Source organism: Phyllobates terribilis, unplaced genomic scaffold, assembly GCF_046119375.1.
Source record: "Phyllobates terribilis strain yellow unplaced genomic scaffold, ASM4611937v1 Scaffold_33__1_contigs__length_13283291, whole genome shotgun sequence".
Lineage (NCBI taxonomy): Eukaryota > Metazoa > Chordata > Amphibia > Anura > Dendrobatidae > Phyllobates > Phyllobates terribilis.
This window is the reverse complement of record NW_027362793.1, coordinates 6,739,567-6,883,354: the sequence shown is the minus strand read 5'-3', so window position 1 is coordinate 6,883,354 and position 143,788 is coordinate 6,739,567.

Genomic DNA, 143,788 nt, shown 5'->3' with positions numbered 1-143,788 from the left:
TGTTGAAAATAGTCTTGTGTAGGCCCGACATCCCAGTGTGGTTTCGCAGTTCCACGAGTCAAATCGCTGTACTATCCAGTTTTGGGCCTTTGGTATCTAAAAAAAAAGCAGTTGGAGTGTGTCGCTCACTGTTCAGCCACAAATATCTCTATTTAAAAAAGTGTGGTATACCCCAGTAAACAATAACTGTGCTTTTGCCATCCCACGGTAAAAATCTCTATTATTCAGCTTTTGGTAGTTTTTTCCGTAAAGAAAAACAGTAGTGTCTCCTTACTGTTGTGACACAAAAATATATCTCTTGAAAATAGTCTTGTCTAGGCCCGACATCCCAGTGTGGTTTCGCAGTTCCACGAGTCAAATCGCTGTACTATCCAGTTTTGGGCCTTTGGTATCTAAAAAAAAAGCAGTTGGAGTGTGTTGCTCACTGTTCAGCTGCAAATATCTCTATTTAAAAAAGTGTGGTATACCCCAGTAAACAATTACTGTGGTTTTGCCATCCCACGGTAAAAAATCTCTATTATTCAGCTTTTGGTAGTTTTTTCCATAAAGAAAAACAGTAGTTTCTCCTGACTGTTGTGACACAAAAATATATCTGTTGAAAATAGTCTTGTGTAGGCCCGACATCCCAGTGTGGTTTCGCAGCTCCACAGGTCAAATCGCTGTAGTATCCAGTTTTGGGCCTTTGGTATCTAAAAAAAAAGCAGTTTGAGTGTGTCGCTCACTGTTCAGCCGCAAATATCTCTATTTAAAAAAGTGTGGTATACCCCAGTAAACAATAACTGTGGTTTTGCCATCCCACGGTAAAAAATCTCTATTATTCAGCTTTTGTTAGTTTTTTCCATAAAGAAAAACAGTAGTGTCTCCTGACTGTTGTGACACAAAAATATATCTGTGGAAAATAGTCTTGTGTAGGCCCGACATCCCAGTGTGGTTTCGCAGTTCCACGAGTCAAATCACTGTACTATCCAGTTTTGGGCCTTTGGTATCTAAAAAAAAGCAGTTTGAGTGTGTCGCTCACTGTTCAGCCGAAAATATCTCTATTTAAGAAAGTGTGGTATACCCCAGTAAACAATAACTGTGGTTTTGCCATCCCACGGTAAAAAATATTATTCAGCTTTTGGTAGTTTTATTCCGTAAAGAAAAACAGTAGTGTCTCCTGACTGTTGTGACACAAAAAATATATCTGTTGAAAGTAGTCTTGTGTAGGCCCGACATCCCAGTGTGGTTTCGCAGTTCCACGAGTCAAGTCGCTGTAGTATCCAGTTTTGGGCCTTTGGTATCTAAAAAAAAAGCAGTTGGAGTGTGTCGCTCACTGTTCAGCCACAAATATCTCTATTTAAAAAAGTGTCGTATACCCCAGTAAACAATAACTGTGGTTTTGCCATCCCACGGTAAAAATCTCTATTATTCAGCTTTTGGTAGTTTTTTCCGTAAAGAAAAACAATAGTGTCTCCTGACTGTTGTGACACAAAAATATATCTGTTGAAAATAGTCTTGTGTAGGCCCGATATCCCAGCGTGGTTTCGCAGTTCCACGAGTCAAATTGCTGTACTATCCAGTTTTGGGCATTTGGTATCTAAAAAAAAAGCAGTTTGAGTGTGTCGCTCACTGTTCAGCCGCAAATATCTCTATTTAAAAAAGTGTGGTATACCCCAGTAAACAATAACTGTGGTTTTGCCATCCCACGGTAAAAAATCTCTATTATTCAGCGCTTGTTAATTTTTTCCGTAAAGAAAAACAGTAGTGTCTCCTGACTGTTGTGACACAAAAATATATCTGTTGAAAATAGTCTTGTGTAGGCCCGACATCCCAGTGTGGTTTCGCAGTTCCACGAGTCAAATCGCTGTATTATCCAGTTTTGGGCCTTTGGTATCTAAAAAAAAAGCAGTGGGAGTGTGTCGCTCACTGTTCAGCTGCAAATATCTCTATTTAAAAAAGTGTGGTATACCCCAGTAAACAATTACTGTGGTTTTGCCATCCCACGGTAAAAAATCTCTATTATTCAGCTTTTGGTAGATTTTTCCATAAAGAAAAACAGTAGTTTCTCCTGATTGTTGTGACACAAAAATATATCTGTTGAAAATAGTCTTGTGTAGGCCCGACATCCCAGTGTGGTTTCGCAGTTCCACAGGTCAAATCGCTGTAGTATCCAGTTTTGGGCCTTTGGTATCTAAAAAAAAAGCAGTTTGAGTGTGTCGCTCACTGTTCAGCCGCAAATATCTCTATTTAAAAAAGTGTGGTATACCCCAGTAAATAATAACTGTGGTTTTGCCATCCCACGGTAAAAAATCTCTATTATTCAGCTTTTGGTAGTTTTTTCCATAAAGAAAAACAGTAGTGTCTCCTGACTGTTGTGACACAAAAATATATCTGTGGAAAATAGTCTTGTGTAGGCCCGACATCCCAGTGTGGTTTCGCAGATCCACGAGTCAAATCACTGTACTATCCAGTTTTGGGCCTTTGGTATCTAAAAAAAAGCAGTTTGAGTGTGTCGCTCACTGTTCAGCTGAAAATATCTCTATTTAAGAAAGTGTGGTATACCCCAGTAAACAATAACTGTGGTTTTGCCATCCCACGGTAAAAAATATTATTCAGCTTTTGGTAGTTTTATTCCGTAAAGAAAAACAGTAGTGTCTCCTGACTGTTGTGACACAAAAAATATATCTGTTGAAAGTAGTCTTGTGTAGGCCCGACATCCCAGTGTGGTTTCGCAGTTCCACGAGTCAAGTCGCTGTAGTATCCAGTTTTGGGCCTTTGGTATCTAAAAAAAAAAGCAGTTGGAGTGTGTCGCTCACTGTTCAGCCACAAATATCTCTATTTAAAAAAGTGTCGTATACCCCAGTAAACAATAACTGTGGTTTTGCCATCCCACGGTAAAAAATCTCTATTATTCAGCGTTTGTTAATTTTTTCCGTAAAGAAAAACAGTAGTGTCTCCTGACTGTTGTGACACAAAAATATATCTGTTGAAAATAGTCTTGTGTAGGCCCGACATCCCAGTGTGGTTTCGCAGTTCCACGAGTCAAATCGCTGTACTATCCAGTTTTGGGACTTTGGTATCTAAAAAAAAAGCAGTTGGAGTGTGTCGCTCACTGTTCAGCTGCAAATATCTCTATTTAAAAAAGTGTGGTATACCCCAGTAAACAATTACTGTGGTTTTGCCATCCCACGGTAAAAAATCTCTATTATTCAGCTTTTGGTAGTTTTTTCCATAAAGAAAAACAGTAGTGTCTCCTGACTGTTGTGACACAAAAATATATCTGTTGAAAATAGTTTTGTGTAGGCCCGACATCCCAGTGTGGTTTCGCAGTTCCACGGGTCAAATCGCTGTAGTATCCAGTTTTGGGCCATTGGTATCTAAAAAAAAAGCAGTTTGAGTGTGTCGCTCACTGTTCAGCCGCAAATATCTCTATTTAAAAAAGTGTGGTATACCCCAGTAAACAATAACTGTGGTTTTGCCATCCCATGTTAAAAAATCTCTATTATTTAGCTTTTGGTAGTTTTTTCCATAAAGAAAAACAGTAGTGTCTCCTGACTGTTGTGACACAAAAATATATCTGTTGAAAATAGTCTTGTGTAGGCCCAACATCCCAGTGTGGTTTCGCAGTTCCACGGGTCAAATTGCTGTACTATCCTGTTTTGGGCCTTTGTTATCTAAAAAAAAAGCAGTTGGAGTGTGTCGCTCACTCTTCAGCCGAAAATATCTCTATTTAAAAAAGTGTGGTATACCCCAGTAAACAATAACTGTGGTTTTGCCATCCCACGGTAAAAATCTCTATTATTAAGCTTTTGGTAGTTTTTTCCGTAATGAAAAACAATAGTGTCTCCTGACTGTTGTGACACAAAAATATATCTGTGGAAAATAGTCTTGTGTAGGCCCGACATCCCAGTGTGGTTTCGCAGTTCCACGAGTCAAATCGCTGTACTATCCAGTTTTGGGCCTTTGGTATCTAAAAAAAAGCAGTTTGAGTGTGTCGCTCACTGTTCAGCCGAAAATATCTCTATTTAAGAAAGTGTGGTATACCACAGTAAACAATAACTGTGGTTTTGCCATCCCACGGTAAAAAATATTATTCAGCTTTTGGTAGTTTTTTTCCGTAAAGAAAAACAGTAGTATCTCCTGACTGTTGTGACACATAAATATATCTGTTGAAAATAGTCTTGTGTAGGCCCGACATCCCAGTGTGGTTTCGCAGTTCCACGAGTCAAATCGCTGTACTATCCAGTTTTGGGCCTTTGGTATCTAAAAAAAAAGCAGTTGGAGTGTGTCGCTCACTGTTCAGCCGCAAATATCTCTATTTAAAAAAGTGTGGTATACCCTAGTAAACAATAACTGTGGTTTTGCCATCCCACAGTAAAAAATCTCTATTATTCAGCTTTTGGTAGTTTTTTCCGTAAAGAAAAACAGTAGTGTCTCCTGACTGTTGTGACACAAAAATATATCTGTTGAAAATAGTCTTGTGTAGGCCGACATCCCAGTGTTGTTTCGCAGTTCCACGAGTCAAATCGCTGTACTATCCAGTTTTGGGCCTTTGGTATCTAAAAAAAAAGCAGTTGGAGTGTGTCGCTCACTGTTCAGCCGCAAATATCACTATTTAAAAAGTGTGGTATACCCCAGTAAACAATAACTGTGGTTTTGCCATCCCACGGTAAAAAATCTCTATTATTCAGCTTTTGGTAGTTTTTTCCATAAAGAAAAACAGTAGTGTCTCCTGACTGTTGTGACACAAAAATATATCTGTTGAAAATAGTCTTGTGTAGGCCCGACATCCCAGTGTGGTTTCGCAGTTCCACTGGTCAAATTGCTGTACTATCCTGTTATGGGCCTTTGTTATCTAAAAAAAAAGCAGTTGGAGTGTGTCGCTCACTGTTCAGCCGCAAATATCTCTATTTAAAAAAGTGTGGTATACCCCAGTAAACAATAACTGTGGTTTTGCCATCCCACGGTAAAAATCTCTATTATTAAGCTTTTGGTAGTTTTTTCCGTAATGAAAAACAATAGTGTCTCCTGACTGTTGTGACACAAAAATATATCTGTGGAAAATAGTCTTGTGTAGGCCCGACATCCCAGTGTGGTTTCGCAGTTCCACGAGTCAAATCGCTGTACTATCCAGTTTTGGGCCTTTCGTATCTAAAAAAAATGCAGTTGGAGTGTGTCGCTCACTGTTCAGCTGCAAATATCTCTATTTAAAAAAGTGTGGTATACCCCAGTAAACAATTACTGTGGTTTTGCCATCCCACGGTAAAAAATCTCAATTATTCAGCTTTTGGTAGTTTTTTCCATAAAGAAAAACAGTAGTGTCTCCTGACTGTTGTGACACAAAAATATATCTGTTGAAAATAGTTTTGTGTAGGCCCGACATCCCAGTGTGGTTTCGCAGTTCCACGGGTCAAATCGCTGTAGTATCCAGTTTTGGGCCTTTGGTATCTAAAAAAAAAGCAGTTTGAGTGTGTCGCTCACTGTTCAGCCGCAAATATCTCTATTTAAAAAAGTGTGGTATACCCCAGTAAACAATAACTGTGGTTTTGCCATCCCATGGTAAAAAATCTCTATTATTCAGCTTTTGGTAGTTTTTTCCATAAAGAAAAACAGTAGTGTCTCCTGACTGTTGTGACACAAAAACATATCTGTTGAAAATAGTCTTGTGTAGGCCCAACATCCCAGTGTGGTTTCGCAGTTCCACGGGTCAAATTGCTGTACTATCCTGTTTTGGGCCTTTGTTATCTAAAAAAAAAGCAGTTGGAGTGTGTCGCTCACTCTTCAGCCGCAAATATCTCTATTTAAAAAAGTGTGGTATACCCCAGTAAACAATAACTGTGGTTTTGCCATCCCACGGTAAAAATCTCTATTATTAAGCTTTTGGTAGTTTTTTCCGAAATGAAAAACAATAGTGTCTCCTGACTGTTGTGACACAAAAATATATCTGTGGAAAATAGTCTTGTGTAGGCCCGACATCCCAGTGTGGTTTCGCAGTTCCACGAGTCAAATCGCTGTACTATCCAGTTTTGGGCCTTTGGTATCTAAAAAAAAGCAGTTTGAGTGTGTCGCTCACTGTTCAGCCGAAAATATCTCTATTTAAGAAAGTGTGGTATACCCCAGTAAACAATAACTGTGGTTTTGCCATCCCACGGTAAAAAATATTATTCAGCTTTTGGTAGTTTTTTTCCGTAAAGAAAAACAGTAGTATCTCCTGACTGTTGTGGCACATAAATATATCTGTTGAAAATTGTCTTGTGTAGGCCCGACATCCCAGTGTGGTTTCGCAGTTCCACGAGTCAAATCGCTGTACTATCCAGTTTTGGGCCTTTGGTATCTAAAAAAAAAGCAGTTGGAGTGTGTCGCTCACTGTTCAGCCGCAAATATCTCTATTTAAAAAAGTGTGGTATACCCTAGTAAACAATAACTGTGGTTTTGCCATCCCACAGTAAAAAATCTCTATTATTCAGCTTTTGGTAGTTTTTTCCGTAAAGAAAAACAGTAGTGTCTCCTGACTGTTGTGACACAAAAATATATCTGTTGAAAATAGTCTTGTGTAGGCCCGACATCCCAGTGTGGTTTCGCAGTTCCACGAGTCAAATCGCTGTACTATCCAGTTTTGGGCCTTTGGTATCTAAAAAAAAAGCAGTTGGAGTGTGTCGCTCACTGTTCAGCCGCAAATATCACTATTTAAAAAGTGTGGTATACCCCAGTAAACAATAACTGTGGTTTTGCCATCCCATGGTAAAAAATCTCTATTATTCAGCTTTTGGTAGTTTTTTCCATAAAGAAAAACAGTAGTGTCTCCTGACTGTTGTGACACAAAAATATATCTGTTGAAGTCTTGTGTAGGCCCGACATCCCAGTGTGGTTTCGCAGTTCCACTGGTCAAATTGCTGTACTATCCTGTTTTGGGCCTTTGTTATCTAAAAAAAAAGCAGTTGGAGTGTGTCGCTCACTGTTCAGCCGCAAATATCTCTATTTAAAAAAGTGTGGTATACCCCAGTAAACAATAACTGTGGTTTTGCCATCCCACGGTAAAAATCTCTATTATTCAGCTTTTGGTAGTTTTTTCCATAAAGAAAAACAGTAGTGTCTCCTGACTGTTGTGACACAAAAATATATCTGTGGAAAATAGTCTTGTGTAGGCCCGACATCCCAGTGTGGTTTCGCAGATCCACGAGTCAAATCACTGTACTATCCAGTTTTGGGCCTTTGGTATCTAAAAAAAAGCAGTTTGAGTGTGTCGCTCACTGTTCAGCCGAAAATATCTCTTTTTAAGAAAGTGTGGTATACCCCAGTAAACAATAACTGTGGTTTTGCCATCCCATGGTAAAAAATCTCTATTATTCAGCTTTTGGTAGTTTTTTCCATAAAGAAAAACAGTAGTGTCTCCTGACTGTTGTGACACAAAAATATATCTGTTGAAAATAGTTTTGTGTAGGCCCGACATCCCAGTGTGGTTTCGCAGTTCCACGGGTCAAATCGCTGTAGTATCCAGTTTTGGGCCTTTGGTATCTAAAAAAAAAGCAGTTTGAGTGTGTCGCTCACTGTTCAGCCGCAAATATCTCTATTTAAAAAAGTGTGGTATACCCCAGTAAACAATAACTGTGGTTTTGCCATCCCATGGTAAAAAATCTCTATTATTCAGCTTTTGGTAGTTTTTTCCATAAAGAAAAACAGTAGTGTCTCCTGACTGTTGTGACACAAAAATATATCTGTTGAAAATAGTCTTGTGTAGGCCCGACATCCCAGTGTGGTTTCGCAGTTCCACTGGTCAAATTGCTGTACTATCCTGTTTTGGGCCTTTGTTATCTAAAAAAAAAGCAGTTGGAGTGTGTCGCTCACTGTTCAGCCGCAAATATCTCTATTTAAAAAAGTGTGGTATTCCCCAGTAAACAATAACTGTGGTTTTGCCATCCCACGGTAAAAATCTCTATTATTAAGCTTTTGGTAGTTTTTTCCGTAATGAAAAACAATAGTGTCTCCTGACTGTTGTGACACAAAAATATATCTGTGGAAAATAGTCTTGTGTAGGCCCGACATCCCAGTGTGGTTTCGCAGTTCCACGAGTCAAATCGCTGTACTATCCAGTTTTGGGCCTTTGGTATCTAAAAAAAATGCAGTTGGAGTGTGTCGCTCACTGTTCAGCTGCAAATATCTCTATTTAAAAAAGTGTGGTATACCCCAGTAAACAATTACTGTGGTTTTGCCATCCCACGGTAAAAAATCTCTATTATTCAGCTTTTGGTAGTTTTTTCCATAAAGAAAAACAGTAGTGTCTCCTGACTGTTGTGACACAAAAATATATCTGTTGAAAATAGTTTGGTGTAGGCCCGACATCCCAGTGTGGTTTCGCAGTTCCACGGGTCAAATCGCTGTAGTATCCAGTTTTGGGCCTTTGGTATCTAAAAAAAAAGCAGTTTGAGTGTGTCGCTCACTGTTCAGCCGCAAATATCTCTATTTAAAAAAGTGTGGTATACCCCAGTAAACAATAACTGTGGTTTTGCCATCCCATGGTAAAAAATCTCTATTATTCAGCTTTTGGTAGTTTTTTCCATAAAGAAAAACAGTAGTGTCTCCTGACTGTTGTGACACAAAAATATATCTGTTGAAAATAGTCTTGTGTAGGCCCAACATCCCAGTGTGGTTTCGCAGTTCCACTGGTCAAATTGCTGTACTATCCTGTTTTGGGCCTTTGTTATCTAAAAAAAAAGCAGTTGGAGTGTGTCGCTCACTCTTCAGCCGCAAATATCTCTATTTAAAAAAGTGTGGTATACCCCAGTAAACAATAACTGTGGTTTTGCCATCCCACGGTAAAAATCTCTATTATTAAGCTTTTGGTAGTTTTTTCCGTAATGAAAAACAATAGTGTCTCCTGACTGTTGTGACACAAAAATATATCTGTGGAAAATAGTCTTGTGTAGGCCCGACATCCCAGTGTGGTTTCGCAGTTCCACGAGTCAAATCGCTGTACTATCCAGTTTTGGGCCTTTGGTATCTAAAAAAAAGCAGTTTGAGTGTGTCGCTCACTGTTCAGCCGAAAATATCTCTATTTAAGAAAGTGTGGTATACCCCAGTAAACAATATCTGTGGTTTTGCCATCCCACGGTAAAAAATATTATTCAGCTTTTGGTAGTTTTTTTCCGTAAAGAAAAACAGTAGTATCTCCTGACTGTTGTGACACATAAATATATCTGTTGAAAATAGTCTTGTGTAGGCCCGACATCCCAGTGTGGTTTCGCAGTTCCACGAGTCAAATCGCTGTACTATCCAGTTTTGGGCCTTTGGTATCTAAAAAAAAAGCAGTTGGAGTGTGTCGCTCACTGTTCAGCCGCAAATATCTCTATTTAAAAAAGTGTGGTATACCCTAGTAAACAATAACTGTGGTTTTGCCATCCCACAGTAAAAAATCTCTATTATTCAGCTTTTGGTAGTTTTTTCCGCAAAGAAAAACAGTAGTGTCTCCTGACTGTTGTGACACAAAAATATATCTGTTGAAAATAGTCTTGTGTAGGCCCGACATCCCAGTGTGGTTTCGCAGTTCCACGAGTCAAATCGCTGTACTATCCAGTTTTGGGCCTTTGGTATCTAAAAAAAAAGCAGTTGGAGTGTGTCGCTCACTGTTCAGCCGCAAATATCACTATTTAAAAAGTGTGGTATACCCCAGTAAACAATAACTGTGGTTTTGCCATCCCATGGTAAAAAATCTCTATTATTCAGCTTTTGGTAGTTTTTTCCATAAAGAAAAACAGCAGTTTCTCCTGACTGTTGTGACACAAAAATATATCTGTTGAAAATAGTCTTGTGTAGGCCCGACATCCCAGTGTGGTTTCGCAGTTCCACGGGTCAAATCGCTGTAGTATCCAGTTTTGGGCCTTTGGTATCTAAAAAAAAAGCAGTTTGAGTGTGTCGCTCACTGTTCAGCCGCAAATATCTCTATTTAAAAAAGTGTGGTATACCCCAGTAATCAATAACTTTGGTTTTGCCATCCCATGGTAAAAAATCTCTATTATTCAGCTTTTGGTAGTTTTTTCCATAAAGAAAAACAGTAGTGTCTCCTGACTGTTGTGACACAAAAATATATCTGTTGAAAATAGTCTTGTGTAGGCCCAACATCCCAGTGTGGTTTCGCAGTTCCACGGGTCAAATTGCTGTACTATCCTGTTTTGGGCCTTTGTTATCTAAAAAAAAAGCAGTTGGAGTGTGTCTCTCACTGTTCAGCCGCAAATATCTCTATTTAAAAAAGAGTGGTATACCCCAGTAAACAATAACTGTGGTTTTGCCATCCCACGGTAAAAATCTCTATTATTAAGCTTTTGTTAGTTTTTTCCGTAATGAAAAACAATAGTGTCTCCTGACTGTTGTGACACAAAAATATATCTGTGGAAAATAGTCTTGTGTAGGCCCGACATCCCAGTGTGGTTTCGCAGTTCCACGAGTCAAATCGCTGTACTATCCAGTTTTGGGCCTTTGGTATCTAAAAAAAAGCAGTTTGAGTGTGTCGCTCACTGTTCAGCCGAAAATATCTCTATTTAAGAAAGTGTGGTATACCCCAGTAAACAATTACTGTGGTTTTGCCATCCCACGGTAAAAAATCTCTATTATTCAGCTTTTGGTAGTTTTTTCCATAAAGAAAAACAGTAGTGTCTCCTGACTGTTGTGACACAAAAATATATCTGTTGAAAATAGTTTGGTGTAGGCCCGACATCCCAGTGTGGTTTCGCAGTTCCACGGGTCAAATCGCTGTAGTATCCAGTTTTGGGCCTTTGGTATCTAAAAAAAAAGCAGTTTGAGTGTGTCGCTCACTGTTCAGCCGCAAATATCTCTATTTAAAAAAGTGTGGTATACCCCAGTAAACAATAACTGTGGTTTTGCCATCCCATGGTAAAAAATCTCTATTATTCAGCTTTTGGTAGTTTTTTCCATAAAGAAAAACAGTAGTGTCTCCTGACTGTTGTGACACAAAAATATATCTGTTGAAAATAGTCTTGTGTAGGCCCAACATCCCAGTGTGGTTTCGCAGTTCCACTGGTCAAATTGCTGTACTATCCTGTTTTGGGCCTTTGTTATCTAAAAAAAAAGCAGTTTGAGTGTGTCGCTCACTGTTCAGCCGAAAATATCTCTATTTAAGAAAGTGTGGTATACCCCAGTAAACAATAACTGTGGTTTTGCCATCCCACGGTAAAAAATATTATTCAGCTTTTGGTAGTTTTTTTCCGTAAAGAAAAACAGTAGTATCTCCTGACTGTTGTGACACATAAATATATCTGTTGAAAATAGTCTTGTGTAGGCCCGACATCCCAGTGTGGTTTCGCAGTTCCACGAGTCAAATCGCTGTACTATCCAGTTTTGGGCCTTTGGTATCTAAAAAAAAAGCAGTTGGAGTGTGTCGCTCACTGTTCAGCCGCAAATATCTCTATTTAAAAAAGTGTGGTATACCCTAGTAAACAATAACTGTGGTTTTGCCATCCCACAGTAAAAAATCTCTATTATTCAGCTTTTGGTAGTTTTTTCCGTAAAGAAAAACAGTAGTGTCTCCTGACTGTTGTGACACAAAAATATATCTGTTGAAAATAGTCTTGTGTAGGCCCGACATCCCAGTGTGGTTTCGCAGTTCCACGAGTCAAATCGCTGTACTATCCAGTTTTGGGCCTTTGGTATCTAAAAAAAAAGCAGTTGGAGTGTGTCGCTCACTGTTCAGCCGCAAATATCACTATTTAAAAAGTGTGGTATACCCCAGTAAACAATAACTGTGGTTTTGCCATCCCATGGTAAAAAATCTCTATTATTCAGCTTTTGGTAGTTTTTTCCATAAAGAAAAACAGTAGTTTCTCCTGACTGTTGTGACACAAAAATATATCTGTTGAAAATAGTCTTGTGTAGGCCCGACATCCCAGTGTGGTTTCGCAGTTCCACGGGTCAAATCGCTGTAGTATCCAGTTTTGGGCCTTTGGTATCTAAAAAAAAAGCAGTTTGAGTGTGTCGCTCACTGTTCAGCCGCAAATATCTCTATTTAAAAAAGTGTGGTATACCCCAGTAATCAATAACTTTGGTTTTGCCATCCCATGGCAAAAAAATCTCTATTATTCAGCTTTTGGTAGTTTTTTCCATAAAGAAAAACAGTAGTGTCTCCTGACTGTTGTGACACAAAAATATATCTGTTGAAAATAGTCTTGTGTAGGCCCAACATCCCAGTGTGGTTTCGCAGTTCCACGGGTCAAATTGCTGTACTATCCTGTTTTGGGCCTTTGTTATCTAAAAAAAAAGCAGTTGGAGTGTGTCTCTCACTCTTCAGCCGCAAATATCTCTATTTAAAAAAGTGTGGTATACCCCAGTAAACAATAACTGTGGTTTTGCCATCCCACGGTAAAAATCTCTATTATTAAGCTTTTGTTAGTTTTTTCCGTAATGAAAAACAATAGTGTCTCCTGACTGTTGTGACACAAAAATATATCTGTGGAAAATAGTCTTGTGTAGGCCCGACATCCCAGTGTGGTTTCGCAGTTCCACGAGTCAAATCGCTGTACTATCCAGTTTTGGGCCTTTGGTATCTAAAAAAAAGCAGTTTGAGTGTGTCGCTCACTGTTCAGCCGAAAATATCTCTATTTAAGAAAGTGTGGTATACCCCAGTAAACAATAACTGTGGTTTTGCCATCCCACGGTAAGAAATATTATTCAGCTTTTGGTAGTTTTTTTCCGTAAAGAAAAACAGTAGTGTCTCCTGACTGTTGTGACACAAAAATATATCTGTTGAAAGTAGTCTTGAGTAGGCCCGACATCCCAGTGTGGTTTCGCAGTTCCACGAGTCAAGTCGCTGTAGTATCCAGTTTTGGACCTTTGGTATCTAAAAAAAAAGCAGTTGGAGTTTGTCGCTCACTGTTCAGCCACAAATATCTCTATTTAAAAAAGTGTGGTATACCCCAGTAAACAATAACTGTGGTTTTGCCATCCCACGGTAAAAAATCTCTATTATTCAGCTTTTGGTAGTTTTTTCCGTAAAGAAAAACAGTAGTGTCTCCTGACTGTTGTGACACAAAAATATATCTGTGGAAAATAGTCTTGTGTAGGCCCGACATCCCAGTGTGGTTTCGCAGTTCCACGAGTCAAATCGCTGTACTATCCAGTTTTGGGCCTTTGGTATCTAAAAAAAAGCAGTTTGAGTGTGTCGCTCACTGTTCAGCCGAAAATATCTCTATTTAAGAAAGTGTGGTATACCCCAGTAAACAATAACTGTGGTTTTGCCATCCCACGGTAAGAAATATTATTCAGCTTTTGGTAGTTTTTTTCCGTAAAGAAAAACAGTAGTGTCTCCTGACTGTTGTGACACAAAAATATATCTGTTGAAAGTAGTCTTGAGTAGGCCCGACATCCCAGTGTGGTTTCGCAGTTCCACGAGTCAAGTCGCTGTAGTATCCAGTTTTGGACCTTTGGTATCTAAAAAAAAAGCAGTTGGAGTGTGTCGCTCACTGTTCAGCCACAAATATCTCTATTTAAAAAAGTGTGGTATACCCCATTAAACAATAACTGTGGTTTTGCCATCCCACGGTAAAAATCTCTATTATTCAGCTTTTGGTAGTTTTTTCCGTAAAGAAAAACAATAGTGTCTCCTGACTGTTGTGACACAAAAATATATCTGTTGAAAATAGTCTTGTGTAGGCCCGACATCCCAGTGTGGTTTCGCAGTTCCACGAGTCAAATCGCTGTACTATCCAGTTTTGGGCATTTGGTATCTAAAAAAAACGCAGTTTGAGTGTGTCGCTCACTGTTCAGCCGCAAATATCTCTATTTAAAAAAGTGTGGTATACCCCAGTAAACAATAACTGTGGTTTTGCCATCCCACGGTAAAAAATCTCTATTATTCAGCTTTTGGTAGTTTTTTCCGTAAAGAAAAACAGTAGTGTCTCCTGACTGTTGTGACACAAAAATATATTTGTTGAAAATAGTCTTGTGTAGGCCCGACTTCCCAGTGTGGTTTGGCAGTTCCACGGGTCAAATCGCTGTAGTATCCAGTTTTGGGCCTTTTTTATCTGAAAAAAAAGCAGTTTGAGTGTGTCGCTCACTGTTCAGCCGAAAATATCTCTATTTAAGAAAGTGTGGTATACCCCAGTAAACAATAACTGTGGTTTTGCCATCCCACAGTAAAAAATATCATACAGCTTTTGGTAGTTTTTTTCCGTAAAGAAAAACAGTAGTGTCTCCTGACTGTTGTGACACAAAAATATATCTGTTGAAAGTAGTCTTGAGTAGGCCCGACATCCCAGTGTGGTTTCGCAGTTCCACGAGTCAAGTCGCTGTAGTATCCAGTTTTGGACCTTTGGTATCTAAAAAAAAAGCAGTTGGAGTGTGTCGCTCACTGTTCAGCCACAAATATCTCTATTTAAAAAAGTGTCGTATACACCAGTAAACAATAACTGTGGTTTTGCCATCCCACGGTAAAACTCTCTATTATTCAGCTTTTGGTAGTTTTTTCCGTAAAGAAAAACAATAGTGTCTCCTGACTGTTGTGACACAAAAATATATCTGTTGAAAATAGTCTTGTGTAGGCCCGACATCCCAGTGTGGTTACGCAGTTCCACGAGTCAAATCGCTGTACTATCCAGTTTTGGGCCTTTGGTATCTAAAAAAAAAGCAGTTGGAGTGTGTCGCTCACTGTTCAGCCGCAAATATCTCTATTTAAAAAAGTGTGGTATACCCCAGTAAACAATAACTGTGGTTTTGCCATCCCACGATAAAAAATCTCTATTATTCAGCCTTTGGTAGTTTTTTCCGTAAAGAAAAACAGTAGTGTTTCCTGACTGTTGTGACACAAAAATATATTTGTTGAAAATAGTCTTGTGTAGGCGCGACATCCCAGTGTGGTTTCACAGTTCCACGGGTCAAATCGCTGTACTATCCAGTTTTGGGCCTTTGGTATCTAAAAAAAAAGTAGTTGGAGTGTGTCGCTCACTGTTCAGCCGCAAATATCTCTATTTAAAAAAGTGTGGTATACCCCAGTAAACAATAACTGTGGTTTTGCCATCCCAGGGTAAAAAAATCTCTATTATTCAGCTTTTGGTCGTTTTTTTCATAAAGAAAAACAGTAGTTTCTCCTGACTGTTGTGACACAAAAATATATCTGTTGAAAATAGTCTTGTGTAGGCCCGACATCCCAGTGTGGTTTCGCAGTTCCACGGGTCAAATTGCTGTACTATCCTGTTTTGGGCCTTTGTTATCTAAAAAAAAAGCAGTTTGAGTGTGTCGCTCACTCTTCAGCCGCAAATATCTCTATTTAAAAAAGTGTGGTATACCCCAGTAAACAATAACTGTGGTTTTGCCATCCCACGGTAAAAATCTCTATTATTAAGCTTTTGGTAGTTTTTTCCGTAATGAAAAACAATAGTGTCTCCTGACTGTTGTGACACAAAAATATATCTGTGGAAAATAGTCTTGTGTAGGCCCGACATCCCAGTGTGGTTTCGCAGTTCCACGAGTCAAATCGCTGTACTATCCAGTTTTGGGCCTTTGGTATCTAAAAAAAAGCAGTTTGAGTGTGTCGCTCACTGTTCAGCCGAAAATATCTCTATTTAAGAAAGTGTGGTATACCCCAGAAAACAATAACTGTGGTTTTGCCATCCCACGGTAAAAAATATTATACAGCTTTTGGTAGTTTTTTTCCGTAAAGAAAAACAATAGTGTCTCCTGACTGTTGTGACACAAAAATATATCTGTTGAAAATAGTCTTGTGTAGGCCCGACATCCCAGTGTGGTTTCGCAGTTCCACGAGTCAAATCGCTGTACTATCCAGTTTTGGGCATTTGGTATCTAAAAAAAAAGCAGTTTGAGTGTGTCGCTCACTGTTCAGCCGCAAATATCTCTATTTAAAAAAGTGTGGTATACCCCAGTAAACAATAACTGTGGTTTTGCCATCCCACGGTAAAAAATCTCTATTATTCAGCTTTTGGTAGTTTTTTCCGTAAAGAAAAACAGTAGTGTCTCCTGACTGTTGTGACACAAAAATATATTTGTTGAAAATAGTCTTGTGTAGGCCCGACTTCCCAGTGTGGTTTGGCAGTTCCAAGGGGTCAAATCGCTGTAGTATCCAGTTTTGGGCCTTTTTTATCTGAAAAAAAAGCAGTTTGAGTGTGTCGCTCACTGTTCAGCCGAAAATATCTCTATTTAAGAAAGTGTGGTATACCCCAGTAAACAATAACTGTGGTTTTGCCATCCCACGGTAAAAAATATCATACAGCTTTTGGTAGTTTTTTTCCGTAAAGAAAAACAGTAGTGTCTCCTGACTGTTGTGACACAAAAATATATCTGTTGAAAGTAGTCTTGTGTAGGCCCGACATCCCAGTGTGGTTTCGCACTTCCACAAGTCAAGTCGCTGTAGTATCCAGTTTTGGGCCTTTGGTATCTAAAAAAAAAGCAGTTGGAGTGTGTCGCTCACTGTTCAGCCACAAATATCTCTATTTAAAAAAGTGTCGTATACCCCAGTAAACAATAACTGTGGTTTTGCCATCCCACGGTAAAACTCTCTATTATTCAGCTTTTGGTAGTTTTTTCCGTAAAGAAAAACAATAGTGCCTCCTGACTGTTGTGACACAAAAATATATCTGTTGAAAATAGTCTTGTGTAGGCCCGACACCCCAGTGTGGTTTCGCAGTTCCACGAGTCAAATCGCTGTACTATCCAGTTTTGGGCCTTTGGTATCTAAAAAAAAAGTAGTTGGAGTGTGTCGCTCACTGTTCAGCCGCAAATATCTCTATTTAAAAAAGTGTGGTATACCCCAGTAAACAATAACTGTGGTTTTGCCATCCCAGGGTAAAAAAATCTCTATTATTCAGCTTTTGGTCGTTTTTTTCATAAAGAAAAACAGTAGTTTCTCCTGACTGTTGTGACACAAAAATATATCTGTTGAAAATAGTCTTGTGTAGGCCCGACATCCCAGTGTGGTTTCGCAGTTCCACGGGTCAAATTGCTGTACTATCCTGTTTTGGGCCTTTGTTATCTAAAAAAAAAGCAGTTTGAGTGTGTCTTTCACTCTTCAGCCGCAAATATCTCTATTTAAAAAAGTGTGGTATACCCCAGTAAACAATAACTGTGGTTTTGCCATCCCACGGTAAAAATCTCTATTATTAAGCTTTTGGTAGTTTTTTCCGTAATGAAAAACAATAGTGTCTCCTGACTGTTGTGACACAAAAATATATCTGTGGAAAATAGTCTTGTGTAGGCCCGACATCCCAGTGTGGTTTCGCAGTTCCACGAGTCAAATCGCTGTACTATCCAGTTTTGGGCCTTTGGTATCTAAAAAAAAGCAGTTTGAGTGTGTCGCTCACTGTTCAGCCGAAAATATCTCTATTTAAGAAAGTGTGGTATACCCCAGAAAACAATAACTGTGGTTTTGCCATCCCACGGTAAAAAATATTATACAGCTTTTGGTAGTTTTTTTCCGTAAAGAAAAATAATAGTGTCTCCTGACTGTTGTGACACAAAAATATATCTGTTGAAAATAGTCTTGTGTAGGCCCGACATCCCAGTGTGGTTTCGCAGTTCCACGAGTCAAATCGCTGTACTATCCAGTTTTGGGCATTTGGTATCTAAAAAAAAAGCAGTTTGAGTGTGTCGCTCACTGTTCAGCCGCAAATATCTCTATTTAAAAAAGTGTGGTATACCCCAGTAAACAATAACTGTGGTTTTGCCATCCCACGGTAAAAAATCTCTATTATTCAGCTTTTGGTAGTTTTTTCCGTAAAGAAAAACAGTAGTGTCTCCTGACTGTTGTGACACAAAAATATATTTGTTGAAAATAGTCTTGTGTAGGCCCGACTTCCCAGTGTGGTTTGGCAGTTCCAAGGGGTCAAATCGCTGTAGTATCCAGTTTTGGGCCTTTTTTATCTGAAAAAAAAGCAGTTTGAGTGTGTCGCTCACTGTTCAGCCGAAAATATCTCTATTTAAGAAAGTGTGGTATACCCCAGTAAACAATAACTGTGGTTTTGCCATCCCACGGTAAAAAATATCATACAGCTTTTGGTAGTTTTTTTCCGTAAAGAAAAACAGTAGTGTCTCCTGACTGTTGTGACACAAAAATATATCTGTTGAAAGTAGTCTTGTGTAGGCCCGACATCCCAGTGTGGTTTCGCAGTTCCACAAGTCAAGTCGCTGTAGTATCCAGTTTTGGGCCTTTGGTATCTAAAAAAAAAGCAGTTGGAGTGTGTCGCTCACTGTTCAGCCACAAATATCTCTATTTAAAAAAGTGTCGTATACCCCAGTAAACAATAACTGTGGTTTTGCCATCCCACGGTAAAACTCTCTATTATTCAGCTTTTGGTAGTTTTTTCCGTAAAGAAAAACAATAGTGTCTCCTGACTGTTGTGACACAAAAATATATCTGTTGAAAATAGTCTTGTGTAGGCCCGACATCCCAGTGTGTTTTCGCAGTTCCACGAGTCAAATCGCTGTACTATCCAGTTTTGGGCCTTTGGTATCTAAAAAAAAAGCAGTTGGAGTGTGTCACTCACTGTTCAGCCGCAAATATCTCTATTTAAAAAAGTGTGGTATACCCCAGTAAACAATAACTGTGGTTTTGCCATCCCAGGGTAAAAAAATCTCTATTATTCAGCTTTTGGTCGTTTTTTTCATAAAGAAAAACAGTAGTTTCTCCTGACTGTTGTGACACAAAAATATATCTGTTGAAAATAGTCTTGTGTAGGCCCGACATCCCAGTGTGGTTTCGCAGTTCCACGGGTCAAATTGCTGTACTATCCTGTTTTGGGCCTTTGTTATCTAAAAAAAAAGCAGTTTGAGTGTGTCGCTCACTCTTCAGCCGCAAATATCTCTAATTAAAAAAGTGTGGTATACCCCAGTAAAAAATAACTGTGGTTTTGCCATCCCGCGGTAAAAATCTCTATTATTAAGCTTTTGGTAGTTTTTTCCGTAATGAAAAACAATAGTGTCTCCTGACTGTTGTGACACAAAAATATATCTGTGGAAAATAGTCTTGTGTAGGCCCGACATCCCAGTGTGGTTTCGCAGTTCCACGAGTCAAATCGCTGTACTATCCAGTTTTGGGCCTTTGGTATCTAAAAAAAAGCAGTTTGAGTGTGTCGCTCACTGTTCAGCCGAAAATATCTCTATTTAAGAAAGTGTGGTATACCCCAGTAAACAATAACTGTGGTTTTGCCATCCCACGGTAAAAAATATTATACAGCTTTTGGTAGTTTTTTTCCGTAAAGAAAAACAGTAGTGTCTCCTGACTGTTGTGACACAAAAATATATCTGTTGAAAGTAGTCTTGTGTAGGCCCGACATCCCAGTGTGGTTTCACAGTTCCACATGTCAAGTCGCTGTTGTATCCAGTTTTGGGCCTTTGGTATCTAAAAAAAAAGCAGTTGGAGTGTGTCGCTCACTGTTCAGCCACAAATATCTCTATTTAAAAAAGTGTCGTATACCCCAGTAAACAATAACTGTGGTTTTGCCATCCCACGGTAAAAATCTCTATTATTCAGCTTTTGGTAGTTTTTTCCGTTAAGAAAAACAATAGTGTCTCCTGACTGTTGTGACACAAAAATATATCTGTTGAAAATAGTCTTGTGTAGGCCCGACATCCCAGTGTGGTTTCGCAGTTCCACGAGTCAAATCGCTGTACTATCCAGTTTTGGGCATTTGGTATCTAAAAAAAAAGCAGTTTGAGTGCGTCGCTCACTGTTCAACCGCAAATATCTCTATTTAAAAAAGTGTGGTATACCCCAGTAAACAATAACTGTGGTTTTGCCATCCCAGGGTAAAAATCTCTATTATTCAGCTTTTGGTAGTTTTTTCCGTAAAGAAAAACAATAGTGTCTCCTGACTGTTGTGACACAAAAATATATCTGTTGAAAATAGTCTTGTGTAGGCCCGACATCCCAGTGTGGTTTCGCAGTTCCACGAGTCAAATCGCTGTACTATCCAGTTTTGGGCATTTGGTATCTAAAAAAAAAGCAGTTTGAGTGTGTCGCTCACTGTTCAGCCGCAAATATCTCTATTTAAAAAAGGTGGTATACCCCAGTAAACAATAACTGTGGTTTTGCCATCCCACGGTAAAAAATCTCTATTATTCAGCTTTTGGTAATTTTTTCCGTAAAGAAAAACAGTAGTGTCTCCTGACTGTTGTGACACAAAAATATATCTGTTGAAAATAGTCTTGTGTAGGCCAGACATCCCAGTGTGGTTTCGCAGTTCCACGAGTCAAATCGCTGTACTATCTAGTTTTGGGCCTTTGGTATCTAAAAAAAAAGCAGTTTGAGTGTGTCGCTCACTGTTCAGCCGCAAATATCTCTATTTACAAAAGTGTGGTATACCCCAGTAAACAATAACTGTGGTTTTGCCATCCCACAGTGAAAAATCTCTATTATTCAGCTTTTGGTAGTTTTTTCCGTAAAGAAAAACAGTAGTGTCTCCTGACTGTTGTGACACAAAAATATATTTGTTGAAAATAGTCTTGTGTAGGCCCGACATCCCAGTGTGGTTTGGCAGTTCCACGGGTCAAATCGCTGTAGTATCCAGTTTTGGGCCTTTTTTATCTGAAAAAAAAGCAGTTTGAGTGTGTCGCTCACTGTTCAGCCGAAAATATATCTATTTAAGAAAGTGTGGTATACCCCAGTAAACAATAACTGTGGTTTTGCCATCCCACGGTAAAAAATATCATACAGCTTTTGGTAGTTTTTTTCCGTAAAGAAAAACAGTAGTGTCTCCTGACTGTTGTGACACAAAAATATATCTGTTGAAAGTAGTCTTGTGTAGGCCCGACATCTCAGTGTGGTTTCACAGTTCCACAAGTCAAGTCGCTGTAGTATCCAGTTTTGGGCCTTTGGTATCTAAAAAAAAAGCAGTTGGAGTGTGTCGCTCACTGTTCAGCCACAAATATATCTATTTAAAAAAGTGTTGTATACCCCAGTAAACAATAACTGTGGTTTTGCCATCCCACGGTAAAAATCTCTATTATTCAGCTTTTGGTAGTCTTTTCCGTAAAGAAAAACAATAGTGTCTCCTGACTGTTGTGACACAAAAATATATCTGTTGAAAATAGTCTTGTGTAGGCCCAACATCCCAGTGTGGTTTCGCAGTTCCACGAGTCAAATCGCTGTACTATCCAGTTTTGGGCATTTGGTATCTAAAAAAAAAGCAATTTGAGTGTGTCGCTCACTGTTCAACCGCAAATATCTCTATTTAAAAAAGTGTGGTATACCCCAGTAAACAATAACTGTGGTTTTGCCATCCCACGGTAAAAAATCTCTATTGTTCAGCTTTTGGAAATTTTTTCCGTAAAGAAAAACAGTAGTGTCTCCTGACTGTTGTGACACAAAAATATATCTGTTGAAAATAGTCTTGTCTAGGCCCGACATCCCAGTGTGGTTTCGCAGTTCCACGAGTCAAATCGATGTACTATCCAGTTTTCGGCCTTTGGTATCTAAAAAAAAAGCAGTTGGAGTGTGTCGCTCACTGTTCAGCCGCAAATATCTCTATTTAAGAAAGTGTGGTATACCCCAGTAAACAATAACTGTGGTTTTGCCATCCCACGGTAAAAAATCTCTATTATTCAGCTTTTGGTAATTTTTTCCGTAAAGAAAAACAGTAGTGTCTCCTGACTGTTGTGACACAAAAATATATTTGTTGAAAATAGTCTTGTGTAGGCCCGACATCCCAGTGTGGTTTGGCAGTTCCACGGGTCAAATCGCTGTAGTATCCAGTTTTGGGCCTTTTTTATCTGAAAAAAAAGCAGTTTGAGTGTGTCGCTCACTGTTCAGCCGAAAATATCTCTATTTAAGAAAGTGTGGTATACCCCAGTAAACAATAACTGTGGTTTTGCCATCCCACGGTAAAAAATATCATACAGCTTTTGGTAGTTTTTTTCCGTAAAGAAAAACAGTAGTGTCTCCTGACTGTTGTGACACAAAAATATATCTGTTGAAAGTAGTCTTGTGTAGGCCCGACATCCCAGTGTGGTTTCGCAGTTCCACAAGTCAAGTCGCTGTAGTATCCAGTTTTGGGCCTTTGGTATCTAAAAAAAAAGCAGTTGGAGTGTGTCGCTCACTGTTCAGCCACAAATATCTCTATTTAAAAAAGTGTCGTATACCCCAGTAAACAATAACTGTGGTTTTGCCATCCCACGGAAAAAATCTCTATTATTCAGCTTTTGGTAGCTTTTTCCGTAAAGAAAAACAATAGTGTCTCCTGACTGTTGTGACACAAAAATATATCTGTTGAAAATAGTCTTGTGTAGGCCCGACATCCCAGTGTGGTTTCGCAGTTCCACGAGTCAAATCGCTGTACTATCCAGTTTTGGGCATTTGGTATCTAAAAAAAAAGCAGTTTGAGTGTGTCGCTCACTGTTCAACCGCAAATATCTCTATTTAAAAAAGTGTGGTATACCCCAGTAAACAATAACTGTGGTTTTGCCATCCCACGGTAAAAAATCTCTATTATTCAGCTTTTGGTAATTTTTTCCGTAAAGAAAAACAGTAGTGTCTCCTGACTGTTGTGACACAAAAATATATCTGTTGAAAATAGTCTTGTCTAGGCCCGACATCCCAGTGTGGTTTCGCAGTTCCACGAGTCAAATCGCTGTACTATCCAGTTTCCGGCCTTTGGTATCTAAAAAAAAAGCAGTTGGAGTGTGTCGCTCACTGTTCAGCCGCAAATATCTCTATTTAAAAAAGTGTGGTATACCCCAGTAAACAATAACTGTGGTTTTGCCATCCCACGGTAAAAAATCTCTATTATTCAGCTCTTGGTAGTGTAGCACCCTGAGGATTCGGCTGCTACAGGAGTATTGCACCTCAACCCAGAGGTGTGATATTCCACTCCCGGGTAAGGATGGAGTGTGGAACTGAGCTCAGATAGACTGCATGCACTACATACATCCCATTCCAGAGGAGCAGGCCGACGGCACTCCCACTTAGAAATGTGCAGGTGCGACCGAGCCTGTTCCTGGCTGGAGTGGGAGGGGGGAGGAACATCCCATGTAGTGTAGGGGCAGATAGGGGGAGCAGTCTGGGTAGTGGTAGGAGCTCATTGGGTGCTGGTCACCTGAGCTCACACATAGAGGGATATATAAGGAGGGCACCAACTTAGAATCAGGGTCAGTCAGTCAGTGCAGAGGACAAGTCAGCAGGAGAGGAGGAGCGGAAGCTGGTAGAGGAGCAGCTGAAAGAAAGAGAGGCCCTGAAGAGAGAGAGTGGAGTGAAGAAAGACCCAGAGGGGGACAAAGAAGGGACCCAAGAACCCAAATAAGAACACCGGGTGAGGAGTCAGCAAGAGGGTACCGGAACCCAAGCTGGTGGGGGCAAAGACATTCCCCAGCCAGAGACCGGAGACCGTGGGCAGTGTCTGTCACGGTCACCCACTACATTCACCCGGAAGGCACACCACAGGAAGGGTCAGGGAACCTAAGGCCAAAGGTTGCCCAACAGAAGGCCCGAGGGAGCTGGACTTAGGTGAATCACTGGTGGGGACGGCTGAAGTAAGGACAGAGGGAGAGCTCAGGGCCACGCTCCGGACTTGTTTGGGGGTTGGCCGGATCCAGGACCTGGTGGACGCAGCACGGCTCGGGAGGTCACTTGGAGCTAGAGTGACCAGGAACATCTGCAGTAAGTAAAGACCCTTAACTGCACTACCCGAGTCTGTCATCATTACCGGCTGCACCGCACCACCACAACCCCCATCCTCTGCGCCTGTCCCCTCTGAGGCTATACCCCTCCCGTTGGGGGTTATCCCACCAAGCTGCGCATCCACCATCAGCCTCAGCGGACCCTGCTGCAGCGGCGGCCACAGTGACCGCATCACAACGGGTGGCGTAGTCGACACAACGAACTTTAATAACATCAGTAAAGACTGCCACATAACCCTGAGCTTGACGCCCTGGGCACGGGACCGGGTCACAGCCGCTCGGAGACTACAACCCCCCATCTGATCCGGTGCCGGGTATTCCCCTCAAAAAGGAATATGTCCCAGGGGGCGCGTCAACTTTGGCGTAGTCGGCAGGATTACGTGCCCGCAACACCCGGGTACTGCGTGCCTGAAGAAAAGTGCAAGTTTACCTCAGAAAGAAGACTCCTGCCGGTTCCGGAGGGTCCACGCCATCGGACTCCATCACCAGTCGTTTCCCGCCGATTGTCCGCCATTTCCAGCTTGTTCCCGCCATCTGCAGAGTTTCCCGCCACTGGGCGACGCTTCCCGCCAAAACCGCAGATTTCCCGCCTTGGAAGAGCAGCGGACGCCATTATGGGCGTGCCAAAGGAGGGCAAGAGGCCACCTCCCATCGTGGGCCAGGACAGACAATGGCGCCAAAAGTGGAAACCGCCCCCACCAACAGAGACTGTGATGCTGGAGGTGTCTGTCAGCGTGAAAGAACTACCCCTGGAGCTGACAGTCACCGAGTTGCCCCGGGACCGCCCTCGGAGGGGGAGGAGACGAAAGAAAAGAGCAAAGATGGGTGTCGCTTGGAGCAGTCTAGAACGAGCGCACCCGGAGGCAAGGTGTCCAGAGCGAGAGCACCCGGAGTCGAGAAGAGGAAGAGTAGACCCGGGAATGGAGCGGCAGCAGAGCAGCACCGGCCCGCTGGCCAGGAGCCTGCAGAAGGAAGAAGGAGGAGAGCAGAGCAGCACCGGCCCGCTGGCCAGGAGCCTGCCAGAAGCAGAGCAGAGCAGCACCGACCCGATGGTCAGGAGCCTGCTGGAGTCAACAACCCCGCTAGGCTTAGCGGAGATCCTGGCGCAGCTTCCCCGAGATCGGGAGTGCGCGCGGAGTGCCCTGGAGGGCCTCGCGGGAAGGATGGCCCGAGTGCAGAGGGAGATCCTGGCGGAGTGGGGCCGGGAGATGGCCCAGCAAGCTGGAATCCGTCCACGGAACCCGCTCCCTTGGAAGAAGACACCGACTACCTCTGCGGATGACGCGGGAGGACCCAAGGCCGGAGACGGCGCAGAAGAGGGAGCGAGACGTATGGCAGCAGGTAAGGGGGACGCCTATACCCCATACCGGAAGACCACCCACCTGCCCCAGCTCCCCGTCGCAGAGCCCGAAAGTCCCCCTGCCGTACCCGAGACCGCCATGACACCGCCACCGACTAGGCCCCGACCGGAAGCCGCCGTCGCGACCCCAGTGACGTCACGCGTCGTGACCCGGAGCGTGGCGAAGGAAGGGAAGCCTCCGGCCTGGTCGCAAGGCCTAGCGTTTCCGGGCGCCGCATCCCCAGCAGAGCCATCTACCTCCGCGGAGCCTCCGGCCTGGTCGCAAGGCCAGGTGGCCCAGGGTGCCGCCGTGTTAACAGTTCCATTTACCTTCCAGATGCCCCAGGCCTGGCCGCAAGGCCTGGGCAACCTGGGCGCCCCCACCATCGCGCCCGCACCCGTAACATCAAGGGTGCCAAGTCTGGGAGAGGACCCCTTCAGCCAGCTAGCGTGGCCGGACGGGCGGCCTTTCATCTGGCCCAAAGAATTCTTGGAACTGGAGCGACAAAAGAAGTTAGGTCCCCTGTGTGAGCCCCTGATCCCGGCTCCAAAGCCCGTGACTCGGGTCTCGCCTCCACTCGAGGAAGCCCAGTTCGTGTGGGACCCCACGGGAGAAGATTTGATGGGGTTCACCGGAGAGACTCGGGCAGCTGCAGCAGAGCGTACCGAGTGTTGCCGTCAACAGCTGGCAGAGTTCAAGAGAGAGCGGGAGGAGAGGCGGGCCAGAGAGCAATGGGCCCGGACCCGCAGCGCGGAGCAAAAGAGTCGGACCAGAAGGGACCCCTATGCAGCAGATCGTCCCCGTACCATCGGGACGGTAATAAAGTTTAATGCGCAGCATGGGTGGGGCTTCATAAAGGACCGGAACACCATGGGTGACGTCTTCGTTACCCGACGGGATGTCGAGTCTCACCTGCCAGAGGGTCACAAAGGCCGTGACCTCTACGTCGGTGACGAGGTAACGTTCACCCGGCACAAGTGTGCCAAGGGACCTTACGCCCTCCACGTGCATCGCCTGACAGAGGAGGAGTTGCGGTGTAGGGAGGAGGAGCCAGAAGACCCGGACGGGTTCAAGGCTAGAAGGTACTATGACTGAAATAGTACAAAGGAGATGTAAATAGTTACCCGTCGGGGTACACAAGTAACCGTGGCTGCTTTAAAGTTTAGTCCCCGTTGGGACCAGTGAACAGTTTAACCCGTGTGTCCCCTACCCAAACCAGGCTGAGGACTGTGAGCAGCCATCCCATTCCCTTTACTTGGCCGGGGACTGAGAACGGCCAAAACTTCCCTGTACATAGTTGCGCTTCCTAAGGCGCCCCCTACTGGTTTTATGAAAAACTGCTTATCAAAAGACTGTCGCACTTTACCTGGTCACGAGTTGCACGGTGACCAGAGGAGGAAGAAAGAAAGAGACGACGAGAATGTTATAATGATGTCTATATGAAAAAGTTATATATATATAATATTTTATATGTTTTATATGTTTATAAAAATTTGTATGTTTTGGTGTTTTTGTCTTTGCAGCCCGAGGACGTGCTGTGGTTTACCAGGGGGGAATGTAGCACCCTGAGGATTCGGCTGCTACAGGAGTATTGCACCTCAACCCAGAGGTGTGATATTCCACTCCCGGGTAAGGATGGAGTGTGGAACTGAGCTCAGATAGACTGCATGCACTACATACATCCCATTCCAGAGGAGCAGGCCGACGGCACTCCCACTTAGAAATGTGCAGGTGCGACCGAGCCTGTTCCTGGCTGGAGTGGGAGGGGGGAGGAACATCCCATGTAGTGTAGGGGCAGATAGGGGGAGCAGTCTGGGTAGTGGTAGGAGCTCATTGGGTGCTGGTCACCTGAGCTCACACATAGAGGGATATATAAGGAGGGCACCAACTTAGAATCAGGGTCAGTCAGTCAGTGCAGAGGACAAGTCAGCAGGAGAGGAGGAGCGGAAGCTGGTAGAGGAGCAGCTGAAAGAAAGAGAGGCCCTGAAGAGAGAGAGTGGAGTGAAGAAAGACCCAGAGGGGGACAAAGAAGGGACCCAAGAACCCAAATAAGAACACCGGGTGAGGAGTCAGCAAGAGGGTACCGGAACCCAAGCTGGTGGGGGCAAAGACATTCCCCAGCCAGAGACCGGAGACCGTGGGCAGTGTCTGTCACGGTCACCCACTACATTCACCCGGAAGGCACACCACAGGAAGGGTCAGGGAACCTAAGGCCAAAGGTTGCCCAACAGAAGGCCCGAGGGAGCTGGACTTAGGTGAATCACTGGTGGGGACGGCTGAAGTAAGGACAGAGGGAGAGCTCAGGGCCACGCTCCGGACTTGTTTGGGGGTTGGCCGGATCCAGGACCTGGTGGACGCAGCACGGCTCGGGAGGTCACTTGGAGCTAGAGTGACCAGGAACATCTGCAGTAAGTAAAGACCCTTAACTGCACTACCCGAGTCTGTCATCATTACCGGCTGCACCGCACCACCACAACCCCCATCCTCTGCGCCTGTCCCCTCTGAGGCTATACCCCTCCCGTTGGGGGTTATCCCACCAAGCTGCGCATCCACCATCAGCCTCAGCGGACCCTGCTGCAGCGGCGGCCACAGTGACCGCATCACAACGGGTGGCGTAGTCGACACAACGAACTTTAATAACATCAGTAAAGACTGCCACATAACCCTGAGCTTGACGCCCTGGGCACGGGACCGGGTCACAGCCGCTCGGAGACTACAACCCCCCATCTGATCCGGTGCCGGGTATTCCCCTCAAAAAGGAATATGTCCCAGGGGGCGCGTCAGTAGTTTTTTCCGTAAAGAAAAACAGTAGTGCCTCCTGACTGTTGTGACACAAAAATATATCTGTTGAAAATAGTCTTGTGTAGGCCCGACATCCCAGTGTGGTTTGGAAGTTCCACGAGTCAAATCGCTGTACTATCCAGTTTTGGGACTTTGGTATCTAAAAAAAAAGCAGTTGGAATGTGTCGCTCACTGTTCAGCCTCCAATATCTCTATTTAAAAAAGTGTGGTATACCCCAGTAAAAAATAACTGTGGTTTTGCCATCCCACGGTAAAAAATCTCTATTATTCAGCTTTTGGTAGTTTTTTCCGTAAAGAAAAACAGTAGTGTCTCCTGACTGTTGTGACACAAAAATATATTTGTTGAAAATAGTCTTGTGTAGGCCCGACATCCCAGTGTGGTTTCGCAGTTCCACGGGTCAAATAGCTGTACTATCCAGTTTTGGGCCTTTGGTATCTAAAAAAAAAGCAGTTGGAGTGTGTCGCTCACTCTTCAGCCGCAAATATCTCTATTTAAAAAAGTGTGGTATACCCCAGTAAACAATAACTGTGGTTTTGCCATCCCACGGTAAAAATCTCTATTAGTAAGCTTTTGGTAGTTTTTTCCGTAATGAAAAACAATAGTGTCTCCTGACTGTTGTGACACAAAAATATATCTGTGGAAAATAGTCTTGTGTAGGCCCGACATCCCAGTGTGGTTTCGCAGTTCCACGAGTCAAATCGCTGTGCTATCCAGTTTTGGGCCCTTGGTATCTAAAAAAAAGCAGTTTGAGTGTGTCGCTCACTGTTCAGCCGAAAATATCTCTATTTAAGAAAGTGTGGTATACCCCAGTAAACAATATCTGTGGTTTTGCCATCCCACGGTAAAAAATATTATTCAGCTTTTGGTAGTTTTTTTCCGTAAAGAAAAACAGTAGTGTCTCCTGACTGTTGTGACACAAAAATATATCTGTTGAAAGTAATCTTGTGTAGGCCCGACATCCCAGTGTGGTTTCGCAGTTCCACGAGTCAAGTCGCTGTAGTATCCAGTTTTGGGCCTTTGGTATCTAAAAAAAAAGCAGTTGGAGTGTGTCGCTCACTGTTCAGCCACAAATATCTCTATTTAAAAAAGTGTCGTATACCCCAGTAAACAATAACTGTGGTTTTGCCATCCCACGGTAAAAATCTCTATTATTCAGCTTTTGGTAGTTTTTTCCGTAAAGAAAAACAATAGTATCTCCTGACTGTTGTGACACAAAAATATATCTGTTGAAAATAGTCTTGTGTAGGCCCGACATCCCAGTGTGGTTTCGCAGTTCCACGAGTCAAATCGCTGTACTATCCAGTTTTGGGCATTTGGTATCTAAAAAAAAAGCAGTTGGAGTGTGTCGCTCACTGTTCATCCGCAAATATCTCTATTTAAAAAAGTGTGGTATACCCCAGTAAACAATAACTGTGGTTTTGTCATCCCACGGTAAAAAATCTCTATTATTCAGCTTTTGGTAGTTTTTTCCGTAAAGAAAAACAGTAGTGTCTCCTTACTGTTGTGACACAAAAATATATCTGTTGAAAATAGTCTTGTGTAGGCCCGACATCCCAGTGTGGTTTCGCAGTTCCACGATTCAAATCGCTGTACTATCCAGTTTTGGGCCTTTGGTATCTAAAAAAAAAGCAGTTGGAGTGTGTCGCTCACTGTTCAGCCGCAAATATCTCTATTTAAAAATGTGTGGTATACCCCAGTAAACAATAACTGTGGTTTTGCCATCCCACGGTAAAAAATCTCTATTATTCAGCTTTTGGTAGTTTTTTCCGTAAAGAAAAACAGTAGCATCTCCTGACTGTTGTGACACAAAAATATATCTGTTGAAAATAGTCTTGTGTTGGCCCGACATCCCAGAGTGGTGTCGCAGTTCCACGAGTCAAATCGCTGTGCTATTCAGTTTTGGGCCTTTGGTATCTAAAAAAAAAGCAGTTTGAGTGTGTCGCTCACTGTTCAGCCGCAAATATCTCTATTTAAAAAAGGTGGTATACCCCAGTAAACAATAACTGTGGTTTTGCCATCCCACGGTAAAAAATCTCTATTATTCAGCTTTTGGTAATTTTTTCCGTAAAGAAAAACAGTAGTGTCTCCTGACTGTTGTGACACAAAAATATATCTGTTGAAAATAGTCTTGTGTAGGCCAGACATCCCAGTGTGGTTTCGCAGTTCCACAAGTCAAATCGCTGTACTATCTAGTTTTGGGCCTTTGGTATCTAAAAAAAAAGCAGTTTGAGTGTGTCGCTCACTGTTCAGCCGCAAATATCTCTATTTAAAAAAGTGTGGTATACCCCAGTAAACAATAACTGTGGTTTTGCCATCCCACAGTGAAAAATCTCTATTATTCAGCTTTTGGTAGTTTTTTCCGTAAAGAAAAACAGTAGTGTCTCCTGACTGTTGTGACACAAAAATATATTTGTTGAAAATAGTCTTGTGTAGGCCCGACATCCCAGTGTGGTTTGGCAGTTCCACGGGTCAAATCGCTGTAGTATCCAGTTTTGGGCCTTTTTTATCTGAAAAAAAAGCAGTTTGAGTGTGTCGCTCACTGTTCAGCCGAAAATATATCTATTTAAGAAAGTGTGGTATACCCCAGTAAACAATAACTGTGGTTTTGCCATCCCACGGTAAAAAATATCATACAGCTTTTGGTAGTTTTTTTCCGTAAAGAAAAACAGTAGTGTCTCCTGACTGTTGTGACACAAAAATATATCTGTTGAAAGTAGTCTTGTGTAGGCCCGACATCTCAGTGTGGTTTCACAGTTCCACAAGTCAAGTCGCTGTAGTATCCAGTTTTGGGCCTTTGGTATCTAAAAAAAAAGCAGTTGGAGTGTGTCGCTCACTGTTCAGCCACAAATATCTCTATTTAAAAAAGTGTTGTATACCCCAGTAAACAATAACTGTGGTTTTGCCATCCCACGGTAAAAATCTCTATTATTCAGCTTTTGGTAGTTTTTTCCGTAAAGAAAAACAATAGTGTCTCCTGACTGTTGTGACACAAAAATATATCTGTTGAAAATAGTCTTGTGTAGGCCCAACATCCCAGTGTGGTTTCGCAGTTCCACGAGTCAAATCGCTGTACTATCCAGTTTTGGGCCTTTGGTATCTAAAAAAAAGCAATTTGAGTGTGTCGCTCACTGTTCAACCGCAAATATCTCTATTTAAAAAAGTGTGGTATACCCCAGTAAACAATAACTGTGGTTTTGCCATCCCACGGTAAAAAATCTCTATTATTCAGCTTTTGGAAATTTTTTCCGTAAAGAAAAACAGTAGTGTCTCCTGACTGTTGTGACACAAAAATATATCTGTTGAAAATAGTCTTGTCTAGGCCCGACATCCCAGTGTGGTTTCGCAGTTCCACGAGTCAAATCGATGTACTATCCAGTTTTCGGCCTTTGGTATCTAAAAAATAAGCAGTTTGAGTGTGTCGCTCACTGTTCAGCCGCAAATATCTCTATTTAAAAAAGTGTGGTATACCCCAGTAAACAATAACTGTGGTTTTGCCATCCCACAGTAAAAAATCTCTATTATTCAGCTTTTGGTAGTTTTTTCCGTAAAGAAAAACAGTAGTGTCTCCTGACTGTTGTGACACAAAAATATATTTGTTGAAAATAGTCTTGTGTAGGCCCGACATCCCAGTGTGGTTTGGCAGTTCCACGGGTCAAATCGCTGTAGTATCCAGTTTTGGGCCTTTTTTATCTGAAAAAAAAGCAGTTTGAGTGTGTCGCTCACTGTTCAGCCGAAAATATCTCTATTTAAGAAAGTGTGGTATACCCCAGTAAACAATGACTGTGGTTTTGCCATCCCACGGTAAAAAATATCATACAGCTTTTGGTAGTTTTTTTCCGTAAAGAAAAACAGTAGTGTCTCCTGACTGTTGTGACACAAAAATATATCTGTTGAAAGTAGTCTTGTGTAGGCCCGACATCCCAGTGTGGTTTCGCAGTTCCACAAGTCAAGTCGCTGTAGTATCCAGTTTTGGGCCTTTGGTATCTAAAAAAAAAGCAGTTGGAGTGTGTCGCTCACTGTTCAGCCACAAATATCTCTATTTAAAAAAGTGTCGTATACCCCAGTAAACAATAACTGTGGTTTTGCCATCCCACGGTAAAAAATCTCTATTATTCAGCTTTTGGTAATTTTTTCCGTAAAGAAAAACAGTAGTGTCTCCTGACTGTTGTGACACAAAAATATATCTGTTGAAAATAGTCTTGTCTAGGCCCGACATCCCAGTGTGGTTTCGCAGTTCCACGAGTCAAATCGCTGTACTATCCAGTTTCCGGCCTTTGGTATCTAAAAAAAAAGCAGTTGGAGTGTGTCGCTCACTGTTCAGCCGCAAATATCTCTATTTAAAAAAGTGTGGTATACCCCAGTAAACAATAACTGTGGTTTTGCCATCCCACGGTAAAAAATCTCTATTATTCAGCTCTTGGTAGTTTTTTCCGTAAAGAAAAACAGTAGTGCCTCCTGACTGTTGTGACACAAAAATATATCTGTTGAAAATAGTCTTGTGTAGGCCCGACATCCCAGTGTGGTTTGGAAGTTCCACGAGTCAAATCGCTGTACTATCCAGTTTTGGGCCTTTGGTATCTAAAAAAAAAGCAGTTGGAATGTGTCGCTCACTGTTCAGCCTCCAATATCTCTATTTAAAAAAGTGTGGTATACCCCAGTAAAAAATAACTGTGGTTTTGCCATCCCACGGTAAAAAATCTCTATTATTCAGCTTTTGGTAGTTTTTTCCGTAAAGAAAAACAGTAGTGTCTCCTGACTGTTGTGACACAAAAATATATTTGTTGAAAATAGTCTTGTGTAGGCCCGACATCCCAGTGTGGTTTCGCAGTTCCACGGGTCAAATAGCTGTACTATCCAGTTTTGGGCCTTTGGTATCTAAAAAAAAAGCAGTTGGAGTGTGTCGCTCACTCTTCAGCCGCAAATATCTCTATTTAAAAAAGTGTGGTATACCCCAGTAAACAATAACTGTGGTTTTGCCATCCCACGGTAAAAATCTCTATTAGTAAGCTTTTGGTAGTTTTTTCCGTAATGAAAAACAATAGTGTCTCCTGACTGTTGTGACACAAAAATATATCTGTGGAAAATAGTCTTGTGTAGGCCCGACATCCCAGTGTGGTTTCGCAGTTCCACGAGTCAAATCGCTGTGCTATCCAGTTTTGGGCCTTTGGTATCTAAAAAAAAGCAGTTTGAGTGTGTCGCTCACTGTTCAGCCGAAAATATCTCTATTTAAGAAAGTGTGGTATACCCCAGTAAACAATATCTGTGGTTTTGCCATCCCACGGTAAAAAATATTATTCAGCTTTTGGTAGTTTTTTTCCGTAAAGAAAAACAGTAGTGTCTCCTGACTGTTGTGACACAAAAATATATCTGTTGAAAGTAATCTTGTGTAGGCCCGACATCCCAGTGTGGTTTCGCAGTTCCACGAGTCAAGTCGCTGTAGTATCCAGTTTTGGGCCTTTGGTATCTAAAAAAAAAGCAGTTGGAGTGTGTCGCTCACTGTTCAGCCACAAATATCTCTATTTAAAAAAGTGTCGTATACCCCAGTAAACAATAACTGTGGTTTTGCCATCCCACGGTAAAAATCTCTATTATTCAGCTTTTGGTAGTTTTTTCCGTAAAGAAAAACAATAGTATCTCCTGACTGTTGTGACACAAAAATATATCTGTTGAAAATAGTCTTGTGTAGGCCCGACATCCCAGTGTGGTTTCGCAGTTCCACGAGTCAAATCGCTGTACTATCCAGTTTTGGGCATTTGGTATCTAAAAAAAAAGCAGTTGGAGTGTGTCGCTCACTGTTCATCCGCAAATATCTCTATTTAAAAAAGTGTGGTATACCCCAGTAAACAATAACTGTGGTTTTGTCATCCCACGGTAAAAAATCTCTATTATTCAGCTTTTGGTAGTTTTTTCCGTAAAGAAAAACAGTAGTGTCTCCTTACTGTTGTGACACAAAAATATATCTGTTGAAAATAGTCTTGTGTAGGCCCGACATCCCAGTGTGGTTTCGCAGTTCCACGATTCAAATCGCTGTACTATCCAGTTTTGGGCCTTTGGTATCTAAAAAAAAAGCAGTTGGAGTGTGTCGCTCACTGTTCAGCCGCAAATATCTCTATTTAAAAATGTGTGGTATACCCCAGTAAACAATAACTGTGGTTTTGCCATCCCACGGTAAAAAATCTCTATTATTCAGCTTTTGGTAGTTTTTTCCGTAAAGAAAAACAGTAGCATCTCCTGACTGTTGTGACACAAAAATATATCTGTTGAAAATAGTCTTGTGTTGGCCCGACATCCCAGAGTGGTGTCGCAGTTCCACGAGTCAAATCGCTGTGCTATTCAGTTTTGGGCCTTTGGTATCTAAAAAAAAAGCAGTTTGAGTGTGTCGCTCACTGTTCAGCCGCAAATATCTCTATTTAAAAAAGGTGGTATACCCCAGTAAACAATAACTGTGGTTTTGCCATCCCACGGTAAAAAATCTCTATTATTCAGCTTTTGGTAATTTTTTCCGTAAAGAAAAACAGTAGTGTCTCCTGACTGTTGTGACACAAAAATATATCTGTTGAAAATAGTCTTGTGTAGGCCAGACATCCCAGTGTGGTTTCGCAGTTCCACAAGTCAAATCGCTGTACTATCTAGTTTTGGGCCTTTGGTATCTAAAAAAAAAGCAGTTTGAGTGTGTCGCTCACTGTTCAGCCGCAAATATCTCTATTTAAAAAAGTGTGGTATACCCCAGTAAACAATAACTGTGGTTTTGCCATCCCACAGTGAAAAATCTCTATTATTCAGCTTTTGGTAGTTTTTTCCGTAAAGAAAAACAGTAGTGTCTCCTGACTGTTGTGACACAAAAATATATTTGTTGAAAATAGTCTTGTGTAGGCCCGACATCCCAGTGTGGTTTGGCAGTTCCACGGGTCAAATCGCTGTAGTATCCAGTTTTGGGCCTTTTTTATCTGAAAAAAAAGCAGTTTGAGTGTGTCGCTCACTGTTCAGCCGAAAATATATCTATTTAAGAAAGTGTGGTATACCCCAGTAAACAATAACTGTGGTTTTGCCATCCCACGGTAAAAAATATCATACAGCTTTTGGTAGTTTTTTTCCGTAAAGAAAAACAGTAGTGTCTCCTGACTGTTGTGACACAAAAATATATCTGTTGAAAGTAGTCTTGTGTAGGCCCGACATCTCAGTGTGGTTTCACAGTTCCACAAGTCAAGTCGCTGTAGTATCCAGTTTTGGGCCTTTGGTATCTAAAAAAAAAGCAGTTGGAGTGTGTCGCTCACTGTTCAGCCACAAATATCTCTATTTAAAAAAGTGTTGTATACCCCAGTAAACAATAACTGTGGTTTTGCCATCCCACGGTAAAAATCTCTATTATTCAGCTTTTGGTAGTTTTTTCCGTAAAGAAAAACAATAGTGTCTCCTGACTGTTGTGACACAAAAATATATCTGTTGAAAATAGTCTTGTGTAGGCCCAACATCCCAGTGTGGTTTCGCAGTTCCACGAGTCAAATCGCTGTACTATCCAGTTTTGGGCCTTTGGTATCTAAAAAAAAGCAATTTGAGTGTGTCGCTCACTGTTCAACCGCAAATATCTCTATTTAAAAAAGTGTGGTATACCCCAGTAAACAATAACTGTGGTTTTGCCATCCCACGGTAAAAAATCTCTATTATTCAGCTTTTGGAAATTTTTTCCGTAAAGAAAAACAGTAGTGTCTCCTGACTGTTGTGACACAAAAATATATCTGTTGAAAATAGTCTTGTCTAGGCCCGACATCCCAGTGTGGTTTCGCAGTTCCACGAGTCAAATCGATGTACTATCCAGTTTTCGGCCTTTGGTATCTAAAAAATAAGCAGTTTGAGTGTGTCGCTCACTGTTCAGCCGCAAATATCTCTATTTAAAAAAGTGTGGTATACCCCAGTAAACAATAACTGTGGTTTTGCCATCCCACAGTAAAAAATCTCTATTATTCAGCTTTTGGTAGTTTTTTCCGTAAAGAAAAACAGTAGTGTCTCCTGACTGTTGTGACACAAAAATATATTTGTTGAAAATAGTCTTGTGTAGGCCCGACATCCCAGTGTGGTTTGGCAGTTCCACGGGTCAAATCGCTGTAGTATCCAGTTTTGGGCCTTTTTTATCTGAAAAAAAAGCAGTTTGAGTGTGTCGCTCACTGTTCAGCCGAAAATATCTCTATTTAAGAAAGTGTGGTATACCCCAGTAAACAATGACTGTGGTTTTGCCATCCCACGGTAAAAAATATCATACAGCTTTTGGTAGTTTTTTTCCGTAAAGAAAAACAGTAGTGTCTCCTGACTGTTGTGACACAAAAATATATCTGTTGAAAGTAGTCTTGTGTAGGCCCGACATCCCAGTGTGGTTTCGCAGTTCCACAAGTCAAGTCGCTGTAGTATCCAGTTTTGGGCCTTTGGTATCTAAAAAAAAAGCAGTTGGAGTGTGTCGCTCACTGTTCAGCCACAAATATCTCTATTTAAAAAAGTGTCGTATACCCCAGTAAACAATAACTGTGGTTTTGCCATCCCACGGTAAAAAATCTCTATTATTCAGCTTTTGGTAATTTTTTCCGTAAAGAAAAACAGTAGTGTCTCCTGACTGTTGTGACACAAAAATATATCTGTTGAAAATAGTCTTGTCTAGGCCCGACATCCCAGTGTGGTTTCGCAGTTCCACGAGTCAAATCGCTGTACTATCCAGTTTCCGGCCTTTGGTATCTAAAAAAAAAGCAGTTGGAGTGTGTCGCTCACTGTTCAGCCGCAAATATCTCTATTTAAAAAAGTGTGGTATACCCCAGTAAACAATAACTGTGGTTTTGCCATCCCACGGTAAAAAATCTCTATTATTCAGCTCTTGGTAGTTTTTTCCGTAAAGAAAAACAGTAGTGCCTCCTGACTGTTGTGACACAAAAATATATCTGTTGAAAATAGTCTTGTGTAGGCCCGACATCCCAGTGTGGTTTGGAAGTTCCACGAGTCAAATCGCTGTACTATCCAGTTTTGGGCCTTTGGTATCTAAAAAAAAAGCAGTTGGAATGTGTCGCTCACTGTTCAGCCTCCAATATCTCTATTTAAAAAAGTGTGGTATACCCCAGTAAAAAATAACTGTGGTTTTGCCATCCCACGGTAAAAAATCTCTATTATTCAGCTTTTGGTAGTTTTTTCCGTAAAGAAAAACAGTAGTGTCTCCTGACTGTTGTGACACAAAAATATATTTGTTGAAAATAGTCTTGTGTAGGCCCGACATCCCAGTGTGGTTTCGCAGTTCCACGGGTCAAATAGCTGTACTATCCAGTTTTGGGCCTTTGGTATCTAAAAAAAAAGCAGTTGGAGTGTGTCGCTCACTCTTCAGCCGCAAATATCTCTATTTAAAAAAGTGTGGTATACCCCAGTAAACAATAACTGTGGTTTTGCCATCCCACGGTAAAAATCTCTATTAGTAAGCTTTTGGTAGTTTTTTCCGTAATGAAAAACAATAGTGTCTCCTGACTGTTGTGACACAAAAATATATCTGTGGAAAATAGTCTTGTGTAGGCCCGACATCCCAGTGTGGTTTCGCAGTTCCACGAGTCAAATCGCTGTGCTATCCAGTTTTGGGCCTTTGGTATCTAAAAAAAAGCAGTTTGAGTGTGTCGCTCACTGTTCAGCCGAAAATATCTCTATTTAAGAAAGTGTGGTATACCCCAGTAAACAATATCTGTGGTTTTGCCATCCCACGGTAAAAAATATTATTCAGCTTTTGGTAGTTTTTTTCCGTAAAGAAAAACAGTAGTGTCTCCTGACTGTTGTGACACAAAAATATATCTGTTGAAAGTAATCTTGTGTAGGCCCGACATCCCAGTGTGGTTTCGCAGTTCCACGAGTCAAGTCGCTGTAGTATCCAGTTTTGGGCCTTTGGTATCTAAAAAAAAAGCAGTTGGAGTGTGTCGCTCACTGTTCAGCCACAAATATCTCTATTTAAAAAAGTGTCGTATACCCCAGTAAACAATAACTGTGGTTTTGCCATCCCACGGTAAAAATCTCTATTATTCAGCTTTTGGTAGTTTTTTCCGTAAAGAAAAACAATAGTATCTCCTGACTGTTGTGACACAAAAATATATCTGTTGAAAATAGTCTTGTGTAGGCCCGACATCCCAGTGTGGTTTCGCAGTTCCACGAGTCAAATCGCTGTACTATCCAGTTTTGGGCCTTTGGTATCTAAAAAAAAAGCAGTTGGAGTGTGTCGCTCACTGTTCAGCCGCAAATATCTCTATTTAAAAAAGTGTGGTATACCCCAGTAAACAATAACTGTGGTTTTGCCATCCCACGGTAAAAAATCTCTATTATTCAGCTTTTGGTAGTTTTTTCCGTAAAGAAAAACAGTAGTGTCTCCTTACTGTTGTGACACAAAAATATATCTGTTGAAAATAGTCTTGTGTAGGCCCGACATCCCAGTGTGGTTTCGCAGTTCCACGATTCAAATCGCTGTACTATCCAGTTTTGGGCCTTTGGTATCTAAAAAAAAAGCAGTTGGAGTGTGTCGCTCACTGTTCAGCCGCAAATATCTCTATTTAAAAATGTGTGGTATACCCCAGTAAACAATAACTGTGGTTTTGCCATCCCACGGTAAAAAATCTCTATTATTCAGCTTTTGGTAGTTTTTTCCGTAAAGAAAAACAGTAGCATCTCCTGACTGTTGTGACACAAAAATATATCTGTTGAAAATAGTCTTGTGTTGGCCCGACATCCCAGAGTGGTGTCGCAGTTCCACGAGTCAAATCGCTGTACTATTCAGTTTTGGGCCTTTGGTATCTAAAAAAAAAAGCAGTTGGAGTGTGTCGCTCACTGTTCAGCCGCAAATATCTCTATATAAAAAAGTGTGGTATACCCCAGTAAACAATAACTGTGGTTTTGCCATCCCATGGTAAAAAATCTCTATTATTCAGCTTTTGGTAGTTTTTTCCGTAAAGAAAAACAGTAGTGTCTCCTGACTGTTGTGACAAAAAATATATTTGTTGAAAATAGTCTTGTGTAGGCCCGACATCCCAGTGTGGTTTCGCAGTTCCATGAGTCAAATCGCTGTACTATCCAGTTTTGGGCCTTTGGTATCTAAAAAAAAAGCAGTTTGAGTGTGTCGCTCACTGTTCAGCCGCAAATATCTCTATTTAAAAAAGTGTGGTATACCCCAGTAAACAATAACTGTGGTTTTGCATCCCATGGTAAAAAATCTCTATTATTCAGCTTTTGGTAGTTTTTTCCATAAAGAAAAACAGTAGTGTCTCCTGACTGTTGTGACACAAAAATATATCTGTTGAAAATAGTCTTGTGTAGGCCCGACATCCCAGTGTGGTTTCGCAGTTCCACGAGTCAAATCGCTGTACTATCCAGTTTTGGGCCTTTGGTATCTAAAAAAAAAGCAGTTGGAGTGTGTCGCTCACTGTTCAGCCGCAAATATCTCTATTTAAAAAAGTGTGGTATACCCCAGTAAACAATAACTGTGGTTTTGCCATCCCATGATAAAAAATCTCTATTATTCAGCTTTTGGTAGTTTTTTCCATAAAGAAAAACAGTAGTGTCTCCTGACTGTTGTGACACAAAAATATATATTTGTTGAAAATAGTCTTGTGTAGGCCAGACATCCCAGTGTGGTTTCGCAGTTCCAAGGGTCAAATAGCTGTACTATCCAGTTTTGGGCCTTTGGTATCTAAAAAAAAAGTAGTTGGAGTGTGTCGCTCACTGTTCAGCCGCAAATATCTCTATTTAAAAAAGTGTGGTATACCCCAGTAAACAATAACTGGTTTTGCCATCCCACAGTAAAAAATCTCGATTTTTCAGCTTTTCGTAGTTTTTTCCGTAAAGAAAAACAGTAGTGACTCCTGACTGTTATGACACAAAAACATATCTGATGAAAATAGTCTTGTGTAGGCCCGACATCCCAGTGTGGTTACGCAGTTCCACGGGTCAAATCACTGTACTATCCAGTAATGGGCCTTTGGTATCTAAAAAAAAAGCAGTTTGAGTGTGTCGCTCACTGTTCAGCCGCAAATATCTCTATTTAAAAAAGAGTGATATACCCCAGTAAACAATAACTGTGGTTTTGCCATCCCACGGTAAAAAATATTATTCAGCTTTTGGTAGTTTTTTTCCGTAAAGAAAAACAGTAGTATCTCCTGACTGTTGTGACACAAAAATATATCTGTTGAAAGTAGTCATGTGTAGGCCCGACATACCAGTGTGGTTTCGCAGTTCCACGAGTCAAGTCGCTGTAGCATCCAGTTTGGGGCCTTTGGTATCTAAAAAAAAAGCTGTTGGAGTGTGTCGCTCACTGTTCAGCCACAAATATCTCTATTTAAAAAATTGTCGTATACCCCAGTAAACAATGACTGTGGTTTTGCCATCCCACACTAAAAATCTCTATTATTCAGCTTTTGGTAGTTTTTTCCGTAAAGAAAAACAATAGTGTCTCCTGACTGTTGTGACACAAAAATATATCTGTTGAAAATAGTCTTGTGTAGGCCCGACATCCCAGTGTGGTTTCGCAGTTCCACGAGTCAAATCGCTGTACTATCCAGTTTTGGGCATTTGGTATCTAAAAAAAAAGCAGTTTGAGTGTGTCGCTCACTGTTCAGCTGAAAATATCTCTATTTAAAAAAGTGTGGTATACCCCAGTAAACAATAACTGTGGTTTTGCCATGCCACGGTAAAAAATATTATTCAGCTTTTGGTAGTTTTTTTCCGTAAAGAAAAACAGTAGTGTCTCCTGACTGTTGTGACAAAAAAATATATTTGTTGAAAATAGTCTTGTGTAGGCCCGACATCCCAGTGTGGTTTCACAGTTCCACGAGTCAAATCGCTGTACTATCCAGTTTTGGGCCTTTGGTATCTAAAAAAAAAGCAGTTTGAGTGTGTCGCTCACTGTTCAGCCGCAAATATCTCTATTTAAAAAAGTGTGGTATACCCCAGTAAACAATAACTGTGGTTTTGCCATCCCACGGTAAAAAATCTCTATTATTCAGCTTTTGGTAGTTTTTTCCGTAAAGAAAAACAGTAGTGTCTCCTTACTGTTGTGACACAAAAATATATCTGTTGAAAATAGTCTTGTGTAGGCCCGACATCCCAGTGTGGTTTCGCAGTTCCACGATTCAAATCGATGTACTATCCAGTTTTGGGCCTTTGGTATCTAAAAAAAAAGCAGTTGGAGTGTGTCGCTCACTGTTCAGCCGCAAATATCTCTATTTAAAAAAGTGTGGTATACCCCAGTAAACAATAACTGTGGTTTTGCCATCCCACGGTAAAAAATCTCTATTATTCAGCTTTTGGTAGTTTTTTCCGTAAAGAAAAACAGTAGCATCTCCTGACTGTTGTGACACAAAAATATATCTGTTGAAATTAGTCTTGTGTAGGCCCGACATCCCAGAGTGGTGTCGAAGTTCCACGAGTCAAATCGCTGTACTATTCAGTTTTGGGCCTTTGGTATCTAAAAAAAAAGCAGTTGGAGTGTGTCGCTCACTGTTCAGCCGCAAATATCTCTATATAAAAAAGTGTGGTATACTCCAGTAAATAATAACTGTGGTTTTGCCATCCCACGGTAAAAAATCTCTATTATTCAGCTTTTGGTAGTTTTTTCCGTAAAGAAAAACAGTAGTGTCTCCTGACTGTTGTGACAAAAAATATATTTGTTGAAAACAGTCTTGTGTAGGCTCGACATCCCAGTGTGGTTTCACAGTTCCATGAGTCAAATCGCTGTACTATCCAGTTTTGGACCTTTGGTATCTAAAAAAAAAGCAGTTTGAGTGTGTCGCTCACTGTTCAGCCTCAAATATCTCTATTTAAAAAAGTGTGGTATACCCCAGTAAACAATAACTGTGGTTTTGCCATCCCACAGTAAAAAATCTCTATTATTCAGCTTTTGGTAGTTTTTTCCGTAAAGAAAAACAGTAGTGTCTCCTGACTGTTGTGACAAAAAAATATATTTGTTGAAAATAGTCTTGTGTAGGCCCGACATCCCAGTGTGGTTTCGCAGTTCCACGAGTCAAATCGCTGTACTATCCAGTTTTGGGCCTTTGGTATCTAAAAAAAAAGCAGTTTGAGTGTGTCGCTCACTGTTCAGCCGCAAATATCTCTATTTAAAAAAGTGTGGTATACCCCAGTAAACAATAACTGTGGTTTTGCCATCCCACGGTTAAAAATCTCTATTATTCAGCTTTTGGTAGTTTTTTCCGTAAAGAAAAACAGTAGTGTCTCTTGACTGTTGTGACACAAAAATATATTTGTTGAAAATAGTCTTGTGTAGGCCCGACATCCCAGTGTGGTTTCGCAGTTCCACGGGTCAAATCGCTGTACTATCCAGTTTTGGGCCTTTGGTATCTAAAAATAAAGCAGTTGGAGTGTGTCGCTCACTGTTCAGCCGCAAATATCTCTATTTAAAAAAGTGTGGTATGCCCCAGTAAACAATAACTGTGGTTTTGCCATCCCAGGGTAAAAAATCTCTATTATTCAGCTTTTGGTAGTTTTTTCCATAAAGAAAAACAGTAGTTTCTCCTGACTGTTGTGACACAAAAATATATCTGCTGAAAATAGTCTTGTGTAGGCCCGACATCCCAGTGTGGTTACGCAGTTCCACGGGTCAAATTACTGAACTATCCAGTTTTGGGCCTTTGGTATCTAAAAAAAAAGCAGTTTGAGTGTGTCGCTCACTGTTCAGCCGCAAATATCTCTATTTAAAAAAGAGTGATATACCCCAGTAAACAATAACTGTGGTTTTGCCATCCCACGGTAAAAAATCTCTATTTTTCAGCTTTTCGTAGTTTTTTCCGTAAAGAAAAACAGTAGTGTCTCCTGACTGTTGTGACACAAAAATATATCTGTTGAAAATAGTCTTGTGTAGGCCCGACATCCCAGTGTGGTTTCGCAGTTCCACGGGTCAAATTCCTGTACTATCCAGTTTTGGGCCTTTGTTATCTAAAAAAAAGCAGTTTGAGTGTGTCGGTCACTGTTCAGCCGAAAATATCTCTATTTAAGAAAGTGTGGTATACCCCAGTAAACAATAACTGTGGTTTTGCCATCCCACGGTAAAAAATATTATTCAGCTTTTGGTAGTTTTTTTCCGTAAAGAAAAACAGTAGTATCTCCTGACTGTTGTGACACAAAAATATATCTGTTGAAAGTAGTCTTGTGTAGGCCCGACATACCAGTGTGGTTTCGCAGTTCCACGAGTCAAGTCGCTGTAGCATCCAGTTTGGGGCCTTTGGTATCTAAAAAAAAAGCTGTTGGAGTGTGTCGCTCACTGTTCAGCCACAAATATCTCTATTTAAAAAATAGTCGTATACCCCAGTAAACAATGACTGTGGTTTTGCCATCCCACACTAAAAATCTCTATTATTCAGCTTTTGGTAGTTTTTTCCGTAAAGAAAAACAATAGTGTCTCCTGACTGTTGTGACACAAAAATATATCTGTTGAAAATAGTCTTGTGTAGGCCCGACATCCCAGTGTGGTTTCGCAGTTCCACGAGTCAAATCGCTGTACTATCCAGTTTTGGGCATTTGGTATCTAAAAAAAAAGCAGTTTGAGTGTGTCGCTCACTGTTCAGCTGAAAATATCTCTATTTAAAAAAGTGTGGTATACCCCAGTAAACAATAACTGTGGTTTTGCCATGCCACGGTAAAAAATATTATTCAGCTTTTGGTAGTTTTTTTCCGTAAAGAAAAACAGTAGTGTCTCCTGACTGTTGTGACAAAAAAATATATTTGTTGAAAATAGTCTTGTGTAGGCCCGACATCCCAGTGTGGTTTCGCAGTTCCACGAGTCAAATCGCTGTACTATCCAGTTTTGGGCCTTTGGTATCTAAAAAAAATGCAGTTTGAGTGTGTCGCTCACTGTTCAGCCGCAAATATCTCTATTTAAAAAAGTGTGGTATACCCCAGTAAACAATAACTGTGGTTTTGCCATCCCACGGTAAAAAATCTCTATTATTCAGCTTTTGGTAGTTTTTTCCGTAAAGAAAAACAGTAGCATCTCCTGACTGTTGTGACACAAAAATATATCTGTTGAAAATAGTCTTGTGTAGGCCCGACATCCCAGAGTGGTGTCGAAGTTCCACGAGTCAAATCGCTGTACTATTCAGTTTTGGGCCTTTGGTATCTAAAAAAAAAGCAGTTGGAGTGTGTCGCTCACTGTTCAGCCGCAAATATCTCTATATAAAAAAGTGTGGTATACTCCAGTAAATAATAACTGTGGTTTTGCCATCCCACGGTAAAAAATCTCTATTATTCAGCTTTTGGTAGTTTTTTCCGTAAAGAAAAACAGTAGTGTCTCCTGACTGTTGTGACAAAAAATATATTTGTTGAAAATAGTCTTGTGTAGGCCCGACATCCCAGTGTGGTTTCGCAGTTCCATGAGTCAAATCGCTGTACTATCCAGTTTTGGACCTTTGGTATCTAAAAAAAAAGCAGTTTGAGTGTGTCGCTCACTGTTCAGCTGCAAATATCTCTATTTAAAAAAGTGTGGTATACCCCAGTAAACAATAACTGTGGTTTTGCCATCCCACAGTAAAAAATCTCTATTATTCAGCTTTTGGTAGTTTTTTCCGTAAAGAAAAACAGTAGTGTCTCCTGACTGTTGTGACAAAAAAATATATTTGTTGAAAATAGTCTTGTGTAGGCCCGACATCCCAGTGTGGTTTCGCAGTTCCACGAGTCAAATCGCTGTACTATCCAGTTTTGGGCCTTTGGTATCTAAAAAAAAAGCAGTTTGAGTGTGTCGCTCACTGTTCAGCCGCAAATATCTCTATTTAAAAAAGTGTGGTATACCCCAGTAAACAATAACTGTGGTTTTGCCATCCCACGGTTAAAAATCTCTATTATTCAGCTTTTGGTAGTTTTTTCCGTAAAGAAAAACAGTAGTGTCTCCTGACTGTTGTGACACAAAAATATATTTGTTGAAAATAGTCTTGTGTAGGCCCGACATCCCAGTGTGGTTTCGCAGTTCCACGGGTCAAATCGCTGTACTATCCAGTTTTGGGCCTTTGGTATCTAAAAATAAAGCAGTTGGAGTGTGTCGCTCACTGTTCAGCCGCAAATATCTCTATTTAAAAAAGTGTGGTATGCCCCAGTAAACAATAACTGTGGTTTTGCCATCCCAGGGTAAAAAATCTCTATTATTCAGCTTTTGGTAGTTTTTTCCATAAAGAAAAACAGTAGTTTCTCCTGACTGTTGTGACACAAAAATATATCTGCTGAAAATAGTCTTGTGTAGGCCCGACATCCCAGTTTGGTTTCTCAGTTCCAAGGGTCAAATCGCTGTACTATCCAGTTTTGGGCCTTTGGAATCTAAAAAAAAAGCAGTTGGAGTGTGTCGCTCACTGTTCAGCCGCAAATATCTCTATTTAAAAAAGAGTGATATACCCCAGTAAACAATAACTGTGGTTTTGCCATCCCACGGTAAAAAATCTCTATTATTTAGCATTTGGTAGTTTTTTCCGTAAATAAAAACAGTAGTGTCTCCTGACTGTTGTGACACAAAAATATATCTGTTGAAAATAGTCTTGTGTAGGCCCGACATCCCAGTGTGGTTTCGCACTTCCACGGGTCAAATTCCTGTACTATCCAGTTTTGGGCCTTTGTTACCAAAAAAAAAGCAGTTGGAGTGTGTCGCTCACTGTTCAGCCGAAAATATCTCTATTTAAGAAAGTGTGGTATACCCCAGTAAACAATAACTGTGGTTTTGCCATCCCACGGTAAAAAATATTATTCAGCTTTTGGTAGTTTTTTTCCGTAAAGAAAAACAGTAGTGTCTCCTGACTGTTGTGACACAAAAATATATCTGTTGAAAGTAGTCTTGTGTAGGCCCGACATACCAGTGTGGTTTCGCAGTTCCACGAGTCAAGTCGCTGTAGCATCCAGTTTGGGGCCTTTGGTATCTAAAAAAAAAAGCAGTTGGAGTGTGTCGCTCACTGTTCAGCCACAAATATCTCTATTTAAAAAATTGTCGTATACCCCAGTAAACAATGACTGTGGTTTTGCCATCCCACACTAAAAATCTCTATTATTCAGCTTTTGGTAGTTTTTTCCGTAAAGAAAAACAATAGTGTCTCCTGACTGTTGTGACACAAAAATATATCTGTTGAAAATAGTCTTGTGTAGGCCCGACATCCCAGTGTGGTTTCGCAGTTCCACGAGTCAAATCGCTGTACTATCCAGTTTTGGGCATTTGGTATCTAAAAAAAAAGCAGTTTGAGTGTGTCGCTCACTGTTCAGCCGCAAATATCTCTATTTAAAAAAGTGTGGTATACCCCAGTAAACAATAACTGTGGTTTTGCCATCCCACGGTAAAAAATCTCTATTATTCAGCTTTTGGTAGTTTTTTCCGTAAAGAAAAACAGTAGTGTCTCCTGACTGTTGTGACACAAAAATATATCTGTTGAAAATAGTCTTGTGTAGGCCCGACATCCCAGTGTGGTTTCGCAGTTCCACGAGTCAAATTGCTGTACTATCCAGTTTTGGGCCTTTGGTATCTAAAAAAAAAAGCAGTTGGAGTGTGTCGCTCACTGTTCAGCCTCAAATATCTCTATTTAAAAAAGTGTGGTATACCCCAGTAAACAATAACTGTGGTTTTGCCATCCCACGGTAAAAAATCTCTATTATTCAGCTTTTGGTAGTTTTTTCCGTAAAGAAAAACAGTAGTGTCTCCTGACTGTTGTGACACAAAAATATATTTGTTGAAAATAGTCTTGTGTAGGCCCGACATCCCAGTGTGGTTTCGCAGATCCACGAGTCAAATCGCTGTACTATCCAGTTCTGGGCCTTTGGTATCTAAAAAAAAAGCAGTTGGAGTGTGTCGCTCACTGTTCAGCTGCAAATATCTCTGTTTAAAAACGTGTGGTATACCCCAGTAAACAATAACTGTGGTTTTGCCATCCCAGAATAAAAAATCTATTATTCAGCTTTTGGAAGTTTTTTCCGTAAAGAAAAACAGTAGTGTCTCCTTACTGTTGTGACACAAAAATATATCTGTTGAAAATAGTCTTGTGTAGGCCCGAAATCCCAGTGTGGTTTCGCAGTTCTACGAGTCAAATCGCTGTACTATCCAGTTTTGGGCCTTTGGTATCTAAAAAAAAAGCAGTTGGAGTGTGTCGCTCACTGTTCAGCCGCAAATATCTCTATTTAAAAAAGTGTGGTATACGCCAGTAAACAATAACTGTGGTTTTGCCATCCCACGGTAAAAAATCTCTATTATTCAGCTTTTGGTAGTTTTTTCCGTAAAGAAAAACAGTAGTGTCTCCTGACTGTTGTGACAAAAAAATATATTTGTTGAAAATAGTCTTGTGTAGGCCCGACATCCCAGTGTGGTTTCGCAGTTTCACGAGTCAAATCGCTGTACTATCCAGTTCTGGGCCTTTGGTATCTAAAAAAAAAGCAGTTTGAGTGTGTCGCTCACTGTTCAGCCGCAAATATCTCTATTTAAAAAAGTGTTGTATACCCCAGTAAACAATAACTGTGGTTTTGTCATCCCACGGTAAAAAATCTCTATTATTCAGCTTTTGGTAGTTTTTTCCGTAAAGAAAACAGTAGTGTCTCCTGACTGTTGTGACACAAAAATAGATTTGTTGAAAATAGTCTTGTGTAGGCCCGACATCCCAGTGTGGTTTCGCAGTTCCACGGGTCAAATCGCTGTACTATCCAGTTTTGGGCCTTTGGTATCTAAAAAAAAAGCAGTTGGAGTGTGTCGCTCACTGTTCAGCCGCAAATATCTCTATTTAAAAAAGTGTGGTATACCCCAGTAAACAATAACTGTGGTTTTGCCATCCCAGGGTAAAAAATCTCTATTATTCAGCTTTTGGTAGTTTTTTCCATAAAGAAAAACAGTAGTTTCTCCTGACTGTTGTGACACAAAAATATATCTGTTGAAAATAGTCTTGTGTAGGCCCGACATCCCAGTGTGGTTTCTCAGTTCCACGGGTCAAATCGCTGTAGTATCCAGTTTTGGGCCTTTGGTATCTAAAAAAAAAGCAGTTTGAGTGTGTCGCTCACTGTTCATCCGAAAATATCTCTATTTAAAAAAGTGTGGTATACCCCAGTAAACAATAACTGTGGTTTTGCCATCCCATGGTAAAAAATCTCTATTATTCAGCTTTTGGTATTTTTTTCCGTAAAGAAAAACAGTAGTGTCTCCTGACTGTTGTGACACAAAAATATATTTGTTGAAAATAGTCTTGTGTAGGCCCGACATCCCAGTGTGGTTTTGCAGTTCCACGGGTCAAATAGCTGTACTATCCAGTTTTGGGCCTTTGGTATCTAAAAAAAAAGCAGTTGGAGTGTGTCGCTCACTGTTCAGCCGCAAATATCTCTATTTAAAAAAGTGTGGTATACCCCAGTAAACAATAACTGTGGTTTTGCCATCCCATGGTAAAAAATCTCTATTATTCAGCTTTTGGTAGTTTTTTCCATAAAGAAAAACAGTAGAGTCTCCTGACTGTTGTGACACAAAAATATATATTTGTTGAAAATAGTCTTGTGTAGGCCCGACATCCCAGTGTGGTTTCGCAGTTCCACGAGTCAAATCGCTGTACTATCCAGTTTTGGGCCTTTGGTATCTAAAAAAAAAGCAGTTGGAGTGTGTCGCTCACTGTTCAGCCGCAAATATCTCTATTTAAAAAAGTGTGGTATACCCCAGTAAACAATAACTGTGGTTTTGCCATCCCACGGTGAAAAATCTCTATTATTCAGCTTTTGGTAGTTTTTTCCGTAAAGAAAAACAGTAGTGTCTCCTGACTGTTGTGACACAAAAATATATTTGTTGAAAACAGTCTTGTGTAGGCCCGACATCCCAGTGTGGTTTCGCAGTTCCACGGGTCAAATCGCTGTACTATCCAGTTTTGGGCCTTTGGTATCTAAAAATAAAGCAGTTGGAGTGTGTCGCTCACTGTTCAGCCGCAAATATCTCTATTTAAAAAAGTGTGGTATGCCCCAGTAAACAATAACTGTGGTTTTGCCATCCCAGGGTAAAAAACCTCTATTATTCAGCTTTTGGTAGTTTTTTTCCATAAAGAAAAACAGTAGTTTCTCCTGACTGTTGTGACACAAAAATATATCTGTTGAAAATAGTCTTGTGTAGGCCCGACATCCCAGTGTGGTTTCGCAGTTCCACGGGTGAAATAGCTGTACTATCCAGTTTTAGGCCTTTGGTATCTAAAAAAAAAGCAGTTGGAGTGTGTCGCTCACTGTTCAGCCTCAAATATCTCTATTTAAAAAAGTGTGGTATACCCCAGTAATCAATAACTGTGGTTTTGCCATCCCACGGTAAAAAATCTCTATTATTCAGCTTTTGGTAGTTTTTTCCGTAAAGAAAAACAGTAGTGTCTCCTGACTGTTGTGACACAAAAATATATTTGTTGAAAATAGTCTTGTGTAGGCCCGACATCCCAGTGTGGTTTCGCAGTTCCACGAGTCAAATCGCTGTACTATCCAGTTCTGGGCCTTTGGTATCTAAAAAAAAAGCAGTTGGAGTGTGTCGCTCACTGTTCAGCTGCAAATATCTCTGTTTAAAAACGTGTGGTATACCCCAGTAAACAATAACTGTGGTTTTGCCATCCCAGAATAAAAAATCTATTATTCAGCTTTTGGAAGTTTTTTCCGTAAAGAAAAACAGTAGTGTCTCCTTACTGTTGTGACACAAAAATATATCTGTTGAAAATAGTCTTGTGTAGGCCCGAAATCCCAGTGTGGTTTCGCAGTTCCACGAGTCAAATCGCTGTACTATCCAGTTTTGGGCCTTTGGTATCTAAAAAAAAAGCAGTTGGAGTGTGTCGCTCACTGTTCAGCCGCAAATATCTCTATTTAAAAAAGTGTGGTATACGCCAGTAAACAATAACTGTGGTTTTGCCATCCCACGGTAAAAAATCTCTATTATTCAGCTTTTGGTAGTTTTTTCCGTAAAGAAAAACAGTAGTGTCTCCTGACTGTTGTGACAAAAAAATATATTTGTTGAAAATAGTCTTGTGTAGGCCCGACATCCCAGTGTGGTTTCGCAGTTTCACGAGTCAAATCGCTGTACTATCCAGTTCTGGGCCTTTGGTATCTAAAAAAAAAGCAGTTTGAGTGTGTCGCTCACTGTTCAGCCGCAAATATCTCTATTTAAAAAAGTGTTGTATACCCCAGTAAACAATAACTGTGGTTTTGTCATCCCACGGTAAAAAATCTCTATTATTCAGCTTTTGGTAGTTTTTTCCGTAAAGAAAACAGTAGTGTCTCCTGACTGTTGTGACACAAAAATAGATTTGTTGAAAATAGTCTTGTGTAGGCCCGACATCCCAGTGTGGTTTCGCAGTTCCACGGGTCAAATCGCTGTACTATCCAGTTTTGGGCCTTTGGTATCTAAAAAAAAAGCAGTTGGAGTGTGTCGCTCACTGTTCAGCCGCAAATATCTCTATTTAAAAAAGTGTGGTATACCCCAGTAAACAATAACTGTGGTTTTGCCATCCCAGGGTAAAAAATCTCTATTATTCAGCTTTTGGTAGTTTTTTCCATAAAGAAAAACAGTAGTTTCTCCTGACTGTTGTGACACAAAAATATATCTGTTGAAAATAGTCTTGTGTAGGCCCGACATCCCAGTGTGGTTTCTCAGTTCGACGGGTCAAATCGCTGTAGTATCCAGTTTTGGGCCTTTGGTATCTAAAAAAAAAGCAGTTTGAGTGTGTCGCTCACTGTTCATCCGAAAATATCTCTATTTAAAAAAGTGTGGTATACCCCAGTAAACAATAACTGTGGTTTTGCCATCCCATGGTAAAAAATCTCTATTATTCAGCTTTTGGTATTTTTTTCCGTAAAGAAAAACAGTAGTGTCTCCTGACTGTTGTGACACAAAAATATATTTGTTGAAAATAGTCTTGTGTAGGCCCGACATCCCAGTGTGGTTTTGCAGTTCCACGGGTCAAATAGCTGTACTATCCAGTTTTGGGCCTTTGGTATCTAAAAAAAAAGCAGTTGGAGTGTGTCGCTCACTGTTCAGCCGCAAATATCTCTATTTAAAAAAGTGTGGTATACCCCAGTAAACAATAACTGTGGTTTTGCCATCCCACGGTGAAAAATCTCTATTATTCAGCTTTTGGTAGTTTTTTCCGTAAAGAAAAACAGTAGTGTCTCCTGACTGTTGTGACACAAAAATATATTTGTTGAAAACAGTCTTGTGTAGGCCCGACATCCCAGTGTGGTTTCGCAGTTCCACGGGTCAAATCGCTGTACTATCCAGTTTTGGGCCTTTGGTATCTAAAAATAAAGCAGTTGGAGTGTGTCGCTCACTGTTCAGCCGCAAATATCTCTATTTAAAAAAGTGTGGTATGCCCCAGTAAACAATAACTGTGGTTTTGCCATCCCAGGGTAAAAAACCTCTATTATTCAGCTTTTGGTAGTTTTTTTCCATAAAGAAAAACAGTAGTTTCTCCTGACTGTTGTGACACAAAAATATATCTGTTGAAAATAGTCTTGTGTAGGCCCGACATCCCAGTGTGGTTTCGCAGTTCCACGGGTGAAATAGCTGTACTATCCAGTTTTAGGCCTTTGGTATCTAAAAAAAAAGCAGTTGGAGTGTGTCGCTCACTGTTCAGCCTCAAATATCTCTATTTAAAAAAGTGTGGTATACCCCAGTAAACAATAACTGTGGTTTTGCCATCCCACGGTAAAAAATCTCTATTATTCAGCTTTTGGTAGTTTTTTCCGTAAAGAAAAACAGTAGTGTCTCCTGACTGTTGTGACACAAAAATATATTTGTTGAAAATAGTCTTGTGTAGGCATGACATCCCAGTGTGGTTTCGCAGTTCCACGAGTCAAATCGCTGTACTATCCAGTTCTGGGCCTTTGGTATCTAAAAAAAAAGCAGTTGGAGTGTGTCGCTCACTGTTCAGCTGCAAATATCTCTGTTTAAAAACGTGTGGTATACCCCAGTAAACAATAACTGTGGTTTTGCCATCCCAGAATAAAAAATCTATTATTCAGCTTTTGGAAGTTTTTTCCGTAAAGAAAAACAGTAGTGTCTCCTTACTGTTGTGACACAAAAATATATCTGTTGAAAATAGTCTTGTGTAGGCCCGAAATCCCAGTGTGGTTTCGCAGTTCCACGAGTCAAATCGCTGTACTATCCAGTTTTGGGCCTTTGGTATCTAAAAAAAAAGCAGTTGGAGTGTGTCGCTCACTGTTCAGCCGCAAATATCTCTATTTAAAAAAGTGTGGTATACGCCAGTAAACAATAACTGTGGTTTTGCCATCCCACGGTAAAAAATCTCTATTATTCAGCTTTTGGTAGTTTTTTCCGTAAAGAAAAACAGTAGTGTCTCCTGACTGTTGTGACAAAAAAATATATTTGTTGAAAATAGTCTTGTGTAGGCCCGACATCCCAGTGTGGTTTCGCAGTTTCACGAGTCAAATCGCTGTACTATCCAGTTCTGGGCCTTTGGTATCTAAAAAAAAAGCAGTTTGAGTGTGTCGCTCACTGTTCAGCCGCAAATATCTCTATTTAAAAAAGTGTTGTATACCCCAGTAAACAATAACTGTGGTTTTGCCATCCCACGGTAAAAAATCTCTATTATTCAGCTTTTGGTAGTTTTTTCCGTAAAGAAAACAGTAGTGTCTCCTGACTGTTGTGACACAAAAATAGATTTGTTGAAAATAGTCTTGTGTAGGCCCGACATCCCAGTGTGGTTTCGCAGTTCCACGGGTCAAATCGCTGTACTATCCAGTTTTGGGCCTTTGGTATCTAAAAAAAAAGCAGTTGGAGTGTGTCGCTCACTGTTCAGCCGCAAATATCTCTATTTAAAAAAGTGTGGTATACCCCAGTAAACAATAACTGTGGTTTTGCCATCCCAGGGTAAAAAATCTCTATTATTCAGCTTTTGGTAGTTTTTTCCATAAAGAAAAACAGTAGTTTCTCCTGACTGTTGTGACACAAAAATATATCTGTTGAAAATAGTCTTGTGTAGGCCCGACATCCCAGTGTGGTTTCTCAGTTCCACGGGTCAAATCGCTGTAGTATCCAGTTTTGGGCCTTTGGTATCTAAAAAAAAAGCAGTTTGAGTGTGTCGCTCACTGTTCATCCGAAAATATCTCTATTTAAAAAAGTGTGGTATACCCCAGTAAACAATAACTGTGGTTTTGCCATCCCATGGTAAAAAATCTCTATTATTCAGCTTTTGGTATTTTTTTCCGTAAAGAAAAACAGTAGTGTCTCCTGACTGTTGTGACACAAAAATATATTTGTTGAAAATAGTCTTGTGTAGGCCCGACATCCCAGTGTGGTTTCGCAGTTCCACGGGTCAAATAGCTGTACTATCCAGTTTTGGGCCTTTGGTATCTAAAAAAAAAGCAGTTGGAGTGTGTCGCTCACTGTTCAGCCGCAAATATCTCTATTTAAAAAAGTGTGGTATACCCCAGTAAACAATAACTGTGGTTTTGCCATCCCATGGTAAAAAATCTCTATTATTCAGCTTTTGGTAGTTTTTTCCATAAAGAAAAACAGTAGAGTCTCCTGACTGTTGTGACACAAAAATATATATTTGTTGAAAATAGTCTTGTGTAGGCCCGACATCCCAGTGTTGTTTCGCAGTTCCACGGGTCAAATAGCTGTACTATCCAGTTTTGGGCCTTTGGTATCTAAAAAAAAAGCAGTTTGAGTGTGTCGCTCACTGTTCAGCCGCAAATATCTCTATTTAAAAAAGTGTGGTATACCCCAGTAAACAATAACTGTGGTTTTGCCATCCCACGGTTAAAAATCTCTATTATTCAGCTTTTGGTAGTTTTTTCCATAAAGAAAAACAGTAGTGTCTCCTGACTGTTGTGACACAAAAATATATCTGTTGAAAATAGTCTTGTGTAGCCCCGACATCCCAGTGTGGTTTCGCAGTTCCACGAGTCAAATCGCTGTACTATCCAGTTTTGGGCCTTTGGTATCTAAAAAAAAAGCAGTTGGAGTGTGTCGCTCACTGTTCAGCCGCAAATATCTCTATTTAAAAAAGTGTGGTATACCCCAGTAAACAATAACTGTGGTTTTGCCATCCCACGGTGAAAAATCTCTATTATTCAGCTTTTGGTAGTTTTTTCCGTAAAGAAAAACAGTAGTGTCTCCTGACTGTTGTGACACAAAAATATATTTGTTGAAAACAGTCTTGTGTAGGCCCAACATCCCAGTGTGGTTTCGCAGTTCCACGGGTCAAATCGCTGTACTATCCAGTTTTGGGCCTTTGGTATCTAAAAATAAAGCAGTTGGAGTGTGTCGCTCACTGTTCAGCCGCAAATATCTCTATTTAAAAAAGTGTGGTATGCCCCAGTAAACAATAACTGTGGTTTTGCCATCCCAGGGTAAAAAACCTCTATTATTCAGCTTTTGGTAGTTTTTTTCCATAAAGAAAAACAGTAGTTTCTCCTGACTGTTGTGACACAAAAATATATCTGTTGAAAATAGTCTTGTGTAGGCCCGACATCCCAGTGTGGTTTCGCAGTTCCACGGGTCAAATAGCTGTACTATCCAGTTTTGGGCCTTTGGTATCTGAAAAAAAAGCAGTTTGAGTGTGTCGCTCACTGTTCAGCCGCAAATATCTCTATTTAAAAAAGTGTGGTATACCCCAGTAAACAATAACTGTGGTTTTGCATCCCATGGTAAAAAATCTCTATTATTCAGCTTTTGGTAGTTTTTTCCATAAAGTAAAACAGTAGTGTCTCCTGACTGTTGTGACACAAAAATATATCTGTTGAAAATAGTCTTGTGTAGGCCCGACATCCCAGTGTGGTTTCGCAGTTCCACGAGTCAAATCGCTGTACTATCCAGTTTTGGGCCTTTGGTATCTAAAAAAAAAGCAGTTGGAGTGTGTCGCTCACTGTTCAGCCTCAAATATCTCTATTTAAAAAAGTGTGGTATACCACAGTAAACAATAACTGTGGTTTTGCCATCCCACGGTAAAAAATCTCTATTATTCAGCTTTTGGTAGTTTTTTCCGTAAAGAAAAACAGTAGTGTCTCCTGACTGTTGTGACACAAAAATATATCTGTTGAAAATAGTCTTGTGTAGGCCCGACATCCCAGTGTGGTTTCGCAGTTCCACGAGTCAAATCGCTGTACTATCCAGTTTTGGGCCTTTGGTATCTAAAAAAAAAGCAGTTGGAGTGTGTCGCTCACTGTTCAGCCTCAAATATCTCTATTTAAAAAAGTGTGGTATACCCCAGTAAACAATAACTGTGGTTTTGCCATCCCACGGTAAAAAATCTCTATTATTCAGCTTTTGGTATTTTTTTCCGTAAAGAAAAACAGTAGTGTCTCCTGACTGTTGTGACACAAAAATATATCTGTTGAAAATAGTCTTGTGTAGGCCCGACATCCCAGTGTGGTTTCGCAGTTCCACGGGTCAAATAGCTGTACTATCCAGTTTTGGGCCTTTGGTATCTAAAAAAAAAGCAGTTGGAGTGTGTCGCTCACTGTTCAGCCGCAAATATCTCTATTTAATAAAGTATGGTATACCCCAGTAAACAATAACTGTGGTTTTGCCATCCCATGGTAAAAAATCTCTATTATTCAGCTTTTGGTAGTTTTTTCCATAAAGAAAAACAGTAGAGTCTCCTGACTGTTGTGACACAAAAATATATATTTGTTGAAAATAGTCTTGTGTAGGCCCGACATCCCAGTGTTGTTTCGCAGTTCCACGGGTCAAATAGCTGTACTATCCAGTTTTGGGCCTTTGGTATCTAAAAAAAAAGCAGTTTGAGTGTGTCGCTCACTGTTCAGCCGCAAATATCTCTATTTAAAAAAGTGTGGTATACCCCAGTAAACAATAACTGTGGTTTTGCCATCCCACGGTTAAAAATCTCTATTATTCAGCTTTTGGTAGTTTTTTCCATAAAGAAAAACAGTAGTGTCTCCTGACTGTTGTGACACAAAAATATATCTGTTGAAAATAGTCTTGTGTAGCCCCGACATCCCAGTGTGGTTTCGCAGTTCCACGAGTCAAATCGCTGTACTATCCAGTTTTGGGCCTTTGGTATCTAAAAAAAAAGCAGTTGGAGTGTGTCGCTCACTGTTCAGCCGCAAATATCTCTATTTAAAAAAGTGTGGTATACCCCAGTAAACAATAACTGTGGTTTTGCCATCCCACGGTGAAAAATCTCTATTATTCAGCTTTTGGTAGTTTTTTCCGTAAAGAAAAACAGTAGTGTCTCCTGACTGTTGTGACACAAAAATATATTTGTTGAAAATAGTCTTGTGTAGGCCCGACATCCCAGTGTGGTTTCGCAGTCCCACGGGTCAAATCGCTGTACTATCCAGTTTTGGGCCTTTGGTATCTAAAAATAAAGCAGTTGGAGTGTGTCGCTCACTGTTCAGCCGCAAATATCTCTATTTAAAAAAGTGTGGTATGCCCCAGTAAACAATAACTGTGGTTTTGCCATCCCAGGGTAAAAAATCTCTATTATTCAGCTTTTGTTAGTTTTTTTCCATAAAGAAAAACAGTAGTTTCTCCTGACTGTTGTGACACAAAAATATATTTTGAAAATAGTCTTGTGTAGGCCCGACATCCCAGTGTGGTTTCTCAGTTCCACGGGTCAAATCGCTGTAGTATCCAGTTTTGGGCCTTTGGTATCTAAAAAAAAGCAATTTGAGTGTGTCGCTCACTGTTCATCCGAAAATATCTCTATTTAAAAAAGTGTGGTATACCCCAGTAAATAATAACTGTGGTTTTGCCATCCCACGGTAAAAAATCTCTATTATTCAGCTTTTGGTATTTTTTTCCGTAAAGAAAAACAGTAGAGTCTCCTGACTGTTGTGACACAAAAATATATATTTGTTGAAAATAGTCTTGTGTAGGCCCGACATCCCAGTGTTGTTTCGCAGTTCCACGGGTCAAATAGCTGTACTATCCAGTTTTGGGCCTTTGGTATCTAAAAAAAAAGCAGTTTGAGTGTGTCGCTCACTGTTCAGCCGCAAATATCTCTATTTAAAAAAGTGTGGTATACCCCAGTAAACAATAACTGTGGTTTTGCCATCCCACGGTTAAAAATCTCTATTATTCAGCTTTTGGTAGTTTTTTCCGTAAAGAAAAACAGTAGTGTCTCCTGACTGTTGTGACACAAAAATATATCTGTTGAAAATAGTCTTGTGTAGCCCCGACATCCCAGTGTGGTTTCGCAGTTCCACGAGTCAAATCGCTGTACTATCCAGTTTTGGGCCTTTGGTATCTAAAAAAAAAGCAGTTGGAGTGTGTCGCTCACTGTTCAGCCGCAAATATCTCTATTTAAAAAAGTGTGGTATACCCCAGTAAACAATAACTGTGGTTTTGCCATCCCACAGTGAAAAATCTCTATTATTCAGCTTTTGGTAGTTTTTTCCGTAAAGAAAAACAGTAGTGTCTCCTGACTGTTGTGACACAAAAATATATTTGTTGAAAATAGTCTTGTGTAGGCCCGACAACCCAGTGTGGTTTCGCAGTTCCACGGGTCAAATCGCTGTACTATCCAGTTTTGGGCCTTTGGTATCTAAAAATAAAGCAGTTGGAGTGTGTCGCTCACTGTTCAGCCGCAAATATCTCTATTTAAAAAAGTGTGGTATGCCCCAGTAAACAATAACTGTGGTTTTGCCATCCCAGGGTAAAAAATCTCTATTATTCAGCTTTTGGTAGTTTTTTTCCATAAAGAAAAACAGTAGTTTCTCCTGACTGTTGTGACACAAAAATATATCTGTTGAAAATAATCTTGTGTAGGCCCGACATCCCAGTGTGGTTTCGCAGTTCCACGGGTCAAATAGCTGTACTATCCAGTTTTGGGCCTTTGGTATCTGAAAAAAAAGCAGTTTGAGTGTGTCGCTCACTGTTCAGCCGCAAACATCTCTATTTAAAAAAGTGTGGTATACCCCAGTAAACAATAACTGTGGTTTTGCATCCCATGGTAAAAAATCTCTATTATTCAGCTTTTGGTAGTTTTTTCCATAAAGAAAAACAGTAGTGTCTCCTGACTGTTGTGACACAAAAATATATCTGTTGAAAATAGTCTTGTGTAGGCCCGACATCCCAGTGTGGTTTCGCAGTTCCACGAGTCAAATCGCTGTACTATCCAGTTTTGGGCCTTTGGTATCTAAAAAAAAAGCAGTTGGAGTGTGTCGCTCACTGTTCAGCCTCAAATATCTCTATTTAAAAAAGTGTGGTATACCACAGTAAACAATAACTGTGGTTTTGCCATCCCACGGTAAAAAATCTCTATTATTCAGCTTTTGGTAGTTTTTTCCGTAAAGAAAAACAGTAGTGTCTCCTGACTGTTGTGACACAAAAATATATTTGTTGAAAATAGTCTTGTGTAGGCCCGACATCCCAGAGTGGTTTCGCAGTTCCACGAGTCAAATCGCTGTAGTATCCAGTTGTGGGCCTTTGGTATCTAAAAAAAAAGCAGTTGGAGTGTGTCGCTCACTGTTCAGCTGCAAATATCTCTATTTAAAAACGTGTGGTATACCCCAGTAAACAATAACTGTGGTTTTGCCATCCCAGAATAAAAAATCTATTATTCAGCTTTTGGAAGTTTTTTCCGTAAAGAAAAACAGTAGTGTCTCCTTACTGTTGTGACACAAAAATATATCTGTTGAAAATAGTCTTGTGTAGGCCCGACATCCCAGTGTGGTTTCGCAGTTCCACGAGTCAAATCGCTGTACTATCCAGTTTTGGGCCTTTGGTATCTAAAAAAAAAGCAGTTGGAGTGTGTCGCTCACTGTTCAGCCGCAAATATCTCTATTTAAAAAAGTGTGGTATACGCCAGTAAACAATAACTGTGGTTTTGCCATCCCACGGTAAAAAATCTCTATTATTCAGCTTTTGGTAGTTTTTTCCGTAAAGAAAAACAGTAGTGTCTCCTGACTGTTGTGACAAAAAAATATATTTGTTGAAAATAGTCTTGTGTAGGCCCGACATCCCAGTGTGGTTTCGCAGTTTCACGAGTCAAATCGCTGTACTATCCAGTTCTGGGCCTTTGGTATCTAAAAAAAAAGCAGTTTGAGTGTGTCGCTCACTGTTCAGCCGCAAATATCTCTATTTAAAAAAGTGTTGTATACCCCAGTAAACAATAACTGTGGTTTTGCCATCCCACGGTAAAAAAATCTCTATTATTCAGCTTTTGGTAGTTTTTTCCGTAAAGAAAACAGTAGTGTCTCCTGACTGTTGTGACACAAAAATATATCTGTTGAAAATAGTCTTGTGTAGGCCCGACATCCCAGTGTGGTTTCGCAGTTCCACGGGTCAAATAGCTGTACTATCCAGTTTTGGGCCTTTGGTATCTAAAAAAAAAGCAGTTGGAGTGTGTCGCTCACTGTTCAGCCGCAAATATCTCTATTTAAAAAAGTGTGATATACCCCAGTAAACAATAACTGTGGTTTTGCCATCCCATGGTAAAAAATCTCTATTATTCAGCTTTTGGTAGTTTTTTCCATAAAGAAAAACAGTAGAGTCTCCTGACTGTTGTGACACAAAAATATATATTTGTTGAAAATAGTCTTGTGTAGGCCCGACATCCCAGTGTTGTTTCGCAGATCCAAGGGTCAAATAGCTGTACTATCCAGTTTTGGGCCTTTGGTATCTAAAAAAAAAGCAGTTTGAGTGTGTCGCTCACTGTTCAGCCGCAAATATCTCTATTTAAAAAAGTGTGGTATACCCCAGTAAACAATAACTGTGGTTTTGCCATCCCACGGTTAAAAATCTCTATTATTCAGCTTTTGGTAGTTTTTTCCGTAAAGAAAAACAGTAGTGTCTCCTGACTGTTGTGACACAAAAATATATCTGTTGAAAATAGTCTTGTGTAGCCCCGACATCCCAGTGTGGTTTCGCAGTTCCACGAGTCAAATCGCTGTACTATCCTGTTTTGGGCCTTTGGTATCTAAAAAAAAAGCAGTTGGAGTGTGTCGCTCACTGTTCAGCCGCAAATATCTCTATTTAAAAAAGTGTGGTATACCCCAGTAAACAATAACTGTGGTTTTGCCATCCCACGGTGAAAAATCTCTATTATTCAGCTTTTGGTAGTTTTTTCCGTAAAGAAAAACAGTAGTGTCTCCTGACTGTTGTGACACAAAAATATATTTGTTGAAAATAGTCTTGTGTAGGCCCGACATCCCAGTGTGGTTTCGCAGTTCCACGGGTCAAATCGCTGTACTATCCAGTTTTGGGCCTTTGGTATCTAAAAATAAAGCAGTTGGAGTGTGTCGCTCACTGTTCAGCCGCAAATATCTCTATTTAAAAAAGTGTGGTATGCCCCAGTAAACAATAACTGTGGTTTTGCCATCCCAGGGTAAAAAATCTCTATTATTCAGCTTTTGGTAGTTTTTTTCCATAAAGAAAAACAGTAGTTTCTCCTGACTGTTGTGACACAAAAATATATCTGTTGAAAATAGTCTTGTGTAGGCCCGACATCCCAGTGTGGTTTCTCAGTTCCACGGGTCAAATCGCTGTAGTATCCAGTTTTGGGCCTTTGGTATCTAAAAAAAAAAGCAATTTGAGTGTGTCGCTCACTGTTCATCCGAAAATATCTCTATTTAAAAAAGTGTGGTATACCCCAGTAAACAATAACTGTGGATTTGCCATCCCACGGTAAAAAATCTCTATTATTCAGCTTTTGGTATTTTTTTCCGTAAAGAAAAACAGTAGAGTCTCCTGACTGTTGTGACACAAAAATATATATTTGTTGAAAATAGTCTTGTGTAGGCCCGACATCCCAGTGTTGTTTCGCAGTTCCACGGGTCAAATAGCTGTACTATCCAGTTTTGGGCCTTTGGTATCTAAAAAAAAAGCAGTTTGAGTGTGTCGCTCACTGTTCAGCCGCAAATATCTCTATTTAAAAAAGTGTGGTATACGCCAGTAAACAATAACTGTGGTTTTGCCATCCCACGGTAAAAAATCTCTATTATTCAGCTTTTGGTAGTTTTTTCCGTAAAGAAAAACAGTAGTGTCTCCTGACTGTTGTGACAAAAAAATATATTTGTTGAAAATAGTCTTGTGTAGGCCCGACATCCCAGTGTGGTTTCGCAGTTTCACGAGTCAAATCGCTGTACTATCCAGTTCTGGGCCTTTGGTATCTAAAAAAAAAGCAGTTTGAGTGTGTCGCTCACTGTTCAGCCGCAAATATCTCTATTTAAAAAAGTGTTGTATACCCCAGTAAACAATAACTGTGGTTTTGCCATCCCACGGTAAAAAAATCTCTATTATTCAGCTTTTGGTAGTTTTTTCCGTAAAGAAAACAGTAGTGTCTCCTGACTGTTGTGACACAAAAATAGATTTGTTGAAAATAGTCTTGTGTAGGCCCGACATCCCAGTGTGATTTCGCAGTTCCACGGGTCAAATCGCTGTACTATCCAGTTTTGGGCCTTTGGTATCTAAAAAAAAAGCAGTTGGAGTGTGTCGCTCACTGTTCAGCCGCAAATATCTCTATTTAAATAAGTGTGGTATACCCCAGTAAACAATAACAGTGGTTTTGCCATCCCAGGGTAAAAAATCTCTATTATTCAGCTTTTGGTAGTTTTTTCCACAAAGAAAAACAGTAGTTTCTCCTGACTGTTGTGACACAAAAATATATCTGTTGAAAATAGTCTTGCGTAGGCCCGACATCCCAGTGTGGTTTCTCAGTTCCACGGGTCAAATCGCTGTAGTATCCAGTTTTGGGCCTTTGATATCTAAAAAAAAAGCAGTTTGAGTGTGTCGCTCACTGTTCATCCGAAAATATCTCTATTTAAAAAAGTGTGGTATACCCCAGTAAACAATAACTGTGGTTTTGCCATCCCACGGTAAAAAATCTCTATTATTCAGCTTTTGGTATTTTTTTCCGTAAAGAAAAACAGTAGTGTCTCCTGACTGTTGTGCACAAAAATATATCTGTTGAAAATAGTCTTGTGTAGGCCCGACATCCCAGTGTGGTTTCGCAGTTCCACGGGTCAAATAGCTGTACTATCCAGTTTTGGGCCTTTGGTATCTAAAAAAAAAGCAGTTGGAGTGTGTCGCTCACTGTTCAGCCGCAAATATCTCTATTTAAAAAAGTGTGATATACCCCAGTAAACAATAACTGTGGTTTTGCCATCCCATGGTAAAAAATCTCTATTATTCAGCTTTTGGTAGTTTTTTCCATAAAGAAAAACAGTAGAGTCTCCTGACTGTTGTGACACAAAAATATATATTTGTTGAAAATAGTCTTGTGTAGGCCCGACATCCCAGTGTTGTTTCGCAGTTCCAAGGGTCAAATAGCTGTACTATCCAGTTTTGGGCCTTTGGTATCTAAAAAAAAAGCAGTTTGAGTGTGTCGCTCACTGTTCAGCCGCAAATATCTCTATTTAAAAAAGTGTGGTATACCCCAGTAAACAATAACTGTGGTTTTGCCATCCCACGGTTAAAAATCTCTATTATTCAGCTTTTGGTAGTTTTTTCCGTAAAGAAAAACAGTAGTGTCTCCTGACTGTTGTGACACAAAAATCTATTTGTTGAAAATAGTCTTGTGTAGGCCCGACATCCCAGTGTGGTTTCGCAGTTCCACGGGTCAAATCGCTGTACTATCCAGTTTTGGGCCTTTGGTATCTAAAAAAAAAGCAGTTGGAGTGTGTCGCTCACTGTTCAGCCGCAAATATCTCTATTTAAAAAAGTGTGGTATACCCCAGTAAACAATAACTGTGGTTTTGCCATCCCACGGTGAAAAATCTCTATTATTCAGCTTTTGGTAGTTTTTTCCGTAAAGAAAAACAGTAGTGTCTCCTGACTGTTGTGACACAAAAATATATTTGTTGAAAATAGTCTTGTGTAGGCCCGACATCCCAGTGTGGTTTCGCAGTTCCACGGGTCAAATCGCTGTACTATCCAGTTTTGGGCCTTTGGTATCTAAAAATAAAGCAGTTGGAGTGTGTCGCTCACTGTTCAGCCGCAAATATCTCTATTTAAAAAAGTGTGGTATGCCCCAGTAAACAATAACTGTGGTTTTGCCATCCCAGGGTAAAAAATCTCTATTATTCAGCTTTTGGTAGTTTTTTTCCATAAAGAAAAACAGTAGTTTCTCCTGACTGTTGTGACACAAAAATATATCTGTTGAAAATAGTCTTGTGTAGGCCCGACATCCCAGTGTGGTTTCTCAGTTCCACGGGTCAAATCGCTGTAGTATCCAGTTTTGGGCCTTTGGTATCTAAAAAAAAAGCAATTTGAGTGTGTCGCTCACTGTTCATCCGAAAATATCTCTATTTAAAAAAGTGTGGTATACCCCAGTAAACAATAACTGTGGTTTTGCCATCCCACGGTAAAAAATCTCTATTATTCAGCTTTTGGTATTTTTTTCCGTAAAGAAAAACAGTAGAGTCTCCTGACTGTTGTGACACAAAAATATATATTTGTTGAAAATAGTCTTGTGTAGGCCCGACATCCCAGTGTTGTTTCGCAGTTCCACGGGTCAAATAGCTGTACTATCCAGTTTTGGGCCTTTGGTATCTAAAAAAAAAGCAGTTTGAGTGTGTCGCTCACTGTTCAGCCGCAAATATCTCTATTTAAAAAAGTGTGGTACACCCCAGTAAACAATAACTGTGGTTTTGCCATCCCACGGTTAAAAATCTCTATTATTCAGCTTTTGGTAGTTTTTTCCGTAAAGAAAAACAGTAGTGTCTCCTGACTGTTGTGACACAAAAATATATCTGTTGAAAATAGTCTTGTGTAGCCCCGACATCCCAGTGTGGTTTCGCAGTTCCACGAGTCAAATCGCTGTACTATCCAGTTTTGGGCCTTTGGTATCTAAAAAAAAAGCAGTTGGAGTGTGTCGCTCACTGTTCAGCCGCAAATATCTCTATTTAAAAAAGTGTGGTATGCCCCAGTAAACAATAACTGTGGTTTTGCCATCCCAGGGTAAAAAATCTCTATTATTCAGCTTTTGGTAGTTTTTTTCCATAAAGAAAAACAGTAGTTTCTCCTGACTGTTGTGACACAAAAATATATCTGTTGAAAATAGTCTTGTGTAGGCCCGACATCCCAGTGTGGTTTCGCAGTTCCACGGGTCAAATAGCTGTACTATCCAGTTTTGGGCCTTTGGTATCTGAAAAAAAAGCAGTTTGAGTGTGTCGCTCACTGTTCAGCCGCAAATATCTCTATTTAAAAAAGTGTGGTATACCCCAGTAAACAATAACTGTGGTTTTGCCATCCCATGGTAAAAAATCTCTATTATTCAGCTTTTGGTAGTTTTTTCCATAAAGAAAAACAGTAGTGTCTCCTGACTGTTGTGACACAAAAATATATCTGTTGAAAATAGTCTTGTGTAGGCCCGACATCCCAGTGTGGTTTCGCAGTTCCACGAGTCAAATCGCTGTACTATCCAGTTTTGGGCCTTTGGTATCTAAAAAAAAAGCAGTTGGAGTGTGTCGCCCACTGTTCAGCCGCAAATATCTCTATTTCAAAAAGTGTGGTATACCCCAGTAAACAATAACTGTGGTTTTGCCATCCCATGGTAAAAAATCTCTATTATTCAGCTTCTGGTAGTTTTTTCCATAAAGAAAAACAGTAGTGTCTCCTGACTGTTGTGACACAAAAATATATATTTGTTGAAAATAGTCTTGTGTAGGCCCGACATCTCAGTGTGGTTTCTCAGTTCCAAGGGTCAAATCGCTGTACTATCCAGTTTTGGGCCTTTGGTATCTAAATAAAAAGCAGTTGGAGTGTGTCGCTCACTGTTCAGCCGCAAATATCTCTATTTAAAAAAGAGTGATATACCCCAGTAAACAATAACTGTGGTTTTGCCATCCCACGGTAAAAAATCTCTATTATTTAGCATTTGGTAGTTTTTTCCGTAAATAAAAACAGTAGTTTCTCCTGACTGTTGTGACACAAAAATATATCTGTTGAAAATAGTCTTGTGTAGGCCCGACATCCCAGTGTGGTTTCGCACTTCCACGGGTCAAATTCCTGTACTATCCAGTTTTGGGCCTTTGTTACCAAAAAAAAGCAGTTGGAGTGTGTTGCTCACTGTTCAGCCGAAAATATCTCTATTTAAGAAAGTGTGGTATACCCCAGTAAACAATAACTGTGGTTTTGCCATCCCACGGTAAAAAATATTATTCAGCTTTTGGTCGTTTTTTTCCATAAAGAAAAACAGTAGTGTCTCCTGACTGTTGTGACACAAAAATATATCTGTTGAAAGTAGTCTTGTGTAGGCCCGACATACCAGTGTGGTTTCGCAGTTCCACGAGTCAAGTCGCTGTAGCATCCCGTTTGGGGCCTTTGGTATCTAAAAAAAAAGCAGTTGGAGTGTGTCGCTCACTGTTCAGCCACAAATATCTCTATTTAAAAAATTTTCGTATACCCCAGTAAACAATGACTGTGGTTTTGCCATCCCACACTAAAAATCTCTATTATTCAGCTTTTGGTAGTTTTTTCCGTAAAGAAAAACAATAGTGTCTCCTGACTGTTGTGACACAAAAATATATCTGTTGAAAATAGTCTTGTGTAGGCCCGACATCCCAGTGTGGTTTCGCAGTTCCACGAGTCAAATCGCTGTACTATCCAGTTTTGGGCATTTGGTATCTAAAAAAAAAGCAGTTTGAATGTGTCGCTCACTGTTCAGCCGCAAATATCTCTATTTAAAAAAGTGTGGTATACCCCAGTAAACAATAAATGTGGTTTTGCCATCCCACGGTAAAAAATCTCTATTATTCAGCTTTTGGTAGTTTTTTCCGTAAAGAAAAACAGTAGTGTCTCCTGACTGTTGTGACACAAAAATATATCTGTTGAAAATAGTCTTGTGTAGGCCCGACATCCCAGTGTGGTTTCGCAGTTCCACGAGTCAAATCGCTGTACTATCCAGTTTTGGGCCTTTGGTATCTAAAAAAAAAGCAGTTGGAGTGTGTCGCTCACTGTTCAGCCTCAAATATCTCTATTTAAAAAAGTGTGGTATACCCCAGTAAACAATAACTGTGGTTTTGCCATCCCAGGGTAAAAAATCTCTATTATTCAGCTTTTGGTAGTTTTTTCCGTAAAGAAAAACAGTAGTGTCTCCTGACTGTTGTGACACAAAAATATATTTGTTGAAAATAGTCTTGTGTAGGCCCGACATCCCAGTGTGGTTTCGCAGTTCCACGAGTCAAATCGCTGTACTATCCAGTACTGGGCCTTTGGTATCTAAAAAAAAAGCAGTTGGAGTGTGTCGCTCACTGTTCAGCTGCAAATATCTCTATTTAAAAACGTGTGGTATACCCCAGTAAACAATAACTGTGGTTTTGCCATCCCAGGGTAAAAAAATCTCTATTATTCAGCTTTTGGAAGTTTTTTCCGTAAAGAAAAACAGTAGTGTCTCCTTACTGTTGTGACACAAAAATATATCTGTTGAAAATAGTCTTGTGTAGGCCCGACATCCCAGTGTGGTTTCGCAGTTCCACGAGTCAAATCGCTGTACTATCCAGTTTTGGGCCTTTGGTATCTAAAAAAAAAGCAGTTGGAGTGTGTCGCTCACTGTTCAGCCGCAAATATCTCTATTTAAAAAAGTGTGGTATACGCCAGTAAACAATAACTGTGGTTTTGCCATCCCACGGTAAAAAATCTCTATTATTCAGCTTTTGGTAGTTTTTTCCATAAAGAAAAACAGTAGTGTCTCCTGACTGTTGTGACAAAAAAATATATTTGTTGAAAATAGTCTTGTGTAGGCCCGACATCCCAGTGTGGTTTCGCAGTTCCACGGGTCAAATCGCTGTACTATCCAGTTTTGGGCCTTTGGTATCTAAAAAAAAAGCAGTTGGAGTGTGTCGCTCACTGTTCAGCCGCAAATATCTCTATTTAAAAAAGTGTGGTATACCCCAGTAAACAATAACTGTGGTTTTGCCATCCCACGGTGAAAAATCTCTATTATTCAGCTTTTGGTAGTTTTTTCCGTAAAGAAAAACAGTAGTGTCTCCTGACTGTTGTGACACAAAAATATATTTGTTGAAAATAGTCTTGTGTAGGCCCGACATCCCAGTGTGGTTTCGCAGTTCCACGGGTCAAATCGCTGTACTATCCAGTTTTGGGCCTTTGGTATCTAAAAATAAAGCAGTTGGAGTGTGTTGCTCACTGTTCAGCCGAAAATATCTCTATTTAAGAAAGTGTGGTATACCCCAGTAAACAATAACTGTGGTTTTGCCATCCCACGGTAAAAAATATTATTCAGCTTTTGGTCGTTTTTTTCCATAAAGAAAAACAGTAGTGTCTCCTGACTGTTGTGACACAAAAATATATCTGTTGAAAGTAGTCTTGTGTAGGCCCGACATACCAGTGTGGTTTCGCAGTTCCACGAGTCAAGTCGCTGTAGCATCCCGTTTGGGGCCTTTGGTATCTAAAAAAAAAGCAGTTGGAGTGTGTCGCTCACTGTTCAGCCACAAATATCTCTATTTAAAAAATTTTCGTATACCCCAGTAAACAATGACTGTGGTTTTGCCATCCCACACTAAAAATCTCTATTATTCAGCTTTTGGTAGTTTTTTCCGTAAAGAAAAACAATAGTGTCTCCTGACTGTTGTGACACAAAAATATATCTGTTGAAAATAGTCTTGTGTAGGCCCGACATCCCAGTGTGGTTTCGCAGTTCCACGAGTCAAATCGCTGTACTATCCAGTTTTGGGCATTTGGTATCTAAAAAAAAAGCAGTTGGAGTGTGTCGCTCACTGTTCAGCTGCAAATATCTCTATTTAAAAACGTGTGGTATACCCCAGTAAACAATAACTGTGGTTTTGCCATCCCAGGGTAAAAAAATCTCTATTATTCAGCTTTTGGAAGTTTTTTCCGTAAAGAAAAACAGTAGTGTCTCCTTACTGTTGTGACACAAAAATATATCTGTTGAAAATAGTCTTGTGTAGGCCCGAAATCCCAGTGTGGTTTCGCAGTTCCACGAGTCAAATCGCTGTACTATCCAGTTTTGGGCCTTTGGTATCTAAAAAAAAAGCAGTTGGAGTGTGTCGCTCACTGTTCAGCCGCAAATATCTCTATTTAAAAAAGTGTGGTATACGCCAGTAAACAATAACTGTGGTTTTGCCATCCCACGGTAAAAAATCTCTATTATTCAGCTTTTGGTAGTTTTTTCCATAAAGAAAAACAGTAGTGTCTCCTGACTGTTGTGACAAAAAAATATATTTGTTGAAAATAGTCTTGTGTAGGCCCGACATCCCAGTGTGGTTTCGCAGTTCCACGGGTCAAATCGCTGTACTATCCAGTTTTGGGCCTTTGGTATCTAAAAAAAAAGCAGTTGGAGTGTGTCGCTCACTGTTCAGCCGCAAATATCTCTATTTAAAAAAGTGTGGTATACCCCAGTAAACAATAACTGTGGTTTTGCCATCCCACGGTGAAAAATCTCTATTATTCAGCTTTTGGTAGTTTTTTCCGTAAAGAAAAACAGTAGTGTCTCCTGACTGTTGTGACACAAAAATATATTTGTTGAAAATAGTCTTGTGTAGGCCCGACATCCCAGTGTGGTTTCGCAGTTCCACGGGTCAAATCGCTGTACTATCCAGTTTTGGGCCTTTGGTATCTAAAAATAAAGCAGTTGGAGTGTGTCGCTCACTGTTCAGCCGCAAATATCTCTATTTAAAAAAGTGTGGTATGCCCCAGTAAACAATAACTGTGGTTTTGCCATCCCAGGGTAAAAAATCTCTATTATTCAGCTTTTGGTAGTTTTTTTCCATAAAGAAAAACAGTAGTTTCTCCTGACTGTTGTGACACAAAAATATATCTGTTGAAAATAGTCTTGTGTAGGCCCGACATCCCAGTGTGGTTTCGCAGTTCCACGGGTCAAATCGCTGTACTATCCAGTTTTGGGCCTTTGGTATCTAAAAATAAAGCAGTTGGAGTGTGTCGCTCACTGTTCAGCCGCAAATATCTCTATTTATAAAAGTGTGGTATGCCCCAGTAAACAATAACTGTGGTTTTGCCATCCCAGGGTAAAAAATCTCTATTATTCAGCTTTTGGTAGTTTTTTTCCATAAAGAAAAACAGTAGTTTCTCCTGACTGTTGTGACACAAAAATATATCTGTTGAAAATAGTCTTGTGTAGGCCCGACATCCCAGTGTGGTTTCTCAGTTCCACGGGTCAAATCGCTGTAGTATCCAGTTTTGGGCCTTTGGTATCTAAAAAAAAAGCAATTTGAGTGTGTCGCTCACTGTTCATCCGAAAATATCTCTATTTAAAAAAGTGTGGTATACCCCAGTAAACAATAACTGTGGTTTTGCCATCCCACGGTAAAAAATCTCTATTATTCAGCTTTTGGTATTTTTTTCCGTAAAGAAAAACAGTAGAGTCTCCTGACTGTTGTGACACAAAAATATATATTTGTTGAAAATAGTCTTGTGTAGGCCCGACATCCCAGTGTTGTTTCGCAGTTCCACGGGTCAAATAGCTGTACTATCCAGTTTTGGGCCTTTGGTATCTAAAAAAAAAGCAGTTTGAGTGTGTCGCTCACTGTTCAGCCGCAAATATCTCTATTTAAAAAAGTGTGGTATACCCCAGTAAACAATAACTGTGGTTTTGCCATCCCAGGGTAAAAAATCTCTATTATTCAGCTTTTGGTAGTTTTTCTCCATAAAGAAAAACAGTAGTTTCTCCTGACTGTTGTGACACAAAAATATATCTGTTGAAAAAGGTCTTGTGTAGGCCCGACATCCCAGTGTGGTTTCGCAGTTCCACGGGTCAAATAGCTGTACTATCCAGTTTTGGGCCTTTGGTATCTGAAAAAAAAGCAGTTTGAGTGTGTCGCTCACTGTTCAGCCGCAAATATCTCTATTTAAAAAAGTGTGGTATACCCCAGTAAACAATAACTGTGGTTTTGCATCCCATGGTAAAAAATCTCTATTATTCAGCTTTTGGTAGTTTTTTCCATAAAGAAAAACAGTAGTGTCTCCTGACTGTTGTGACACAAAAATATATATTTGTTGAAAATAGTCTTGTGTAGGCCCAACATCTCAGAGTGGTTTCTCAGTTCCAAGGGTCAAATCGCTGTACTATCCAGTTTTGGGCCTTTGGTATCTAAATAAAAAGCAGTTGGAGTGTGTCGCTTACTGTTCAGCCGCAAATATCTCTATTTAAAAAAGAGTGATATACCCCAGTAAACAATAACTGTGGTTTTGCCATCCCACGGTAAAAAATCTCTATTATTTAGCATTTGGTAGTTTTTTCCGTAAATAAAAACAGTAGTTTCTCCTGACTGTTGTGACACAAAAATATATCTGTTGAAAATAGTCTTGTGTAGGCCCGACATCCCAGTGTGGTTTCGCACTTCCACGGGTCAAATTCCTGTACTATCCAGTTTTGGGCCTTTGTTACCAAAAAAAAGCAGTTGGAGTGTGTTGCTCACTGTTCAGCCGAAAATATCTCTATTTAAGAAAGTGTGGTATACCCCAGTAAACAATAACTGTGGTTTTGCCATCCCACGGTAAAAAATATTATTCAGCTTTTGGTAGTTTTTTTCCATAAAGAAAAACAGTAGTTTCTCCTGACTGTTGTGACACAAAAATATATCTGTTGAAAATAGTCTTGTGTAGGCCCGACATCCCAGTGTGGTTTCTCAGTTCCACGGGTCAAATCGCTGTAGTATCCAGTTTTGGGCCTTTGGTATCTAAAAAAAAAGCAATTTGAGTGTGTCGCTCACTGTTCATCCGAAAATATCTCTATTTAAAAAAGTGTGGTATACCCCAGTAAACAATAACTGTGGTTTTGCCATCCCACGGTAAAAAATCTCTATTATTCAGCTTTTGGTATTTTTTTCCGTAAAGAAAAACAGTAGAGTCTCCTGACTGTTGTGACACAAAAATATATATTTGTTGAAAATAGTCTTGTGTAGGCCCGACATCCCAGTGTTGTTTCGCAGTTCCACGGGTCAAATAGCTGTACTATCCAGTTTTGGGCCTTTGGTATCTAAAAAAAAAGCAGTTTGAGTGTGTCGCTCACTGTTCAGCCGCAAATATCTCTATTTAAAAAAGTGTGGTATACCCCAGTAAACAATAACTGTGGTTTTGCCATCCCACGGTTAAAAATCTCTATTATTCAGCTTTTGGTAGTTTTTTCCGTAAAGAAAAACAGTAGTGTCTCCTGACTGTTGTGACACAAAAATATATCTGTTGAAAATAGTCTTGTGTAGCCCCGACATCCCAGTGTGGTTTCGCAGTTCCACGAGTCAAATCGCTGTACTATCCAGTTTTGGGCCTTTGGTATCTAAAAAAAAAGCAGTTGGAGTGTGTCGCTCACTGTTGAGCCGCAAATATCTCTATTTAAAAAAGTGTGGTATGCCCCAGTAAACAATAACTGTGGTTTTGCCATCCCAGGGTAAAAAATCTCTATTATTCAGCTTTTGGTAGTTTTTTTCCATAAAGAAAAACAGTAGTTTCTCCTGACTGTTGTGACACAAAAATATATCTGTTGAAAATAGTCTTGTGTAGGCCCGACATCCCAGTGTGGTTTCGCAGTTCCACGGGTCAAATAGCTGTACTATCCAGTTTTGGGCCTTTGGTATCTGAAAAAGAAGCAGTTTGAGTGTGTCGCTCACTGTTCAGCCGCAAATATCTCTATTTAAAAAAGTGTGGTATACCCCAGTAAACAATAACTGTGGTTTTGCATCCCATGGTAAAAAATCTCTATTATTCAGCTTTTGGTAGTTTTTTCCATAAAGAAAAACAGTAGTGTCTCCTGACTGTTGTGACACAAAAATATATATTTGTTGAAAATAGTCTTGTGTAGGCCCGACATCTCAGTGTGGTTTCTCAGTTCCAAGGGTCAAATCGCTGTACTATCCAGTTTTGGGCCTTTGGTATCTAAATAAAAAGCAGTTGGAGTGTGTCGCTCACTGTTCAGCCGCAAATATCTCTATTTAAAAAAGAGTGATATACCCCAGTAAACAATAACTGTGGTTTTGCCATCCCACGGTAAAAAATCTCTATTATTTAGCATTTGGTAGTTTTTTCCGTAAATAAAAACAGTAGTTTCTCCTGACTGTTGTGACACAAAAATATATCTGTTGAAAATAGTCTTGTGTAGGCCCGACATCCCAGTGTGGTTTCGCACTTCCACGGGTCAAATTCCTGTACTATCCAGTTTTGGGCCTTTGTTACCAAAAAAAAGCAGTTGGAGTGTGTTGCTCACTGTTCAGCCGAAAATATCTCTATTTAGGAAAGTGTGGTATACCCCAGTAAACAATAACTGTGGTTTTGCCATCCCACGGTAAAAAATATTATTCAGCTTTTGGTCGTTTTTTTCCATAAAGAAAAACAGTAGTGTCTCCTGACTGTTGTGACACAAAAATATATCTGTTGAAAGTAGTCTTGTGTAGGCCCGACATACCAGTGTGGTTTCGCAGTTCCACGAGTCAAGTCGCTGTAGCATCCCGTTTGGGGCCTTTGGTATCTAAAAAAAAAGCAGTTGGAGTGTGTCGCTCACTGTTCAGCCACAAATATCTCTATTTAAAAAATTTTCGTATACCCCAGTAAACAATGACTGTGGTTTTGCCATCCCACACTAAAAATCTCTATTATTCAGCTTTTGGTAGTTTTTTCCGTAAAGAAAAACAATAGTGTCTCCTGACTGTTGTGACACAAAAATATATCTGTTGAAAATAGTCTTGTGTAGGCCCGACATCCCAGTGTGGTTTCGCAGTTCCACGAGTCAAATCGCTGTACTATCCAGTTTTGGGCATTTGGTATCTAAAAAAAAAGCAGTTTGAATGTGTCGCTCACTGTTCAGCCGCAAATATCTCTATTTAAAAAAGTGTGGTATACCCCAGTAAACAATAAATGTGGTTTTGCCATCCCACGGTAAAAAATCTCTATTATTCAGCTTTTGGTAGTTTTTTCCGTAAAGAAAAACAGTAGTGTCTCCTTACTGTTGTGACACAAAAATATATCTGTTGAAAATAGTCTTGTGTAGGCCCGACATCCCAGTGTGGTTTCGCAGTTCCACGAGTCAAATCGCTGTACTATCCAGTTTTGGGCCTTTGGTATCTAAAAAAAAAGCAGTTGGAGTGTGTCGCTCACTGTTCAGCCTCAAATATCTCTATTTAAAAAAGTGTGGTATACCCCAGTAAACAATAACTGTGGTTTTGCCATCCCACGGTAAAAAATCTCTATTATTCAGCTTTTGGTAGTTTTTTCCGTAAAGAAAAACAGTAGTGTCTCCTGACTGTTGTGACACAAAAATATATTTGTTGAAAATAGTCTTGTGTAGGCCCGACATCCCAGTGTGGTTTCGCAGTTCCACGAGTCAAATCGCTGTACTATCGAGTACTGGGCCTTTGGTATCTAAAAAAAAAGCAGTTGGAGTGTGTCGCTCACTGTTCAGCTGCAAATATCTCTATTTAAAAACGTGTGGTATACCCCAGTAAACAATAACTGTGGTTTTGCCATCCCAGGGTAAAAAAATCTCTATTATTCAGCTTTTGGAAGTTTTTTCCGTAAAGAAAAACAGTAGTGTCTCCTTACTGTTGTGACACAAAAATATATCTGTTGAAAATAGTCTTGTGTAGGCCCGAAATCCCAGTGTGGTTTCGCAGTTCCACGAGTCAAATCGCTGTACTATCCAGTTTTGGGCCTTTGGTATCTAAAAAAAAAGCAGTTGGAGTGTGTCGCTCACTGTTCAGCCGCAAATATCTCTATTTAAAAAAGTGTGGTATACGCCAGTAAACAATAACTGTGGTTTTGCCATCCCACGGTAAAAAATCTCTATTATTCAGCTTTTGGTAGTTTTTTCCATAAAGAAAAACAGTAGTGTCTCCTGACTGTTGTGACAAAAAAATATATTTGTTGAAAATAGTCTTGTGTAGGCCCGACATCCCAGTGTGGTTTCGCAGTTTCACGAGTCAAATCGCTGTACTATCCAGTTCTGGGCCTTTGGTATCTAAAAAAAAAGCAGTTTGAATGTGTCGCTCACTGTTCAGCCGCAAATATCTCTATTTAAAAAAGTGTGGTATACCCCAGTAAACAATAACTGTGGTTTTGCCATCCCACGGTAAAAAATCTCTATTATTCAGCTTTTGGTAGTTTTTTCCGTAAAGAAAACAGTAGTGTCTCCTGACTGTTGTGACACAAAAATCTATTTGTTGAAAATAGTCTTGTGTAGGCCCGACATCCCAGTGTGGTTTCGCAGTTCCACGGGTCAAATCGCTGTACTATCCAGTTTTGGGCCTTTGGTATCTAAAAAAAAAGCAGTTGGAGTGTGTCGCTCACTGTTCAGCCGCAAATATCTCTATTTAAAAAAGTGTGGTATACCCCAGTAAACAATAACTGTGGTTTTGCCATCCCATGGTAAAAAATCTCTATTATTCAGCTTTTGGTAGTTTTTTCCGTAAAGAAAAACAGTAGTGTCTGATGACTGTTGTGACACAAAAATATATATTTGTTGAAAATAGTCTTGTGTAGGCCCGACATCTCAGTGTGGTTTCTCAGTTCCAAGGGTCAAATCGCTGTACTATCCAGTTTTGGGCCTTTGGTATCTAAATAAAAAGCAGTTGGAGTGTGTCGCTCACTGTTCAGCCGCAAATATCTCTATTTAAAAAAGAGTGATATACCCCAGTAAACAATAACTGTGGTTTTGCCATCCCACGGTAAAAAATCTCTATTATTTAGCATTTGGTAGTTTTTTCCGTAAATAAAAACAGTAGTTTCTCCTGACTGTTGTGACACAAAAATATATCTGTTGAAAATAGTCTTGTGTAGGCCCGACATCCCAGTGTGGTTTCGCACTTCCACGGGTCAAATTCCTGTACTATCCAGTTTTGGGCCTTTGTTACCAAAAAAAAAGCAGTTGGAGTGTGTTGCTCACTGTTCAGCCGAAAATATCTCTATTTAAGAAATTGTGGTATACCCCAGTAAACAATAACTGTGGTTTTGCCATCCCACGGTAAAAAATATTATTCAGCTTTTGGTCGTTTTTTTCCATAAAGAAAAACAGTAGTGTCTCCTGACTGTTGTGACACAAAAATATATCTGTTGAAAGTAGTCTTGTGTAGGCCCGACATACCAGTGTGGTTTCGCAGTTCCACGAGTCAAGTCGCTGTAGCATCCCGTTTGGGGCCTTTGGTATCTAAAAAAAAAGCAGTTGGAGTGTGTCGCTCACTGTTCAGCCACAAATATCTCTATTTAAAAAATTTTCGTATACCCCAGTAAACAATGACTGTGGTTTTGCCATCCCACACTAAAAATCTCTATTATTCAGCTTTTGGTAGTTTTTTCCGTAAAGAAAAACAATAGTGTCTCCTGACTGTTGTGACACAAAAATATATCTGTTGAAAATAGTCTTGTGTAGGCCCGACATCCCAGTGTGGTTTCGCAGTTCCACGAGTCAAATCGCTGTACTATCCAGTTTTGGGCATTTGGTATCTAAAAAAAAAGCAGTTTGAATGTGTCGCTCACTGTTCAGCCGCAAATATCTCTATTTAAAAAAGTGTGGTATACCCCAGTAAACAATAAATGTGGTTTTGCCATCCCACGGTAAAAAATCTCTATTATTCAGCTTTTGGTAGTTTTTTCCGTAAAGAAAAACAGTAGTGTCTCCTGACTGTTGTGACACAAAAATATATCTGTTGAAAATAGTCTTGTGTAGGCCCGACATCCCAGTGTGGTTTCGCAGTTCCACGAGTCAAATCGCTGTACTATCCAGTTTTGGGCCTTTGGTATCTAAAAAAAAAGCAGTTGGAGTGTGTCGCTCACTGTTCAGCCTCAAATATCTCTATTTAAAAAAGTGTGGTATACCCCAGTAAACAATAACTGTGGTTTTGCCATCCCACGGTAAAAAATCTCTATTATTCAGCTTTTGGTAGTTTTTTCCGTAAAGAAAAACAGTAGTGTCTCCTGACTGTTGTGACACAAAAATATATTTGTTGAAAATAGTCTTGTGTAGGCCCGACATCCCAGTGTGTTTTCGCAGTTCCACGAGTCAAATCACTGTACTATCCAGTACTGGGCCTTTGGTATCTAAAAAAAAAGCAGCTGGAGTGTGTCGCTCACTGTTCAGCTGCAAATATCTCTATTTAAAAACGTGTGGTATACCCCAGTAAACAATAACTGTGGTTTTGCCATCCCAGGGTAAAAAAATCTCTATTATTCAGCTTTTGGAAGTTTTTTCCGTAAAGAAAAACAGTAGTGTCTCCTTACTGTTGTGACACAAAAATATATCTGTTGAAAATAGTCTTGTGTAGGCCCGAAATCCCAGTGTGGTTTCGCAGTTCCACGAGTCAAATCGCTGTACTATCCAGTTTTGGGCCTTTGGTATCTAAAAAAAAAGCAGTTGGAGTGTGTCGCTCACTGTTCAGCCGCAAATATCTCTATTTAAAAAAGTGTGGTATACGCCAGTAAACAATAACTGTGGTTTTGCCATCCCACGGTAAAAAATCTCTATTATTCAGCTTTTGGTAGTTTTTTCCATAAAGAAAAACAGTAGTGTCTCCTGACTGTTGTGACAAAAAAATATATTTGTTGAAAATAGTCTTGTGTAGGCCCGACATCCCAGTGTGGTTTCGCAGTTTCACGAGTCAAATCGCTGTACTATCCAGTTCTGGGCCTTTGGTATCTAAAAAAAAAGCAGTTTGAGTGTGTCGCTCACTGTTCAGCCGCAAATATCTCTATTTAAAAAAGTGTGGTATACCCCAGTAAACAATAACTGTGGTTTTGCCATCCCACGGTAAAAAATCTCTATTATTCAGCTTTTGGTAGTTTTTTCCGTAAAGAAAACAGTAGTGTCTCCTGACTGTTGTGACACAAAAATCTATTTGTTGAAAATAGTCTTGTGTAGGCCCGACATCCCAGTGTGGTTTCGCAGTTCCACGGGTCAAATCGCTGTACTATCCAGTTTTGGGCCTTTGGTATCTAAAAAAAAAGCAGTTTGAGTGTGTCGCTCACTGTTCAACCGAAAATATCTCTATTTAAAAAAGTGTGGTATACCCCAGTAAACAATAACTGTGGTTTTGCCATCCCACGGTAAAAAATCTCTATTATTCAGCTTTTGGTATTTTTTTCCGTAAAGAAAAACAGTAGTGTCTCCTGACTGTTGTGACACAAAAATATATCTGATGAAAATAGTCTTGTGTAGGCCCGACATCCCAGTGTGGTTTCGCAGTTCCACGGGTCAAATAGCTGTACTATCCAGTTTTGGGCCTTTGGTATCTAAAAAAAAAGCAGTTTGAGTGTGTCGGTCACTGTTCAGCCGAAAATATCTCTATTTAAGAAAGTGTGGTATACCCCAGTAAACAATAACTGTGGTTTTGCCATCCCACGGTAAAAAATAATATTCAGCTTTTGGTAGTTTTTTTCCGTAAAGAAAAACAGTAGTGTCTCCTGACTGTTGTGACACAAAAATATATCTGTTGAAAGTAGTCTTGTGTAGGCCCGACATACCAGTGTGGTTTCGCAGTTCCACGAGTCAAGTCGCTGTAGCATCCAGTTTTGGGCCTTTGGTATCTAAAAAAAAAGCAGTTGGAGTGTGTCGCTCACTGTTCAGCCACAAATATCTCTATTTAAAAATGTGTCATATACCCCAGTAAACAATGACTGTGGTTTTGCCATCCCACGGTAAAAATCTCTATTATTCAGCTTTTGGTAGTTTTTTCCGTAAAGAAAAACAATAGTGTCTCCTGACTGTTGTTACACAAAAATATATCTGTTGAAAATAGTCTTGTGTAGGCCCGACATCCCAGTGTGGTTTCGCAGTTCCACGAGTCAAATCGCTGTACTATCCAGTTTTGGGCCTTTGGTATCTAAAAAAAAAGCAGTTGGAGTGTGTCGCTCACTGTTCAGCCGCAAATATCTCTATTTAAAAAAGTGTGGTATACCCCAGTAAACAATAACTGTGGTTTTGCCATCCCACGGTAAAAAATCTCTATTATTCAGCTTTTGGTAGTTTTTTCCGTAAAGAAAAACAGTAGTGTCTCCTGACTGTTGTGACACAAAAATATATTTGTTGAAAATAGTCTTGTGTAGGCCCGACATCCCAGTGTGGTTTCGCAGTTCCACGAGTCAAATCGCTGTACTATCCAGTTGTGGGCCTTTGGTATCTAAAAAAAAAGCAGTTGGAGTGTGTCGCTCACTGTTCAGCCGCAAATATTTCTATTTAAAAAAGTGTGGTATACCCCAGTAAACAATAACTGTGGTTTTGCCATCCCAGGGTAAAAAATCTCTATTATTCAGCTTTTGGTATTTTTTTCCGTAAAGAAAAACAGTAGTGTCTCCTGACTGTTGTGACACAAAAATATATCTGTTGAAAATAGTCTTGTGTAGGCCCGACATCCCAGTGTGGTTTCGCAGTTCCACGGGTCAAATAGCTGTACTATCCAGTTTTGGGCCTTTGGTATCTAAAAAAAACCAGTTGGAGTGTGTCGCTCACTGTTCAGCCGCAAATATCTCTATTTAAAAAAGTGTGGTATACCCCAGTAAACAATAACTGTGGTTTTGCCATCCCATGGTAAAAAATCTTTATTATTCAGCTTTTGGTAGTTTTTTCCATAAAGAAAAACAGTAGTGTCTCCTGACTGTTGTGACACAAAAATATATATTTGTTGAAAATAGTCTTGTGTAGGCCCGACATCCCAGTGTGGTTTCGCAGTTCCACGAGTCAAATCGCTGTACTATCCAGTTCTGGGCCTTTGGTATCTAAAAAAAAAAAGCAGTTTGAGTGTGTCGCTCACTGTTCAGCCGCAAATATCTCTATTTAAAAAAGTGTGGTATACCCCAGTAAACAATAACTGTGGTTTTGCCATCCCACGGTAAAAAATCTCTATTATTCAGCTTTTGGTAGTTTTTTCCGTAAAGAAAACAGTAGTGTCTCCTGACTGTTGTGACACAAAAATATATTTGTTGAAAATAGTCTTGTGTAGGCCCGACATCCCAGTGTGGTTTCGCAGTTCCACGGGTCAAATCGCTCTACTATCCAGTTTTGGGCCTTTGGTATCTAAAAAAAAAAGCAGTTGGAGTGTGTCGCTCACTGTTCAGCCGCAAATATCTCTATTTAAAAAAGTGTGGTATACCCCAGTAAACAATAACTGTGGTTTTGCCATCCCAGGGTAAAAAATCTCTATTATTCAGCTTTTGGTAGTTTTTTCCATAAAGAAAAACAGTAGTTTCTCCTGACTGTTGTGACACAAAAATATATCTGTTGAAAATAGTCTTGTGTAGGCCCGACATCCCAATGTGGTTTCTCAGTTCCACGGATCAAATCGCTGTAGTATCCAGTTTTGGGCCTTTGGTATCTAAAAAAAAAGCAGTTTGAGTGTGTCGCTCACTGTTCATCCGAAAATGTCTCTATTTAAAAAAGTGTGGTATACCCCAGTAAACAATAACTGTGGTTTTGCCATCCCACGGTAAAAAATCTCTATTATTCAGCTTTTGGTATTTTTTTCCGTAAAGAAAAACAGTAGTGTCTCCTGACTGTTGTGACACAAAAATATATCTGTTGAAAATAGTCTTGTGTAGGACCGACATCCCAGTGTGGTTTCGCAGTTCCACGGGTCAAATAGCTGTACTATCCAGTTTTGGGCCTTTGGTATCTAAAAAAAAAAGCAGTTGGAGTGTGTCGGTCACTGTTCAGCCGAAAATATCTCTATTTAAGAAAGTGTGGTATACCCCAGTAAACAATAACTGTGATTTTGCCATCCCACGGTAAAAAATATTATTCAGCTTTTGGTAGTTTTTTTCCGTAAAGAAAAACAGTAGTGTCTCCTGACTGTTGTGACACAAAAATATATCTGTTGAAAGTAGTCTTGTGTAGGCCCGACATACCAGTGTGGTTTCGCAGTTCCACGAGTCAAGTCGCTGTAGCATACAGTTTGGGGCCTTTGGTATCTAAAAAAAAAGCAGTTGGAGTGTGTCGCTCACTGTTCAGCCACAAATATCTCTATTTAAAAATGTGTCATATACCCCAGTAAACAATGACTGTGGTTTTGCCATCCCACGGTAAAAATCTCTATTATTCAGCTTTTGGTAGTTTTTTCCGTAAAGAAAAACAATAGTGTCTCCTGACTGTTGTTACACAAAAATATATCTGTTGAAAATAGTCTTGTGTAGGCCCGACATCCCAGTGTGGTTTCGCAGTTCCATCAGTCAAATCGCTGTACTATCCAGTTTTGGGCCTTTGGTATCTAAAAAAAAAGCAGTTGGAGTGTGTCGCTCACTGTTCTGCCGCAAATATCTCTATTTAAAAAAGTGTGGTATACCCCAGTAAACAATAACTGTGGTTTTGCCATCCCACGGTAAAAAATCTCTATTATTCAGCTTTTGGTAGTTTTTTCCGTAAAGAAAAACAGTAGTGTCTCCTGACTGTTGTGACACAAAAATATATTTGTTGAAAATAGTCTTGTGTAGGCCCGACATCCCAGTGTGGTTTCGCAGTTCCACGAGTCAAATCGCTGTACTATCCAGTTTTGGGCCTTTGGTATCTAAAAAAAAAGCAGTTGGAGTGTGTCGCTCACTGTTCAGCTGCAAATATCTCTATTTAAAAAAGTGTGGTATACCACAGTAAACAATAACTGTGGTTTTGCCATCCCACGGTAAAAAATCTCTATTATTCAGCCTTTGGTAGTTTTTTCCGTAAAGAAAAACAGTAGTGTTTCCTGACGGTTGTGACACAAAAATATATTTGTTGAAAATAGTCTTGTGTAGGCCCGACATCCCAGTGTGGTTTCGCAGTTCCACGGGTCAAATCGCTGTACTATCCAGTTTTGGGCCTTTGGTATCTAAAAAAAAAGCAGTTGGAGTGTGTCGCTCACTGTTCAGCCGCAAATATCTCTATTTAAAAAAGTGTGGTATACCCCAGTAAACAATAACTGTGGTTTTGCCGTCCCAGGGTAAAAAAATCTCTATTATTCAGCTTTTGGTCGTTTTTTCCATAAAGAAAAACAGTAGTTTCTCCTGACTGTTGTGACACAAAAATATATCTGTTGAAAATAGTCTTGTGTAGGCCCGACATCCCAGTGTGGTTTGGCAGTTCCACGGGTCAAATTGCTGTACTATCCTGTTTTGGGCCTTTGTTATCTAAAAAAAAAGCAGTTGGAGTGTGTCGCTCACTCTTCAGCCGCAAATATCTCTATTTAAAAAAGTGTGGTATACCCCAGTAAACAATATCTGTGGTTTTGCCATCCCACGGTAAAAAATATTATACAGCTTTTGGTCGTTTTTTTCCGTAAAGAAAAACAGTAGTGTTTCCTGACTGTTGTGACACAAAAATATATCTGTTGAAAGTAGTCTTGTGCAGGCCCGACATCCCAGTGTGGTTTCGCAGTTCCACAAGTCAAGTCACTGTAGTATCCAGTTTTGGGCCTTTGGTATCTAAAAAAAAAGCAGTTGGAGTGTGTCGCTCACTGTACAGCCACAAATATCTCTATTTAAAAAAGTGTCATATACCCCAGTAAACAATAAATGTGGTTTTGCCATCCCACGGTAAAAATCTCTATTATTCAGCTTTTGGTAGTTTTTTCCGTAAAGAAAAACAATAGTGTCTCCTGACTGTTGTGACACAAAAATATATCTGTTGAAAATAGTCTTGTGTAGGCCCGACATCCCAGTGTGGTTTCGCAGTTCCACGAGTCAAATCGCTGTACTATCCAGTTTTGGGCCTTTGGTATCTAAAAAAAAAGCAGTTGGAGTGTGCCGCTCACTGTTCAGCCGCAAATATCTCTATTTAAAAAAGTGTGGTATACCCCAGTAAACAATAACTGTGGTTTTGCCATCCCACGGTAAAAAATCTCTATTATTCAGCTTTTGGTAGTTTTTTCCGTAAAGAAAAACAGTAGTGTCTCCAGACTGTTGTGACACAAAAATATATTTGTTGAAAATAGTCTTGTGTAGGCCCTACATCCCAGTGTGGTTTCGCAGTTCCACGAGTCAAATCGCTGTACTATCCAGTTTTGGGCCTTTGGTATCTAAGAAAAAAGCAGTTGGAGTGTGTCGCTCACTGTTCAGCCGCAAATATCTCTATTTAAAAAAGTGTGGTATACCCCAGTAAACAATAACTGTGGTTTTGCCATCCCACGGTAAAAAATCTCTATTATTCAGCTTTTGGTAGTTTTTTCCGTAAAGAAAAACAGTAGTGTCTCCTGACTGTTGTGACACAAAAATATATCTGTTGAAAATAGTCTTGTGTAGGCCCGACATCCCAGTGTGGTTTCGCAGTTCCACGGGTCAAATAGCTGTACTATCCAGTTTTGGGCCTTTGGTATCTAAAAAAAAGCAGTTGGAGTGTGTCGCTCACTGTTCAGCCGCAAATATCTCTATTTAAAAAAGTGTGGTATACCCCAGTATACAATAACTGTGGTTTTGCCATCCCACGATAAAAATCTCTATTATTCAGCTTTTGGTAGTTTTTTCCGTAAAGAAAAACAGTAGTGTCTCCTGACTGTTGTGACAAAAAAATATATCTGTTGAAAATAGTCTTGTGTAGGCCCGACATCCCAGAGTGGTGTCGCAGTTCCACGAGTCAAATCGCTGTACTATTCAGTTTTGGGCCTTTGGTATCTAAAAAAAAAGCAGTTGGAGTGTGTCGCTCACTGTTCAGCCGCAAATATCTCTATTTAAAAAAGTGTGGTATACCCCAGTAAACAATAACTGTGGTTTTGCCATCCCACGGTAAAAAATCTCTATTATTCAGCTTTTGGTAGTTTTTTCCATAAAGAAAAACAGTAGTGTCTCCTGACTGTTGTGACAAAAAAATATATTTGTTGAAAATAGTCTTGTGTAGGCCCGACATCCCAGTGTGGTTTCGCAGTTCCATGAGTCAAATCGCTGTACTATCCAGTTTTGGGCCTTTGGTATCTAAAAAAAAAGCAGTTTAAGTGTGTCGCTCACTGTTCAGCCGCAAATATCTCTATTTAAAAAAGTGTGGTATACCCCAGTAAACAATAACTGTGGTTTTGCCATCCCACGGTAAAAAATCTCTATTATTCAGCTTTTGGTAGTTTTTTCCGTAAAGAAAAACAGTAGTGTCTCCTGACTGTTGTGACAAAAAAATATATTTGTTGAAAATAGTCTTGTGTAGGCCCGACATCCCAGTGTGGTTTCGCAGTTCCATGAGTTAAATCGCTGTACTATCCAGTTTTGGGCCTTTGGTATCTAAAAAAAAAGCAGTTTGAGTGTGTCGCTCACTGTTCAGCCGCAAATATCTCTATTTAAAAAAGTGTGGTATACCCCAGTAAACAATAACTGTGGTTTTGCCATCCCACGGTAAAAAATCTCTATTATTCAGCTTTTGGTAGTTTTTTCCATAAAGAAAAACAGTAGTGTCTCCTGACTGTTGTGACACAAAAATATATCTGTTGAAAATAGTCTTGTGTAGCCCCGACATCCCAGTGTGGTTTCGCAGTTCCACGAGTCAAATCGCTGTACTATTCACTTTTGGGCCTTTGGTATCTAAAAAAAAAGCAGTTGGAGTGTGTCGCTCACTGTTCAGCCGCAAATATCTCTATTTAAAAAAGTGTGGTATAACTCAGTAAACAATAACTGTGGTTTTGCCATCCCAGGGTAAAAAATCTCTATTATTCAGCTTTTAGTAGTTTTTTCCATAAAGAAAAACAGTAGTTTCTCCTGACTGTTGTGACACAAAAATATATCTGTTGAAAATAGTCTTGTGTAGGCCCAACATCCCAGTGTGGTTTCTCAGTTCCACGGGTCAAATCACTGTACTATCCAGTTTTGGGCCTTTGGTATCTAAAAAAAAGCAGTTTGAGTGTGTCGCTCACTGTTCATCCGAAAATATCTCTATTTAAAAAAGTGTGGTATACCCCAGTAAACAGTAACTGTGGTTTTGCCATCCCACGGTAAAAAATCTCTATTATTCAGCTTTTGGTATTTTTTTCCGTAAAGAAAAACAGTAGTGTCTCCTGACTGTTGTGACACAAAAATATATCTGTTGAAAATAGTCTTGTGTAGGCCCGACATCCCAGTGTGGTTTCGCAGTTCCACGAGTCAAATCGCTGTACTATCCAGTTTTGGGCCTTTGGTATCTAAAAAAAAAGCAGTTTAAGTGTGTCGCTCACTGTTCAGCCGCAAATATCTCTATTTAAAAAAGTGTGGTATACCCCAGTAAACAATAACTGTGGTTTTGCCATCCCACGGTAAAAAATCTCTATTATTCAGCTTTTGGTAGTTTTTTCCATAAAGAAAAACAGTAGTGTCTCCTGACTGTTGTGACAAAAAAATATATTTGTTGAAAATAGTCTTGTGTAGGCCCGACATCCCAGTGTGGTTTCGCAGTTCCATGAGTCAAATCGCTGTACTATCCAGTTTTGGGCCTTTGGTATCTAAAAAAAAAGCAGTTTAAGTGTGTCGCTCACTGTTCAGCCGCAAATATCTCTATTTAAAAAAGTGTGGTATACCCCAGTAAACAATAACTGTGGTTTTGCCATCCCACGGTAAAAAATCTCTATTATTCAGCTTTTGGTAGTTTTTTCCGTAAAGAAAAACAGTAGTGTCTCCTGACTGTTGTGACAAAAAAATATATTTGTTGAAAATAGTCTTGTGTAGGCCCGACATCCCAGTGTGGTTTCGCAGTTCCATGAGTTAAATCGCTGTACTATCCAGTTTTGGGCCTTTGGTATCTAAAAAAAAAGCAGTTTGAGTGTGTCGCTCACTGTTCAGCCGCAAATATCTCTATTTAAAAAAGTGTGGTATACCCCAGTAAACAATAACTGTGGTTTTGCCATCCCACGGTAAAAAATCTCTATTATTCAGCTTTTGGTAGTTTTTTCCATAAAGAAAAACAGTAGTGTCTCCTGACTGTTGTGACACAAAAATATATCTGTTGAAAATAGTCTTGTGTAGCCCCGACATCCCAGTGTGGTTTCGCAGTTCCACGAGTCAAATCGCTGTACTATTCACTTTTGGGCCTTTGGTATCTAAAAAAAAAGCAGTTGGAGTGTGTCGCTCACTGTTCAGCCGCAAATATCTCTATTTAAAAAAGTGTGGTATAACTCAGTAAACAATAACTGTGGTTTTGCCATCCCAGGGTAAAAAATCTCTATTATTCAGCTTTTGGTAGTTTTTTCCATAAAGAAAAACAGTAGTTTCTCCTGACTGTTGTGACACAAAAATATATCTGTTGAAAATAGTCTTGTGTAGGCCCAACATCCCAGTGTGGTTTCTCAGTTCCACGGGTCAAATCACTGTACTATCCAGTTTTGGGCCTTTGGTATCTAAAAAAAAGCAGTTTGAGTGTGTCGCTCACTGTTCATCCGAAAATATCTCTATTTAAAAAAGTGTGGTATACCCCAGTAAACAGTAACTGTGGTTTTGCCATCCCACGGTAAAAAATCTCTATTATTCAGCTTTTGGTATTTTTTTCCATAAAGAAAAACAGTAGTGTCTCCTGACTGTTGTGACACAAAAATATATCTGTTGAAAATAGTCTTGTGTAGGCCCGACATCCCAGTGTGGTTTCGCAGTTCCACGAGTCAAATCGCTGTACTATCCAGTTTTGGGCCTTTGGTATCTAAAAAAAAAGCAGTTTAAGTGTGTCGCTCACTGTTCAGCCGCAAATATCTCTATTTAAAAAAGTGTGGTATACCCCAGTAAACAATAACTGTGGTTTTGCCATCCCACGGTAAAAAATCTCTATTATTCAGCTTTTGGTAGTTTTTTCCATAAAGAAAAACAGTAGTGTCTCCTGACTGTTGTGACACAAAAATATATCTGTTGAAAATAGTCTTGTGTAGCCCCGACATCCCAGTGTGGTTTCGCAGTTCCACGAGTCAAATCGCTGTACTATTCACTTTTGGGCCTTTGGTATCTAAAAAAAAAGCAGTTGGAGTGTGTCGCTCACTGTTCAGCCGCAAATATCTCTATTTAAAAAAGTGTGGTATACCCCAGTAAACAATAACTGTGGTTTTGCCATCCCACGGTAAAAAATCTCTATTATTCAGCTTTTGGTAGTTTTTTCCGTAAAGAAAAACAGTAGTGTCTCCTGACTGTTGTGACACAAAAATATATTTGTTGAAAATAGTCTTGTGTAGGCCCGACATCCCAGTGTGGTTTCGCAGTTCCACGAGTCAAATCGCTGTACTATCCAGTTTTGGGCCTTTGGTATCTAAAAATAAAGCAGTTGGAGTGTATCGCTCACTGCTCAGTCGCAAATATCTCTATTTAAAAAAGTGTGGTATAACCCAGTAAACAATAACTGTGGTTTTGCCATCCCAGGGTAAAAAATCTCTATTATTCAGCTTTTGGTAGTTTTTTCCATAAAGAAAAACAGTAGTTTCTCCTGACTGTTGTGACACAAAAATATATCTGTTGAAAATAGTCTTGTGTAGGCCCAACATCCCAGAGTGGTGTCGCAGTTCCACGAGTCAAATCGCTGTACTATTAAGTTTTGGGACTTTGGTATCTAAAAAAAAAGCAGTTGGAGTGTGTCGCTCACTGTTCAGCCGCAAATATCTCTATTTAAAAAAGTGTGGTATACCCCAGTAAACAATAACTGTGGTTTTGTCATCCCACGGTAAAAAATCTCTATTATTCAGCTTTTGGTAGTTTTTTCCGTAAAGAAAAACAGTAGTGTCTCCTGACTGTTGTGACAAAAAAATATATTTGTTGAAAATAGTCTTGTGTAGGCCCGACATCCCAGTGTGGTTTCGCAGTTCCATGAGTCAAATCGCTGTACTATCCAGTTTTGGGCCTTTGGTATCTAAAAAAAAGCAGTTTGAGTGTGTCGCTCACTGTTCAGCCGCAAATATCTCTATTTAAAAAAGTGTGGTATACCCCAGTAAACAATAACTGTGGTTTTGCCATCCCACGGTAAAAAATCTCTATTATTCAGCTTTTGGTAGTTTTTTCTGTAAAAAAAAACAGTAGTGTCTCCTGACTGTTGTGACACAAAAATATATTTGTTGAAAATAGTCTTGTGTAGGCCCGACATCCCAGTGTGGTTTCTCAGTTCCACGGGTCAAATCACTGTACTATCCAGTTTTGGGCCTTTGGTATCTAAAAAAAAAGCAGTTTGAGTGTGTCGCTCACTGTTCATCCGAAAATATCTCTATTTAAAAAAGTGTGGTATACCCCAGTAAACAGTAACTGTGGTTTTGCCATCCCACGGTAAAAAATCTCTATTATTCAGCTTTTGTATTTTTTTCCGTAAAGAAAAACAGTAGTGTCTCCTGACTGTTGTGACACAAAAATATATCTGTTGAAAATAGTCTTGTGTAGCCCCGACATCCCAGTGTGGTTTCGCAGTTCCACGAGTCAAATCGCTGTACTATTCACTTTTGGGCCTTTGGTATCTAAAAAAAAAGCAGTTGGAGTGTGTCGCTCACTGTTCAGCCGCAAATATCTCTATTTAAAAAAGTGTGGTATAACTCAGTAAACAATAACTGTGGTTTTGCCATCCCAGGGTAAAAAATCTCTATTATTCAGCTTTTGGTAGTTTTTTCCATAAAGAAAAACAGTAGTTTCTCCTGACTGTTGTGACACAAAAATATATCTGTTGAAAATAGTCTTGTGTAGGCCCAACATCCCAGTGTGGTTTCTCAGTTCCACGGGTCAAATCACTGTACTATCCAGTTTTGGGCCTTTGGTATCTAAAAAAAAGCAGTTTGAGTGTGTCGCTCACTGTTCATCCGAAAATATCTCTATTTAAAAAAGTGTGGTATACCCCAGTAAACAGTAACTGTGGTTTTGCCATCCCACGGTAAAAAATCTCTATTATTCAGCTTTTGGTATTTTTTTCCGTAAAGAAAAACAGTAGTGTCTCCTGACTGTTGTGACACAAAAATATATCTGTTGAAAATAGTCTTGTGTAGGCCCGACATCCCAGTGTGGTTTCGCAGTTCCACGAGTCAAATCGCTGTACTATCCAGTTTTGGGCCTTTGGTATCTAAAAAAAAAGCAGTTTAAGTGTGTCGCTCACTGTTCAGCCGCAAATATCTCTATTTAAAAAAGTGTGGTATACCCCAGTAAACAATAACTGTGGTTTTGCCATCCCACGGTAAAAAATCTCTATTATTCAGCTTTTGGTAGTTTTTTCCATAAAGAAAAACAGTAGTGTCTCCTGACTGTTGTGACACAAAAATATATCTGTTGAAAATAGTCTTGTGTAGCCCCGACATCCCAGTGTGGTTTCGCAGTTCCACGAGTCAAATCGCTGTACTATTCACTTTTGGGCCTTTGGTATCTAAAAAAAAAGCAGTTGGAGTGTGTCGCTCACTGTTCAGCCGCAAATATCTCTATTTAAAAAAGTGTGGTATACCCCAGTAAACAATAACTGTGGTTTTGCCATCCCACGGTAAAAAATCTCTATTATTCAGCTTTTGGTAGTTTTTTCCGTAAAGAAAAACAGTAGTGTCTCCTGACTGTTGTGACACAAAAATATATTTGTTGAAAATAGTCTTGTGTAGGCCCGACATCCCAGTGTGGTTTCGCAGTTCCACGAGTCAAATCGCTGTACTATCCAGTTTTGGGCCTTTGGTATCTAAAAATAAAGCAGTTGGAGTGTATCGCTCACTGCTCAGCCGCAAATATCTCTATTTAAAAAAGTGTGGTATAACCCAGTAAACAATAACTGTGGTTTTGCCATCCCAGGGTAAAAAATCTCTATTATTCAGCTTTTGGTAGTTTTTTCCATAAAGAAAAACAGTAGTTTCTCCTGACTGTTGTGACACAAAAATATATCTGTTGAAAATAGTCTTGTGTAGGCCCAACATCCCAGAGTGGTGTCGCAGTTCCACGAGTCAAATCGCTGTACTATTAAGTTTTGGGACTTTGGTATCTAAAAAAAAAGCAGTTGGAGTGTGTCGCTCACTGTTCAGCCGCAAATATCTCTATTTAAAAAAGTGTGGTATACCCCAGTAAACAATAACTGTGGTTTTGTCATCCCACGGTAAAAAATCTCTATTATTCAGCTTTTGGTAGTTTTTTCCGTAAAGAAAAACAGTAGTGTCTCCTGACTGTTGTGACAAAAAAATATATTTGTTGAAAATAGTCTTGTGTAGGCCCGACATCCCAGTGTGGTTTCGCAGTTCCATGAGTCAAATCGCTGTACTATCCAGTTTTGGGCCTTTGGTATCTAAAAAAAAGCAGTTTGAGTGTGTCGCTCACTGTTCAGCCGCAAATATCTCTATTTAAAAAAGTGTGGTATACCCCAGTAAACAATAACTGTGGTTTTGCCATCCCACGGTAAAAAATCTCTATTATTCAGCTTTTGGTAGTTTTTTCCGTAAAAAAAAACAGTAGTGTCTCCTGACTGTTGTGACACAAAAATATATTTGTTGAAAATAGTCTTGTGTAGGCCCGACATCCCCGTGTGGTTTCTCAGTTCCACGGGTCAAATCACTGTACTATCCAGTTTTGGGCCTTTGGTATCTAAAAAAAAAGCAGTTTGAGTGTGTCGCTCACTGTTCATCCGAAAATATCTCTATTTAAAAAAGTGTGGTATACCCCAGTAAACAGTAACTGTGGTTTTGCCATCCCACGGTAAAAAATCTCTATTATTCAGCTTTTGTATTTTTTTCCGTAAAGAAAAACAGTAGTGTCTCCTGACTGTTGTGACACAAAAATATATCTGTTGAAAGTAGTCTTGTGTAGGCCCGACATCCCAGTGTGGTTTCGCAGTTCCACGGGTCAAATAGCTGTACTATGCAGTTTTGGGCCTTTGGTATCTGAAAAAAAAGCAGTTTGAGTGTGTCGCTCACTGTTCAGCCGCAAATATCTCTATTTAAAAAAGTGTGGTATACCCCAGTAAACAATAACTGTGGTTTTGCATCCCATGGTAAAAAATCTCTATTACTCAGCATTTGGTAGTTTTTTCCATAAAGAAAAACAGTAGTGTCTCCTGACTGTTGTGACACAAAAATATATCTGTTGAAAATAGTCTTGTGTAGGCCCGACATCCCAGTGTGGTTACGCAGTTCCACGAGTCAAATCGCTGTACTATCCAGTTTTGGGCCTTTGGTATCTAAAAAAAAAGCAGTTGGAGTGTGTCGCTCACTGTTCAGCCGCAAATATCTCTATTTAAAAAAGTGTGGTATACCCCAGTAAACAATAACTGGTTTTGCCATCCCACAGTAAAAAATCTCTATTTTTCAGCTTTTCGTAGTTTTTTCCGTAAAGAAAAACAGTAGTGACTCCTGACTGTTGTGACACAAAAACATATCTGATGAAAATAGTCTTGTGTAGGCCCGACATCCCAGTGTGGTTACGCAGTTCCACGGGTCAAATCACTGTACTATCCAGTTTTGGGCCTTTGGTATCTAAAAAAAAAGCAGTTTGAGTGTGTCGCTCACTGTTCAGCCGCAAATATCTCTATTTAAAAAAGAGTGATATACCCCAGTAAACAATAACTGTGGTTTTGCCATCCCACGGTAAAAAATCTCTATTATTTAGCTTTTGGCAGTTTTTTCCATAAAGAAAAACAGTAGTGTCTCCTGACTGTTGTGACACAAAAATATATCTGTTGAAAATAGTCTTGTGTAGGCCCGACATCCCAGTGTGGTTTCGCAGTTCCACGGGTCAAATTGCTGTACTATCCAGTTTTGGGCCTTTGTTATCTAAAAAAAAGCAGTTTGAGTGTGTCGGTCACTGTTCAGCTGAAAATATCTCTATTTAAGAAAGTGTGGTATACCCCAGTAAACAATAACTGTGGTTTTGCCATCCCACGGTAAAAAATGTTTTTCAGCTTTTGGTAGTTTTTTTCCGTAAAGAAAAACAGTAGTGTCTCCTGACTGTTGTGACACAAAAATATATCTGTTGAAAGTAGTCTTGTGTAGGCCCGACATACCAGTGTGGTTTCGCAGTTCCACGAGTCAAGTCGCTGTAGCATCCAGTTTGAGGCCTTTGGTATCTAAAAAAAAAGCAGTTGGAGTGTGTCGCTCACTGTACAGCCACAAATATCTCTATTTAAAAAATTGTCGTATACCCCAGTAAACAATGACTGTGGTTTTGCCATCCCACACTAAAAATCTCTATTATTCAGCTTTTGGTAGTTTATTCCGTAAAGAAAAACAATAGTGTCTCCTGACTGTTGTGACACAAAAATATATCTGTTGAAAATCGTCTTGTGTAGGCCCGACATCCCAGTGTGATTTCGCAGTTCCACGAGTCAAATCGCTGTACTATCCAGTTTTGGGCATTTGGTATCTAAAAAAAAAGCAGTTTGAGTGTGTCGCTCACTGTTCAGCCGCAAATATCTCTATTTAAAAAAGTGTGCTATACCCCAGTAAACAATAACTGTGGTTTTGCCATCCCACGGTAAAAAATCTCTATTATTCAGCTTTTGGTAGTTTTTTCCGTAAAGAAAAACAGTAGTGTCTCCTGACTGTTGTGACACAAAAATATATCTGTTGAAAATAGTCTTGTGTAGGCCCGACATCCCAGTGTGGTTTCGCAGTTCCACGAGTCAAATCGCTGTACTATCCAGTTTTGGGCCTTTGGTATCTAAAAAAAAAGCAGTTGGAGTGTGTCGCTCACTGTTCAGCCGCAAATATCTCTATTTAAAAAAGTGTGGTATACCCCAGTAAACAATAACTGTGGTTTTGCCATCCCATGGTAAAAAATCTCTATTATTCAGCTTTTAGTAGTTTTTTCCGTAAAGAAAAACAGTAGTGTCTCCTGACTGTTGTGACACAAAAATATATTTGTTGAAAATAGTCTTGTGTAGGCCCGACATCCCAGTGTGGTTTCGCAGTTCCACGAGTCAAATCGCTGTACTATCCAGTTCTGGGCCTTTGGTATCTAAAAAAAAACAGTTTGAGTGTGTCGCTCACTGTTCAGCCGCAAATATCTCTATTTAAAAAAGTGTGGTATACCAAAGTAAGCAATAACTGTGGTTTTGCCATCCCACGGTAAAAAATCTCTATTTTTCAGCTTTTGGTAGTTTTTTCCGTAAAGAAAAACAGTAGTGTCTCCTTACTGTTGTGACACAAAAATATATCTGTTGAAAATAGTCTTGGGTATGCCCGACATCCCAGTGTGGTTTCGCAGTTCCACGATTCAAATCGCTGTGCTATCCAGTTTTGGGCCTTTGGTATCTAAAAAAAAATCAGTTGGAGTGTGTCGCTCACTGTTCAGCTGCAAATATCTCTATTTAAAAACGTGTGGTATACCCCAGTAAACAATAACTGTGGTTTTGCCATCCCAGGGTAAAAAATCTCTATTATTCAGCTTTTGGAAGTTTTTTCCGTAAAGAAAAACAGTAGTGTATCCTTACTGTTGTGACACAAAAATATATCTGTTGAAAATAGTCTTGTGTAGGCCCGACATCCCAGTGTGGTTTCGCAGTTCCACGAGTCAAATCGCTGTACAATCCAGTTTTGGGCCTTTGGTATCTAAAAAAAAAGCAGTTGGAGTGTGTCGCTCACTGTTCAGCCGCAAATATCTCTATTTAAAAAAGCGTGGTATACGCCAGTAAACAATAACTGTGGTTTTGCCATCCCACGGTAAAAAATCTCTATTATTCAGCTTTTGGTAGTTTTTTCCGTAAAGAAAAACTGTAGTGTCTCCTGACTGTTGTGACAAAAAAATATATTTGTTGAAAATAGTCTTGTGTAGGCCCAACATCCCAGTGTGGTTTCGCAGTTCCACGAGTCAAATCGCTGTACTATCCAGTTCTGGGCCTTTGGTATCTAAAAAAAAAGCAGTTGGAGTGTGTCGCTCACTGTTCAGCCGCAAATATCTCTATTTAAAAAAGTGTGGTATACCCCAGTAAACAATAACTGTGGTTTTGCCATCCCACGGTAAAAAATCTCTATTATTCAGCTTTCGGTAGTTTTTTCCGTAAAGAAAACAGTAGTGTCTCCTGACTGTTGTGACACAAAAATATATTTGTTGAAAATAGTCTTGTGTAGGCCCGACATCCCAGTGTGGTTTCGCAGTTCCACGAGTCAAATCGCTGTACTATCCAGTTCTGGGCCTTTGGTATCTAAAAAAAAAGCAGTTTGAGTGTGTCGCTCACTGTTCAGCCGCAAATATCTCTATTTAAAAAAGTGTGGTATACCCCAGTAAACAATAACTGTGGTTTTGCCATCCCACGGTAAAAAATCTCTATTATTCAGCTTTCGGTAGTTTTTTCCGTAAAGAAAACAGTAGTGTCTCCTGACTGTTGTGACACAAAAATATATTTGTTGAAAATAGTCTTGTGTAGGCCCGACATCCCAGTGTGGTTTCGCAGTTCCACGGGTCAAATCGCTGAACTATCCAGTTTTGGGCCTTTGGTATCTAAAAAAAAAGAAGTTGGAGTGTGTCGCTCACTGTTCAGCCGCAAATATCTCTATTTAAAAAAGTGTGGTATACCCCAGTAAACAATAACTGTGGTTTTGCCATCCCAGGGTAAAAAATCTCTATTATTCAGCTTTTGGTAGTTTTTTCCATAAATTAAAACAGTAGTGTCTCCTGACTGTTGTGACACAAAAATATATCTGTTGAAAATAGTCTTGTGTAGGCCCGACATCCCAGTGTGGTTTCGCCGTTCCACGAGTCAAATCGCTGTACTATCCAGTTCTGGGCCTTTGGTATCTGAAAAAAAAGCAGTTTGAGTGTGTCGCTCACTGTTCAGCCGCAAATATCTCTATTTAAAAAAGTGTGGTATACCCCAGTAAACAATAACTGTGGTTTTGCCATCCCACGGTAAAAAATCTCTATTATTCAGCTTTTGGTAGTTTTTTCCGTAAAGAAAACAGTAGTGTCTCCTGACTGTTGTGACACAAAAATATATTTGTTGAAAATAGTCTTGTGTAGGCCCGACATCCCAGTGTGGTTTCGCAGTTCCACGGGTCAAATCACTGTACTATCCAGTTTTGGGCCTTTGGTATCTAAAAAAAAAGCAGTTGGAGTGTGTCGCTCACTGTTCAGCCGCAAATATCTCTATTGAAAAAAGTGTGGTATACCCCAGTAAACAATAACTGTGGTTTTGCCATCCCAGGGTAAAAAATCTATATTATTCAGCTTTTGGTAGTTTTTTCCATAAAGAAAAACAGTAGTTTCTCCTGACTGTTGTGACACAAAAATATATCTGTTGAAAATAGTCTTGTGTAGGCCCGACATCCCAGTGTGGTTTCTCAGTTCCACGGGTCGAATCGCTGTAGTATCCAGTTTTGGGCCTTTGGTATCTAAAAAAAAAGCATTTTGAGTGTGTCGCTCACTGTTCAGCCGCAAATATCTCTATTTAAAAAAGTGTGGTATACCCCAGTAAACAGTAAACAATGCTTTTTTATTCCATGATACTTAAAGGTCATCACACTTACTTTAAGAGTTTATGATCCATGCCGAGTTTACTAGTCTGTTTTTTTTTTTTTTTTTTCCCTGCACTTTATGGTCTCCTGTTGTCTTTTAAGCTAGTGATTGATTGTTAATGAGTTAAATCTGTGCAGATCTAAGCAGATACGTCCCTATATATTGAGACTTAGTTAAGGGGAGGCATTTATGCGGGGGCATTTATGCATATAGCATTTATGCATACTTTATCGAAGTGTCATAATTTAGCAAAGTGCCCTGGCAGTTAGAAAATGGCAGTTGGACAGGGCAGGAGACAGGTAAGACATGCAAGACAATTAAACAAACTTGCTTCCAGGTCATCTTTTTGGCAAACAGTATTCACCATTTGTATCTGTGCCATTTATACTCTGGTTGCTACAATCATCCACATTCACCGTTCTCCCACAAATGCGGCACACTTCATCCATATTAATCCCTCACTCCTCTCTTCTCCTATGTACAGTTGTCATGCTCTCTTCACAATGTTATACCACGCAGATCCATTCATTCCCACCATACAACGCAGGAAACGCTCTCACAAATCACTCAATAATCTGCTCACTCTCTGTATCTTCCTTCTATTAGTCGCAGGTGATATTTCTCCCAACCCAGGACCCTCCAGTAATAATAACACTAACTCTTTCCCTGTTACATTCAGAAACCCTGCTAATCTCATTAATATTCCCTGCATATCTTCTGTCTCATTCAACTGTGCCCTTTGGAATGCACGCTCAGCTTGTAATAAACTCTCTTACATCCATGACTTTTTCCTCTCTAATTCCCTCAACCTTCTGGCTCTCACTGAAACCTGGATCCAGCAGTCGGACACCACCGCCGCTGCAGCTCTCTCCTATGGTGGCCTACATTTCTCTCATACCCCGCGACCTGACAACAGATCAGGTGGAGGTGTTGGTCTGCTTCTTTCAACAAAATGTACTTTTCAGGTTATCCCCCCTGTACCCTCCCTTATCTTCCCGTCCTTTGAGGCCCACACAGTCAGACTCTACCGGCCCTTCTCCCTGCGAGTGGCGGTTGTCAATCGCCCCCCAGGTCCCCCCCGTCAATTCCTGGATCACTTTGCTGCCTGGCTTACAAATTTTCTATCCTGCGACATCCCCACGATAATCATGGGAGACTTTAACATCCCAATTGGCGATCCTCTTTCCCCATCTGCCACGCATCTTTTATCATTAACCTCCTCCTTCGGCCTCTCACAGCTTGCTAATTCTCCTACACATGAGGACGGGAACACATTGGACCTGATCTTCTCCCAGCTTTGCTCAGTACATGACTTTACTAACTCTCCCCTTCCACTCTCTGACCATAATCTTCTTTCATTCTCTGTCAAGAACTGTGACTCTACTCAAGACACTCCCACCGTCCACACTTATAGAAATTTACGCGCCATTAACACCCAGAAATTTATAAAAAGGTTGCAATCATCATTGGCCCCAATCTCCTCCCTCTCATGTCCCGAATCTTCATTGAAGCATTATAACAAAATAATGCTATGCGCCCTGGATGAAGCCGCACCTCCTACACAAAGAACAATTCGGCATAGACGGCGACAACCCTGGCACACGCCTCAAACACGTCTTCTCCAGAGGTACTCCAGGTGCGCTGAACGGCTGTGGAGAAAATCAAATCTGCCCGAAGATTTCCTCCACTATAAATTTATGCTGAAAACATATAACTCTGCCCTTCACCTCTCCAAACAAACCTACTTTAACAACCTCATCATCTCACTTTCCAATAATCCTAAACGACTCTTTGACACGTTTCATTCTCTCCTCAATCAAACAGCACAGGCCCCGACCACCGACCTCAGCGCTGACGATCTGGCTAACTATTTCAAAGAAAAAATTGACCATATCCGACAGGAAATTTTCTCCCAATCCCCAAATGTTATGCATGCTCCCCCCCGCCACATTGTATCTTGCTCATTTTCTGACTTCGAACCAGTCACGGAAGATGAAGTGATCAGGCTCCTTGCATCTTCTCGCCCTACCACCTGCACCAGCGACCCTATTCCCTCACATCTCCTTCAGTCCCTTGCTCCAGCTGTCACCTCTCACCTAACTAAAATTTTCAACCTTTCCCTCTCATCTGGTATCTTTCCCTCTTCTTTTAAACACGCCAGCATACAACCATTACTTAAAAAACCATCCCTCGACCAGAACTGCACGGCCAACTACAGACCTGTTTCCAATCTTCCCTTTATCTCTAAACTCCTGGAACGCCTGGTCCACTCCCGTCTAATCCGCTATCTCTCAGACAACTCTCTTCTTGACCCTTTACAATCTGGTTTCCGCTCTTTACATTCTACTGAAACTGCCCTCACTAAAGTCTCTAATGATCTACTAACAGCTAAATCTAATGGTCACTACTCCCTGCTGATTCTCCTGGATCTCTCTGCAGCATTTGACACTGTGGATCACCAGCTCCTCCTCACTATGCTCCGCACTATTGGCCTCAAGGACACGGTTCTCTCCTGGTTCTCCTCTTATCTCTCTGACCGCTCCTTCTCTGTGTCTTTTGCCGGCTCCTCCTCCTCCCTACTTCCTCTTACTGTCGGGGTTCCTCAAGGATCAGTCCTAGGCCCCCTTCTTTTCTCCTTATACACCGCTCCTATTGGACAAACAATCAGTAGATTCGGTTTTCAGTACCATCTCTATGCTGATGACACCCAATTATACACCTCTGCTCCGGACATCACCCCTGCATTACTACAAAAGACCAGTGATTGTCTTTCTGCTGTGTCTAACATTATGTCCTCCCTCTACCTAAAACTGAATCTGTCAAAAACTGAACTACTCGTCTTTCCTCCCTCCATTAATCTACCTGTGCCCGATATTGCCATCTCCGTTTGTGGCTCAACCATTACTCCCCAGCAACAAGCCCGCTGTCTAGGGGTCATTTTTGATTCAGATCTTTCTTTCACTCCTCACATCAAATCACTCGCTCGTTCATGTCATCTACACCTCAAAAACATCTCAAGAATCAGGACTTTTCTCACCTTTGACTCGGCAAAAACTCTTACTGTCGCTCTTATTCATTCTCGTCTTGACTATTGCAACGCTCTACTAATCGGTCTCCCTCTTACTAAACTCTCCCCTCTCCAATCCGTCCTGAACGCAGCAGCCAGGATCATATTCCTCGCCAACTGCTACTCAGATGCCTCTTCCCTGTGCCAGTCATTGCATTGGTTGCCCATCCAATATAGAGTTCGTTTTAAACTTATCACGCTTACCCACAAAGCGCTCCATGCTTCAGTACCCCCCTACATCTCCTCCCTTGTCTCAGTCTACCACCCTACACGTGCCCTCCGTTCTGCAAATGACTTGAAACTAAAATCCTCCATAATCCGAACTTCCCACTCCCGTCTCCAAGATTTCTCGCGTGCTGCGCCAATTCTCTGGAATGCACTACCCAGGACAGTTCGATTAATTCCCAATACCCACAGTTTCAAGCGAACCCTAAAAACACATTTCTTTAGACTGGCGTATCACCTAAACACACTCTGTCCATCCCAGCTTTCCCCCATATTAAAATCTTCTTCAACTTCGGGTTCAAACCAACCATGCACATAAAAGCCTCTGTCAGGACTGCACACATACTGGCTGGCGACCAGTCCATGTATTATTATTTATCCTATTCAGTATATCAAGGCTGCATTATACAATATATGTACTTTTTACCTTTTGTGTCTCCCCCACTTCCTCATAGACTGTAAGCTCGCGAGCAGGGCCCTCACTCCGTTCGATATGAGATATGCTTATTCTGTATTGTCTGTATAAGTCCCCCCTAAAATTTGTAAAGTGCTGCGGAATATGTTGGCGCTATAAAAATAAACTATTATTATTATTATTATTATATAACTGTGGTTTTGCCATCCCACGGTAAAAAATCTCTATTATTCAGCTTTTGGTATTTTTTTCCGTAAAGAAAAACAGTAGTGTCTCCTGACTGTTGTGACACAAAAATATATCTGTTGAAAATAGTCTTGTGTAGGCCCGACATCCCAGTGTGGTTTCGCAGTTCCACGGGTCAAATAGCTGTACTATCCAGTTTTGGGCCTTTGGTATCTAAAAAAAAAGCAGATGGAGTGTGTCGCTCACTGTTCAGCCGCAAATATCTCTATTTAAAAAAGTGTGGTATACCCCAGTAAACAATAACTGTGGTTTTGCCATCCCATGGTAAAAAATCTCTATTATTCAGCTTTTGGTAGTTTTTGCCATAAACAAAAATAGTAGTGTCTCCTGACTGTTGTGACACAAAAATATATATTTGTTGAAAATAGTCTTGTGTAGGCCCGACATCCCAGTGTGGTTTCGCAGTTCCACGGGTCAAATAGCTGTACTATCCAGTTTTGGGCCTTTGGTATCTAAAAAAAAAGCAGTTGGAGTGTGTCGCTCACTGTTCAGCCGCAAATATCTCTATTTAAAAAAGTGTGGTATACCCCAGTAAACAATAACTGGTTTTGTCATCCCACAGTAAAAAATCTCTATTTTTCAGCTTTTCGTAGTTTTTTCCGTAAAGAAAAACAGTAGTGACTCCTGACTGTTGTGACACAAAAACATATCTGATGAAAATAGTCTTGTGTAGGCCCGACATCCCAGTGTGGTTTCGCAGTTCCACGAGTAAAATCGCTGTACTATCCAGTTTTGGGCATTTGGTATCTAAAAAAAAAGCAGTTTGAGTGTGTCACTCACTGTTCAGCCGCAAATATCTCTATTTAAAAAAGTGTGGTATACCCCAGTAAACAATAACTGTGGTTTTGCCATCCCACGGTAAAAAATCTCTATTATTCAGCTTTTCGTAGTTTTTTCCGTAAAGAATAACAGTAGTGTCTCCTGACTGTTGTGACACAAAAATATATCTGTTGAAAATAGTCTTGTGTAGGCCCGACATCCCAGTGTGGTTTCGCAGTTCCACGAGTCAAATCGCTGTACTATCCAGTTTTGGGCCTTTGGTATCTAAAAAAAAAGCAGTTGGAGTGTGTCGCTCACTGTTCAGCCGCAAATATCTCTATTTAAAAAAGTGTGGTATACCCCAGTAAACAATAACTGTGGTTTTGCCATCCCACGGTAAAAAATCTCTATTATTCAGCTTTTGGTAGTTTTTTCCGTAAAGAAAAACAGTAGTGTCTCCTGACTGTTGTGACAAAAAAATATATTTGTTGAAAATAGTCTTGTGTAGGCCCGACATCCCAGTGTGGTTTCGCAGTTCCACGAGTCAAATCGCTGTACTATCCAGTTCTGGGCCTTTGGTATCTAAAAAAAAAGCAGTTTGAGTGTGTCGCTCACTGTTCAGCCGCAAATATCTCTATTTAAAAAAGTGTGGTATACCCCAGTAAACAATAACTGTGGTTTTGCCATCCCACAGTAAAAAATCTCTATTATTCAGCTTTTGGTAGTTTTTTCCGTAAAGAAAAACAGTAGTGTCTCCTGACTGTTGTGACACAAAAATATATCTGTTGAAAATAGTCTTGTGTAGGCCCGACATCCCAGTGTGGTTTGGCAGTTCCACGAGTCAAATCGCTGTACTATCCAGTTTTGGGCCTTTGGTATCTAAAAAAAAAGCAGTTGGAGTGTGTCGCTCACTGTTCAGTCGCAAATATCTCTATTTAAAAAAGTGTGGCATACCCCAGTAAACAATAACTGTGGTTTTGCCATCCCACGGAAAAAATCTCTATTATTCAGCTTTTGGTAGTTTTTTCCGTAAAGAAAAACAGTAGCGTCTCCTGAATGTTGTGACACAAAAATATATCTGTTGAAAATAGTCTTGTGTAGGCCCGACATCCCAGTGTGGTGTCGCAGTTCCACGAGTCAAATCGCTGTACTATCCAGTTTTGGGCCTTTGGTATCTAAAAAAAAAGCGGTTGGAGTGTGTCGCTCACTGTTCAGCCGCAAATATCTCTATTTAAAAAAGTGTGGTATACCCCAGTAAACAATAACTGTAGTTTTGCCATCCCATGGTAAAAAATCTCTATTATTCAGCTTTTGGTAGTTTTTTCCGTAAAGAAAAACAGTAGTGTCTCCTGACTGTTGTGACAAAAAAATATAATTGTTGAATATAGTCTTGTGTACGCCCGACATCCCAGTGTGGTTTCGCAGTTCCACGAGTCAAATCGCTGTACTATCCAGTTTTGGGCCTTTGGTATCTAAAAAAAGAGCAGTTGGAGTGTGTCGCTCACTGTTCAGCCGCAAATATCCCTATTTAAAAAAGTGTGGTATACCCCAGTAAACAATAACTATGGTTTTGCCATCCCACGGTAAAAAAATCTCTATTATTCAGCTTTTGGTAGTTTTTTCCATAATGAAAAACAGTAGTGTCTCCTGACTGTTGTTACAAAAAAATATATTTCTTGAAAATAGTCTTGTGTAGGCCCGACATCCCAGTGAGGTTTCGCAGTTCCACGAGTCAAATCGCTGTACTATCCAGTTTTGGGCCTTTGGTATCTAAAAAAAAAGCAGTTGGAGTGTGTCGCTCACTGTTCAGCCGCAAATATCTCTAATTAAAAAAGTGTGGTATACCCCAGTAAACAATAACTGTGGTTTTGCCATCCCACGGTAAAAAATCTCTATTATTCAGCTTTTGGTAGTTTTTTCCGTAAAGAAAAACAGTAGCGTCTCATGACTGTTGTGACACAAAAATATATCTGTTGAAAATAGTCTTGTGTAGGCCCGACATCCCAGTGTGGTTTCACAGTTCCACGAGTCAAATCGCTGTACTATCCAGTTTTGGGCCTTTGGTATCTAAAAAAAAAGCAGTTGGAGTGTGTCGCTCACTGTTCAGCCACAAATATCTCTATTTAAAAAAGTGTGGCATACCCCAGTAAACAATAACTGTGGTTTTGCCATCCCACGGAAAAAATCTCTATTATTCAGCTTTTGGTAGTTTTTTCCGTAAAGAAAAACAGTAGCGTCTCCTGAATGTTGTGACACAAAAATATATCTGTTGAAAATAGTCTTGTGTAGGCCCGACATCCCAGTGTGGTTTCGCAGTTCCACGAGTCAAATCGCTGTACTATCCAGTTTTGGGCCTTTGGTATCTAAAAAAAAAGCAGTTGGAGTGTGTCGCTCACTGTTCAGCCACAAATATCTCTATTTAAAAAAGTGTCATATACCCCAGTAAATAATAACTGTGGTTTTGCCATCCCACGGTAAAAATCTCTATTATTCAGCTTTTGGTAGTTTTTTCTGTAATGAAAAACAATAGTGTCTCCTGACTGTTGTGACACAAAAATATATCTGTGGAAAATAGTCTTGTGTAGGCCCGACATCCCAGTGTGGTTTCGCAGTACCACAAGTCAAATCACTGTACTATCCAGTTTTGGGCCTTTGGTATCTAAAAAAAAAGCAGTTTGAGTGTGTCGCTCACTGTTCAGCCGCAAATATCTCTATTTAAAAAAGTGTGGTATACCCCAGTAAACAATAACTGTGGTTTTGCCATCCCACGGTAAAAAATCTCTATTATTCAGCTTTTGGTAGTTTTTTTCAGTAAAGAAAAACAGTAGTGTCTCCTGACTCTTGTGACACAAAAATATATCTGTTGAAAGTAGTCTTGTGTAGGCCCGACATCCCAGTGTGGTTTCGCAGTTCCACGAGTCAAATCGCTGTAGTATCCAGTTTTGGGCCTTTGGTATCTAAAAAAAAAGCAGTTTGAGTGTGTCGCTCACTGTTCAGCCGCAAATATCTCTATTTAAAAAAGTGTGGTATACACCAGTAAACAATAACTGTGGTTTTGCCATCCCACGGTAAAAAATCTCTATTATTCAGCTATTGGTAGTTTTTTCCGTAAAGAAAAACAGTAGTGTCTCCTGACTGTTGTGACACAAAAATATATCTGTTGAAAATAGTCCTGTGTAGGCCCGACATCCCAGTGTGGTTTCGCTGTTCCACGAGTCAAATCGCTGTACTATCCAGTTTTGGGCCTTTGGTATCTAAAAAAAAAGCAGTTGGAGTGTGTGGCTCACTGTTCAGCCGCAAATATCTCTATTTAAAAAAGTGTGGCATAACCCAGTAAACAATATCTGTGGTTTTGCCATCCCACGGTAAAAAATCTCTATTATTCAGCTTTTGGTAGTTTTTTTCCGTAAAGAAAAACAGTAGTGTCTCCTGACTGTTGTGACACAAAAATATATTTGTTGAAAATAGTCTTGTGTAGGCCCGACATCCCAGTGTGGTTTGGCAGTTCCACGAGTCAAATCGCTGTACTATCCAGTTTTGGGCCTTTGGTATCTAAAAAAAAAGCAGTTTGAGTGTGTCGCTCACTGTTCAGTCGCAAATATCTCTATTTAAAAAAGTGTGGCATACCCCAGTAAACAATAACTGTGGTTTTACCATCCCACGGAAAAAATCTCTATTATTCAGCTTTTGGTAGTTTTTTCCGTAAAGAAAAACAGTAGCGTCTCCTGAATGTTGTGACACAAAAATATATCTGTTGAAAATAGTCTTGTGTAGGCCCGACATCCCAGTGTGGTGTCGCAGTTCCACGAGTCAAATCGCTGTACTATCCAGTTTTGGGCCTTTGGTATCTAAAAAAAAAGCGGTTGGAGTGTGTCGCTCACTGTTCAGCCGCAAATATCTCTATTTAAAAAAGTGTGGTATAGCCCAGTAAACAATAACTGTAGTTTTGCCATCCCATGGTAAAAAATCTCTATTATTCAGCTTTTGGTAGTTTTTTCCGTAAAGAAAAACAGTAGTGTCTCCTGACTGTTGTGACAAAAAAATATAATTGTTGAATATAGTCTTGTGTACGCCCGACATCCCAGTGTGGTTTCGCAGTTCCACGAGTCAAATCGCTGTACTATCCAGTTTTGGGCCTTTGGTATCTAAAAAAAGAGCAGTTGGAGTGTGTCGCTCACTGTTCAGCCGCAAATATCCCTATTTAAAAAAGTGTGGTATACCCCAGTAAACAATAACTATGGTTTGGCCATCCCACGGTAAAAAAATCTCTATTATTCAGCTTTTGGTAGTTTTTTCCATAATGAAAAACAGTAGTGTCTCCTGACTGTTGTTACAAAAAAATATATTTCTTGAAAATAGTCTTGTGTAGGCCCGACATCCCAGTGTGGTTTCGCAGTTCCACGAGTCAAATCGCTGTACTATCCAGTTTTGGGCCTTTGGTATCTAAAAAAAAAGCAGTTGGAGTGTGTCGCTCACTGTTCAGCCGCAAATATCTCTAATTAAAAAAGTGTGGTATACCCCAGTAAACAATAACTGTAGTTTTGCCATCCCATGGTAAAAAATCTCTATTATTCAGCTTTTGGTAGTTTTTTCCGTAAAGAAAAACAGTAGTGTCTCCTGACTGTTGTGACAAAAAAATATAATTGTTGAATATAGTCTTGTGTACGCCCGACATCCCAGTGTGGTTTCGCAGTTCCACGAGTCAAATCGCTGTACTATCCAGTTTTGGGCCTTTGGTATCTAAAAAAAGAGCAGTTGGAGTGTGTCGCTCACTGTTCAGCCACAAATATCCCTATTTAAAAAAGTGTTGTATACCCCAGTAAACAATAACTATGGTTTTGCCATCCCACGGTAAAAAAATCTCTATTATTCAGCTTTTGGTAGTTTTTTCCATAAAGAAAAACAGTAGTGTCTCCTGACTGTTGTGACAAAAAAATATATTTCTTGAAAATAGTCTTGTGTAGGCCCGACATCCCAGTGTGGTTTGGCAGTTCCACGAGTCAAATCGCTGTACTATCCAGTTTTGGGCCTTTGGTATCTAAAAAAAAATCAGTTTGAGTGTGTCGCTCACTGTTCAGTCGCAAATATCTCTATTTAAAAAAGTGTGGCATACCCCAGTAAACAATAACTGTGGTTTTGCCATCCCACGGAAAAAATCTCTATTATTCAGCTTTTGGTAGTTTTTTCCGTAAAGAAAAACAGTAGCGTCTCCTGAATGTTGTGACACAAAAATATATCTGTTGAAAATAGTCTTGTGTAGGCCCGACATCCCAGTGTGGTGTCGCAGTTCCACGAGTCAAATCGCTGTACTATCCAGTTTTGGGCCTTTGGTATCTAAAAAAAAAGCGGTTGGAGTGTGTCGCTCACTGTTCAGCCGCAAATATCCCTATTTAAAAAAGTGTGGTATACCCCAGTAAACAATAACTATGGTTTTGCCATCCCACGGTAAAAAAATCTCTATTATTCAGCTTTTGGTAGTTTTTTCCATAAAGAAAAACAGTAGTGTCTCCTGACTGTTGTGACAAAAAAATATATTTCTTGAAAATAGTCTTGTGTAGGCCCGACATCCCAGTGTGGTTTCGCAGTTCCACGAGTCAAATCGCTGTACTATCCAGTTTTGGGCCTTTGGTATCTAAAAAAAAAGCAGTTGGAGTGTGTCGCTCACTGTTCAGCCGCAAATATCTCTATTTAAAAAAGTGTGGTATACCCCAGTAAACAATAACTGTGGTTTTGCCATCCCACGGTAAAAAATCTCTATTATTCAGCTTTTGGTAGTTTTTTCCCTAAAGAAAAACAGTAGTGTCTCCTTACTGTTGTGACACAAAAATATATCTGTTGAAAATAGTCTTGTGTAGGCCCGACATCCCAGTGTGGTTTCGCAGTTCCACGGGTCAAATCGCTGTACTATCCAGTTTTGGGCCTTTGGTATCTAAAAAAAAAGCAGTTGGAGTGTGTGGCTCACTGTTCAGCCGCAAATATCTCTATTTAAAAAAGTGTGGCATACCCCAGTAAACAATATCTGTGGTTTTGCCATCCCACGGTAAAAAATCTCTATTATTCAGCTTTTGGTAGTTTTTTTCCGTAAAGAAAAACAGTAGTGTCTCCTGACTGTTGTGACACAAAAATATATTTGTTGAAAATAGTCTTGTGTAGGCCCGACATCCCAGTGTGGTTTGGCAGTTCCACGAGTCAAATCGCTGTACTATCCAGTTTTGGGCCTTTGGTATCTAAAAAAAAAGCAGTTTGAGTGTGTCGCTCACTGTTCAGTCGCAAATATCTCTATTTAAAAAAGTGTGGCATACCCCAGTAAACAATAACTGTGGTTTTGCCATCCCACGGAAAAAATCTCTATTATTCAGCTTTTGGTAGTTTTTTCCGTAAAGAAAAACAGTAGCGTCTCCTGAATGTTGTGACACAAAAATATATCTGTTGAAAATAGTCTTGTGTAGGCCCGACATCCCAGTGTGGTGTCGCAGTTCCACGAGTCAAATCGCTGTACTATCCAGTTTTGGGCCTTTGGTATCTAAAAAAAAAGCGGTTGGAGTGTGTCGCTCACTGTTCAGCCGCAAATATCTCTATTTAAAAAAGTGTGGTATACCCCAGTAAACAATAACTGTAGTTTTGCCATCCCATGGTAAAAAATCTCTATTATTCAGCTTTTGGTAGTTTTTTCCGTAAAGAAAAACAGTAGTGTCTCCTGACTGTTGTGACAAAAAAATATAATTGTTGAATATAGTCTTGTGTACGCCCGACATCCCAGTGTGGTTTCGCAGTTCCACGAGTCAAATCGCTGTACTATCCAGTTTTGGGCCTTTGGTATCTAAAAAAAGAGCAGTTGGAGTGTGTCGCTCACTGTTCAGCCGCAAATATCCCTATTTAAAAAAGTGTGGTATACCCCAGTAAACAATAACTATGGTTTTGCCATCCCACGGTAAAAAAATCTCTATTATTCAGCTTTTGGTAGTTTTTTCCATAATGAAAAACAGTAGTGTCTCCTGACTGTTGTTACAAAAAAATATATTTCTTGAAAATAGTCTTGTGTAGGCCCGACATCCCAGTGTGGTTTCGCAGTTCCACGAGTCAAATCGCTGTACTATCCAGTTTTGGGCCTTTGGTATCTAAAAAAAAAGCAGTTGGAGTGTGTCGCTCACTGTTCAGCCGCAAATATCTCTAATTAAAAAAGTGTGGTATACCCCACTAAACAATAACTGTAGTTTTGCCATCCCATGGTAAAAAATCTCTATTATTCAGCTTTTGGTAGTTTTTTCCGTAAAGAAAAACAGTAGTGTCTCCTGACTGTTGTGACAAAAAAATATAATTGTTGAATATAGTCTTGTGTACGCCCGACATCCCAGTGTGGTTTCGCAGTTCCACGAGTCAAATCGCTGTACTATCCAGTTTTGGGCCTTTGGTATCTAAAAAAAGAGCAGTTGGAGTGTGTCGCTCACTGTTCAGCCGCAAATATCCCTATTTAAAAAAGTGTGGTATACCCCAGTAAACAATAACTATGGTTTTGCCATCCCACGGTAAAAAAATCTCTATTATTCAGCTTTTGGTAGTTTTTTCCATAAAGAAAAACAGTAGTGTCTCCTGACTGTTGTGACAAAAAAATATATTTCTTGAAAATAGTCTTGTGTAGGCCCGACATCCCAGTGTGGTTTGGCAGTTCCACGAGTCAAATCGCTGTACTATCCAGTTTTGGGCCTTTGGTATCTAAAAAAAAATCAGTTTGAGTGTGTCGCTCACTGTTCAGTCGCAAATATCTCTATTTAAAAAAGTGTGGCATACCCCAGTAAACAATAACTGTGGTTTTGCCATCCCACGGAAAAAATCTCTATTATTCAGCTTTTGGTAGTTTTTTCCGTAAAGAAAAACAGTAGCGTCTCCTGAATGTTGTGACACAAAAATATATCTGTTGAAAATAGTCTTGTGTAGGCCCGACATCCCAGTGTGGTGTCGCAGTTCCACGAGTCAAATCGCTGTACTATCCAGTTTTGGGCCTTTGGTATCTAAAAAAAAAGCGGTTGGAGTGTGTCGCTCACTGTTCAGCCGCAAATATCCCTATTTAAAAAAGTGTGGTATACCCCAGTAAACAATAACTATGGTTTTGCCATCCCACGGTAAAAAAATCTCTATTATTCAGCTTTTGGTAGTTTTTTCCATAAAGAAAAACAGTAGTGTCTCCTGACTGTTGTGACAAAAAAATATATTTCTTGAAAATAGTCTTGTGTAGGCCCGACATCCCAGTGTGGTTTCGCAGTTCCACGAGTCAAATCGCTGTACTATCCAGTTTTGGGCCTTTGGTATCTAAAAAAAAAGCAGTTGGAGTGTGTCGCTCACTGTTCAGCCGCAAATATCTCTATTTAAAAAAGTGTGGTATACCCCAGTAAACAATAACTGTGGTTTTGCCATCCCACGGTAAAAAATCTCTCTTATTCAGCTTTTGGTAGTATTTTCCGTAAAGAAAAACAGTAGCATCTCATGACTGTTGTGACACAAAAATATATCTGTTGAAAATAGTCTTGTGTAGGCCCGACATCCCAGTGTGGTTTCGCAGTTCCACGGGTCAAATCGCTGTACTATCCAGTTTTGGGCCTTTGGTATCTAAAAAAAAAGCAGTTGGAGTGTGTCGCTCACTGTTCAGCCGCAAATATCTCTATTTAAAAAAGTGTGGTATACCCCAGTAAAGAGTAACTGGTTTTGCCATCCCACAGTAAAAAATCACTATTTTTCAGCTTTTCGTAGTTTTTTCCGTAAAGAAAAACAGTAGTGACTCCTGACTGTTGTGACACAAAAACATATCTGATGAAAATAGTCTTGTGTAGGCCCGACATCCCAGTGTGGTTACGCAGTTCCACGGGTCAAATCACTGTATTATCCAGTTTTGGGCCTTTGGTATCTAAAAAATAAGCAGTTTGAGTGTGTCGCTCACTGTTCAGTCGCAAATATCTCTATTTAAAAAAGTGTGGCATACCCCAGTAAACAATAACTGTGGTTTTGCCATCCCACGGAAAAAATCTCTATTATTCAGCTTTTGGTAGTTTTTACCGTAAAGAAAAACAGTAGCGTCTCCTGAATGTTGTGACACAAAAATATATCTGTTGAAAATAGTCTTGTGTAGGCCCGACATCCCAGTGTGGTGTCGCAGTTCCACGAGTCAAATCGCTGTACTATCCAGTTTTGGGCCTTTGGTATCTAAAAAAAAAGCGGTTGGAGTGTGTCGCTCACTGTTCAGCCGCAAATATCCCTATTTAAAAAAGTGTGGTATACCCCAGTAAACAATAACTATGGTTTTGCCATCCCACGGTAAAAAAATCTCTATTATTCAGCTTTCGGTAGTTTTTTCCATAAAGAAAAACAGTAGTGTCTCCTGACTGTTGTGACAAAAAAATATATTTCTTGAAAATAGTCTTGTGTAGGCCCGACATCCCAGTGTGGTTTCGCAGTTCCACGAGTCAAATCGCTGTACTATCCAGTTTTGGGCCTTTGGTATCTAAAAAAAAAGCAGTTGGAGTGTGTCGCTCACTGTTCAGCCGCAAATATCTCTATTTAAAAAAGTGTGGTATACCCCAGTAAACAATAACTGTGGTTTTGCCATCCCACGGTAAAAAATCTCTCTTATTCAGCTTTTGGTAGTATTTTCCGTAAAGAAAAACAGTAGCATCTCATGACTGTTGTGACACAAAAATATATCTGTTGAAAATAGTCTTGTGTAGGCCCGACATCCCAGTGTGGTTTCGCAGTTCCACGGGTCAAATCGCTGTACTATCCAGTTTTGGGCCTTTGGTATCTAAAAAAAAAGCAGTTGGAGTGTGTCGCTCACTGTTCAGCCGCAAATATCTCTATTTAAAAAAGTGTGGTATACCCCAGTAAACAGTAACTGGTTTTGCCATCCCACAGTAAAAAATCACTATTTTTCAGCTTTTCGTAGTTTTTTCCGTAAAGAAAAACAGTAGTGACTCCTGACTGTGGTGACACAAAAACATATCTGATGAAAATAGTCTTGTGTAGGCCCGACATCCCAGTGTGGTTACGCAGTTCCACGGGTCAAATCACTGTATTATCCAGTTTTGGGCCTTTGGTATCTAAAAAATAAGCAGTTTGAGTGTGTCGCTCACTGTTCAGCCGCAAATATCTCTATTTAAAAAAGTGTGGTATATTCCAGTAAACAATAACTGTGGTTTTGCCATCCCACGGTAAAAAATCTCTATTATTCAGCTTTTGGTAGTTTTTTCCGTAAAGAAAAAGAGTAGCGTCTCCTGAATGTTGTGACACAAAAATATATCTGTTGAAAATAGTCTTGTGTAGGCCCGACATCCCAGTGTGGTTTCGCAGTTCTACGAGTCAAATCGCTGTACTATCCAGTTTTGGGCCTTTGGTATCTAAAAAAAAAGCAGTTTGAGTGTGTCGCTCACTGTTCAGCCGCAAATATCTCTATTTAAAAAAGTGTGGTATACCCCAGTAAACAATAACTGTGGTTTTGCCATCCCACGTTAAAAAATCTCTATTATTCAGCTTTTGGTAGTTTTTTCCGTAAAGAAAAACAGTAGCGTCTCCTGAATGTTGTGACACAAAAATATATCTGTTGAAAATAGTCTTGTGTAGGTCCGACATCCCAGTGTGGTTTCGCAGTTCCACGAGTCAAATCGCTGTACTATCCAGTTTTGGGCCTTTGGTATCTAAAAAAAAAGCAGTTTGAGTGTGTCGCTCACTGTTCAGCCGCAAATATCTCTATTTAAAAAAGTGTGGTATACCCCAGTAAACAATAACTGTGGTTTTGCCATCCCACGGTAAAAAATCTCTATTATTCAGCTTTTGGTAGTTTTTTCCGTAAAGAAAAACAGTAGTGTCTCCTTACTGTTGTGACACAAAAATATATCTGTTGAAAATAGTCTTGTGTAGGCCCGACATCCCAGTGTGGTTTCGCAGTTCCACGGGTCAAATCGCTGTACTATCCAGTTTTGGGCCTTTGGTATCTAAAAAAAAGCAGTTGGAGTGTGTCGCTCACTGTTAAGCCGCAAATATCTCTATTTAAAAAAGTGTGGTATACCCAGTAAACAATAACTCGTTTTGCCATCCCACAGTAAAAAATCTCTATTTTTCAGCTTTTCGTAGTTTTTTCCGTAAAGAAAAACAGTAGTGACTCCTGACTGTTGTGACACAAAAACATATATGATGAAAATAGTCTTGTGTAGGCCCGACATCCCAGTGTGGCTACGCAGTTCCACTGGTCAAATCACTGTACTATCCTGTTTTGGGCCTTTGGTATCTAAAAAAAAAGCAGTTTGAGTGTGTCTCTCACTGTTCAGCCGCAAATATCTCTATTTAAAAAAGTGTGGTATACCCCAGTAAACAATAACTGTGGTTTTGCCATCCCACGGTAAAAAATCTCTATTATTCAGCTTTTGGTAGTTTTTTCCGTAAAGAAAAACAGTAGTGTCTCCTGACTGTTGTGACACAAAAATATATCTGTTGAAAATAGTCTTGTGTAGGCCCGACATCCCAGTGTGGTTTCGCAGTTCCACGAGTCAAATCGCTGTACTATCCAGTTTTGGGCCTTTGGTATCTAAAAAAAAAGCAGTTGGAGTGTGTCGCTCACTGTTCAGCCACAAATATCTCTATTTAAAAAAGTGTGGCATACCCCAGTAAACAATAACTGTGGTTTTGCCATCCCACGGAAATAATCTCTATTATTCAGCTTTTGGTAGTTTTTTCCGTAAAGAAAAACAGTAGCGTCTCCTGAATGTTGTGACACAAAAATATATCTGTTGAAAATAGTCTTGTGTAGGCCCGACATCCCAGTGTGGTGTCGCAGTTCCACGAGTCAAATCGCTGTACTATCCAGTTTTGGGCATTTGGTATCTAAAAAAAAAGCGGTTGGAGTGTGTCGCTCACTGTTCAGCCGCAAATATCTCTATTTAAAAAAGTGTGGTATACCCCAGTAAAAAATAACTGTAGTTTTGCCATCCCATGGTAAAAAATCTCTATTATTCAGCTTTTGGTAGTTTTTTCCGTAAAGAAAAACAGTAGTGTCTCCTTACTGTTGTGACAAAAAAATATAATTGTTGAATATAGTCTTGTGTACGCCCGACATCCCAGTGTGGTTTCGCAGTTCCACGAGTCAAATCGCTGTACTATCCAGTTTTGGGCCTTTGGTATCTAAAAAAAGAGCAGTTGGAGTGTGTCGCTCACTGTTCAGCCGCAAATATCCCTATTTAAAAAAGTGTGGTATACCCCAGTAAACAATAACTATGGTTTTGCCATCCCACGGTAAAAAAATCTCTATTATTCAGCTTTTGGTAGTTTTTTCCATAAAGAAAAACAGTAGTGTCTCCTGACTGTTGTGACAAAAAAATATATTTCTTGAAAATAGTCTTGTGTAGGCCCGACATCCCAGTGTGGTTTCGCAGTTCCACGAGTCAAATCGCTGTACTATCCAGTTTTGGGCCTTTGGTATCTAAAAAAAAAGCAGTTGGAGTGTGTCGCTCACTGTTCAGCCGCAAATATCTCTATTTAAAAAAGTGTGGTATACCCCAGTAAACAATAACTGTGGTTTTGCCATCCCACGGTAAAAAATCTCTATTATTCAGCTTTTGGTAGTTTTTTCCGTAAAGAAAAACAGTAGCGTCTTATGACTGTTGTGACACAAAAATATATCTGTTGAAAATAGTCTTGTGTAGGCCCGACATCCCTGTGTGGTTTCGCAGTTCCACGGGTCAAATCGCTGTACTATCCAGTTTTGGGCCTTTGGTATCTAAAAAAAAAGCAGTTGGAGTGTGTCGCTCACTGTTCAGCCGCAAATATCTCTATTTAAAAAAGTGTGGTATACCCCAGTAAACAGTAACTGGTTTTGCCATCCCACAGTAAAAAATCTCTATTTTTCAGCTTTTTGGAGTTTTTTCCGTAAAGAAAAACAGTAGTGACTCCTGACTGTTGTGACACAAAAACATAGCTGATGAAAATAGTCTTGTGTAGGCCCGACATCCCAGTGTGGTTACGCAGTTCCACGGGTCAAATCACTGTATTATCCAGTTTTGGGCCTTTGGTATCTAAAAAATAAGCAGTTTGAGTGTGTCGCTCACTGTTCAGCCGCAAATATCTCTATTTAAAAAAGTGTGGTATACTCCAGTAAACAATAACTGTGGTTTTGCCATCCCACGGTAAAAAATCTCTATTATTCAGCTTTTGGTAGTTTTTTCCGTAAAGAAAAAGAGTAGCGTCTCCTGAATGTTGTGACACAAAAATATATCTGTTGAAAATAGTCTTGTGTAGGCCCGACATCCCAGTGTGGTGTCGCAGTTCCACGAGTCAAATCGCTGTACTATCCAGTTTTGGGCCTTTGGTATCTAAAAAAAAAGCAGTTTGAGTGTGTCGCTCACTGTTCAGTCGCAAATATCTCTATTTAAACAAGTGTGGTATACCCCAGTAAACAATAACTGTGGTTTTGCCATCCCACGGTAAAAAATCTCTATTATTCAGCTTTTGGTAGTTTTTTCCGGAAAGAAAAACAGTAGCGTCTCCTGAATGTTGTGACACAAAAATATATCTGTTGAAAATAGTCTTGTGTAGGCCCGACATCCCAGTGTGGTGTCGCAGTTCCACGAGTCAAATCGCTGTACTATCCAGTTTTGGGCCTTTGGTATCTAAAAAAAAAGCAGTTGGAGTGTGTCGCTCACTGTTCAGCCGCAAATATCTCTATTTAAATAAGTGTGGTATACCCCAGTAAACAATAACTGTGGTTTTGCCATCCCACGGTAAAAAATCTCTATTATTCAGCTTTTGGTAGTTTTTTCCGTAAAGAAAAACAGTAGTGTCTCCTGACTGTTGTGACAAAAAAATATATTTGTTGAAAATAGTCTTGTGTAGGCCCGACATCCCAGTGTGGTTTCGCAGTTCCACGGGTCAAATCGCTGTACTATCCAGTTTTGGGCCTTTGGTATCTAAAAAAAAGCAGTTGGAGTGTGTCGCTCACTGTTAAGCCGCAAATATCTCTATTTAAAAAAGTGTGGTATACCCCAGTAAACAATAACTGGTTTTGCCATCCCACAGTAAAAAATCTCTATTTTTCAGCTTTTCGTAGTTTTTTCCGTAAAGAAAAACAGTAGTGACTCCTGACTGTTGTGACACAAAAACATATCTGATGAAAATAGTCTTGTGTAGGCCCGACATCCCAGTGTGGTTACGTAGTTCCACTGGTCAAATCACTGTACTATCCTGTTTTGGGCCTTTGGTATCTAAAAAAAAAGCAGTTTGAGTGTGTCTCTCACTGTTCAGCCGCAAATATCTCCTTTTAAAAAAGTGTGGTATACCCCAGTAAACAATAACTGTGGTTTTGCCATCCCACGGTAAAAAATCTCTATTATTCAGCTTTTGGTAGTTTTTTCCGTAAAGAAAAACAGTAGTGTCTCCTGACTGTTGTGACACAAAAATATATCTGTTGAAAATAGTCTTGTGTAGGCCCGACATCCCAGTGCGGTTTCGCAGTTCCACGAGTCAAATCGCTGTACTATCCAGTTTTGGGCCTTTGGTATCTAAAAAAAAAGCAGTTGGAGTGTGTCGCTCACTGTTCAGCCACAAATATCTCTATTTAAAAAAGTGTGGCATACCCCAGTAAACAATAACTGTGGTTTTGCCATCCCACGGAAATAATCTCTATTATTCAGCTTTTGGTAGTTTTTTCCGTAAAGAAAAACAGTAGTGTCTCCTTACTGTTGTGACAAAAAAATATAATTGTTGAATATAGTCTTGTGTACGCCCGACATCCCAGTGTGGTTTCGCAGTTCCACGAGTCAAATCGCTGTACTATCCAGTTTTGGGCCTTTGGTATCTAAAAAAAGAGCAGTTGGAGTGTGTCGCTCACTGTTCAGCCGCAAATATCCCTATTTAAAAAAGTGTGGTATACCCCAGTAAACAATAACTATGGTTTTGCCATCCCATGGTAAAAAAATCTCTATTATTCAGCTTTTGGTAGTTTTTTCCATAAAGAAAAACAGTAGTGTCTCCTGACTGTTGTGACAAAAAAATATATTTCTTGAAAATAGTCTTGTGTAGGCCCGACATCCCAGTGTGGTTTCGCAGTTCCACGAGTCAAATCGCTGTACTATCCAGTTTTGGGCCTTTGGTATCTAAAAAAAAAGCAGTTGGAGTGTGTCGCTCACTGTTCAGCCGCAAATATCTCTATTTAAAAAAGTGTGGTATACCCCAGTAAACAATAACTGTGGTTTTGCCATCCCACGGTAAAAAATCTCTATTATTCAGCTTTTGGTAGTTTTTTCCGTAAAGAAAAACAGTAGCGTCTCATGACTGTTGTGACACAAAAATATATCTGTTGAAAATAGTCTTGTGTAGGCCCGACATCCCTGTGTGGTTTCGCAGTTCCACGGGTCAAATCGTTGTACTATCCAGTTTTGGGCCTTTGGTATCTAAAAAAAAAGCAGTTGGAGTGTGTCGCTCACTGTTCAGCCGCAAATATCTCTATTTAAAAAAGTGTGGTATACCCCAGTAAACAGTAACTGGTTTTGCCATCCCACAGTAAAAAATCTCTATTTTTCAGCTTTTCGTAGTTTTTTCCGTAAAGAAAAACAGTAGTGACTCCTGACTGTTGTGACACAAAAACATATCTGATGAAAATAGTCTTGTGTAGGCCCGACATCCCAGTGTGGTTACGCAGTTCCACGGGTCAAATCACTGTATTATCCAGTTTTGGGCCTTTGGTATCTAAAAAATAAGCAGTTTGAGTGTGTCGCTCACTGTTCAGCCGCAAATATCTCTATTTAAAAAAGTGTGGTATACTCCAGTAAACAATAACTGTGGTTTTGCCATCCCACGGTAAAAAATCTCTATTATTCAGCTTTTGGTAGTTTTTTCCGTAAAGAAAAAGAGTAGCGTCTCCTGAATGTTGTGACACAAAAATATATCTGTTGAAAATAGTCTTGTGTAGGCCCGACATCCCAGTGTGGTGTCGCAGTTCCACGAGTCAAATCGCTGTACTATCCAGTTTTGGGCCTTTGGTATCTAAAAAAAAAGCAGTTTGAGTGTGTCGCTCACTGTTCAGTCGCAAATATCTCTATTTAAACAAGTGTGGTATACCCCAGTAAACAATAACTGTGGTTTTGCCATCCCACGGTAAAAAATCTCTATTATTCAGCTTTTGGTAGTTTTTTCCGGAAAGAAAAACAGTAGCGTCTCCTGAATGTTGTGACACAAAAATATATCTGTTGAAAATAGTCTTGTGTAGGCCCAACATCCCAGTGTGGTGTCGCAGTTCCACGAGTCAAATCGCTGTACTATCCAGTTTTGGGCCTTTGGTATCTAAAAAAAAAGCAGTTGGATTGTGTCGCTCACTGTTCAGCCGCAAATATCTCTATTTAAATAAGTGTGGTATACCCCAGTAAACAATAAGTGTGGTTTTGCCATCCCACGGTAAAAAATCTCTATTATTCAGCTTTTGGTAGTTTTTTCCGTAAAGAAAAACAGTAGTGTCTCCTGACTGTTGTGACAAAAAAATATATTTGTTGAAAATAGTCTTGTGTAGGCCCGACATCCCAGTGTGGTTTCGCAGTTCCACGAGTCAAATCGCTGTACTATCCAGTTTTGGGCCTTTGGTATCTAAAAAAAAAGCAGTTTGAGTGTGTCGCTCACTGTTCAGCCGCAAATATCTCTATTTAAAAAAGTGTGGTATACCCCAGTAAACAATAACTGTGGTTTTGCCATCCCACGTTAAAAAATCTCTATTATTCAGCTTTTGGTAGTTTTTTCCGTAAAGAAAAACAGTAGCGTCTCCTGACTGTTGTGACACAAAAATATATCTGTTGAAGATAGTCTTGTGTAGGTCCGACATCCCAGTGTGGTTTCGCAGTTCCACGAGTCAAATCGCTGTACTATCCAGTTTTGGGCCTTTGGTATCTAAAAAAAAAGCAGTTTGAGTGTGTCGCTCACTGTTCAGCCGCAAATATCTCTATTTAAAAAAGTGTGGTATACCCCAGTAAACAATAACTGTGGTTTTGCCATCCCACGGTACAAAATCTCTATTATTCAGCTTTTGGTAGTTTTTTCCGTAAAGAAAAACAGTAGTGACTCCTGACTGCTGTGACACAAAAACATATCTGATGAAAATAGTCTTGTGTAGGCCCGACATCCCAGTGTGGTTACGCAGTTCCACTGGTCAAATCACTGTACTATCCTGTTTTGGGCCTTTGGTATCTAAAAAAAAAGCAGTTTGAGTGTGTCTCTCACTGTTCAGCCGCAAATATCTCTATTTAAAAAAGTGTGGTATACCCCAGTAAACAATAACTGTGGTTTTGCCATCCCACGGTAAAAAATCTCTATTATTCAGCTTTTGGTAGTTTTTTCCGTAAAGAAAAACAGTAGTGTCTCCTGACTGTTGTGACACAAAAATATATCTGTTGAAAATAGTCTTGTGTAGGCCCGACATCCCAGTGTGGTTTCGCATTTCCACGAGTCAAATCGCTGTACTATCCAGTTTTGGGCCTTTGGTATCTAAAAAAAAAGCAGTTGGAGTGTGTCGCTCACTGTTCAGCCGCAAATATCTCTATTTAAAATTGTGGTATACCCCAGTAAACAATAACTGTGGTTTTGCCATCCCACGGTAAAAAATCTCTATTATTCAGCTTTTGGTAGTTTTTTTAGCAAAGAAAAACAGTATTGTCTCCTGACTATTGTGATACAAGAATATATTTGTTGAAAATAGTCTTGTGTAGGCCCGACATCCCAGTGTGGTTTGGCAGCTCCACGAGTCAAATCGCTGTACTATCCAGTTTTGGGCCTTTATTATCTAAAAAAAAAGCAGTTTGAGTGTGTCGCTCACTGTTCAGCCGCAAATATCTCTATTTAAAAAAGTGTGGTATACCCCAGTAAACAATAACTGTGGTTTTGCCATCCCACGGTAAAAAATCTCTATTATTCAGCTTTTGGTAGTTTTTTCCCTAAAGAAAAACAGTAGTGTCTCCTTACTGTTGTGACACAAAAATATATCTGTTGAAAATAGTCTTGTGTAGGCCCGACATTTCAGTGTGGTTTCGCAGTTCCAAGAGTCAAATCGCTGTACTATCCAGTTTTGGGCCTTTGGTATCTAAAAAAAAAGCAGTTGGAGTGTGTCGCTCACTGTTCAGCCGCAAATATCTCTATTTAAAAAAGTGTGGTATACCCCAGTAAACAGTAACTGTGGTTTTGCCATCCCACGGTAAAAAATCTCTATTATTCAGCTTTTGGTAGTTTTTTCCGTAAAGAAAAACAGTAGCGTCTCCTGACTGTTGTGACACAAAAATAAATCTGATGAAAATAGTCTTGTGTAGGCCCGACATCCCAGAGTGGTGTCGCAGTTCCACGAGTCAAATCGCTGTACTATCCTGTTTTGGGCCTTTGGTATCTAAAAAAAAAGCAGCTGGAGTGTGCCGCTCACTGTTCAGCCGCAAATATCTCTATTTAAAAAAGTGTGGTATACCCCAGTAAACAATAACTGTGGTTTTGCCATCCCACGGTAAAAAATCTCTATTATTCAGCTTTTGGTAGTTTTTTCCGTAAAGAAAAACAGTAGTGTCTCCTGACTGTTGTGACACAAAAATATATTTGTTGAAAATAGTCTTGTGTAGGCCCGACATCCCAGTGTGGTTTGGCAGTTCCACGAGTCAAATCGCTGTACTATCCAGTTTTGGGTCTTTGGTATCTAAAAAAAGCAGTTTGAGTGTGTCGCTCACTGTTCAGTCGCAAATATCTCTATTTAAAAAAGTGTGGTATACCCCAGTAAACAATAACTGTGGTTTTGCCATCCCACGGTAAAAAATCTCTATTATTCAGCTTTTGGTAGTTTTTTCCGTAAAGAAAAACAGTAGCGTCTCCTGACTGTTGTGACACAAAAATATATCTGTTGAAAATAGTCTTGTATAGGCCCGAAATACCAGTGTGGTGTCGCAGTTCCACGAGTCAAATCGCTGTACTATCCAGTTTTGGGCCTTTGGTATCTAAAAAAAAAGCAGTTTGAGTGTGTCGCTCACTGTTCAGCCGCAAATATCTCTATTTAAAAAAGTGTGGTATACTCCAGTAAAAAATAACTGTGGTTTTGCCATCCCACGGTAAAAAATCTCTATTATTCAGCTTTTGGTAGTTTTTTCCGTAAAGAAAAACAGTAGTGTCTCCTGACTGTTGTGAAAAAAAAATATATTTGTTGAAAATAGTCTTGTGTAGGCCCGACATCCCAGTGTGGTTTCGCAGTTCCACGAGTCAAATCGCTGTACTATCCAGTTTTGGGCCTTTGGTATCTAAAAAAAAAGCAGTTTGAGTGTGTCGCTCACTGTTCAGCTGCAAATATCTCTATTTAAAAAAGTGTGGTATATCCCAGTAAACAATAACTGTGGTTTTGCCATCCCAGGGTAAAAAATCTCCATTATTCAGCTTTTGGTAGTTTTTTCCATAAAGAAAAACAGTAGCGTCTCCTGACTGTTGTGACACAAAAATATATCTGTTGAAAATAGTCTTGTGTAGGCCCGACATCCCAGTGTGGTTTCGCAGTTCCACGGGTCAAATCGCTGTACTATCCAGTTTTGGGCCTTTGGTATCTAAAAAAAAAGCAGTTGGAGTGTGTCGCTCACTGTTCAGCCGCAAATATCTCTATTTAAAAAAGTGTGGTATACCCCAGTAAACAATAACTGTGGTTTTGCCATCCCAGGGTAAAAAATCTCTATTATTCAGCTTTTGGTAGTTTGTTCCATAAAGAAAAACAGTAGTTTCTCCTGACTGTTGTGACACAAAAATATATCTGTTGAAAATAGTCTTGTGTAGGCCCGACATCCCAGTGTGGTTTCGCAGTTCCACGGGTCAAATCGCTGTACTCTCCAGTTTTGGGCCTTTGGTATCTAAAAAAAAAGCAGTTTGAGTGTGTCGCTCACTGTTCAGCCGCAAATATCTCTATTTAAAAAAGTGTCATATACCCCAGTAAACAATAACTGTGGTTTTGCCATCCCACAGTAAAAATCTCTATTATTCAGCTTTTGGTAGTTTTTTCCATAATGAAAAACAATAGTGTCTCCTGACTGCTGTGACACAAAAATATATCTGTGGAAAATAGTCTTGTGTAGGCCCGACATCCCAGTGTGGTTTCGCAGTTCCAAGAGTCAAATCGCTGTACTATCCAGTTTTGGGCCTTTGGTATCTAAAAAAAAAGCAGTTGGAGTGTGTCGCTCACTGTTCAGCCGCAAATATCTCTATTTAAAAAAGTGTGGTATACCCCAGTAAACAATAACTGTGGTTTTGCCATCCCACGGTAAAAAATCTCTATTATTCAGCTTTTGGTAATTTTTTCCGTAAAGAAAAACAGTAGCGTCTCCTGACTGTAGTGACAAAAAAATAAATCTGATGAAAATAGTCTTGTGTAGGCCCGACATCCCAGAGTGGTGTCGCAGTTCCACGAGTCAAATCGCTGTACTATCCTGTTTTGGGCCTTTGGTATCTAAAAAAAAAGCAGCTGGAGTGTGTCGCTCACTGTTCAGCCGCAAATATCTCTATTTAAAAAAGTGTGGTATACCCCAGTAAACAATAACTGTGGTTTTGCCATCCCACGGTAAAAAATCTGTATTATTCAGCTTTTGGTAGTTTTTTCCGTAAAGAAAAACAGTAGTGTCTCCTGACTGTTGTGACACAAAAATATATTTGTTGAAAATAGTCTTGTGTAGGCCCGACATCCCAGTGTGGTTTGGCAGTTCCACGAGTCAAATCGCTGTACTATCCAGTTTTGGGTCTTTGGTATCTAAAAAAAGCAGTTTGAGTGTGTCGCTCACTGTTCAGTCGCAAATATCTCTATTTAAAAAAGTGTGGTATACCCCAGTAAACAATAACTGTGGTTTTGCCATCCCACGGTAAAAAATCTCTATTATTCAGCTTTTGGTAGTTTTTTCCGTAAAGAAAAACAGTAGCGTCTCCTGACTGTTGTGACACAAAAATATATCTGTTGAAAATAGTCTTGTATAGGCCCGAAATACCAGTGTAGTGTCGCAGTTCCACGAGTCAAATCGCTGTACTATCCAGTTTTGGGCCATTCGTATCTAAAAAAAAAGCAGTTTGAGTGTGTCGCTCACTGTTCAGCCGCAAATATCTCTATTTAAAAAATTGTGGTATACCCCAGTAAAAAATAACTGTGGTTTTGCCATCCCACGGTAAAAAATCTCTATTATTCAGCTTTTGGTAGTTTTTTCCGTAAAGAAAAACAGTAGTGTCTCCTGACTGTTGTGAAAAAAAAATATATTTGTTGAAAATAGTCTTGTGTAGGCCCGACATCCCAGTGTGGTTTCGCAGTTCCAGAAGTCAAATCCCTGTACAATCCAGTTTTGGGCCTTTGGTATCTAAAAAAAAAGCAGTTTGAGTGTGTCGCTCACTGTTCAGCCGCAAATATCTCTATTTAAAAAAGTGTGGTATACCCCAGTAAACAATAACTGTGGTTTTGCCATCCCACGGTAAAAAATCTCTATTATTCAGCTTTTGGTAGTTTTTTCCGTAAAGAAAAACAGTAGTGTCTCCTGACTGTTGTGACAAAAAAATATATTTGTTGAAAATAGTCTTGTGTAGGCCCGACATCCCAGTGTGGTTTCGCAGTTCCACGAGTCAAATCGCTGTACTATCCAGTTTTGGGCCTTTGGTATCTAAAAAAAAAGCAGTTTGAGTGTGTCGCTCACTGTTCAGCCGCAAATATCTCTATTTAAAAAAGTGTGGTATACCCCAGTAAACAATAACTGTGGTTTTGCCATCCCACGGTAAAAAATCTCTATTATTCAGCTTTTGGTAGTTTTTTCCGTAAAGAAAAACTGTAGTGTCTCCTGACTGTTGTGACAAAAAAATATATTTGTTGAAAATAGTCTTGTGTAGGCCCGACATCCCAGTGTGGTTTCGCAGTTCCACGAGTCAAATCGCTGTACTATCCAGTTTTGGGCCTTTGGTATCTAAAAAAAAAGCAGTTTGAGTGTGTCGCTCACTGTTCAGCTGCAAATATCTCTATTTAAAAAAGTGTGGTATATCCCAGTAAACAATAACTGTGGTTTTGCCATCCCACGGTAAAAAATCTCTATTATTCAGCTGTTGGTAGTTTTTTTCCGTAAAGAAAAACAGTAGTGTCTCCTGACTGTTGTGACACAAAAATATATCTGTTGAAAGTAGTCTTGTGTAGGCCCGACATCCCAGTGTGGTTTCGCAGTTCCACGAGTCAAATCGCTGTAGTATCCAGTTTTGGGCCTTTGGTATCTAAAAAAAAAGCAGTTGGAGTGTGTCGTTTACTGTTCAGCCACAAACATCTCTATTTAGAAAAGTGTTGTATACCCCAGTAAACAATAACTGTGGTTTTGCCATCACACGGTAAAAATCTCTATTATTCAGCTTTTGGTAGTTTTTTCCGTAAAGAAAAACAGTAATGTCTCCTGACTGTTGTGACACAAAAATATATTTGTTGAAAATAGTCTTGTGTAGGCCCGACATCCCAGTGTGTTTGGCAGTTCCACGAGTCAAATCGCTGTACTATCCAGTTTTGGGCCTTTGGTATCTAAAAAAAAAGCAGTTTGAGTGTGTCGCTCACTGTTCAGTCGCAAATATCTCTATTTAAAAAAGTGTGGTATACCCCAGTAAACAATAACTGTGGTTTTGCCATCCCAGGGTAAAAAATCTCCATTATTCAGCTTTTGGTAGTTTTTTCCATAAAGAAAAACAGTAGCGTCTCCTGACTGTTGTGACACAAAAATATATCTGTTGAAAATAGTCTTGTGCAGGCCCGACATCCCAGTGTGGTTTCGCAGTTCCACGGGTCAAATCGCTGTACTATCCAGTTTTGGGCCTTTGGTATCTAAAAAAAAAGCAGTTGGAGTGTGTCGCTCACTGTTCAGCCGCAAATATCTCTATTTAAAAAAGTGTGGTATACCCCAGTAAACAATAACTGTGGTTTTGCCATCCCACGGTAAAAAATCTGTATTATTCAGCTTTTGGTAGTTTTTTCCGTAAAGAAAAACAGTAGTGTCTCCTGACTGTTGTGACACAAAAATATATTTGTTGAAAATAGTCTTGTGTAGGCCCGACATCCCAGTGTGGTTTGGCAGTTCCACGAGTCAAATCGCTGTACTATCCAGTTTTGGGTCTTTGGTATCTAAAAAAAGCAGTTTGAGTGTGTCGCTCACTGTTCAGTCGCAAATATCTCTATTTAAAAAAGTGTGGTATACCCCAGTAAACAATAACTGTGGTTTTGCCATCCCACGGTAAAAAATCTCTATTATTCAGCTTTTGGTAGTTTTTTCCGTAAAGTAAAACAGTAGCGTCTCCTGACTGTTGTGACACAAAAATATATCTGTGGAAAATAGTCTTGTGTAGGCCCGACATCCCAGTGTGGTTTTGCAGTTCCACGAGTCAAATCGCTGTACTATCCAGTTTTGGGCCTTTGGTATCTAAAAAAAAAGCAGTTTGAGTGTGTCGCTCACTGTTCAGCCGCAAATATCTCTATTTAAAAAAGTGTGGTATACCCCAGTAAACAATAACTGTGGTTTTGCCATCCCACGGTAAAAAATCTCTATTATTCAGCTTTTGGTAGTTTTTTCCGTAAAGAAAAACAGTAGTGTCTCCTTACTGTTGTGACACAAAAATATATCTGTTGAAAATAGTCTTGTGTAGGCCCGACATCCCAGTGTGGTTTCGCAGTTCCAAGAGTCTAATCGCTGTACTATCCAGTTTTGGGCCTTTGGTATCTAAAAAAAAAGCAGTTGGAGTGTGTCGCTCACTGTTCAGCCGCAAATATCTCTATTTAAAAAAGTGTGGTATACCCCAGTAAACAATAACTGTGGTTTTGCCATCCCACGGTAAAAAATCTCTATTATTCAGCTTTTGGTAGTTTTTTCCGTAAAGAAAAACAGTAGTGTCTCCTGACTGTTGTGACAAAAAAATATATTTGTTGAAAATAGTCTTGTGTAGGCCCGACATCCCAGTGTGGTTTCGCAGTTCCACGAGTCAAATCGCTGTACTATCCAGTTTTGGGCCTTTGGTATCTAAAAAAAGAGCAGTTTGAGTGTGTCGCTCACTGTTCAGCCGCAAATATCTCTATTTAAAAAAGTGTGGTATATCCCAGTAAACAATAACTGTGGTTTTGCCATCCCACGGTAAAAAATCTCTATTATTCAGCTTTTGGTAGTTTTTTTCCGTAAAGAAAAACAGTAGTGTCTCCTGACTGTTGTGACACAAAAATATATTTGTTGAAAATAGTCTTGTGTAGGCCCGACATCCCAGTGTGTTTGGCAGTTCCACGAGTCAAATCGCTGTACTATCCACTTTTGGGCCTTTGGTATCTAAAAAAAAAAGCAGTTTGAGTGTGTCGCTCACTGTTCAGTCGCAAATATCTCTATTTAAAAAAGTGTGGTATACCCCAGTAAACAATAACTGTGGTTTTGCCATCCCACGGTAAAAAATCTCCATTATTCAGCTTTTGGTCGTTTTTTTCGTTAAGAAAAACAGTAGCGTCTCCTGACTGTTGTGACACAAAAATATATCTGTTGAAAATAGTCTTGTGTAGGCCCGACATCCCAGTGTGGTGTCGCAGTTCCACGAGTCAAATCGCTGTACTATCCAGTTTTGGGCCTTTGGTATCTAAAAAAAAAGCAGTTGGAGTGTGTCGCTCACTGTTCAGCCGCAAATATCTCTTTTTAAAAAAGTGTGGTATACCCCAGTAAACAATAACTGTGGTTTTGCCATCCCACAGTAAAAATCTCTATTATTCAGCTTTTGGTAGTTTTTTCCATAATGAAAAACAATAGTGTCTCCTGACTGCTGTGACACAAAAATATATCTGTGGAAAATAGTCTTGTGTAGGCCCGACATCCCAGTGTGGTTTTGCAGTTCCACGAGTCAAATCGCTGTCCTATCCAGTTTTGGGCCTTTGGTATCTAAAAAAAAAGCAGTTTGAGTGTGTCGCTCACTGTTCAGCCGCAAATATCTCTATTTAAAAAAGTGTGGTATACCCCAGTAAACAATAACTGTGGTTTTGCCATCCCACGGTAAAAAATCTCTATTATTCAGCTTTTGGTAGTTTTTTTCCGTAAAGAAAAACAGTAGTGTCTCCTGACTGTTGTGACACAAAAATATATCTGTTGAAAGTAGTCTTGTGTAGGCCCGACATCCCAGTGTGGTTTCGCAGTTCCACGAGTCAAATCGCTGTAGTATCCAGTTTTGGGCCTTTGGTATCTAAAAAAAAGCAGTTGGAGTGTGTCGCTCACTGTTCAGCCACAAAAATCTCTATTTAAAAAAGTGTCGTATACCCCAGTAAACAATAACTGTGGTTTTGTCATCCCACGGTAAAGATCTCTATTATTCAGCTTTTGGTAATTTTTTCCGTAGAGAAAAACAATAGTGTCTCCTGACTGTTGTAACACAAAAATATATCTGTTGAAAATAGTCTTGTGTAGGCCCGACATCCCAGTGTGGTTTCGCAGTTCCACGAGTCAAATCGCTGTACTATCCAGTTTTGGGCCTTTGGTATCTAAAAAAAAAGCAGTTTGAGTGTGTCGCTCACTGTTCAGTCGCAAATATCTCTATTTAAAAAAGTGTGGTATACCCCAGTAAACAATAACTGTGGTTTTGCCATCCCAGGGTAAAAAATCTCCATTATTCAGCTTTTGGTAGTTTTTTCCATAAAGAAAAACAGTAGCGTCTCCTGACTGTTGTGACACAAAAATATATCTGTTGAAAATAGTCTTGTGTAGGCCCGACATCCCAGTGTGGTTTCGCAGTTCCACGGGTCAAATCGCTGTACTATCCAGTTTTGGGCCTTTGGTATCTAAAAAAAAAGCAGTTGGAGTGTGTCGCTCACTGTTCAGCCGCAAATATCTCTATTTAAAAAAGTGTGGTATACCCCAGTAAACAATAACTGTGGTTTTGCCATCCCACGGTAAAAAATCTGTATTATTCAGCTTTTGGTAGTTTTTTCCGTAAAGAAAAACAGTAGTGTCTCCTGACTGTTGTGACACAAAAATATATTTGTTGAAAATAGTCTTGTGTAGGCCCGACATCCCAGTGTGGTTTGGCAGTTCCACGAGTCAAATCGCTGTACTATCCAGTTTTGGGTCTTTGGTATCTAAAAAAAGCAGTTTGAGTGTGTCGCTCACTGTTCAGTCGCAAATATCTCTATTTAAAAAAGTGTGGTATACCCCAGTAAACAATAACTGTGGTTTTGCCATCCCACGGTAAAAAATCTCTATTATTCAGCTTTTGGTAGTTTTTTCCGTAAAGTAAAACAGTAGCGTCTCCTGACTGTTGTGACACAAAAATATATCTGTGGAAAATAGTCTTGTGTAGGCCCGACATCCCAGTGTGGTTTTGCAGTTCCACGAGTCAAATCGCTGTACTATCCAGTTTTGGGCCTTTGGTATCTAAAAAAAAAGCAGTTTGAGTGTGTCGCTCACTGTTCAGCCGCAAATATCTCTATTTAAAAAAGTGTGGTATACCCCAGTAAACAATAACTGTGGTTTTGCCATCCCACGGTAAAAAATCTCTATTATTCAGCTTTTGGTAGTTTTTTCCGTAAAGAAAAACAGTAGTGTCTCCTTACTGTTGTGACACAAAAATATATCTGTTGAAAATAGTCTTGTGTAGGCCCGACATCCCAGTGTGGTTTCGCAGTTCCAAGAGTCTAATCGCTGTACTATCCAGTTTTGGGCCTTTGGTATCTAAAAAAAAAGCAGTTGGAGTGTGTCGCTCACTGTTCAGCCGCAAATATCTCTATTTAAAAAAGTGTGGTATACCCCAGTAAACAATAACTGTGGTTTTGCCATCCCACGGTAAAAAATCTCTATTATTCAGCTTTTGGTAGTTTTTTCCGTAAAGAAAAACAGTAGTGTCTCCTGACTGTTGTGACAAAAAAATATATTTGTTGAAAATAGTCTTGTGTAGGCCCGACATCCCAGTGTGGTTTCGCAGTTCCACGAGTCAAATCGCTGTACTATCCAGTTTTGGGCCTTTGGTATCTAAAAAAAGAGCAGTTTGAGTGTGTCGCTCACTGTTCAGCCGCAAATATCTCTATTTAAAAAAGTGTGGTATATCCCAGTAAACAATAACTGTGGTTTTGCCATCCCACGGTAAAAAATCTCTATTATTCAGCTTTTGGTAGTTTTTTTCCGTAAAGAAAAACAGTAGTGTCTCCTGACTGTTGTGACACAAAAATATATTTGTTGAAAATAGTCTTGTGTAGGCCCGACATCCCAGTGTGTTTGGCAGTTCCACGAGTCAAATCGCTGTACTATCCACTTTTGGGCCTTTGGTATCTAAAAAAAAAAGCAGTTTGAGTGTGTCGCTCACTGTTCAGTCGCAAATATCTCTATTTAAAAAAGTGTGGTATACCCCAGTAAACAATAACTGTGGTTTTGCCATCCCACGGTAAAAAATCTCCATTATTCAGCTTTTGGTCGTTTTTTTCGTTAAGAAAAACAGTAGCGTCTCCTGACTGTTGTGACACAAAAATATATCTGTTGAAAATAGTCTTGTGTAGGCCCGACATCCCAGTGTGGTGTCGCAGTTCCACGAGTCAAATCGCTGTACTATCCAGTTTTGGGCCTTTGGTATCTAAAAAAAAAGCAGTTGGAGTGTGTCGCTCACTGTTCAGCCGCAAATATCTCTTTTTAAAAAAGTGTGGTATACCCCAGTAAACAATAACTGTGGTTTTGCCATCCCACAGTAAAAATCTCTATTATTCAGCTTTTGGTAGTTTTTTCCATAATGAAAAACAATAGTGTCTCCTGACTGCTGTGACACAAAAATATATCTGTGGAAAATAGTCTTGTGTAGGCCCGACATCCCAGTGTGGTTTTGCAGTTCCACGAGTCAAATCGCTGTCCTATCCAGTTTTGGGCCTTTGGTATCTAAAAAAAAAGCAGTTTGAGTGTGTCGCTCACTGTTCAGCCGCAAATATCTCTATTTAAAAAAGTGTGGTATACCCCAGTAAACAATAACTGTGGTTTTGCCATCCCACGGTAAAAAATCTCTATTATTCAGCTTTTGGTAGTTTTTTTCCGTAAAGAAAAACAGTAGTGTCTCCTGACTGTTGTGACACAAAAATATATCTGTTGAAAGTAGTCTTGTGTAGGCCCGACATCCCAGTGTGGTTTCGCAGTTCCACGAGTCAAATCGCTGTAGTATCCAGTTTTGGGCCTTTGGTATCTAAAAAAAAGCAGTTGGAGTGTGTCGCTCACTGTTCAGCCACAAAAATCTCTATTTAAAAAAGTGTCGTATACCCCAGTAAACAATAACTGTGGTTTTGTCATCCCACGGTAAAGATCTCTATTATTCAGCTTTTGGTAATTTTTTCCGTAGAGAAAAACAATAGTGTCTCCTGACTGTTGTAACACAAAAATATATCTGTTGAAAATAGTCTTGTGTAGGCCCGACATCCCAGTGTGGTTTCGCAGTTCCACGAGTCAAATCGCTGTACTATCCAGTTTTGGGCCTTTGGTATCTAAAAAAAAAGCAGTTGGAGTGTGTCGCTCACTGTTCAGCCGCAAATATCTCTATTTAAAAAAGTGTGGTTTACCCCAGTAAACAATAACTGTGGTTTTGCCATCCCACGGTAAAAAATCTCTATTATTCAGCTTTTGGTAGTTTTTTCTGTAAAGAAAAACAGTAGTGTCTCCTGACTGTTGTGACACAAAAATATATCTGTTGAAAATAGTCTTGTGTAGGCCCGACATCCCAGTGTGGTGTGGCAGTTCCACGAGTCAAATGGCTGTACTATCCAGTTTTGGGCCTTTGGTATCTAAAAAAAAAGCAGTTGGAGTGTGTCGCTCACTGTTCAGCCGCAAATATCTCTTTTTAAAAAAGTGTGGTATACCCCAGTAAACAATAACTGTGGTTTTGCCATCCCACGGTAAAAAATCTGTATTATTCAGCTTTTGGTAGTTTTTTCCGTAAAGAAAAACAGTAGTGTCTCCTGACTGTTGTGACACAAAAATATATTTGTTGAAAATAGTCTTGTGTAGGCCCGACATCCCAGTGTGGTTTGGCAGTTCCACGAGTCAAATCGCTGTACTATCCAGTTTTGGGTCTTTGGTATCTAAAAAAAGCAGTTTGAGTGTGTCGCTCACTGTTCAGTCGCAAATATCTCTATTTAAAAAAGTGTGGTATACCCCAGTAAACAATAACTGTGGTTTTGCCATCCCACGGTAAAAAATCTCTATTATTCAGCTTTTGGTAGTTTTTTCCGTAAAGTAAAACAGTAGCGTCTAGTGACTGTTGTGACACAAAAATATATCTGTGGAAAATAGTCTTGTGTAGGCCCGACATCCCAGTGTGGTTTTGCAGTTCCACGAGTCAAATCGCTGTACTATCCAGTTTTGGGCCTTTGGTATCTAAAAAAAAAGCAGTTTGAGTGTGTCGCTCACTGTTCAGCCGCAAATATCTCTATTTAAAAAAGTGTGGTATACCCCAGTAAACAATAACTGTGGTTTTGCCATCCCACGGTAAAAAATCTCTATTATTCAGCTTTTGGTAGTTTTTTCCGTAAAGAAAAACAGTAGTGTCTCCTTACTGTTGTGACACAAAAATATATCTGTTGAAAATAGTCTTGTGTAGGCCCGACATCCCAGTGTGGTTTCGCAGTTCCAAGAGTCTAATCGCTGTACTATCCAGTTTTGGGCCTTTGGTATCTAAAAAAAAAGCAGTTGGAGTGTGTCGCTCACTGTTCAGCCGCAAATATCTCTATTTAAAAAAGTGTGGTATACCCCAGTAAACAATAACTGTGGTTTTGCCATCCCACGGTAAAAAATCTCTATTATTCAGCTTTTGGTAGTTTTTTTCCGTAAAGAAAAACAGTAGTGTCTCCTGACTGTTGTGACACAAAAATATATTTGTTGAAAATAGTCTTGTGTAGGCCCGACATCCCAGTGTGTTTGGCAGTTCCACGAGTCAAATCGCTGTACTATCCACTTTTGGGCCTTTGGTATCTAAAAAAAAAAGCAGTTTGAGTGTGTCGCTCACTGTTCAGTCGCAAATATCTCTATTTAAAAAAGTGTGGTATACCCCAGTAAACAATAACTGTGGTTTTGCCATCCCACGGTAAAAAATCTCCATTATTCAGCTTTTGGTCGTTTTTTTCGTTAAGAAAAACAGTAGCGTCTCCTGACTGTTGTGACACAAAAATATATCTGTTGAAAATAGTCTTGTGTAGGCCCGACATCCCAGTGTGGTGTCGCAGTTCCACGAGTCAAATCGCTGTACTATCCAGTTTTGGGCCTTTGGTATCTAAAAAAAAAGCAGTTGGAGTGTGTCGCTCACTGTTCAGCCGCAAATATCTCTTTTTAAAAAAGTGTGGTATACCCCAGTAAACAATAACTGTGGTTTTGCCATCCCACAGTAAAAATCTCTATTATTCAGCTTTTGGTAGTTTTTTCCATAATGAAAAACAATAGTGTCTCCTGACTGCTGTGACACAAAAATATATCTGTGGAAAATAGTCTTGTGTAGGCCCGACATCCCAGTGTGGTTTTGCAGTTCCACGAGTCAAATCGCTGTCCTATCCAGTTTTGGGCCTTTGGTATCTAAAAAAAAAGCAGTTTGAGTGTGTCGCTCACTGTTCAGCCGCAAATATCTCTATTTAAAAAAGTGTGGTATACCCCAGTAAACAATAACTGTGGTTTTGCCATCCCACGGTAAAAAATCTCTATTATTCAGCTTTTGGTAGTTTTTTTCCGTAAAGAAAAACAGTAGTGTCTCCTGACTGTTGTGACACAAAAATATATCTGTTGAAAGTAGTCTTGTGTAGGCCCGACATCCCAGTGTGGTTTCGCAGTTCCACGAGTCAAATCGCTGTAGTATCCAGTTTTGGGCCTTTGGTATCTAAAAAAAAGCAGTTGGAGTGTGTCGCTCACTGTTCAGCCACAAAAATCTCTATTTAAAAAAGTGTCGTATACCCCAGTAAACAATAACTGTGGTTTTGTCATCCCACGGTAAAGATCTCTATTATTCAGCTTTTGGTAATTTTTTCCGTAGAGAAAAACAATAGTGTCTCCTGACTGTTGTAACACAAAAATATATCTGTTGAAAATAGTCTTGTGTAGGCCCGACATCCCAGTGTGGTTTCGCAGTTCCACGAGTCAAATCGCTGTACTATCCAGTTTTGGGCCTTTGGTATCTAAAAAAAAAGCAGTTGGAGTGTGTCGCTCACTGTTCAGCCGCAAATATCTCTATTTAAAAAAGTGTGGTTTACCCCAGTAAACAATAACTGTGGTTTTGCCATCCCACGGTAAAAAATCTCTATTATTCAGCTTTTGGTAGTTTTTTCTGTAAAGAAAAACAGTAGTGTCTCCTGACTGTTGTGACACAAAAATATATCTGTTGAAAATAGTCTTGTGTAGGCCCGACATCCCAGTGTGGTGTGGCAGTTCCACGAGTCAAATGGCTGTACTATCCAGTTTTGGGCCTTTGGTATCTAAAAAAAAAGCAGTTGGAGTGTGTCGCTCACTGTTCAGCCGCAAATATCTCTTTTTAAAAAAGTGTGGTATACCCCAGTAAACAATAACTGTGGTTTTGCCATCCCACGGTAAAAAATCTCTATTATTCAGCTTTTGGTAGTTTTTTCCGTAAAGAAAAACAGTAGTGTCTCCTTACTTTTGTGACACAAAAATATATCTGTGGAAAATAGTCTTGTGTAGGCCCGACATCCCAGTGTGGTTTCGCTGTTCCACGAGTCAAATCGCTGTACTATCCAGTTTTGGGCCTTTGGTATCTAAAAAAAAAGCAGTTGGAGTGTGTCGCTCACTGTTCAGCCGCAAATATCTCTATTTAAAAAAGTGTGGTTTACCCCAGTAAACAATAACTGTGGTTTTGCCATCCCACGGTAAAAAATCTCTTTTATTCAGCTTTTGGTAGTTTTTTCTGTAAAGAAAAACAGTAGTGTCTCCTGACTGTTGTGACACAAAAATATATCTGTTGAAAATAGTCTTGTGTAGGCCCGACATCCCAGTGTGTTTGGCAGTTCCACGAGTCAAATCGCTGTACTATCCAGTTTTGGGCCTTTGGTATCTAATAAAAAAGCAGTTTGAGTGTGTCGCTCACTGTTCAGTCACAAATATCTCTATTTAAAAAAGTGTGGTATACCCCAGTAAACAATAACTGTGGTTTTGCCATCCCACGGTAAAAAATCTCTATCATTCAGCTTTTGGTAGTTTTTTCCATAAAGAAAAACAGTAGTGTCTCCTTACTGTTGTGACACAAAAATATATCTGTGGAAAATAGTCTTGTGTAGGCCCGACATCCCAGTGTGGTTTCGCAGTTCCACGAGTCAAATCGCTGTACTATCCAGTTTTGGGCCTTTGGTATCTAAAAAAAAAGCAGTTGGAGTGTGTCGCTCACTGTTCAGCCGCAAATATCTCTATTTAAAAAAGTGTGGTATACCCCAGTAAACAATAACTGTGGTTTTGCCATCCCACGGTAAAAAATCTCTATTATTCAGCTTTTGGAAGTTTTTTCCGTAAAGAAAAACAGTAGTGTCTCCTGACTGTTGTGACAAAAAAATATATTTGTTGAAAATAGTCTTGTGTAGGCCCGACATCCCAGTTTGGTTTGGCAGTTCCACGAGTCAAATCGCTGTACTATCCAGTTTTGGGTCTTTGGTATCTAAAAAAAGCAGTTTGAGTGTGTCGCTCACTGTTCAGTCGCAAATATCTCTATTTAAAAAAGTGTGGTATACCCCAGTAAACAATAACTGTGGTTTTGCCATCCCACGGTAAAAAATCTCTATTATTCAGCTTTTGGTAGTTTTTTCCGTAAAGAAAAACAGTAGCGTCTCCTGACTGTTGTGACACAAAAATATATCTGTTGAAAATAGTCTTGTATAGGCCCGAAATACCAGTGTGGTGTCGCAGTTCCACGAGTCAAATCGCTGTACTATCCAGTTTTGGGCCTTTGGTATCTAAAAAAAAAGCAGTTTGAGTGTGTCGCTCACTGTTCAGCCGCAAATATCTCTATTTAAAAAAGTGTGGTATACCCCAGTAAACAATAACTGTGGTTTTGCCATCCCACGGTAAAAAATCTCTATTATTCAGCTTTTGGTAGTTTTTTCCGTAAAGAAAAACAGTAGTGTCTCCTGACTGTTGTGACAAAAAAATATATTTGTTGAAAATAGTCTTGTGTAGGCCCGAAATCCCAGTGTGGTTTCACAGTTCCACGAGTCAAATCGCTGTACTATCCAGTTTTGGGCCTTTGGTATCTAAAAAAAAAGCAGTTTGAGTGTGTCGCTCACTGTTCAGCCGCAAATATCTCTATTTAAAAAAGTGTGGTATATCCCAGTAAACAATAACTGTGGTTTTGCCATCCCACGGTAAAAAATCTCTATTATTCAGCTTTTGGTAGTTTTTTTCCGTAAAGAAAAACAGTAGTGTCTCCTGACTGTTGTGACACAAAAATATATTTGTTGAAAATAGTCTTGTGTAGGCCCGACATCCCAGTGTGTTTGGCAGTTCCACGAGTCAAATCGCTGTACTATCCACTTTTGGGCCTTTGGTATCTAAAAAAAAAAGCAGTTTGAGTGTGTCGCTCACTGTTCAGTCGCAAATATCTCTATTTAAAAAAGTGTGGTATACCCCAGTAAACAATAACTGTGGTTTTGCCATCCCACGGTAAAAAATCTCTATTATTCAGCTTTTGGTAGTTTTTTCCGTAAAGAAAAACAGTAGCGTCTCCTGACTGTTGTGACACAAAAATATATCTGTGGAAAATAGTCTTGTGTAGGCCCGACATCCCAGTGTGGTTTTGCAGTTCCACGAGTCAAATCGCTGTACTATCCAGTTTTGGGCCTTTGGTATCTAAAAAAAAAGCAGTTTGAGTGTGTCGCTCACTGTTCAGCCGCAAATATCTCTATTTAAAAAAGTGTGGTATACCCCAGTAAACAATAACTGTGGTTTTGCCATCCCACGGTAAAAAATCTCTATTATTCAGCTTTTGGTAGTTTTTTCCGTAAAGAAAAACAGTAGTGTCTCCTTACTGTTGTGACACAAAAATATATCTGTTGAAAATAGTCTTGTGTAGGCCCGACATCCCAGTGTGGTTTCGCAGTTCCAAGAGTCTAATCGCTGTACTATCCAGTTTTGGGCCTTTGGTATCTAAAAAAAAAGCAGTTGGAGTGTGTCGCTCACTGCTCAGCCGCAAATATCTCTATTTAAAAAAGTGTGGTATACCCCAGTAAACAATAACTGTGGTTTTGCCATCCCACGGTAAAAAATCTCTATTATTCAGCTTTTGGTAGTTTTTTCCGTAAAGAAAAACAGTAGTGTCTCCTGACTGTTGTGACAAAAAAATATATTTGTTGAAAATAGTCTTGTGTAGGCCCGACATCCCAGTGTGGTTTCGCAGTTCCACGAGTCAAATCGCTGTACTATCCAGTTTTGGGCCTTTGGTATCTAAAAAAAAAGCAGTTTGAGTGTGTCGCTCACTGTTCAGCCGCAAATATCTCTATTTAAAAAAGTGTGGTATATCCCAGTAAACAATAACTGTGGTTTTGCCATCCCACGGTAAAAAATCTCTATTATTCAGCTTTTGGTAGTTTTTTTCCGTAAAGAAAAACAGTAGTGTCTCCTGACTGTTGTGACACAAAAATATATTTGTTGAAAATAGTCTTGTGTAGGCCCGACATCCCAGTGTGTTTGGCAGTTCCACGAGTCAAATCGCTGTACTATCCACTTTTGGGCCTTTGGTATCTAAAAAAAAAAGCAGTTTGAGTGTGTCGCTCACTGTTCAGTCGCAAATATCTCTATTTAAAAAAGTGTGGTATACCCCAGTAAACAATAACTGTGGTTTTGCCATCCCACGGTAAAAAATCTCCATTATTCAGCTTTTGGTCGTTTTTTTCGTTAAGAAAAACAGTAGCGTCTCCTGACTGTTGTGACACAAAAATATATCTGTTGAAAATAGTCTTGTGTAGGCCCGACATCCCAGTGTGGTGTCGCAGTTCCACGAGTCAAATCGCTGTACTATCCAGTTTTGGGCCTTTGGTATCTAAAAAAAAAGCAGTTGGAGTGTGTCGCTCACTGTTCAGCCGCAAATATCTCTTTTTAAAAAAGTGTGGTATACCCCAGTAAACAATAACTGTGGTTTTGCCATCCCACAGTAAAAATCTCTATTATTCAGCTTTTGGTAGTTTTTTCCATAATGAAAAACAATAGTGTCTCCTGACTGCTGTGACACAAAAATATATCTGTGGAAAATAGTCTTGTGTAGGCCCGACATCCCAGTGTGGTTTTGCAGTTCCACGAGTCAAATCGCTGTCCTATCCAGTTTTGGGCCTTTGGTATCTAAAAAAAAAGCAGTTTGAGTGTGTCGCTCACTGTTCAGCCGCAAATATCTCTATTTAAAAAAGTGTGGTATACCCCAGTAAACAATAACTGTGGTTTTGCCATCCCACGGTAAAAAATCTCTATTATTCAGCTTTTGGTAGTTTTTTTCCGTAAAGAAAAACAGTAGTGTCTCCTGACTGTTGTGACACAAAAATATATCTGTTGAAAGTAGTCTTGTGTAGGCCCGACATCCCAGTGTGGTTTCGCAGTTCCACGAGTCAAATCGCTGTAGTATCCAGTTTTGGGCCTTTGGTATCTAAAAAAAAGCAGTTGGAGTGTGTCGCTCACTGTTCAGCCACAAAAATCTCTATTTAAAAAAGTGTCGTATACCCCAGTAAACAATAACTGTGGTTTTGTCATCCCACGGTAAAGATCTCTATTATTCAGCTTTTGGTAATTTTTTCCGTAGAGAAAAACAATAGTGTCTCCTGACTGTTGTAACACAAAAATATATCTGTTGAAAATAGTCTTGTGTAGGCCCGACATCCCAGTGTGGTTTCGCAGTTCCACGAGTCAAATCGCTGTACTATCCAGTTTTGGGCCTTTGGTATCTAAAAAAAAAGCAGTTGGAGTGTGTCGCTCACTGTTCAGCCGCAAATATCTCTATTTAAAAAAGTGTGGTTTACCCCAGTAAACAATAACTGTGGTTTTGCCATCCCACGGTAAAAAATCTCTATTATTCAGCTTTTGGTAGTTTTTTCTGTAAAGAAAAACAGTAGTGTCTCCTGACTGTTGTGACACAAAAATATATCTGTTGAAAATAGTCTTGTGTAGGCCCGACATCCCAGTGTGGTGTGGCAGTTCCACGAGTCAAATGGCTGTACTATCCAGTTTTGGGCCTTTGGTATCTAAAAAAAAAGCAGTTGGAGTGTGTCGCTCACTGTTCAGCCGCAAATATCTCTTTTTAAAAAAGTGTGGTATACCCCAGTAAACAATAACTGTGGTTTTGCCATCCCACGGTAAAAAATCTCTATTATTCAGCTTTTGGTAGTTTTTTCCGTAAAGAAAAACAGTAGTGTCTCCTTACTTTTGTGACACAAAAATATATCTGTGGAAAATAGTCTTGTGTAGGCCCGACATCCCAGTGTGGTTTCGCTGTTCCACGAGTCAAATCGCTGTACTATCCAGTTTTGGGCCTTTGGTATCTAAAAAAAAAGCAGTTGGAGTGTGTCGCTCACTGTTCAGCCGCAAATATCTCTATTTAAAAAAGTGTGGTTTACCCCAGTAAACAATAACTGTGGTTTTGCCATCCCACGGTAAAAAATCTCTTTTATTCAGCTTTTGGTAGTTTTTTCTGTAAAGAAAAACAGTAGTGTCTCCTGACTGTTGTGACACAAAAATATATCTGTTGAAAATAGTCTTGTGTAGGCCCGACATCCCAGTGTGTTTGGCAGTTCCACGAGTCAAATCGCTGTACTATCCAGTTTTGGGCCTTTGGTATCTAATAAAAAAGCAGTTTGAGTGTGTCGCTCACTGTTCAGTCACAAATATCTCTATTTAAAAAAGTGTGGTATACCCCAGTAAACAATAACTGTGGTTTTGCCATCCCACGGTAAAAAATCTCTATCATTCAGCTTTTGGTAGTTTTTTCCATAAAGAAAAACAGTAGTGTCTCCTTACTGTTGTGACACAAAAATATATCTGTGGAAAATAGTCTTGTGTAGGCCCGACATCCCAGTGTGGTTTCGCAGTTCCACGAGTCAAATCGCTGTACTATCCAGTTTTGGGCCTTTGGTATCTAAAAAAAAAGCAGTTGGAGTGTGTCGCTCACTGTTCAGCCGCAAATATCTCTATTTAAAAAAGTGTGGTATACCCCAGTAAACAATAACTGTGGTTTTGCCATCCCACGGTAAAAAATCTCTATTATTCAGCTTTTGGAAGTTTTTTCCGTAAAGAAAAACAGTAGTGTCTCCTGACTGTTGTGACAAAAAAATATATTTGTTGAAAATAGTCTTGTGTAGGCCCGACATCCCAGTTTGGTTTGGCAGTTCCACGAGTCAAATCGCTGTACTATCCAGTTTTGGGTCTTTGGTATCTAAAAAAAGCAGTTTGAGTGTGTCGCTCACTGTTCAGTCGCAAATATCTCTATTTAAAAAAGTGTGGTATACCCCAGTAAACAATAACTGTGGTTTTGCCATCCCACGGTAAAAAATCTCTATTATTCAGCTTTTGGTAGTTTTTTCCGTAAAGAAAAACAGTAGCGTCTCCTGACTGTTGTGACACAAAAATATATCTGTTGAAAATAGTCTTGTATAGGCCCGAAATACCAGTGTGGTGTCGCAGTTCCACGAGTCAAATCGCTGTACTATCCAGTTTTGGGCCTTTGGTATCTAAAAAAAAAGCAGTTTGAGTGTGTCGCTCACTGTTCAGCCGCAAATATCTCTATTTAAAAAAGTGTGGTATACCCCAGTAAACAATAACTGTGGTTTTGCCATCCCACGGTAAAAAATCTCTATTATTCAGCTTTTGGTAGTTTTTTCCGTAAAGAAAAACAGTAGTGTCTCCTGACTGTTGTGACAAAAAAATATATTTGTTGAAAATAGTCTTGTGTAGGCCCGAAATCCCAGTGTGGTTTCACAGTTCCACGAGTCAAATCGCTGTACTATCCAGTTTTGGGCCTTTGGTATCTAAAAAAAAAGCAGTTTGAGTGTGTCGCTCACTGTTCAGCCGCAAATATCTCTATTTAAAAAAGTGTGGTATATCCCAGTAAACAATAACTGTGGTTTTGCCATCCCACGGTAAAAAATCTCTATTATTCAGCTTTTGGTAGTTTTTTTCCGTAAAGAAAAACAGTAGTGTCTCCTGACTGTTGTGACACAAAAATATATTTGTTGAAAATAGTCTTGTGTAGGCCCGACATCCCAGTGTGTTTGGCAGTTCCACGAGTCAAATCGCTGTACTATCCACTTTTGGGCCTTTGGTATCTAAAAAAAAAAGCAGTTTGAGTGTGTCGCTCACTGTTCAGTCGCAAATATCTCTATTTAAAAAAGTGTGGTATACCCCAGTAAACAATAACTGTGGTTTTGCCATCCCACGGTAAAAAATCTCCATTATTCAGCTTTTGGTAGTTTTTTTCGTTAAGAAAAACAGTAGCGTCTCCTGACTGTTGTGACACAAAAATATATCTGTTGAAAATAGTCTTGTGTAGGCCCGACATCCCAGTGTGGTGTCGCAGTTCCACGAGTCAAATCGCTGTACTATCCAGTTTTGGGCCTTTGGTATCTAAAAAAAAAGCAGTTGGAGTGTGTCGCTCACTGTTCAGCCGCAAATATCTCTTTTTAAAAAAGTGTGGTATACCCCAGTAAACAATAACTGTGGTTTTGCCATCCCACAGTAAAAATCTCTATTATTCAGCTTTTGGTAGTTTTTTCCATAATGAAAAACAATAGTGTCTCCTGACTGCTGTGACACAAAAATATATCTGTGGAAAATAGTCTTGTGTAGGCCCGACATCCCAGTGTGGTTTTGCAGTTCCACGAGTCAAATCGCTGTCCTATCCAGTTTTGGGCCTTTGGTATCTAAAAAAAAAGCAGTTGGAGTGTGTCGCTCACTGTTCAGCCGCAAATATCTCTATTTAAAAAAGTGTGGTATACCCCAGTAAACAATAACTGTGGTTTTGCCATCCCACGGTAAAAAATCTCTATTATTCAGCTTTTGGAAGTTTTTTCCGTAAAGAAAAACAGTAGTGTCTCCTGACTGTTGTGACAAAAAAATATATTTGTTGAAAATAGTCTTGTGTAGGCCCGACATCCCAGTGTGGTTTCGCAGTTCCACGAGTTAAATCGCTGTACTATCCAGTTTTGGGCCTTTGGTATCTAAAAAAAAAGCAGTTTGAGTGTGTCGCTCACTGTTCAGCCGCAAATATCTCTTTTTAAAAAAGTGTGGTATACCCCAGTAAACAATAACTGCGGTTTTGCCATCCCACGGTAAAAAATCTCTATTATTCAGCTTTTGGTAGTTTTTTCCGTAAAGAAAAACAGTAGTGTCTCCTTACTTTTGTGACACAAAAATATATCTGTGGAAAATAGTCTTGTGTAGGCCCGACATCCCAGTGTGGTTTCGCTGTTCCACGAGTCAAATCGCTGTACTATCCAGTTTTGGGCCTTTGGTATCTAAAAAAAAAGCAGTTGGAGTGTGTCGCTCACTGTTCAGCCGCAAATATCTCTATTTAAAAAAGTGTGGTTTACCCCAGTAAACAATAACTGTGGTTTTGCCATCCCACGGTAAAAAATCTCTTTTATTCAGCTTTTGGTAGTTTTTTCTGTAAAGAAAAACAGTAGTGTCTCCTGACTGTTGTGACACAAAAATATATCTGTTGAAAATAGTCTTGTGTAGGCCCGACATCCCAGTGTGTTTGGCAGTTCCACGAGTCAAATCGCTGTACTATCCAGTTTTGGGCCTTTGGTATCTAATAAAAAAGCAGTTTGAGTGTGTCGCTCACTGTTCAGTCACAAATATCTCTATTTAAAAAAGTGTGGTATACCCCAGTAAACAATAACTGTGGTTTTGCCATCCCACGGTAAAAAATCTCTATTATTCAGCTTTTGGTAGTTTTTTCCATAAAGAAAAACAGTAGTGTCTCCTTACTGTTGTGACACAAAAATATATCTGTGGAAAATAGTCTTGTGTAGGCCCGACATCCCAGTGTGGTTTCGCAGTTCCACGAGTCAAATCGCTGTACTATCCAGTTTTGGGCCTTTGGTATCTAAAAAAAAAGCAGTTGGAGTGTGTCGCTCACTGTTCAGCCGCAAATATCTCTATTTAAAAAAGTGTGGTATACCCCAGTAAACAATAACTGTGGTTTTGCCATCCCACGGTAAAAAATCTCTATTATTCAGCTTTTGGAAGTTTTTTCCGTAAAGAAAAACAGTAGTGTCTCCTGACTGTTGTGACAAAAAAATATATTTGTTGAAAATAGTCTTGTGTAGGCCCGACATCCCAGTTTGGTTTGGCAGTTCCACGAGTCAAATCGCTGTACTATCCAGTTTTGGGTCTTTGGTATCTAAAAAAAGCAGTTTGAGTGTGTCGCTCACTGTTCAGTCGCAAATATCTCTTTTTAAAAAAGTGTGGCATACCCCAGTAAACAATAACTGTGGTTTTGCCATCCCACGGTAAAAAATCTCTATTATTCAGCTTTTGGTAGTTTTTTCCGTAAAGAAAAACAGTAGCGTCTCCTGACTGTTGTGACACAAAAATATATCTGTTGAAAATAGTCTTGTATAGGCCCGAAATACCAGTGTGGTGTCGCAGTTCCACGAGTCAAATCGCTGTACTATCCAGTTTTGGGCCTTTGGTATCTAAAAAAAAAGCAGTTTGAGTGTGTCGCTCACTGTTCAGCCGCAAATATCTCTATTTAAAAAAGTGTGGTATACCCCAGTAAAAAATAACTGTGGTTTTGCCATCCCACGGTAAAAAATCTCTATTATTCAGCTTTTGGTAGTTTTTTCCGTAAAGAAAAACAGTAGTGTCTCCTGACTGTTGTGAAAAAAAAATATATTTGTTGAAAATAGTCTTGTGTAGGCCCGACATCCCAGTGTGGTTTCGCAGTTCCAGAAGTCAAATCGCTGTACAATCCAGTTTTGGGCCTTTGGTATCTAAAAAAAAAGCAGTTTGAGTGTGTCGCTCACTGTTCAGCCGCAAATATCTCTATTTAAAAAAGTGTGGTATACCCCAGTAAACAATAACTGTGGTTTTGCCATCCCACGGTAAAAAATCTCTATTATTCAGCTTTTGGTAGTTTTTTCCGTAAAGAAAAACAGTAGTGTCTCCTGACTGTTGTGACAAAAAAATATATTTGTTGAAAATAGTCTTGTGTAGGCCCGACATCCCAGTGTGGTTTCGCAGTTCCACGAGTCAAATCGCTGTACTATCCAGTTTTGGGCCTTTGGTATCTAAAAAAAAAGCAGTTTGAGTGTGTCGCTCACTGTTCAGCCGCAAATATCTCTATTTAAAAAAGTGTGGTATATCCCAGTAAACAATAACTGTGGTTTTGCCATCCCACGGTAAAAAATCTCTATTATTCAGCTTTTGGTAGTTTTTTTCCGTAAAGAAAAACAGTAGTGTCTCCTGACTGTTGTGACACAAAAATATATTTGTTGAAAATAGTCATGTGTAGGCCCGACATCCCAGTGTGTTTGGCAGTTCCACGAGTCAAATCGCTGTACTATCCACTTTTGGGCCTTTGGTATCTAAAAAAAAAAGCAGTTTGAGTGTGTCGCTCACTGTTCAGTCGCAAATATCTCTATTTAAAAAAGTGTGGTATACCCCAGTAAACAATAACTGTGGTTTTGCCATCCCACGGTAAAAAATCTCCATTATTCAGCTTTTGGTAGTTTTTTTCGTTAAGAAAAACAGTAGCGTCTCCTGACTGTTGTGACACAAAAATATATCTGTTGAAAATAGTCTTGTGTAGGCCCGACATCCCAGTGTGGTGTCGCAGTTCCACGAGTCAAATCGCTGTACTATCCAGTTTTGGGCCTTTGGTATCTAAAAAAAAAGCAGTTGGAGTGTGTCGCTCACTGTTCAGCCGCAAATATCTCTTTTTAAAAAAGTGTGGTATACCCCAGTAAACAATAACTGTGGTTTTGCCATCCCACGTTAAAAAATCTCTATTATTCAGCTTTTGGTAGTTTTTTTCCGTAAAGAAAAACAGTAGTGTCTCCTGACTGTTGTGACACAAAAATATATCTGTTGAAAGTAGTCTTGTGTAGGCCCGATATCCCAGTGTGGTTTCGCAGTTCCACGAGTCAAATCGCTGTAGTATCCAGTTTTGGGCCTTTGGTATCTAAAAAAAAGCAGTTGGAGTGTGTCGCTCACTGTTCAGCCACAAAAATCTCTATTTAAAAAAGTGTCGTATACCCCAGTAAACAATAACTGTGGTTTTGTCATCCCACGGTAAAGATCTCTATTATTCAGCTTTTGGTAATTTTTTCCGTAGAGAAAAACAATAGTGTCTCCTGACTGTTGTAACACAAAAATATATCTGTTGAAAATAGTCTTGTGTAGGCCCGACATCCCAGTGTGGTTTCGCAGTTCCACGAGTCAAATCGCTGTACTATCCAGTTTTGGGCGTTTGGTATCTAAAAAAAAAGCAGTTGGAGTGTGTCGCTCACTGTTCAGCCGCAAATATCTCTATTTAAAAAAGTGTGGTTTACCCCAGTAAACAATAACTGTGGTTTTGCCATCCCACGGTAAAAAATCTCTATTATTCAGCTTTTGGTAGTTTTTTCTGTAAAGAAAAACAGTAGTGTCTCCTGACTGTTGTGACACAAAAATATATCTGTTGAAAATAGTCTTGTGTAGGCCCGACATCCCAGTGTGGTGTGGCAGTTCCACGAGTCAAATCGCTGTACTATCCAGTTTTGGGCCTTTGGTATCTAAAAAAAAAGCAGTTGGAGTGTGTCGCTCACTGTTCAGCCGCAAATATCTCTTTTTAAAAAAGTGTGGTATACCCCAGTAAACAATAACTGTGGTTTTGCCATCCCACGGTAAAAAATCTCTATTATTCAGCTTTTGGTAGTTTTTTCCGTAAAGAAAAACAGTAGTGTCTCCTTACTTTTGTGACACAAAAATATATCTGTGGAAAATAGTCTTGTGTAGGCCCGACATCCCAGTGTGGTTTCGCTGTTCCACGAGTCAAATCGCTGTACTATCCAGTTTTGGGCCTTTGGTATCTAAAAAAAAAGCAGTTGGAGTGTGTCGCTCACTGTTCAGCCGCAAATATCTCTATTTAAAAAAGTGTGGTTTACCCCAGTAAACAATAACTGTGGTTTTGCCATCCCACGGTAAAAAATCTCTATTATTCAGCTTTTGGTAGTTTTTTCTGTAAAGAAAAACAGTAGTGTCTCCTGACTGTTGTGACACAAAAATATATCTGTTGAAAATAGTCTTGTGTAGGCCCGACATCCCAGTGTGTTTGGCAGTTCCACGAGTCAAATCGCTGTACTATCCAGTTTTGGGCCTTTGGTATCTAATAAAAAAGCAGTTTGAGTGTGTCGCTCACTGTTCAGTCACAAATATCTCTATTTAAAAAAGTGTGGTATACCCCAGTAAACAATAACTGTGGTTTTGCCATCCCACGGTAAAAAATCTCTATTATTCAGCTTTTGGTAGTTTTTTCCATAAAGAAAAACAGTAGTGTCTCCTTACTGTTGTGACACAAAAATATATCTGTGGAAAATAGTCTTGTGTAGGCCCGACATCCCAGTGTGGTTTCGCAGTTCCACGAGTCAAATCGCTGTACTATCCAGTTTTGGGCCTTTGGTATCTAAAAAAAAAGCAGTTGGAGTGTGTCGCTCACTGTTCAGCCGCAAATATCTCTATTTAAAAAAGTGTGGTATACCCCAGTAAACAATAACTGTGGTTTTGCCATCCCACAGTAAAAATCTCTATTATTCAGCTTTTGGTAGTTTTTTCCATAATGAAAAACAATAGTGTCTCCTGACTGCTGTGACACAAAAATATATCTGTGGAAAATAGTCTTGTGTAGGCCCGACATCCCAGTGTGGTTTTGCAGTTCCGCGAGTCAAATCGCTGTCCTATCCAGTTTTGGGCCTTTGGTATCTAAAAAAAAAGCAGTTTGAGTGTGTCGCTCACTGTTCAGCCGCAAATATCTCTATTTAAAAAAGTGTGGTATACCCCAGTAAACAATAACTGTGGTTTTGCCATCCCACGGTAAAAAATCTCTATTATTCAGCTTTTGGTAGTTTTTTTCCGTAAAGAAAAACAGTAGTGTCTCCTGACTGTTGTGACACAAAAATATATCTGTTGAAAGTAGTCTTGTGTAGGCCCGACATCCCAGTGTGGTTTCGCAGTTCCACGAGTCAAATCGCTGTAGTATCCAGTTTTGGGCCTTTGGTATCTAAAAAAAAGCAGTTGGAGTGTGTCGCTCACTGTTCAGCCACAAATATCTCTATTTAAAAAAGTGTCGTATACCCCAGTAAACAATAACTGTGGTTTTGTCATCCCACGGTAAAGATCTCTATTATTCAGCTTTTGGTAATTTTTTCCGTAGAGAAAAACAATAGTGTCTCCTGTCTGTTGTAACACAAAAATATATCTGTTGAAAATAGTCTTGTGTAGGCCCGACATCCCAGTGTGGTTTCGCAGTTCCACGAGTCAAATCGCTGTACTATCCAGTTTTGGGCCTTTGGTATCTAAAAAAAAAGCAGTTGGAGTGTGTCGCTCACTGTTCAGCCGCAAATGTCTCTATTTAAAAAAGTGTGGTTTACCCCAGTAAACAATAACTGTGGTTTTGCCATCCCACGGTAAAAAATCTCTATTATTCAGCTTTTGGTAGTTTTTTCTGTAAAGAAAAACAGTAGTGTCTCCTGACTGTTGTGACACAAAAATATATCTGTTGAAAATAGTCTTGTGTAGGCCCGACATCCCAGTGTGTTTGGCAGTTCCACGAGTCAAATCGCTGTAGTATCCAGTTTTGGGCCTTTGGTATCTAAAAAAAAAGCAGTTTGAGTGTGTCGCTCACTGTTCAGTCACAAATATCTCTATTTAAAAAAGTGTGGTATACCCCAGTAAACAATAACTGTGGTTTTGCCATCCCACGGTAAAAAATCTCCATTATTCAGCTTTTGGTAGTTTTTCCGTAAAGGAAAACAGTAGCGTCTCCTGACTGTTGTGACACAAAAATATGTCTGTTGAAAATAGTCTTGTGTAGGCCCGACATCCCAGTGTGTTTGGCAGTTCCACGAGTCAAATCGCTGTACTATCCATTTTTGGGCCTTTGGTATCTAAAAAAAAAGCAGTTTGAGTGTGTCGCTCACTGTTCAGTCGCAAATATCTCTATTTAAAAAAGTGTGGTATACCCCAGTAAACAATAACTGTGGTTTTGCCATCCCACGGTAAAAAATCTCTATTATTCAGCT